General features: G+C 43.9%; 3 protein-coding genes across 4 annotated transcripts; 1 reads left to right on the top strand and 2 right to left on the bottom strand.

Moving 5' to 3' along the window:
* Positions 1-23507: 23507 nt before the first annotated feature.
* Positions 23508-80106, bottom strand: LOC129708248 (dual specificity mitogen-activated protein kinase kinase 6). Its single transcript, XM_055653891.1, has 12 exons — positions 79046-80106; positions 56552-56618; positions 53094-53142; positions 48823-48936; positions 42285-42404; positions 41207-41323; positions 38652-38703; positions 37912-38039; positions 35557-35634; positions 34119-34258; positions 28094-28139; positions 23508-23763 (listed from the first exon to the last, which is right to left on the bottom strand). Exons 1-12 carry the CDS (start codon positions 79197-79199, stop codon positions 23686-23688), a joined length of 1143 nt encoding a protein of 380 aa, XP_055509866.1. The 5' UTR covers positions 79200-80106; the 3' UTR covers positions 23508-23685.
* Positions 80107-88965: 8859 nt separating this feature from the next.
* Positions 88966-119784, bottom strand: cog1 (component of oligomeric golgi complex 1). Its single transcript, XM_055653888.1, is given in 15 exon segments — positions 88966-89322; positions 94595-94673; positions 97226-97335; positions 98087-98195; positions 98308-98435; positions 101772-101933; positions 106185-106331; positions 106958-107100; positions 107103-107757; positions 108863-109073; positions 111816-111972; positions 112800-112970; positions 113176-113357; positions 117761-118002; positions 119223-119784. Coding segments are annotated over 15 exon segments (2958 nt in total). The 5' UTR covers positions 119538-119784; the 3' UTR covers positions 88966-89175.
* Positions 119785-120137: 353 nt separating this feature from the next.
* On the top strand, positions 120138-142028 carry LOC129708247 (soluble calcium-activated nucleotidase 1-like). 2 transcript variants are annotated; one of them, XM_055653890.1, is made up of 5 exons: positions 120138-120324; positions 128573-128672; positions 129250-129910; positions 132108-132311; positions 134340-142028. In XM_055653890.1, the coding sequence occupies exons 3-5, from the start codon at positions 129277-129279 to the stop codon at positions 134708-134710; spliced, it is 1209 nt and encodes a 402-aa protein (XP_055509865.1). In that variant the 5' UTR covers positions 120138-120324; positions 128573-128672; positions 129250-129276; the 3' UTR covers positions 134711-142028. The 2 variants fall into 2 exon arrangements, with proteins under 2 accessions (XP_055509865.1, XP_055509864.1); XM_055653889.1 differs by lacking the exon at positions 128573-128672.
* The last annotated feature ends 2151 nt before the right edge of the window (positions 142029-144179 follow it).

Below are 144179 nucleotides of genomic sequence, written 5' to 3'. Positions count from 1 at the left end.
ATGTTGAAAAGTGGCCCTCAAAGTGGCCTTCATACGTTGCAGAAACAGGCCCTTCGGCCCACCGAGTCCGTGGCGATCAGCGATCAACACGTATACTAGCACTATTCGTCACACCAGGGACAATTTACAATTTACAGAAGCCAATTAACCTACAAGCCTGTATATCTTAAGAGGGTGGGAGGAAACCAGAGCACCCGGAGAAAACCCACGCGGTCACAGGGAGAACGTACAAACTGCACCTGTAGTCAGGGTCAAACTCGGGTCTCTGGGGCTGTAATTCTAACGTCACCCTATATACCGAATATTTAAATGAATATGGATATATTTGACCCATGCCCATTGAGGTCATTTTAGGGGGGAGATAGGTGCAGGAGTAGGCTAACGGCCCTTCAAGCCAGCACCGCCATTCAATATTATCATGGCTGATCACCTAAAATCGGTACCCCATTCCTGCTTTCTCCCCATATCCCTTGATTCCTTTGGTCCAAAGAGCTAAATAACTCCCTCGAGATATTGATATTTTCTTTTGATATTGTATGAAAGATTTCCCTGCTTTTAATATGAACATATAACAATGTTTAGGATTTTACTTCTGACACTTCACCTATACCTGTTTCAAATCAAGTACATTTCAGTATTATAAGACTTCACTTTTTCATGGAACTTGTTCAGAGTTCATTCAGACAATAGCAATGATGTATCGATTAGCATTTCTACTAACTTCTTACTTATCTGAGGGTGAAAATTATCAAACACTATCTTCCTCTTACAGAGGCTTCTAAATTTGAACAATACAATACAGTTTGTACCTTCTCCCTGTGACTTGCGTGGGTTTTCTCTGGGAGCTCTGGTTTCCTTCCATATTCCAATGACATACAGGTTAGTAGGCTAATTGGCTTGGTAAAATTGAAAATCGTCCCTATGTGTAGACACAAAAGCGGGAATAACTCAGCGGGACAGGCAGCATCGCTGGAGAGAAGGAATGGTGACGTTTCGGGTCGAGACCCTTCTTCAGTGGTTAGGGATAAGGGAAACGAGAGATATAGATGGCGATATGGAGAGATAAAGAACAATGAATGAAAGATATGCAAAAAAAGTAACATCTGTTTGTAGGGTGAAAATGAGAAGCTGGTGTGGTTTTTGTGGGGGAGGGATAGAGAGAGAGGGAATGCTGGAGCTACCTGAAGTAAGATAAATCAATATTCATACCACTGGGCTGTAAGCTGCCCAAGCGAAATATGAGATGCTGTTCCTTTAATTGGCATTTAGCCTCACTCTGACAATGGAGGAGACCGAGGACAGAAAGGTTTGTGTAAGAATGGGAAGGAGAATTAAAGTGTGTAGCAACCGGGAGATCAGGTAGGTCCAGGCGTGCTGAGCGAAGGTGTTCCGCGAAACGATCGTCCAGTCAGCGTTTGGTCTCGCCGATGTACAAGAGCCCACATCTTGAACAACGGATACAGTAGACGAGGTTGGAGGAGGTGCAAGTGAACCTCTGCCTAACCTGAAAGGACTGTCGGGGTCCCTGGACAGAGTCGAGGGAGGAAGTATAGCGACAGGTATTGCATCTTCTGCGGTTGCTGGGGAAGGTACCTGGGGGGGAGAGGGGGTGGTTTGGGTGGGAATGGATGAGTTAACCAGAGAGTTGCAGAGGGAACGGTCTCTGCAGAAGGCGGAGAGAAGTGGAGATGGGAAAATGTGACTGGTGGTGGGATCGCATTGGAGATGGCAGAAATATCGGAGGATTATGTGTTGCACCTCTGGAGAAAATGGATAGGTGACGTTTCTGAAGAAGGGCCCCGACCCGAAACGTCACCTATCCATTTTCTCCAAAGATGTTGCCTGACCCGTTGAGTTACGCCAACAATTTGTGTCTCTCTTTGGTATACACCAGCATCTGCAGCTCCTTTTCATTACATGAGTAGGGAGGTTATGCTTCATTTATGTAGGACATCAATGTCTCAAGAACCACTGACAGTACGGCTGACGTTATCTAAAGAAGGGGATTAATATTTCGGACGCAGTTCAGAAAGGGCTTACTGGACTAGTAGTGGAACAGGCAGGTTGTCTTTTGAGAGCAAATTGGCAGGCAGAGCTTGTGTGTGGTGAAGTTTAGAAGAGAGAGATAAGACTTGATTGAGAAGCATAAGATCCTGAGGAGTTGTGACATGGTGGTCTTAGAGAAGTGTAGAGAATCATGAGAGGAATAGATTGGATCGATGCACAGAGTAGGTGAATCGAGGTCCAGAGGACATAGGTTTAAGGTGAAGGGAAAACGATTTAATAGGAATCTGAGGTGTAACCTTTTCACACAAAGGTTGGTGGGTGTAAAGACCAAGCTGCCAGAGGAGGTAGTTGAAGCAGGGACTATCCTAATGTTGAAGAAACAGACAGGCACATGGATAGGACAAGTTTGAATGGATATGGAGCAAATGCTGGCAAGTGAGACAAGTGTAGGTGGGACAAGTCACTATGACTATGAATCCATCTGGTGTTTCTTCCTCATTCATGATGCTCTAGCTCTTCCAGGAGCTACAGATCACAGCTTTGGAAGATGCTGTCAAAGATGATGTTTCCTCTTGTGGGAGAATCCAGTAATAGGGGTCATTGTTTAAAAGCAAGGAGTCACTCACTTAAGGCAGAGATGAGGGAAACATTATTCTCTCAAAGGATTGCGAGTCATTTGAACTCTCTTCCTTTTAGGGCAGTGGGAGTTGAGTCTTTGAATATTTTAAACGTAGAAATAAATATATATACGTGATTACCAATATGATGAAAGTTTATTTAAGGAAGGATAGTAATGCAAAAACAAAGAACTGCGGATGGTTTAATTTAGAGAATCAGTCCGGAAACAGGCCCTTCGGCCCACCGAGTCTGTGCCTACCAGCAATCACTCCTTACACCAGCACTATCCTACAGACTAACCACAATTGTACAATTACCGAATTTCCCAGAGCCTGGCTCTCCTGCGGAATGTAATTAGGAATGTAATTTAGCCTAACCTTATTCATAGCTAATCCAATTTAAAGCATAAATATTGCATTCAAGCGTAAGTTAAAAGACTCGCTACAGTATGCACCAGATTGCACAATTTCAAGTTGAGAAATGCAAAAGTTCCATACCAATGGGAGGAGGGACGCCTCCCTCCCACACCCTACACACACCTCCCTCCCCCCCGGTCGCTACCATCCTAGGGCTTGGTCTCTCGCAATCTCTCACTCCCAACTCTCACCCAATGTTGGCAGCCTTGAGACATACAGCACCCTTCGTCAGGATCGGACCTGGGTCTCTGGTGCTGTCAAGCAGCAACTCTATTGCTGTGCCACTGTGCCGCCCTGTGAAAAAGAGTCCCGACCCAAAACCTCATCTATCCTTATTCTCCAGAGATGCTGCCTGTCCCGTCGAGTTACTCCAGCACTGAGTGTCCTTTAAGGATATTGATCCTTTGGATAAACAGGAATGCAAAGTTAAAATCAGATCAACAGGTTTGTATAAAACGGGGGAGCCTGTAGATGGGCTGAATGGCCCACTCATGCTCCTAATGCTTAAGTTCCTACTTTAGACAAATATATTTTGCTGTAAAAGTATGCATGATGCACTGCTCCTGTAATATCCCCTCCTCTGTTTATATTGCCATGCTCTGTGTCATAATGCTAAACTTTTTCAAACCTAATAAATGTGGCAAATTAACAGATTGCAGATTGGCGAGAATTCAAGGTGAGTTTAGGGTGCAGCAAAGAGCCTGGCTACATACATGCAGTGTTGGAATCAAAGCAAAAAGATTCAACAAAAATATTCAGCGATGCTTCCTGCCAATTCTTGTCCTTATCCCGTGCTGCTGTAGAAGTGAGGTCAAGAGCAAGTGTGATTTAAAAAGTTTAAAGGGCAGGAAATTATTGAATAGGTTCATGCAGGCACAAATTAATTCCACATTTTAAAGCTGTCCTTATTTTTTAATATCACAATTCAGCTTTGAATTACAGTTCCTGATCAAAGACGAAAAGTCAGCATCTCACGTCCTCATCAGGGAGAGCCAGCCGGCCTAGTACGCCACCGCTGGCAAGAGAGTGCAATTACAGTGTGACATGTTTACATAGGAAGTTTCCATTACGAATATGGATACTGGTTTCTAAGTTTAGTTTACTTTAGTTTAGTTTAGTTTACTTTAATTTAGTTTAGTTTTGTTTGTTTTAGTTTAGAGATACAGCATGGAATCACGCCTTTCAGCGAGCAAGGGAATACAGTTACAGCGTGACGTGTTTACATAGGAAGTTTTCATTATGAATATGGATATGGATTTCTAAGTCTAGTTTACTTTAGTTTAGTTAGTTTGGTGTAGAGACACAGCATGGAAACAAGCCCTTCAGCGAGCAAGAGAGTACAATTACAGCGTGACATGGATCCCTATGTTTTGTGTAGTTTTGCTTTAGTTTTAGTTCTGGTTTGGAGAGACAATGGAAGGAGGTCCTTCAGCCCACCGAGTCCATGACGACCTGGATCCCACTTTCTCATCCACTCCCGATAGCCACTAGGGGCGTTTTTTTTTAATACAGAGGTCAATTAGCCGACAAACCCTCACGTTTTTGGGATGTGGGAGAGAATTGGAGCATGTGGCGGAAACCCATACGGCCACTGAGAAAACATGCAAACTCCACACCGACAGCACCCGAGGTCAGGATTGAACCCGGGGTCTCCAGCGCTGAGAGGCACCAGCTCTACCAGCTGCGCAACTGAGCCACCCTTTCAAGGGGGTGAAAAAACACACAAGAATGCAGATCAAAAAGACGAATTTCTGTTGTGCTGAAGCAAAGCAAGAATTTAATTGTCCTATCAGGGACACATGACAATAAACTCTCTTGAACACTTGAACTTGAACACTTGAAATATGAAGACGGGATTTTAAAGAAAGAAGCAAAGAATACAGAATTAAAATTGTAATGCTTTGTACTGTTTTATTTTTCTTCCATTTGCTTTCTCTCAGCATTAATTTATCAAGGGAATTATTCCCCTCATCATATTTGCACCAGGAATAGTCAAATACCTCTGTGCAATGTAGTGTTAAATCTAAACTATCCTCCTTCTGTTATTCCAGCCCTAATGCAAAGCCTGGTCTAATAATAAACATTTTGATGGGACATTGCAAGCAAAGGTTTAAAAAAAAACTGAATCTCCTTCAATCAATTGCAGGTGACATGTAAATCCGAGAGGAACGAAACATGGCTTTGGAAGAAACATCTGGCTTCATCCAGACTTTTCCTTCTCATATCTATTGCATCTCAGCTGACCCACCCCTGGAGCACAATACCCTGTCAAGTATTTTAAGTATGAACGTGAAGCTTGTCCCAGCTCCAACTTTCCATTCAGCCATTGAAAAAAATAATAATATAAATCTCCGGCATTTCTGAAAATTGAACCAGAAGGTCTCTTGTTTATACTGGATCTTCTACCCAGAGAGAGCTCTTCACCTGTCCTAATTTTCAGGCCCTGACCTGTGATCACCCCCTGAATGGGAGTCACACAGAGGGAATAGTTTCTTCTTCACATGCTCTTCTGTTCTCTGCAAAAATTTGGACCTTTCTGTTGCTCATTTAGTACATTGAATTCTCTTGAAGTTGCTGCCCCCGTGTGACCAAGGGACATTCTGTCAGGAGCTTAATCGCATGTTTAGTTTATTTTAGTTTAGTTTAGTTTAGTTGTACACCGCAAACAGGCCCTTCGGCCCACCGAGTCTGCACCGACCAGCGATCTCCGCATGTTGACACTATCCTACACACACTAGAGACAATTTACAATTATACCAAGCCAGTTAACCTGCAAACCTGTACGTCTTTGGAGTGTGGGGGGAAACCGAAGATCTCAGAGAAAACCCAAGCTTGGGATCCCTGGAGAGAGAGGTGGGGGAATTAATAGCAGGAAACAAGGAAACAACGGACAATTCGCACGAGGAGTTTTCATGTCGTCACAGTCAAGGTCATTGTAAATATCCCATGGACAGCAGATTGACCCATTTTAAACAAGAGGGAAGAACTATAATTTTAGTTTATACAGTGATACAGCGTTGAAACTGGCCCTTCAGCCCCCACCGATCTCTGCACTTTACACCACCCTACACACACTAGGGACAATTTTACATTTACACCAAGCCAATTAACCTACAAACCTGTACATCTTTGGAGTGTGAGATGAAACCGAAGATCTCGGAGAAAACCCACGCAGGTCACGGGGAGAACGTACAAACTCCATACATACAAGCACCCATAGTCGGGATCGAACCCAGGTCTCCAGCACTGCGAGTGCTGTAAGATGGCAACTCTACCGCTGGGCCACCGTGCCACCCCTGAGTTCTGAAGTTCTGAGGAGTATCAGACAGGAAGTCACCTGAGGGCAACTTTCCGACCAAAATTATATTGTGATCACGGTGCAGTGATCTCCACTTGAGCTTAGAAAAACATAGCAGGGATCTTAAATCAGACCATCCATTCATGGCAACAGGAATTACACAGATTTACATGAAAGGAAAATATTATTTGAGGGTGTCCATTCTTGGTACCAGACCAGTAATAAAAAGATGCTGAGAGGATTAGATCTGGTAGATGCACAGAATCTCTTGCCCAGAGTAGGTGAATAGATGACCAGACGACATAGGTTTAAGGTGTAGGGAAAAGATTTAATAGGAATCTGAGGGGTAACCTTTTCACACAAAGGGTGGTGGGCGTATGGAACAAGCTGCCAACGGAGGTAGTTGAGGCTGGGACTTTCCCAACGTTTAAGGAGCAGTTAGATCGGTACACGGGCAGGACAGGTTTGGAGAGATATGGTCCTAACGCAGGCAGGTGGGACTAGTGTAGCTGGGATATGTTGACCGGTGTGGGAAAGTTGGGCCAAAGGGTCTGTTTCCACGCTGTATCACTCTATGCTTTGGTAAAAGTGAAGTCAATCGCAAGCAATGGAGAAATATACCACTGGATGACAAAGGTTGTATTGGTTGGATTTCAATCATCTCAGCCCTGGGAAAAAAAAGAAAGTAGAAGCAGTAGTAGCCCATTCAGCCCCTCAAGACTGCTGCACTATTCAATATGATCATGGCTGCTGCCCCAAGCCTCATCTCTTTCTCTGTGTCATCATGTGTTATTCATGTTATTCCCTTTATCATGTATCTGTCCACTGTAACGGCTCGGTTGTAATCATGTCTAGCCGCTGACTGGTTAGCATGCAACAAAAACCTTTCACTGTACATCGGTACCAATAATGAAACTCAACTCAGTTAGGTGGCGCAGCGGTAGACTTGCCGCCTCACGGCGCCAGAGATCCAGGTTCGATCCTGACTACGGGTGCTGTCTATATGGAGTTTGTACGTTCTCCCCGTGACCCACATGGGCTCTCCGAGTTTTCTTCCCTCATCCCAAAGACATGTAGGTTTGTAGGTTAATTGGCTGCTCTACATTGTCCCTAGAGTGTTGGATAGAACTAGTGTATAGAGTGATCGTTGGTTGGCATGGACTCAGTGGGCCAAAGAGCCTGTTTCCACGTGGTATTTCCAAATCTACAACTAAAACTATCCAACTATCAGATGATTCGACCTGTCCTCTCACAGATATTCCACTTGCCCTCTCCAATCCTCCTGACAATTTTACTTCAACTTAAAACCACCCTCTCACATCACTGTTTCCCAGCTGATGAGCAGTCTATAACCTGAAACCTTGATGTGTAAGAATGAACTGCAGATGCTGGCTGAAGATAAGACACAAAATGCTGGAGTACCTCAGCCGGTCAGGCAGCATCTTTGGGGAAAATGGATAGGTGACTTTTTGGATCGAGACCCTTCTTCAGACCTTCAGGTCTTCCCTTATCATGTATCTGTACGCAGTAAATGGGTCGATTGTAATCACATGTGTAAGAAAGAACTGCAGACGCTGGTTTAATTCGAAGGTAGACGCACAATGCTGGAGTAACTCAGTGGGTGAGGCAGCATTTCTGAAGAGAAGGAATGGGCGACGTTTCGTGGGCCAAGACCCTTCAGACTGAAGAAAGGTCTCGACCCGAAACGTCACCCATTCCTTCTCTCCAGAGATGCTGCCTGTCCCGCTGAGTTACTCCAGCATTTTGTGTCGACCTTCGATTGTAATCACGTAATGTCTTTCTGCTGGCTGGTTAGCATGTGACAAAAGCTTTTCACTGTACTTCGGTAAATGTGCTGATAAAATAAAATAAACAGACCTGAAATATTAACATTGTTTTTCGTTCCACAGATGCTGCCTGACGTTGGGAGTATTTCAAGCGTTTTCTATTTTTATTTCAGATTTCCAACATCTGCAGGATTTTTTTTTCCTTTGTCTTTTTTAGAATAAGGATGTATTAACTCGGAAACAGCTTTACCTGGTATTGATTCCTCGTCCTCACCTTGAATGCAGTCCTGCGGAGAAAAGTCTTGCTCGTCATGCTTCAGATAGCGAGTCGGGCCCACACTCCTGTACACAATCACTGAACATGCAGCGTGGGCACACCACGACCATCACACCCATTCAGTGGGTGTACATATCATCGGCAAGGCCAGCATTTGTTCCCCCACCTCCATGTTCCCTGCAGGAGCTGGGAGTGAGTAGTCTTCGTGGACGGATGCAGTCCATTGGATGATTGTTGCGCTGTGTTGGCTAGTTGGCTAAAAGTCACCAAAGGGCATTCATGATGCTCAGAATGGTGTGAGATGTGGAGGTGAATGGAAGGTGCTCTGGGGAGTGTTATTGAGCAGAGAGACCTAGGAGTGCATGGGTGTATGGTTCCCTGAAGGTGGAGTCGCAGGTAGGTGGGGTGTTTAAAAAAGCTTTTGGCACCTTCCCCTCAGTTAACGTTTTCGCCCCCTTAGATCTCTCATTTTCACACCTTACCCTTCCATATCTCTACCTATCCCGCTCCACTGACTCTCAGTCTGGAGAAGGGTCTCGACCCGAAACGTCACCCATTCCGTCTCTCCAGAGATGCTGTCTGTCCCGCTGAGTTACTCCAGCATTTGGTCTCTCTCTTCGGTGTAAACCAGCATCTGCAGTTCCTTCCTACCCATTCCTATACAGTTTCAAGTAATAGAGTCTTGCAGCATGGAAACAGGCCCTTTGACCCAACTTGCACCTGCCGACCAAGATGCCCCATCTACACTAGCCCCACCTGCCTGCATTAACTACAAAACAAATTGCAATACAAACATAGGTATTAGACAATAGACAATAGGTGCAGGAGTAGGCCATTCGGCCCTTTGAGCCAGCACTGGAGGGTTAAGCCAATGTTTTAATCCTCCTAACTCAGCGGGCCAGGCAGCATCTCTGGAGAAAAGGAATAGGTGATGTTCCAGAGATGCTGCCTGTCCCGCTGAGTTACTCCAGCTTTTTGTGTCTATCTTTGGTTCAAACCAGCTTCTGCAGTTCCTTCCTACACATTTTTAAACCTCCTAGTTCGGCCATTTGATGGAAAGAATGTGAGTGCCTACGTGATCCGAGCCTCGTAGAGACTAACGACGTGCAAAAGCAGCAAATTAATTTCAAATAACTTTATAATGTACCTGCATTTTTCAAATAACCTAGCTGGCAATTATGCAACTTGAACCCTTGTATTCGCCATGCCAAATGCCTTTAGAGGTTGACAAATTAACGTTTTCTGGTATTCGCCTTTCAAGATGAAACAATGTCAGCCTTGTACAAATCAGCTCTTGTGCAGCAGAGTTTATGCCCAGAATGAGCAGGGGCCTATTGACCAAGAAAGGCCACACTTGGTTCAAATTGGAACTTCAAGACAAAGGGGCATCCATTTGCTATTTCAAACTTGCGGCCACAGATATAATCAGAGCATTACGCCGAGCGTATTTATCTGATGAAACTAATCTATAAATACAGATTAAGCACACAGCGTGCCAACATTATTTAAATGTTCCTTATCTTGGCTCAGTGGTGCAGCGGTCGAGTTGCTGCCTCACAGCGCCAGAGACCCGGGTTCAAACCTGACCACGGGTGCTGTCTGTATGGAGCATTTTGTGTCTATCTGTGGTATATCCCAGTATCTGCAGTTCTTTGTTTCTCCAGAAAATCATATGTCCTTTCAAAAACCAAAACAGTAGCAGACTATTGGGAGACTTACCACAGCGTGTAGCAAACTCGAGCAGGTCGCAATCGAGCCATAATTTCAGAGTTTTGTTCTGATTATGGCAGCCTGATTTAATTTCCTGATATTATCCATTGTTTTTCTAACACAGCAGAGTTTTTAAAAGGATTTTGGTTGACCATATAAAGGTTCTGGTGGAATTACTTTGCCATCAGCCTTTACAATTATGGCTTGTGTGTTTGTCCTGAGACACTCAAACTGTAATCTGTGCCAGGGGACAAAGCCAGGTATTAAAAGCAATAGTCTCGGATATCCACAGTGTAACCAAGTTTAACAGGCATGGTTTTCTGTGAAGGCGACGGTCAACTGAGCAATAATGTGAGCAGCTCCCTTCCAATGACTCCATCGATACCTCACGCTGCCAGCATAATCAAGGACGAGACTCACCCTAGCCACTCCCTCTTCTCCCCTCTCCCATCAGGCAAGAGGTACTGAAGTGTGAAAACGCAAACCTCCAGATTCAGGGACAGTTTCTTCCCAGCTGTTATCAGGCAACTGAACCATCCTATCACCAACCAGAGAGCGGTTCTGAAGTACTATCTACCTCACTGGAGACCCTCAGATTATCTCTACTCTGACTTCACTGGACTTTATCTTGCACTAAACGTTTATCATGTATGTGTAAACATACACATGTCTGTTTTTCACACAGAGAGTGGTGAATCTCTGGAACTCTCTGCCACAGAGGGTAGTTGAGGCCAGTTCATTGGCTATATTTAAGAGGGAGTTAGATGTGGCCCTTGTGGCTAAGGGGATCAGGGGGTATGGAGAGAAGGCAGGTACGGGATACTGAGTTGGATGATCAGCCATGATCATATTGAATGGCGGTGCAGGCTCGAAGGGCCGAATGGCCTACTCCTGCACCTAATTTCTATGTTTCTATGTCTATGTTTCTATGTAAACTGTGGACGGCTCGATTGTAATCGTGTATAACCTTTCCGCTGACTGGTTAGCCCGCAACAATAACTTTTCACTGTACCTCGGTACACGTGACAATAAACTAAACTGAACTGACAGCACCATCTTCTGGCTGCTTCACAGTAGCATGTTCAGAGGAAAATTTGATATCATTAAGACTTCAATCTTTACTTATTGGTTGGTTGGCCTTCCACAGTCCAAGTATTTCCTTCCACAGTCCAAGTATGTGTTGGTTTGTAGATCAATTTACTTCGGTAAAAATTGTAAATTATCCCTAGTGTGTAAGATTGTGTTAGTGTACGGGGTGATCGCTGGTCGGTGCAAACCCGGTGGGCCGAAGCGCCTGTTTACGCACTGTATTTCTAAAGTCTAAAATGTGATTTTTAAATAAACCTGAAAATGTTAAAATGCACCTACGATGCTCGTCTATAAAGCTCCGTCTGAATATCTGCTTTGAATAGAAGCATTCAATGTCCAAGTTGGTATTATCGGGAGTACTGTTAGCTCCGCAGGTGGTCCTGAATTCAAGCCAAATGATATTTACACTGGAGAAAATATCTTGGAAGTACAGTTGTCTGCAATTTTCTTTCATATTTGAAACTCCACATCTTTTGTGATTGTGTAGCAAATTTCACCTCACACTTCATTATCAAAAGTAGATGCAAATATTGTTGTTTTTAACCCTGCCCCACTGATTGTCACAGTCTGAAGAAGGGTTCCGACTCGAAACTTCACCTAGTCTTTTTCTCTAGAGATGCTGCCTGGCCTGCTGAGTTGCTCCAGCATTTTGTGTCTGTCTTCGGTGTAAACCAGCATCTGCAGTTCCTTCCTACGCCACTAATTGTGTCATTCCCTCACACGTTTTGCAACATATTGGGTCAGACTGCCCTGGATTACATTCACGCAGATCTTAAATTAAGATTGACGTTCCTCTACCTACCTTTGCAATATAAATTCATAGGTGATAAGAGCAGAATTTGGCCATTCGGCCCATCAAGTCTACTCCACAATGAGGAAGATGACGGAACTTTATTGCCTTCCCTCACAGTGGGAAACGTTGATTCCGCTGTGGGGGATGTTCGTGTTAAATTCTATCGTGTATTGTGTTCTTTTTATTCGTATGGCTGTGTACGGTAACTCAAATCTCACGGTCCCATTGGTGCATGTGGCAATAAATGTGACCAACTTGAACTTAAATCATGGCCGATCTATCTTTCCCTCCTAACCCCAATCTCCTGCCTTCTCCCCATAACCTCTGACACCTGTACTAATCAAGAATCTACCTATCTCTCTTTTTAAAATATCCATTGACGGCCTCCACAGCCTTCCGTGACAATGAATTCCAGATTCACCCCCCTCTGACCAAAGAAACTACTCCTCATCTCCTTCCCAAAAGAACGTCCTTTAATTCTGAGGCTGTGAGTCCTAGTGTAGTCCTAGCCTCTCCCAGTGGTGGAAACATCCTCTCCACATCCACTCATTATCTCTACTGACGAGTAATTTTGGCACACATTCCCATGGGGACTTGAATAAGGGTCTCGACCCGAAAAGTCACCCATTCCTTCTCTCCAGAGATGCTGCCTGTCCCGCTGAGTTACTCCAGCTTTTTGTGTCTATCTTCAGTTTAAACCAGCAGCTGCAGTTCCTTCATACATCCATGAGGTTGTGTTGTCACCTGGGAGTGTAAACTCCAACGTCAAACCAATTCAGACATAGTACCAGGGAAAGCAGCGAGAGGCTATAAACATCATCTGGTCTGGCCCTTCCGTTCCTTGCCCATTATTCAGCAGAATCTGAAGGGTCCAGACCCGAAACGTCACCTGTGCATTTTCTCCAAAGATGCTGCCTGACCCACTGAGTTACTCCAGCATTCTGTATCTATTTTTAGTGTAAACCAGCATCTGCAGTTCCTCTTTATTACTTCAAACTTACCCATTGTTTAGAGAGAGGGCGGTCACGGTGCCATAGTGGTAGAGTTGCAGCGCCGGAGACCCAGGTTCGATTCCGACTACGGGCGCTGCCTGTACGGAGTTTGTACGTTCTCCCCGTGACCCGCTTGGGTTTTCTCAGAGGTCTTCGGTTTCCTCCCACACTCCAAAGACATACATGGTTGTAGGTTAATTGGATTGGTAAATGTAAAAATTGTCCCTAGTGGGTGTAGGGTGGTGTTAATGTGCGGGGATCGCTGGCCGGCATGGACCCGGTGGGCCGAAGGGCCTGTTTCCGCCCTGTATCTCTCAACTAACCCTAAGAGAGGCACAGAATTGAAACAGGCCCTTCGGCCTGCCAAGTCCAGGCTGACCATCGATCACCCCGTACACTAGTTCTATGTGATCCCACTTTCACATCCGATACACTCGGAGTAATGTACAGAATGTTTCCAGAGTTTTGAATTTTGTACTTTTTTGTTTTGTTCTCTTGGTTTTTAGTTCACTTCTGGACTTGGCTCCCCAGACTGAACGATCTACCCAGTCTAGTTATAGTTTCCTTTCAACTCCTGCCAAGCTCACGACGTTCTGCTTACTTCCCCAGATGAATCGGAATGCAAATCAGCGTCCTCCAGAACTCAAGAGAACTGAATGGAGAGACACTCTTCAACTTTCCGTCAGTGGCTATCCTAATTCCTAGCAACAGTCTGTTCCCTAACTCACACGCGAGGCAGCGGTGTGCTGGAAAACACTGGGGAAGGACTGCATTTACAACCCAGCAGCATGAATGTTGACTTCTCGAACTTCAAGTAACCCTTGCATCCCCTCTCTCTCCGCCCCTGCCCCACCCAAGTCGTAGTAGCTTCAAAGTCGTCTTGTTGAGACTCATTGTCCATAACTCGATTTCAGCTAGACTACACCTAGCTGACATTTATTTCGAGAGGGCTAGAATACAAAAAAAAAACAGGGATGTAATGCTGAGGCTCTACAAGGAGCTGGTCAGGCCGCATTTGGAATATTGTGAGCCATTTTTAACACCATATCTGAGGAAGGATGTGCTGGCACTGGAGACGGCCCAGACAAGGTTTACAAGAATGATCCCAGGAATGAGAGGGTTAATATGATGAGCGTTTGGCGGCACTGGGCCTGTACTCGCTGGAGTTTAGAAGAATGAAGGGTGACCTCATTGAAAGGTACAGAATAGTGAAAGCCTTGGATAGAGTGGATGTGCAGAGGATGTTTCCACTAGTGGGAGAGTCTAGGACTAGAAGTCACAGGCTTAGAATTAAAAGACGTTCTTTTCGGACTGAGATGAGGAGGAATTTCTTTACTCAGAAAGTGGAGAATCTGTGGAATTCATTGACATAAAAGGCTGTGGAGGTCGTCAATGGATATTCTTAAGGCAGAGATAGATTCTTGATTAGTACAGGTGTCAGAGGTTATGGGGAGAAGACAGGAGAATGGGGTTAGGAGGGAGAGATAGATCAGACATGATTGAATGGCGGAGGAAAGGCCTAATTCTGCCCCAATCACTTATGACCCACAGCTAACAATGGCCTGTTACTTGTTACTTTTTTGTATATCTTTCATTAGCGTGTGCTATATCACTCTATATCACCATCCAAGCTCTTGTTTTCCTTTCCCAACTCTCAGTCTCAACCTGAATCGTCACCCATTCCTTTTCTCCAGCGATGCTGCCTGTCCCGCTGAGTTACTCCAGCTATCTTCGGAAGAACTGAATTGGTGTTTTCGTAATGGGTCTAGCTTACATCTTACTTCCTAATCTTGTTTAATGTCTAATCTTTGCAAAAGTTCCAGATGAATTTTTAATGTGCTGCAAAATATCAAGACTTTTGTTTTAATAATTGTACACAATTGTTGAATCAAAATGAACCATTCTGTCGACAACTGGAGGGTGGCGCTGAGCCACCAATGACCTCATTGGAGACCTGCGGACAATCTTAGATCGGACTTTCCTGGACTTTATTCTGCACTAATTGTTATTCCCTTTAACATGTATTTGTACTCTGTGGACGGCTCGATTGTAATCATGTATTGTCTTTCCAATGACTAGTTAGCACGCAACAAAAGCGTTTCACTGTACCTCGGTACACGTGACATAAAGTGAAACTAAACAAAATCTTCATTTGAATTGAGATCGATTAAAGTGTTTGCAGGAGCAAAGAAATTATCAGATTTGGGGATAAATTACGGCAAGTTAACATAGTCTTAGATAACCTCAAGCAGGTTGGGACTTCATGCTTCACAAAGATATGTGGCATTCTAAATGCCTTGAGCTGCGGTGAGAAACGTTGGGAACTTGGTTGACAATGTCAACAAGATGACTAGGAGGTGAGAACACAAGGCAGTAGAGCTACTACCTTACAGCGCCAGAGACCCGGGTTCGATCGTGACAACGGGCGCTTGGCTGTAGTGAGTTTGTACATTCTCCCCGTGACCTCCGGGATCTTCAGTTTCCTCCCACAATCCAATGACATACAGGTATGTGGGTTAATTGGCTTGTTGTAAATGTAAATTGTGCCCAGTGTATGTAGGGTAATGTTAATGTGCGGGGATCGTTGGACGGCGCGGCCAGGGTGGGCCGAAAGGCCTGTTCCTGCGCTGTGAAAAAAAAACTTGCAATGGTTTGTAGATGATCAGAGGTCTCATGCATCGGACCATGGGAGGTCGTATCTCAGCCAAATGCAGGCAGGTGGGACTGGTGTAGATGTTGGTCGGTGTGGGCAAGGTGGGCCAAAGGGCCTCCTTCCACGCTGTGTGACTATGACTTAATGACCAAGAGTATGACCTCAGAATAAAATGACGTATCTTTAGAATGGAGATGAGGAAGAATTTCCCTGGCCGGAAGGTGGTGAATCTGTGGAAAACATCGCCACAGACGGCCGTTCAGGCTGAGTCATTGGATATTTCTGAAAGCAGAGATGTGGATAGGTTCTTGATTAATAAGGGTGTCAAAGGTTATGGGGGGGATGGGCAGCAGACAATGGGGGTGAGAGGGAAAAATAGATCAGCCACGATCGAATGGCGGAGTAGGCTCGATGGACCAAATGGCTTAATTCTGCTCCTGTGCCTGATGGTCTTCTGTGGCCTCGTCCATCGCAAGCAGTAGAGCCGGTCCCTCACAGTTGCAGCAACGCGGGTTCAAACCAGACCTCCTGGTGATTCCGAAGTACAGCCTCCATGTTCTCCCTGTGACCTTGTGTGTTTCATCCAGGTGTTCTGGCTTTCTCCCACGTCCCAAAGACATTGAGATCAATAGGTTCAGTCTGACCCGAAAGGTCACCTCTCCATATCCTCCAGGGATGCTGCCTGAACCGCTGAGTTACTCCAGCACATTGCGTTCTACGCAAGATTCCAGCACCTGCGTGTCTAGATTGGTGGGTTAATTGGCGACTGTAAATTGCCCCCAAGATAGACACAAAGTGCTGGAGTAGCTCGGCGGGTCAGGCAGCATCTGTGGAGAAAAGGAATAGGTGACGTTTCGGGTCACGACTATCTACACATCTGTAGACCATTGCCGTCTGACGAAGGGTCTCGACCCGAAACGTCGCCTGTTCCTTTTATCCACAGATGCCGCCTGTCCCGCTGAGTTACTCCAACACTTTGTGTCTACCTTCGGTGTGAACCAGCATCTGCAGTTCCTTCCTACACTGTGAATTGCCCCCCAATGTGCGAATGACTGGTGGATCTGGGGAAGTTGGTGGGAATATAGAGAGCGTATGTCATCGGGATAATAAGTGGATAATGGATTGGCTCCTCATCGAACCACTCCACGAGGCCGCATATAGTCACGAGGTCAAAATAGCCTACCTTAGCATAAAGAACGTGTAGGAAGGAACTGCAGATGTTGGTTTATACCAAAGATAGACACAAAATACACTATTCGTTTGAGCACCTTACAAGCCAGTGGTATGAACATTGATTTTTCTAATTTCAAGTAACTCCTGCATTCCCTCCCCTTCCCCCCCCCCCCCCTCCGCCACCCTAGCAGTCCCACCAGTTCCACTGTTCATCCTTGAATCCCTCTTCCCCAGCCAACAATGGGCCATTATGAACTCCACGCTTCGTGAGGTCATCTGTTGCCGGCCCCAATTTCATGATTTGTTCTGGCCTTTTCTTGCCTCCAATTTATTCCCCCCCCTCTCATTTCTTAACACAAAGGGATGGCACAGTGGCACAGCAGTAGACTTGTTGCCTCACTGCGCCAGAGCCCCGGGTTCGATCCTGACTACGGGTGCTGTCTGTACGGGATCTGTATGTTCTTCCTGTGACCACGTGGGTTTTCCCCGGGTGCTCCGGTTTCCTCTCACACTCCAGAGACATACGGGATTATAGGTTAATTGGCTTTGATGAAGATTGCAAATTGTCCCCAGTGTGGGATAGTGCTAGTGTACGGGGATCGATGTTCGGTGTGGGCTTAGTGGGTCGAAGGGCCTGTTTCTACGCTGTACCTCTAAACTAAACAAAAAACTAAACGAGGAACTGCAGATTTGGAATCTTGCAGAGGACACATGGTGCTGGAGTAACTCAGCGTGTCAAGCAGCATCTGGAGGACATGGATAAGTGACTTTTTGGGTCGGGACCCTTCTTCAGAGCTTGGCCTGCTGAATTCCTGCAGCACTCTGCGTTCTTCTCACTTTACGTTTGCCTTGGCTGAGTAGTGATTAAAAGTAAGGAAAGTACCGTCTGCCTGAAACACTTCACAGCTAAGCAGCTGACTGCAGAAGCATTCCAGTCAGGGCTTTCTGGACCATCATGGTGATGCAGCGGTGGTGTTGCTGCCTTATAGCGCCAAAGACCCGGGCTCAATCCTGACCACGGGCGTTGTCTGCGCAGAGTTTGTACGTTCTCCCCGTGACTGTATGCTCCAGTTTCCTCCCACATCCCAAAGACGTAGAGGTTTGTAGGTTAATTGGCTTCTGTAAATTGTCCCTAGTGTGTGGGATAGAACTAGTGATCGTTGGACGGTGAAGACTCATTGGGTTGAAGTTTCCACCCCATATCTCTAAACTAAACTCATGTACGGGGATCGCTGGTCAGCGCGTGCGTACGCAGTGAGCTGAAGGACCTGTTTCCGTCCTGTATCTCAAAACTAAACTAAACTAAACTAAGAAGAGGGCCTTTATCAAAGTGGACCATTTTGTGAAGAAGGCTCACGGTCGACAGCAGATCGCTGGCTTTCAATCTTTGATGCCCCGTCACAATGCAGTGCATCTGACCCCACCAAATGGTGAATGGTTCCCCAGAGAAACATGTAGACGTCAAAAAGGAATACAGCAGCTTTACTTTGATCACTCCCCTGCGTAATACATGCCCTTCAGACTTCAAATAAATCAAGTTAAATTATACACCAGCCATAAATATAATAAACTCAAACAAGTTGTGCAGTATTTTTGAAAACATATACATTTAAAATGAACAAGCCTATCCTACACCCCACACGATCAGGCACACACACACACACACGCACACACACGCACGCACGCACGCTGGGATAATTCCAAAGCAAGATTCACTGAGAACTGTACATTCTGCCTACTGCTCATCTCAAACGTAAATTAACCGTAAGTATTCGGGAAACGCTGTTCTTCTTAATCATCCAGAACTATGGGTTAAATGTTAAGTCTTTTGGCAGAGACAGGCGAGGTTGAGATGTGGGCTGTAGAATCGAACAGGATAATAGTTGGCTAAACTCGTCCCTGCCGCAAGTGACCAGTGTAGCCGGGCCATGTTGGCCAGTTTGGGTTAGTTTGGTTTAGTTTAGAGATGCAGCGCGGAAACAGGCCCTTCGGCCCACCGAGCCTGTGCCGACCAGCAATCCCAGCACACCAACACTATCTTACACGCATTTGTGACAATTTACATTTATACCGAGCCAATCAGCCTGCAAACCTGCACCTCGTTGAGAGTGTGGGAGGAACCCGGAGATCTCGGAGAAAACCCGTGTGGGTCACGGGGAGAACGTAAAACGCCATACAGACAGGCATATGTAGTCATGATCAATCCCGAGTCTCTGGCGCTGTAAGGCAGCAACTCTACCGCTGCGCCACCATGCCAAGGTTTGGGCAGTTGGGCTGAAGGGACTGTTTCCGCGCTGTATGAATCTATGACTCTAAAGTCGCCAAATGTCGTCTGTTCGTAGGGCTTAATCCAAGTTAAGGAGGGTTTTAGCAGCACAGAAATAACTCCACTGACTTGTCTGGCATCATCCAAATATACATGTACTAGTTGGACACAAAAAAAAAGAAATCACAGCTTAATAATCCAAAGCTGGTCAGCATTGGTACAATGGGTGAAGAGGGATGGGGAGTGGGGGAGGGAAGAGGGAGGCTGAATGAGTGGAGACTTTCTAAACAAAATTACAGGATGATCTCCTGTTACAAGCTAGCAGAAGACGAGCCCTGGGGTTCCCAAATCTACTTGAGAATCCTACGGCATATTTCCCATTGAAGAGTAAAATTCGCACGCTGAACCTGCCCAATAGATTTGTGGTCAACCCGCTGGCTTTGAACAGAGTTGATGATGATAGCACACAGATTGATGATTTTGATGATGATGAGTGAGGGATTGGGAGACAGATGCTTACCAAGATGGCGTCCAACCCAGGTGGCTATTTGCATGCTATCCACAGAAGCAGATCTACAATCACATATTACAATCGCTCCACACTCTTAAATCTCTATTCCTGCAGCAACTTTTCTTACTTTAACCACAATCTTCTTAAAACTCCTCTCAGATCTGCACCCTTGATCGGACTCCTTGCACTGATAACAATGTCATCCCCTTTTAATGCATCTACACACTGTAAATGGCTCAATTGTAATCAGGAATCTACTTGAGAGTTCTAAGGCTATTTTGCATTGAAGAGTAAACTTCACACGTTGAGCCTGGCCGATAGATTTGTGGTCAAACTGCCGGCTTTGAACAGATTTGATGATGGCAGCACACAGATTGCTGTGATTTATATTGATGAAGAGTGGGATTAGCACAACACCCGTTCCGTCAAACAGGCATTTAACAGTTTCTAATGAAGATGAGCAAAGAAAAGACTTGCATTAACTTTGCATCGCACACATTCCTTTCATGAGAACTTTACAATCAATGATAAGACACAAAAAGCTGGAGTAACTCAGTGGGTCAGGCAGCATCTCTGGAGAAAAGGAAGAGGTGACGTTTCGGGTCCATTATGGTCTAAGTTTCTAAGTTTCAATCGTGGCTGATCTCGGCCTCCTCATCGCATTTTCCTGCCTTCTCCGCACAACCCTTGACACCCGTTCTAATCAAGAACTTGTCTATCTCTGCCTTACACATGCCCACTGAGAAGTAGATACAAGTTGAGCAACAGGATAAAAAATAAGTCTAAATGACGAGCGAATTGGTTGTCGTCACATTTGGGAGTCTATGGGTGATCCAAATAAAAAGGTGTGGCCATCGTTGACATCAGATGACGTTGGCCTCGAGGAGAGGGACCGGGGTTTTTGCCTCCAGCACCTTCAAGGTCGGCTGCAGGAGGTGTCCCCGGGACACAGAGGACGTTTACACTAGTGGGAGATTCCAGGACCAGAGGACATAGCCTCAGAATCAAAGGATGTTCCCACAGGAAGGAGATGAGGAGGAATTTCTTTAGTCAGAGGGTGGTGAATCTGTGGAATTCATTGCCGCAGAAGGCTGTGGAGGCCAAGTCAATGGATATTTTTAAGGCAGAGATAGATAGATTAGTACAGGTGTCGGGGATTATGAGGATGGGGTTGGGAAAGAGAGATAGATTAGGCATGATTGAATGGCGGAGTATACTTGAATGGCCGAACGGCCTAATTCTTCTCCTATCACCTATGAACAGAGGTGGTCGGTCGGGCGGGTGAGGAGAGGGACGTCGGTTGGTGGGCCGAATATGTCGAGGGCGACAGTGGAGGCCCCGCAGCAGCCTGGGACCTAACTGCATCGGTAGCCGCTCCAGTGCAACGAGCCCATCTTTGGACTATTTGTTAATGGGCGTCGAAATACGGAGACTAGTGCACGTGTGAGCTGTACAAAAAATAATCCCACTGTGGAATATGCACACGTGACGATAAGGATCCATGGCATGAGGGGTGAGGTGACATTAGTGATCAGAGGTGCTCAGTCTCACACTCAAACTATAACCATCAGACCATAAGCTGAAAGCTACACTTTGTGGCATTGCTAACGGCTCAGGCTGACTGATTGATGCACAGAGCTCAATGTAAAGGCAACAACATAAATAATGTGGAAAGTAAACCGTCAGTCCATCTAACAGCTGCCCCTCTGCATGTGAAATTCAGACAAGCAGAAAGCCAGCTATTGTTGAGTCTGAAGAAGGGTCACCCTATCTGTGTTCTCCAGGGATGCTGCCTGACTCGCTGAGTTACTCCAGCACTTTGTGTCTTTTTTTCTTTGTTCGCCAGCATCTGCAGTTCCTTGTGTCCCTCTAGTTATTGGTTGCCCATTTTTACCCTTGACCTGTTAACCCTCTTTCTTCAGGCAAATTTATTAACAACGTTCTCGCACGGTTTGCCTTTGTGCGATTGGGCGTTTGCTAAACTGCACTCATCTCTGAATGATTCTCCACTTGCTAGACTCCAGTTTAGCATTGTGCAAGACCCAATGCAAGAGGTACCTGTGCCTAAGGGTAAAACTAAGGCCTCTATTTTACCAGAACCAGATAATGAACGGCCTAGATAGATTGGACATGGAGACAATGTTTCCACTAATGGGAGAATCTAGAGGGCATAGCCTCGGAATAAAAGGACGTACCTTTCGAATGGGGATGATGAGAAATTTCCTTAGTCAGTGGGTGGCGAATCTGTGGAATTCATGGCCACAGATGGCTGTGGAGGCCAGGACGCTGGGTATTCTTAAAGCGGAGATTGATAGGTTCTTGATTAGGAAGGGTGTCAAAGGTTATGAGGAGAAGGCAGGAAAATTGAGTTGAGAGGAAAAAATAGATCCGCCACGATCGAATGGTGGAGTGGACTCGATGGGCTGAATGGCCTAATTCTGTTCCTATGTCTTATGGTCATATTATGGTAACTTCCTGTCCATCAGTCTTTGGGAATCAGGCAACATAATAACATTACATGTACATTGGGCCTTCCGTGTATTTTTTCGTGACGTCTCTTGGTGCTCAGGCAGGTTCCATCACAACGTTTAAGAAACATTTGGACATTTCCTCAGGAGGAAAGGAATAGGTGACGTCTTGGAATGGGAACCCTTCTTCGGACCCATTACTTCTCCCCAGAGATGCTGCCTGACCCGCTGAGAGTTCCTCCAGCATTTTGTGCCTATCTTCGGTATAAACCCACATCTGCAGTTCCTTCCTACGCTGCTCTGATGGGATCGGTGATCTGGGGGGTGTTAATGACACGATGAAGAGTGGACACGGCAGGTTGGGTCTAAGTTGCCAGTGTTTCTTGCATGGCCTGTGCTACTCGATGGACGAAGATTTACGATATTCAGTTCCTTCTTCAATTTATAAAAATTAATTCAAGTCTACCTTGATTTATAAAAAATCAACCAAGTAAAATCACTTGGCTTATTAAAATCTACGACAGCCTTTAATGTGACCTGTACAAACATTATTTAAAAATACAATCTTCATCCTAACCAATTAAATACAACTTGTAAAAATTTACAGAATTGATATGGTATGCGATTTGTGATGTGGATTGGTGTGTGATATCAGAGCTAATCTATGGGTATTTAAGAATTTTAAATTTACTTTGAGTCGGAGTGTGGTGGGGGGGGAGTGGGAGGGGAATGAAGTTTTCCGTTTTAGTGGCTCCAGCAGGTGAAAACGGAACAGTTTGTTCACCTGTTCCATCTTGTCTCCTGCTGCTTGAGTGAGAGTGGGGAGCAAAGGTTTCTGAATCCAAAGCCACTACCACTATTTACACAACAAAGTTTTATACACAGAGCTAAAAGTCACACACCGCATGTACGTACGTGGGCAGTGGGTCGACTCAGCCAAGATATGGCTCCAAAGTGTCGACCCCTTGCTCAATTGAACTGATGCGTGGCTGTCCCCCTAATATGACTGCATTCACACGATTTTCAGTGCACCTATTAAAAATACACACACACACACACGCGCACACACACACATATACACACGCACATGCGCACACGCACGCTCTACAGCCTCGTGATATTTTCAGAGGCTAAGCTGGCCTTTTAAGAGACCAATTTACCATCTGAGTCACTGCAAAAACTCTTTTATCATGGTCACACGGTGAATCGCCACTGGGAATTAATGCTGTGGGCGCAGTCCTCTGACAATTTCCCACATTTTTTTTTAAATCGTCAATTAAAAAGTGAATTGGCTGCCAATTATTTGAGCTGAGCAGAAGATTTTTCCCGTAACCCACCTCCCAGCTAGAAATTTTGCTCTGCTGTCCCGACATTCAGTGGAGCCCACTCTGGACCCTCCCCAAATGCATTCCCCTCGACCCATTGTGTCCGCCCCCCCCCCTCCCCCCCCCCCCCCCCCCCCCCCCCCCCCCCCCTCTGCTGCTCTTGCCAGAGACTGGAGTTTACTTCTGCAACCGGTGATGTGTTTCGGAGGCCGAATGTGGCAGAGGATATCTTGCAATGTCATCCCAAATGTAGAAGGCGTAGAAACCGATCGGGAAAAGCCGATGAGCTGCCTCGGTCCCTCTCAGTCTCTCAGAATAAGCTTCACAAAAGAGGCCACGTCTGTTTCTTTGGTTTCGTGTAGCGTGAAGAAGGGGTGTTGCTACAGAAAGCAGAAAGCACAAAGGTTACACTTCAAGCGACGGTCTGACCATTGCCGGGACGATACGACACAGCCTTAATTATCCCAGAGGGAACTTGGCATGTCACCTGTTAAAACGATGCAGCTACTCGGCATGGAAAGTGCCTTGTACATTATAATAATCAAAAATAATCAAGAGTAGAATTAGGCCATTCGGCCCATCAAGTCTACTCCGCCGTTCAATCATGGCTGATCAATCTCTCCCTCCTAACCCCATTCTCCTGCCTTTTCCCCATAACCTCTGACACCCGTACTAATCACTAAACTACCTATCTCTGCCTTAATCCACTGACTTGGCCTCCACAGCCTTCTGTGGCAATGAATTCCACAGATTTACCACCCTCTGCTAAACACATTTCTCCTCATCTCCTTCCTAAAAGACCGTCCAAAAAGAAATCTTCCTAAATGAAAGAGGTAAGAACGATCACAAGAGTCAGACTCTGGTCGAAGGTCAGCCACTGGCACGGGTTTAAACGAGGAAGCCTAAATGTGGAGCAGATTAAACCCATTCTGTGTTTTCCGCTCTGCACATCTGGAAATATAACTACCTTGATAACAAAAGGCGGGGGCGGAAACTGTGTTTGATTTTACTTGAAGGAATCTCGGTCTGAAAGGGATTTGTAGCCAAGTCTGCTTGGTTTGCTGGGAGACTCCACTCTCAGCGCGGGCACCGAGGCTGCGATTAATCAGGGATCCTGTCAGATCCCGAGTTCAGGTTTCAACACTTTGATTCTACGGCAGGTTGCGATGCCAGTAATGCAGCTGGGTAGAGGATCGCACTAACGTGACCTGTTCAGGCCGCTCGCTTCGTGTCGCAAGACTGTAAACCGGATCCAAAACACCGACTCGGTTTCCTCGTGATTCACGCTGCCGGTGACGGTTAAGCAACAGGGATTCATGGCGTCCATTTCTGCTTAATTGGAAATCAAGGCCCATTACTTTTTCCACGACCAACCTTTGGTTGGTTTCCTGGGGAGTCCAGAACCAGGGGTCACAGTCTAAGAATAAGGGGTAGGCCAATTAGAATGGAGATTTCACCCAGAGAGTTGTGAATCTGTGGAATTCTTTGCCTCAGAAGTCGGTGGAGACCAATTCTCTAGATGCTTTCAAGGAGAGTTAGATAGAGCTCTTAAAGATAGCAGAGTCAAGGGATATGGGGACAAGGCAGGAACGGGGTACTGATTGTGGATGATCAGCCACTGTGTTGGCTCGAAGGGCCAAAAGGCCTACTCCTGCACCTATTGTCTATTGTCTACTATTGTCTTTGAGATGTATTCGAGTACACCGCGTGGGCTTTATTTACTTTCTCAGTCAGCTCCATCGACTCCGAAAAGCCAGAGTAGCTCAGCGGGTCAGACAGTATCATATGTGTAGGAAGGAACTGCAGGTGCTGGTTTACACTGAAGATAGACACACACACGCTGTATCTTTAAACTAAACTAAACTAAACTAAATGTATTACTGTACAGCGCTAGAGTCAGCGGGAAATAAACCTCTCATCCGGCCTTTCATAACTTTAACATAACTTTTAGGAAGGAGATGAGAAATGCATTTAATCAGAGGGTGGTGAATCTGTGGAATTCTTTACTGTGGAGGCCAAGTCAGTGGATATTTTTAAGGCTAAGATAGATAGATTCAGATTAGTACGGGTGTCAGGGTTATACGGTGAAGGCAGGAGAATGGGGTTAGGAGGGAGAGACAGAACAGCCTGATTGAATGGCGGAGTAGACTTGATGGGCCGAATGGCCTAATTTTACTCCTATTCCTTTTCCGACCTTATGACATACAGGATGTCATTGGTATCATTGTAAACTTGTCCCTAGTGTGCGTGTGGGTTAATGTTAATGTGCGGGGGTCGCGGGTTGGTGCGGACTTGGGGGGCCGAAGGCCCTGTTTCCACGCTGTATCTCTTGACTCTAAGTCCACACACAGAGTGCGACACTGGAGACACAGGAACAAGCCGACCGACCAGGGATCTGGGTTCAGCCGCCTGCCAGCGGCATGAGTCTGTGTTTTGTTCGCCGAGCGCTAGGGCTGCAGGCTCAAATCACCACCGTCTCTGCCGTTGATTATCCCCACTGTACCTTGGGACCACAAGTCAACACATTGTGTAAAGCAATACCCACCTCTTCCAAGGACGGAGCGTTCTTTTAAATTGGAAAAGTACGCCGGCACTTCACATCACCTGGGGCGTCTGCGGCAATCGACGTGCGGCCAAGTTGCTGGGCGCAGCTTATAACTGTGTACAAGGCCAGGGAACTTTGCAGTCTCACTGCCCGCAGGTTTATATGCAACTTGATTCAGCCCATCAAGTCTACTCCCACATGGAGTGGGTTCAACGCCTTCCACAAGGAGTCTGGGATTTGGGTGGAAGCTGCCTCATTCATTACACAAGGTCGGAAAGGCTAGGGATGTTTTCACTGCAAATGCTGGAGGTTCGTAAGTTTACAACTTGTAGGAGCAGAATGAGGCCATTCAGCCCATCACCTCTACTCTGCCATTCAATCATGGCTGATCTATCTTTCCCTCTCAACCCCATTCTCCCGTCTTCTCCCCATAACCCCTGACACCCATACTAATCAAGAATCTATCTATCTCTGCCTTAAAATTATCCCCTGACTTGGCCTCCACAGTGAATTCCACAGATTCACCATCCTTGGACGAAATAAATTCCTCCTCATCTCCTCTCGAACGGTACGTCCTTTAATTCTGAGGCTGTGACCTCTGGTCTGAGACTCTCCCACCAGTGGAAACATCCTCTCCACATCCACTCTCTCCAGGCCTTTCACTAATCTGTAAGTTTCATTGAGGTTCCCTTCTTCATCCTTATAAACTCCCAGCGAGTACAGGCCCAGTGCCGTCATGTGGTTGGGGGGGAGCTGATAGGAGGAGAGTAAACGCTGGCAAAAGCTGCCCTGTATATAGCGGAAGGTAGACTCAGCGGGTGAGGCAGCATCTATGAAGAGAAGGAATAGGCGATGTTTCAGGTCCAGACCCTTCTTCAGACTGATGTCGGGGGGTGGGGAGGGGGGGGGTGGGAAAGAGAAAAGAAGTAGGCAGGAGTTGTGGGAGAACTGGGAAGGGGGAGGGGAAGGAGGGAGAAAGTAAGAACTATCTAACATTAGAGAAGTCAACGGTCATACTGCTGAGGTGTAAACTACAAGGCGATCTTGGTTATAGCAGACCGAGGCTCCCGTGGCCAGTTACCCGACGGGATGGCGCCACGTGGCTGAAGCTTCCAGTAGCGGGAGCGAGAGAGCGAGTGACATGAAGGTAGCGTAAGTACCGGGCTCGTTCCCCGCGCACCGTGTGTGGGACCGGGACGCTGCGGCTCCCAACCCTGTGAATTCTTGCTCGTTTAACCGGCCCTGGGTTTACTCGTTCTCCAACTAGTTTCTACTGTCCTTCTGATTAAACATTACTGTTTGTGAGTCACGTTGTCACCTTCCTTTTTCACCCAGACAGTTGGGAATCTGTGGAATTCCCTGCCACAGAAGGCAGTGGAGGCCATTTTGCTGGATGTTTTCAAGAGAGAGTTAGATACAGCTCTTAGCTCTAACGGAATCAAAGGATATGAAGAAAAAGCAGGAACAGGGTACTGGTTTGTGGATGATCAGCCATGATCACATTGATCAGCCATGGCCTACTCCTATACCTATTTTCTATGTTTCCCCTCAGCTAGGAGATGAGGAAACACTTTTTCTCACAGAGAGTTGTGAGTCTGTGGAATTCTCTGCCTCAGAGGACGGTGGAGGCAGGTTCTCTGGATACTTTCAAGAGAGAGCTAGATAGGGCTCTTAAAGATAGCGGAGTCAGGGGATATGTGGAGAAGGCAGGAACGGGGTACTGATTGGGGATGATCGGCCATGATCACATTGAATCTGCTTTGATCTGTCAATTTCACACCTCACCATTCCATATCTCTAGACCTCCTCTCCCCTGACTCTCAAGTCTGAAGAAGGGTCTCGACCAGAAACGTCAGCCACTCCTTCTCTCCAGGGACGCTGCCTGTCCCGCTGACTTACACCAGCATTTTGTGTGTGTCCTCGGTGTAAACCAGCATCTGCAGTTCCTTACTCCCCCTCACTCTGTTATAGATAGATAGATAGATAGCCTTTTATTGCGGACAATCGGTAATAACAGACACATCCACCCTAAACTGGAAATATAACATCTTTGATTCTTTTAGCCCAGTCTGCTAACTAAAATCTTAAGAATAACAACAGAACAATCAACCCTCAGTTAAGGAAATCCTTTTGATGTTTGCAAGCATTGGTCAATAGATCCTTACCATAAGCTCTGAGTATGTTGGTCTGTCTTTGGAGTTCTTCTTCAAGCTGGAAAAGAAATGCACAGATAGCCGTTAGTGAAACGCAGTGTTACGCCTTCACCCTATCCCTCGCAGCGACTGCGATCGATTTTCCTACCGATCGATGGGCCTCAAACACAGGAAAACTGCAAGATTGGGAGCTGGGTCTGAGCTTTCAGGAGCCCCTTCGGCCCATCGGGACCGCACCCACCAACGATCACCCGCGCACTAGTTCTATCCTACACTCCAGGGACAATTCACAGCAGTCAATTAATCGACAAACCTGCACGCCTTTGGAGAGTTGGAGGAAACCAGAGGAAATCCATGTGGTCACGGGGAAAACGTACAAACTCCGTACAGACAGCACCCTCTTTCTAATTCTGCGCATCTGTTGGCTTTGCAGGTCGCTGTTCCTTCTTGGTCGCCAGAGTTCCCCGTCCTTGGCATCGGTTACAGCTACCGAACGACTTTCCTCCTTCTGCCCAAAGTTGAGCGATTGGATCAAGTATTCACCGCTTCTGTGCCGGTTCTTGAGGGGGAGATTCCAGCCATCTCCGTGGCCTGCTCCCGTCACCCTGCCCCGGATCGCCAAAGGTCTCGAGAAGTTTCGTGCTGCTCGCAGAACAAAGATGCCTGTGCGTGTGTTTGTTTAACGTGTACTTGATGTCGCGCTCCAAGAAGCACACGGTCCTTCACAAATCAATCAACTCATTCCAATGGCAAGGGAACCAAGATGATTGGAGCTGGTAGATCTGTTGCAGCCTTCATCCGCCTTCACAGCCGTTGAGTTCAAGATAACTTTGTCTGCCAGGTCCGCAGTTGAGGTCTTGTAGGTTGGAGAAGTATGTATATATGTATATGCACACACAACCGTTTTGTTGCTAATTATGGGCTTTCGTGGGTGCCGTGTTTACCTATCAGCTGTGCTGCTGTGAATAAGAATTTTATTGATCCATTTCTAGACATGTGATCATAAAACATTCTTGACTTGCTGTGGACTCGGTGGGCTGAAGGGCCACTTTCCACACTGTATGTATAAACCGCACTAACTTGCATCTCAGCTCCCTGCCGCGAGTTCCTGGAGAGCAGGTCCATGCAGCCACCCGGGAGGGAGAGGAGCACCGCCGCCCGCAGGTTCCCCTCCTGGTGTGGCCGGGACGGGTAACCTGATGCGGGGGAGGAGGAGGAGGAGGTTGAAGGGGCCTGGCAGCGCAGCACTGGCATTTCTCCGCACCTTCCAGCGCAGTGTTTCCAGTAACGCTGCTGAATGCCAGTAATGCTCCGCTCCCTGCCAAATGGGTCACTGGGAACGTCAGAAATTCCCAAGTAACTAAGGACAGGTGCGGAGTTTATTTGTTCACGGGAAAATGGAGATAGTAGGGAAGCCTGGCTATAAGTGGCGCAGCGGTAGAGCTGCTGCCTCATGGCGCCAGAGATCCGGGATCGATCCTGACTACGGGTGTTTGTCGGTGTGGAGTTTGGATGCGTGGGTTTTCTCCGAGATTCTCCGTTTCCTCCCGCTCTCCAAAGACATGCAGGTTTGTCGGCTAATGTTCTTGGTATTAATGTAAAATTGTCCCTAATGTTTGTAGGAGAGTGTTAATGTGCGGGATTCGCTGGTCGGCGCGGACTCGGTGGGCCGAAGGGCCAGTTTCCTTGCTGTATCACTAATCTAAACTAAACTAACACAAATAAACTAATTTAATACATCCATCATTGCCCCCGAACCAAACATTAAGACGTTTCACTTGGGCAGCTTGCAACCCAGCGGTATAAACGCAGATTTGTTTTCTAACTTCAAGTAACTCCTGCATTCCCTCCCTACCCCTCTCTCCCCCCTTCCCCCATCCTAGTCGTCCAACAAGTTCCACTGCTCGTATCCTTGTATCCCTCTTGTTATCACGCCTTCCCCAGCCAACAATGAGCCATTGTGGGCTCCACCCTCCCTGAAGTCATCAGTTGCCAGCCCAGATTTAGACATTTGACTTTAAAGATACAGCGTGAAAACAGGCCCTTTGGCTGACTGAGTCCATGCCGACCAGCGATCACCCCGCACACTAGTCTTGTCTTAAACACACCAGGGTCAATTTGCAGAAGCCAATTAACCCAACAAACCTGCACGTCTTTGGAATGTGGGAGGAAACCGGAGCACCCGGATAAAACGCACGTGGTTACAGACTGTAATCATGTAGTCTTCCCACTGACTGGTTAGCACGCAACAACAAGCCTTGGTACACGTGACAATAAAATATACTGAAAGAAATAAACTCCATGCAGACCGCACCCATAGTCAGGATCAAACCGGGTCTTGATAAGTGATAGGGGCAGAATTAGGCCATTCAGCCCATCAAGTCCAGTACGCCATTCAGTCATAGCTGATCTATCTCTCCCTCCTAACCCCATTCCCCTGCCTTCTCCTCACAACCCGACACCCGTACTAATCAAGAATCTATCTATTAGGCGCTGTTAGGCAGGAACTATACTGCTGCGCCACCGTGCCACACTAAAGGTGTTTATAACTGTGACATCAACTGATGGTGATTTTGCAGAGATTGGGATCATCTTTATCAACACCTTTCCAACATGAGGATTTATCATGGAGTCTGGATGTGGCTGTCAGGAGCTGATGCCCAACTGTGTGTGTTCTGATTTTTCACTAGAAAATGTACTGTGAGGGACTTTATTTTTGTAACCTAATTTTCCAGTGAAAGATGGAGAGACTGTTTGCTTTGGAATGCTTCCACTGGGAATTGTTTAAGTTCACGTTATTTTGAAATTTGTTTTACCGAACAGTCGCAGAGATCAAATGAGCAAGTTGGGGCACTGGAAGAATTTGGTCTTCATAACCTCTGTTGTTTTGATTTTAACAATGTTAAAAACCCTTTTTCACATCGCAAGACTTTGCTAACGTTGAGCGCGCAAACTCAGCTGCATGAGATTAATATGCACAGTTCACCAAGCGGCACGGTGGCGCAGCGGCAGAGTTGCTGCTTACACCGCTTACAGCGCCAGAGACACGGGTTCGATCCCGACTATGGGTGTCTGGAGTTTGAACGTTCTCTCCGTGACCGCGTGGGGTTTCTCCGAGTTCTTCAGTTTCCTTCCACACACCAAACGTATGCAGTTTTGTAGGTTAATTGACTTGGTATGAATGTAAATTGTCCCTAGTGCGGACTCGGTGGGCCGAAAGGGCCTGTTTCTGTGCAGTATCTCTAAACTTAACTAAACTAAATCCAATCTGATCAGGTGCAATAAGATGAGTCTGAAGATGGGTCTCGACCTGAAACGTCACCAATTACTTCTCTTCAGAGATGCAGCCCTTCCTGCCGAGTTACTCCAGCATTTTGTGTCTATCTGCTAAACTAAGTGCAACTTGCTAACTCACACATAAACAAAAATGCCTCTTTAAGAGGAAGTACAGTTATCTGAAGGGAATCAGGAGTAGATTATTTAGACATCAGGTGCATTTCTCTTGCATTATATATATATATGTATTATATATAATATCAGAAATCGCAGTGTAAATGTAAATTCTCCCTAGTGTGTGTAGGATAGTGTAAACGTGCGGGGATCGCTGGTCGGCACGAACGGCCTGTTTCCACGCTGTATCGCTGAATTAAAACTATCCAAAACTAGTTTCAACTTTAAACTGGTTTCACTTTTAAGGCAGAGATAGATGGATTCCTGATTACTACAGGTGTCAGAGGTTATGGGGAGAAGGCAGGAGAATGGGGTTAGGAGGGAGAGATATATCAGCCATGATTGAATGACGGAATAGTCTTGATAGAATAGAATAGAATAGAATAGAATAGAATAGAATAGAATACCTTGTTGGGCTGAAACGGCCTAATTCTCCTCCTATACCTTATGACCGCAGTCTAGAATCTGAGCATTATGCATTACAAATGAACTGAGCCCCAAAAAAATATATTCACTTTATTTTCCACCCACGTTGTTAAATGGCATAAATCTCAAAAGCACATCATTGCAGTCACTGTAGTGGAAATGCAGCTGATCTAAGACGGACGTACTGAGTTCTCGAGTGTTGCTCGGCGCCAGCTCATTTTGACAGTCTGAGAAGTCACAAATCACAATTTTCCACTCAGCAATTTAATACGTATTTAGTTGGGCTGTTTCCTCACATGGATTTAAACAAGTTTCCCAGTAGGTCGGCTGTGAATTGATTTGAACTATGATGCTTCTGCCATTCAAGGTCCTGTTTCCGTCAAGTAGCTTAGATTGCTCACCAAATATCCAATCTTTTAGTTCTAGAGATACAGCGTGGAAACAGGCTCTTCGGCCCATCGAGCCCGCACCGACCAGCGATCCCCGCACATATTAACACTACCTGACACACACTAGGGACAATTTTTACATTCATTCATACCAAGCCAGTTAACCTACAAACCTGTACGCCTTTGGAGCATGGGAGGAAACCGAAGATCTCGGAGAAAACCCACGCAGGTCACAGGGAGAAGGTACAAACTCCGTACAGACAGCACACGTGGTTAGGATCGAATCCGGGTCTCTGGCGCTGGGAGGCAGCAACTCTACAGCTGCCCACTGTATCTTGTTTAGAGATACTGCCCCATGGCCCACCGAGTCCACGCCGACTCTCGATCGCCCGTTCCCACTGTATCTACGTTATCCCACTTTCACATCTACTCCCTGCGCACCAGAGGCAAGTTACAGCGGCCGAATAACCAAGCAACAAGTTGTTTGTTTTCACACAGAGGGTCATGAGTACCTGGAACTTGCTGCCGGTAGCGGTGGCGGCAGAAGCAGATACGATAATGGCATTTAGGAGGCGTTTAGACAGGTGCACGGATATGCAGCGTGTGGAGGGATGCGGATTACGTACAGGCGAATGAGAGTTGGTCTTGGCATCGTGTTTGGCACAGACACTGTGGGCCGATGGGCCTGTTCTTGTGCTGCACATAAAATGATGACAGGCATAGATAGGGCAGACAGTCAGAACCTTTTTCCCCCCAAGGGGGAAATGTCCAACATTAGAGGGCATAGCTATAAGGTGAGAGTTTAAAGGTTTAATAGGGATGCGCGGGGCAAGTTATTTGTTTACGCAGTGTGCAGTGGGGGCCTGAATAGTGGCATTGAAAGGGCTTTTAGAGGGAAATGCAAGGATATGGATCATGTACAGGCAGATGAGATCAGTGTAACTTGGTGTCAGTTCAGCACAAACATTGTGGAGACGTATAATCTTTTTGATAGGCTCATTTTATCTTTTTATTGCATGACCTCATGGACACCCCCAATTCCAGAGGTATAAATGGAGTAACTACAAGTCCATCCTTAGCCTGAGACACATTCACACATCACTAAACTGTTGCAAACTATTTGTTGTACATTTAGGACACGTTACAAATTGGTGAGCACTGAGGTCCGAGGCAAATGCAAACCTCGTGTTTCTATATGTTCCCAAACACAGAGGAGAGAGAGAGAGATGAAGAGAGAGAGAGACGAGGAGAGGGAGAGACGAGGAGAGAGAGAGACGAGGAGAGAGAGAGACGGGGAGAGAGAGAGAGGGGAGGAGAGAGAGAGAGACGGGGAGAGAGAGAGACGGGGAGAGAGAGAGAGAGAGAGAGAGAGAGAGAGGGAGAGAGAGAGAGAGAGGGGGAGAGAGAGAGAGAGAGACGGGGAGAGAGAGAGAGAGACGGGGAGAGAGAGAGAGAGACGGAGAGAGAGAGAGGGGAGAGAGAGAGAGAGAGAGGGAGAGAGAGAGAGAGAGGGGGAAACAGAGATACAGGGTTACAGTGAGACAACAGAGAGAGAGAGAGAGAGAGAGAGAGCATCTAAGGAAAGAAGGGATAGGTCACGTTTCGAGTCTAGTCTAAAGAAGGGTCTCGACCCGAAACGTCACCCATTCCTTCTCTCCAGAGATGCTGCCTGTCCCGCTGAGCTACTCCAGCATTTTGTGTCCACCTTCGGTGTAAACCAGCATCCGCAGTTCCTTCCCACACAAAGAGAGAGAGAGATTCCTGACTCTTACCACTGGGCGCTGAAGTCGACAAATTCCAGGGAAAATCTGTCAGTGGGAAGCTGCGGAGAAGGCTCTTCCACCACCTGTTTGAGTTGCTGGAAAGGAGTACCCCAGGACTCGTACGGGAACTTTAGGATCGCCATCTCAATCTAAAGAGAACACGCAGAGAGAGGCAGGGTTAGTGAATTGGAGGCTCCTGGCAATGAACAGCCTTCTAGTTCAGTTTACTTTAGTTCATTTGTCTTGTTTTTTCCACTTTAAATTAAATTTTAACTTCAAGTTTTCGTGTATCTCGTTGTGTGTTATGACTGTTTACAATTTCCCTCCAGGGAGGAATAAAGTTCTATCGTATAGTTTAGAGATACAGCGCGGAAACTGGTCCTTCGGCTCACCGAGTCCGCAACGACCAGTGATCCCCGCACATTAACACACACCAGGGACAATTTTAAAATATAGATGTAGGGGACAGGGTGGGGGGTGGTAGCGGACTAGGGAGGGTGGGGAATTTGGTCCTGTCCAGAACAACAATCTATAACACGGAGCCCTGGAGGGATCTTGGGGTATGAGTCACTGAAGTTCATTCAAAGCTAATCTCAAGATGGAGTCACGAAGTCACAGGAACAGGCTCTTCAGCCCACACTGAGCATGATGCCCCATTTACACTGGTCCCATCTGTCTGCATTTGGCCAGTATCCCTGCAAGCCTTTCCTATGCATACGCCTGTCCAAATGTCTTTTAAATGATGTTATAAGAACTCCTGTGCTGGTTCTTAGCTCTTGTGTTAATTCGTTCCAATTATACTTTTATTTAAATTTATAATAACATTTAAACGTTCAATCCAGACTGTGGGTGCTGACTGTACATTCTCCCTGTAACCAAGTGGGTTTCCTCCGAGTGCTCCGGTTTCATCACACATTCCAGAGCCGTGCAGGTTTTGAGCTTAATTGGCCTCTGTGAATTGCCCCCTAGGGTGGGGGATGCAAAACTGGGATAACAGAGAACTAGTCGAACGGGTGACCAATGGTTGTTGCAGACTCAGTGGGACAAAGGGTTTCCATGCTGTATCACTAAACTAAGCTAAAACTAAACACAATTTCAAGTGGTGGTACATCAAGAGAGGATGTCTCCAGACAATGTATATACCCTGACCGACAGACCGCACCGATCCATTATCCCCACCCTTTAACTCTACCCTACACACATTCGGGACAATTTACAATTACACCAAAGCCAATTAACCCACAAACCTGTACATCTTTGGAGTGTGAGGGAAAACCACAGCTCCTGGAGAAAACCCACGCAGGTCACGGTGAGAACGTACAAGTTACGTACAGACAGCACCCTTAGTCGGGATCGAACCCGGGTCACTGGAGCTGTAAGGCAGCAACTCTACCGCTGCGCCACCGGGCTGCCCGTCTGATGCGGGGTTCCTGGAGTGGACACTTACCATGGTGATTCCCAAACTCCAGATGTCCGACTTGACACTATAACCTTTCTGGTTCACTTCCGGGTTAATTCTCTCTGGCTGCAAAAAAAATTGAATGAATGAATGAATGATTGATTGAATGGATGGATGATTGATTGAATGAATGCATGAATGATTGCATGCATGAATGAATGGATGAATGAATGAATGAATGATTGAATGCATGAATGTATGAATGGGTATATTATCGTCGCATGCGACAAGTCATGGTGATATTCTTTGTTTTGCCAACCCAAGGTATGAAAAGAGTCGCCACATAAAGGGCGACAACAAAGTTACAAACTATCTGGCGCCAGCTCCTCCTTTGTTCTTCCTTCCCCCTCCCCCCCCACCCTCTCCCTCACAGCGGTTCCCCCATGCCGGGTCCTCCATTGTTCACCCCCCCTCCCCTCATGCCGGGCGGGTCAAGCAAGGTCATCAGCACCCACACCAAACATACAGCACCCACACTGGAAGGAGCGTCACCAGAAATAAGGGATGAGAGAATGGTGTCATCTTATTTCTGGGACTTAAAATAAACGTTTGATATTAATGGGTCCCTGTAATAATTTGCAGACATACCATTCTTGCTGTAATGCAATGGTCCTGTATCGTCACATGCACTAACGCACAGTGAAATGCCAGGACTAACAGCTTTTATTGTTTTGTACAACACAATGTCACGCTGCTGAGTAGTTACAGTTCTACGTTTCAAATTGCAATCAACATTTATTTTTCTTTAACTGCAGCTCTAAGCTTTTTGGGAAGCCCAAACTAACTTTCAGTTTGTGTAGGAACGAACTGCAGATACTGGGTTAAACTGAAGGTAGACACAAAAGGCTGGTGTAACTCAGTGGGTCAGGCAGCATCTCTGGAGAAAAGGAATTTTACCAAAGCCAATTTTAGCCTGCAAACCTGCACGCCTTTGGAGTGTTGGAGGAAACCGGAGCACCCGGCGACAACCCACGCGGCCACGGGGAGAACGTACAAACTCGGTACAGACAAGCACCCGTGGTCAGGTACGAACCTGGGTCTTTGGCGCTGAAAGGCAGCAACACTACCACTGCACCACTGTTGAGCCTTCCTAAGGTGTGGTGGGCCTGACTCAACGAAACACCAGTGAAGGGAGGTGCCCACTTGATAACCCCAATGATATACTGGCATCCACACAACCAGTTGTTATGTGTTTGTCAGCATGTAGATAGCCTATTATTGCATATGAAGTTAGTTATTATCATTAAGCATAAGTGTGTATAAGCAGTTTAGATACTACTTTGGCCTTGGGCTTGGTTTTCTTGGTTGAGCGCTTATCCTGGTGTTCTAGCACAACTGCTTTATGTTTTAATGGTAAACTGTAATCCGCAAGCAATCTTTCTCTGTGAATCTACCGCTCATCGCACTTCGGTATCATAGCAGGGCTGTCAGGGGTTATGGGGAGAAGGCAGGAGAATGGGGTTAGGAGGGATAGATAGATCAGCCATGATTGAATGGCAGAGTAGACTTGATGTGCCGAATGGCCTAATTCTGCTCCTGTCACGTATGAACTTTTGACAGTGGCAGCGGGACACAGAATGTAGCCAAGGCACACACTCCTTACACACTCCATTAGACCGAGCTCACAGACCAGACCGGAAAATGGCTCCAAATCTGGCAACTCAGAAAATAATCTCACTGTGTTTTGTACATGTGACAATAAAGCACCTTTGAGCACTGAACGCATTTTTTGTACACAGTTCAGTACAAGTATCACAATAGTCCCTCTTCTCCCCTCTCCCATCGAGCAAAAGGAATAGAAGTATGAAAACGCACACCTCCAGATTCAGGGACAGTCTCTTCCCGGCTGTTATCAGGCAACTGAACCATCCTACCAACAGCCAGAGCGCAGTGCTGAACTACTATCTACCTCATTGGTGACCCTCGGACTATCCTTGCTGGCTTTACCTTGCATTATCATGTATCTATACACTGTAAATGGCTCGATTGTAATCATGTATTGTCTTCCTGCTGACTGGGGTTGCACGCTACAAAAAGCTTTTCACTGTGCCTCGGCACACATGACAATAAACTAAACTGAACTGATAAGCACTCAGATACATCCTAGATAAGCATCTCAGTACAAGCAAGCAGTTTTACAGCTGGTAACTTGGGATTTCTTACAGATAAAATGCTAATAAAAGGTCAGATTATTTTTCGCAATTATGCCAGTAAACTTGTTTTTAAAGTCACCGTGTCTTCAATATCTGCATGTTGTACGTACTAGCACAAGGTCCTCAAGTAGACCAGGCCCAGATTAGCTCTTCACATCAAGAGCTGAAGGTTGCAAAGACTTTGACTTACAGCCATGTAAGGTTTGCAGCCTGCGTCCATGGTCTTAGCCACCGAGTCCACCAGGTAGCCACTGATGCCAAAGTCACACATCTTTACCTGGCCGTGCACGTTGATCAGGACATTGGACGGCTTCACGTCTGAAAGAGAAAGGCCACGACTGAAGCAGATCTCTGATCAAAGGGACCGAGACTCAACTAGCAAACGTTAGCTTATGAAGGAACTGCAGAGGCTGGTTTAAACAGAAGATAGACTCAAGAAGCTGGAGTAACTCAGCGGCTCAGACAGCATCTCTGGAGAGAAGGAATAAGTGACGTTTCAGGGTCGAGAAGGAGGGTCTCGACCCGGAACGTCGCCTATTCCTTTTCTCCAGAGATGCTTCCTGGCACGCTGAGTTACTCCAGCTTTTTGTGAACTTTTGTTAGAGTGATACAGTGTGGAAACAGGCCCTTCGGCCCAACTTGCCCACACTGGCCAACATGTCCCAGCTACACTCGTCCCACCTGCTTGCGTTTGGCCCTCCAAACTCTGTCCTATCCATGGAACCTGTCTAACGGTTTCTTAAATGTTGGGATAGTCCCTGCCTCAACTGCCTCCTCTGGCAGCTCGTTCCACACACCCACCGCCCTTAGTGTGAAAAAGTCACCCCTCAGATTCCTATTAAATCTTTTCCCCTTCACCTTAATGCCAGTCCTTTGGTCCTCGATTCACAACATGTGACAATAAAATAAACTCTAATTCTAAGAACGTACCTCTGTGAATAACAGACAGCTTACTGTGTAGATGTTCCAAGGCCTTCACAATCTGAAAAACAAGCCCAGTGCAATTAGATCAGGAGAATGTTGTCTAGTGCAGAAGCAGCATTTGGTTTTTAGTGCTGATTAAACAAAGTCGAGAGAAATAATTAACTTAATGCAAAAATGAAGACTTAGGTCAAGTTGGATGAAGATGAAATCCATAATCGAGTGAGGTTTTCATTAATTATATTGGAGCAGGGTGTCCTGCAATGAATCCAATTAACATTCCACCAGGAAAGAGGATCAAAACATATTTTCCTGGAAATTGGATTGCACCCTAATTTGTCACACTCAAGCTTTGATGGGGTTCGAACTGGTGCCAAATTGGATTCCATCAAGAAAAAAAAAGAAAAAAAATCGGGCAATTGGATGAAAAACAAGACAGAAAATGGCGGAAACATTCAGCAGGTCAGGAAGCATCTGTGGAAAGAGACAGGGAGTCAATGTTTCAAGCAAAGCCACTATCCGCCCATCCCTAACTGTCTAGACGGTAGTGAGTGGTGAAAAAAGATCATAAATGATAGGAGCAGAATTAGGCCATTCGGCCCATCAAGTCTACTGCGCCATTCATTCATTCAAGGCTGATCTATCTCTCCCTCCCCAGATTCAACACCCAGTGGCTAAATAAATTCCTCATCTCCTTCCTAAAAGAATGCATTTAATTCTGAGGCTATGACTGGTCCTAGACTCTCCCACCAGTGATAACATCCTCTCCACATCCACTCTTGTCCACGCCTTAAAACGAGGACCAAGAATCTAGCTTGGTCATGAATCTTGGTTTTGAATCGCTTCTGGTGAATGTGCTCCCACTTTGCTTGGGTAGGGAGCTCCAGTTCTTAGACCCAGCAAGTTTTTGAGGTGCCATACGATTAGCCAAGATGAGAAACTGCGATGTCCTTTGTCGATGACACAAAAGAATGAACCATTAGCTCATAAGTTGCAGGAACAGAATTTGGCCATTCGGCCCAACACCACCATTCAACCGTGGCTGATCTATCTCTCCCTCATTGCCCCCTTTCTCCTACCTTCTCCCCATAACCCCTGACACCCGTACTAATCAAGAATCTATCAATCTCTGCCTTAAAGATATCCATCGATGTGGTCTCCACAGCCGTTTGTGGCAATGGATTCTACAGATTCACCACCCTCTGGACAAATACATTCCTCCTCATCTCCTTTCTAATGGTATGTCCTTTTATTCTCAGGTTGTGGCCTCTGGTCCTAGACTCCCCCATGAGTGGAAACTTCCTCTCCACATCCACTCTTTGTAGGACTTTCACTATTCACTACTGGTCTCCAACAATGGGAACCCAGCAATGCTGGAAAACACTAAAGCCCAGTGCAACAAAGCGCTGTTCTAACGAAAGGTCCCAACCTGAGACACTTCTCTTTCCACAGAGGCCGCCTGACCTGCTGGGTATTTCAAGCATCTTCTGTTTCTGAATTCCAACATCGGCAGGTTTTTGTTTCTGAATTCCAAAATGGTTCGATTCAAGAGAGTCAAGAGTCGAGAATGTTTTATTGTCGTATGTTCCAGATAGGACAATGAAATTCTTGCTTGCTGCAGCACAACAGAATATGTAAAGATAGTACATAACGGTTGAAGAAAAAAAGTTCAGTATGTGTATACACATGCACACATACTCAATCTCAATAAATAACAAGTATAGTGCAATAATAATCATAGTCTGTTGTAGTTCAGAGCTTATTTGTTGTTATTTGTTTTCGTGTTTAATAGCCTGATGGCTGCAGGGAAGAAGCTGTTCCTGAATCTGGACGTTACAGTTTTCAGGCTCCTGTACCTTCTTCCCGATAGCAATGGTGAAATGAGTGTGTGGCCAGGATGGTGTGGGTCTTTGATGATGTTGGCTGCCTTTTTGAGGCAACGACTTCGATAGATCCCTTTGATGGGGGTGAGGTCACAGCCAGTGATGGACTGGTCAGTGGTCAAAACTTTTTGCAGTCTTTTCCGCTCCTGGACTGCGTTCAAGTTGCCGAACCAGGCCACGATGCAACCAGTCAGCATGCTCTCTACTGTGCACCTGTAGAAGTTCAGGAGAATCCTCTTTGACATGCCGAAGGCCTGTTCACAGAGTCATAGACTGATGCAGCGTGAAAACAGGCCGTTAGGCCTAACTTGCCCACGCCGGTCGTCATGCACCATCTACACCAGTCCCACCTGCACACGTTTGGCCCACATCCTTCTAAACCTTTCCTATCCATGTACCTGTCCATGTGTTTCTGAAACATTGTGATAGTACCTGCCTGAACTACCTCCTCCAGCAGCTCATTCTATACCCCTCCCACCATTTGTGTTAAAAAAGAAAACAAGGGCACTCTAAGATCGTCCAATCTCTCTGTAATTAGATACTTTTGTTGAGGGACGTCATCGCAAATGATGCCCCCCACGGCCAGGCACATTCGCCCAATCATTTCGGACATTCCACCAAAGGGGGGGCTTGTGGAAAAAAAGTCTCAGGAGGAGTTAATAACATTAGAAAGCAACTTACGGAAACTGCTATCTTTCCCAAGATGTCCTCAGGAATGGTCATGCCTCCTTCTATGACATCTTTGTAGAACTTGTCCAAGGAGGTGTCCATTAACTCCATGCATATCCACACATCACCCTGCGAGGACGGTGGCAAGCAAAAAAACAGAGTAAGTGCAGACCGCCCATCCCTTCCAGCTTGCCTTGTACCTTGTGGTCATTACATCCGTAGAGTCCGCCAGGGAATATACTGGAAGTTGGACAATTTTTACATTTATACCAAGCCAATTAACCTACAAACCTGTACGTCTTTGGAGTGTGGGAGGAAACCAAAGATCTCGGAGAAAACCCACGCAGATCACGGGGAGAACGTACAAACTCCGTGCAGACAGCGCCCGTGGTCGGGATCGAACCGGGGTCTCCGGCGCTGCATTTTGCTGTAAAGCAGCAACTCTACCGCTGCGCCACCGTGACCACTCATTAGGTGTGCATAAAATCACGAGAGGAATAGATCGGGTCGTCTCTTGCCCGACGTAGGTGAATCGAGGGTCAGAGGTCATAGGTTTAAGGTGAAGGGGAAAAGATTTCATAGGAATCTGAAGGTTAACTTTTTCCACACAAAGGATGGTGGGTGTATGGAACCAGCTGTCAGAGGAGGTAGTTGAGGCAGGGACTATCCCAACGTTTAAGAAACAGTTGGACAGGTACATGGATAAGACAGGTTTGAATATGGTGCAAATGCGGGCAGGTGGGACTAGTGTAGCTGGGACATGTTGGCCGGTGTGGGCAAGTTGGGCCGAAGGGCCTGTTTCCACACTGTATCACTGCAGGAAATAAAACAAATAATTTCATGGGGGTTTGGGCATCTTCTGGGGGTTGTCCACTCATCGGGTCTCAAGCGGATGAGGGTCTGCAAATTCTGTCCTCCTCGATGTCAAAACCTGACATTCATTCCGTGCAGGAGATATGGACGCAAAAAGCTGGAGGAACCCTGCAGGGTCAGGCCGCGCCCCTGGAGAAAAGGAACATGTGACGTTTCGGGCCGAGACCCTTCTTCGGGCTCAGAGTCGGTGGGAGGGGCAGTCTGATGATTTACCTACCTCTCGAAATAGTGCCCCATAGAAGGTGACGGTGAAGGGGCAGTCCACTGTACGCATGGAGATGTCAAGGTCCATCAGCAACCGCTTCTGCTCCTGGCTGTTCACTGTGGCACGGATCCTCTGCAAAAAGCCCAAGGAGGACGTTCAATGATTGGACGGTCCCTTTATTGTCACGTGTGCAGTAACGTGTCACGTGTCACGTGTACCACGGTGCAGCAAAGTTCTGTTTTTGTAACGGATCAGTAAGATAATGGCTGTGCTGATGTTGGGACTATCCCATCGTTTGAGAAACTGTTGGGCGGGTACATGGATAGGACAGGTTTGGAGGGTTATGGACCAAGCGCAGCCAAGTGGGACTAGGGTAGATGGGACATGTTGGCCGGTGTGGGCGAGTTGGGCCGAAGGGCCTGTATGACTCTATAAGTACAATCCCAGGTTAACTATCCCTGCCGATCCCCGTAGACCGTCAAGAGTGAGGGGGGGCTGTCAAGAGTGGGGGGGGGCTGTCAAGAGTGAGGGGGGTTTGTGACAAGAGTGGGGGGGGGCGGTCAAGAGTGAGGGGGGGCTGACGAGAGTGAGGGGGGGGGGGCTGTCAAGAGTGAGGGGGGGCTGACAAGAGTGAGGGGGGGCTGTCAAGAGTGAGGGGGGGCTGTCGAGAGTGAGGGGGAACTGTTGAGAGTGAGGGGGGCTGTCGAGAGTGAGTGGGGGGGCTGTCGAGAGTGAGTGGGGGGGCTGTCGAGAGTGTAGGTGGACAATCAACAGCAAGGAGAGCATAGGGGGGCCATCGACAGCAAGGAACACTGTAGTGAGCATATGGGGGGGGGCCATTGACAACATAGTGATCGGTCGAGTGCGTGGGGGCACTAGCGAGAGTGGAGGGGGATTGTCCAGTGCAAGGGGGACTGTCAAGAGCTTGGGGTTTGGTCGAGAGCTTGGGGCAATCAGCGAGGGCGCAGAGGGACCGTCAACAAGTGGAGCAATCAGATGGGACCTGGCCTCCACAATGTGACAATAGATACTTGTTCTCGGTGAAGGTCAAAAGACACCATTGGCCAACGTTAATTAATCGAGCATTGCGGAATGTTAAACAACGCTCAACTTCCTCACAATTATGGTCAATGACATTAGTTTTCACATTGAACAGTTAACACAGAATAAGGGGCTCAAGGCCTTTACATCTCAGCACACAAGGATACAGACGCACAGATATACACCAGCAAAGTCACATAACATGCATTGTTTACACTTGTAGAAGGTCGATTCCACACAAACAAACAATTGGAGTAAGGCGAATGTGGTGGAATGTGGTGTGAAATGTAGACTTTAGAGGCACAGCTTGGAAACAGGCCCTTCAGGCAGCTTACAACTCAGCGATATGAATATTGACCTCTCTAACTTCAAGTAACCCTTGCTTTCCCTCTCTCTCCATCCCTCCACCTTTTCTAGTTCTCCGACCAGTCTGACTGTCCCCGATTCAATTTTATCTCAGTTTGGTTTGTTGTCAATTTCTCCTCGCTAACAATGATCTAGTCTACATTTTTCTTGACCTCCGTCTCTGTTGGTCTCGTTTTCACACCTTACCCTTCCTTATCTCTGTGTCCCCCTTTCCTTCTCCCGCATGTTGTGTCTATCTTTGGAAGCAAGTCCAGCAAGGCGAGGGAGGGAAAAATTTCACAGAAACCTGAGGGGTAACTTTATATATTTTTTTACACAAAGGGTGGTGGGTGTATGGAACGAGCTGCCTGAGGAGGTATTTGGGGCTGGGACTATTGCAACGTTTAAGAAACATTTAGACAGGTACGTAAACAGGATAGGTTAGAGGGATATGGGCCAGGTGGGACTAGTGTAGCTGGGACATGTTGGCCAGTGTGGGCATGTTGGGCCATGCTACGACTCCATTAGGCAGGGACGGGGTAGTGATTGGGGATGATCAGCCATGATCAGATTGAATGGCGGTGCTGGCTCGAAGGGCCGAATGGCCTACTCCTGCATCCATTGTCTAATAAATACTTTATTGATCCCCTCAGGAAAATTCAGAACTAAGGTAGTCTTAATAGTCTATTGTCTATTAAGCAGAGTCTCTACCTGTCGCAAGGAGGCCAAAACAAGTGAAAGGCAGGGGGTGGATGAGAGTAATGTAACCGATGGTTGTATCTCCTTTAGCTCCGTCTGGGAGATATGAAAGGGATGTCACACAAATGATTTTGTCCTAAACGGGTCCGGCGTTGTTTTATTGAATTAATCTTTAAATGTCAAAAATGAAACCCTGGCCTTAGAAGTGGTAAAGCAGCGTGATACCAGGGCTCACGGAGTTAAACAAAGAGCACCAGTTGCAGACCTGTGGTGCCGGGTTATGCAGTCAAAATGTTTTAATATTGATCGGAGGATGGGAGAGGGGAGAGGTAGAGAAGCTGCTCCATCTAGTGGTGAAATCCAGATCTGCAGCTGGACACCATGGGAGTGAAATCAGGAGATAAGACACATAATGCTGGAGGAGTATCTCAGCGGGACAGGCAGCATCTCTGGAGAGATGGAATGGGTTGAGACCCTTCGTCAGACTGAAAGTCACGGGAAAGGAAAACGAGAGATATAGACAATGATGTAGAGAGATTGTAGAGTCGGAGAGCTGGAGGAATCACAGAGGGGGAGGAGCGAGAGAAAGTAGACACACCTTGAGGAGATTTCACAGTGGAGTGGACGAAATGTGTAGGAAGGAACTGCAGATGCTGGTTTAAACCAAAGATAGGCACAAAATGCTGGAGGAACAGCCAGACAGGCAGCATCGATCAGGAATAGCATTTACAGGCAGATTGGGTTCCATAATAATGTGTGCGTGTGTGTGTGTGTGTGTGTGTGTGTGTGTGTGTGTGTGTGTGTGTGTGTGTGTGTGTGTGTGTGTGTGTGTGTGTGTGTGTGTGTGTGTGTGTGTGTGTGTGTGTGTGTGTGTGTGTGTGTGTGTGTGTGTGTGTCCATCTGTGCATCTCTGCATCGGTGCGCCTGTGCGGAGTTTGCACGTTCTCCCCGTGACCGCGTGGGCTTCCGGTTTCTTCCCCCATCCCAAAGACGTGCGGGTTTGAAGTTTAATTGCCCCCTGAAATTTGCCCCTAATGTGCAGGGAGTGGATGCAAAAGGGGGATAACATAGAACTGGTTTCAATGGGTGATCGATGGTTGGCACGGACTCAGCAGGACGAAGGGCCAGTTTCCATGCTGTATCAATCAATCAATCAGATTTATTCATCACATACACAATATAGTGCAGTGAAATGAAGTTGCCAGCAGAGGTACAATCAAAAAAGAACACACAATACACAATAAAAATTCAACACAAACATCCACCACAGTATTCTTCACTGTGGTGGGAGGCACAAAGTACAGTTATTCCTTCTCCATTGTTCACCCATGGGTCGGGGCCATAAACCTCCGCAGTCGCCGCTGCGGACAGCCAGATGTACAGGCCCTCTCGTCTGGAATCAGTGCTTCCCTACCGGAGACCGCAGGAGGCTTCAGGATGCCAGGCGAGGGATCCCGCTCCGGATTCTAAGTCCACGCAGCGCCCGAGGCTAGAAGCTCCACAGACCCCTCCAAACCAAACCAAGCCAAACCAAACTAAACTAGTGCGTGAAATCAGCCTAAATAATTGTTTTTGGTGGCTTGCATCTTCGCCGTCGCTGAAACACTGTCTCCTCTGTGCTACTGATTTCTACAAATTCACAGCACCAGAGACCCGGGTTTGATCCCACCTACAAGTGCTGTTTGTGTGAAGTTTGTACGTTCCCTGTGACCTGCGTGGGATTTCTCCCAGATCTTCGATTTCCTCCCACACTCTAAAGACGTACTGGTTTGTAGGTTAATTGGCTTGGTGTAAATATAAAAACTGTCCCCGGCGAGTGTGTGTGGTCTGATCGCTGGTCAGTACGGACTCGGTGGGCCGAAGGGCCTGTTCCCACGTTGTGTCTCTAAACTAAGCTAAACACATGGTGTAAAGTGTAGATCTATTTCTAACATTACAGATTCTGGAAAATGTTGAGGGAAAAAATTCTACAAAAGAAAAGCATAATGAACTAAACTAAACTAAACTATATATGAGACCCCATCTAACCAGAGTGGTGGATTTATAACTGTCTTTTCATTTGAGGGACCATGCGTAATAGATAATGGAGACACAAGCAATTGCAGGTGCAGGAATCTTGAGCTAAACATAAAGTGCAGGAGTTACTCAGCGGGTCATGCAGCTGCTGAGGAGGGAACGGACGGGCGATGTTTCAGGTCAGGGCGCTTCTTCAGACTAGAGACGTGAAACATTAACTAACGTTTCAAGTTAAACGTTAATTCACATTAACTAAACATTAATTGCTAATTAATCCATAGTTAATTAACAATGAAATTAGTTAATTTAATATTAATTAAACATTAATGAGCGAAAGGTTAAAACATTTTTTTAAAAATTAATCAACGTTAAAAAAATGTTCATTAAACGTTAAGTAAACGTTAAAAGGCAATGTAACTTGTCTTTAGTGTGCAGGGAATGGGAATGTTGGATAACATGGAATGAGCAGGAAGGGTTGCTTGATGGTTGGAGTGGACTCAAGACGGCCAAAGGCCCGACTTCCATGCTGTGTCTCTAAACTAAACAAGCTGATCAAAGAAGCTTTGTGCACTTTGCAAAGAGAGGAGTTTGAAGACATTTTATGACAATAAAATAAATTTAAGCACCAAAGCTCAACTAACGTCATTTTTGGGGGAAGAAAAATGTGATCCAACTAGAGAGAAGGCTTTCCTTCCCCCATCTTTATATTAGCCGCTACAGTCAAAGGTTATCTGAAAACATTAGCTCGGTGACTGCATATCTGACATAATTTCCACACCGGCCAGCTATCTTAAATTAGAAGTGCAGACTGCAGCTTGACCCCCTTTGCAACAAGCTGGTTGTTTATTGAATTACCTCTGCCTGCTATAAATAACACTTTTATCAGCTGCCTCTTTTAAGACAAATTTGGGGAATGGAATGTGAAAAATTGGTCTTGTAATCACAGAGAGAGCGAGAGGGAGAGGGAGAGCGAGAGAGAGAGAGAGAGAGGAGAGAGAGAGAGGGGGAGGGAGGATTTGAATAAAAACACAGCAATTGGGAAAATATCAACTAAGTGTATCTGGGGTGAAGTGCAAACGGGCAGACAACAATCAGAAGGCAAACTTATTTCCGTATCAGATGGCAAGGAGATGACACTGTGATTAGCACTTGACCTGAGCAAACCCGTACAACACAGCTATCACTGCACAACCAAATCATTCTGGGTCAGGGGAACAGGCTGCTAGCGTTTGCTAAACATGCGTGACTCTGAAATACAATTCGCGTGTACAGCACATCACGTTCTCCTCTCTGCCCCAAGTACATGGTACCGGGAACAAGTTACAACCTCACACAAGGTCATTGCTGACGGTTTCTTTTAGTTTAGAGATACAGCGCGGAAACAGGCCCTTCCTCCCACCGAGTCCACGCCGACCAGCACCACCTTGCCACCACTGCTTTCTTTGGCAGTGGCGCAGGTTTTAGCTTCTTTAAATTGTCCCTAGTGTGTAGGATAGGACGGGTGTACGGGTAATCACAGGACAGCGTGGTCTCGATGGGCCGAAGGACTTGTTTCCTTGCTGTATCTCTAAACTAAAGCCGTCTACTTGTGCTGAGGATGGCAACAATTAGATCTGTAACAAAGCAAACAATTGTAAAGTCCACTCCCCACCCATGCTCTAGAATCTCCCCTCTAAACAGCCCCACCTATCTACCTCCTCCTGAAGCAATAAATAAACTAAACTACTGAATAGTGAAAGGTCTGAATAGAGTGGATGTGGAGAGGATGTTTCCACTAGTGGGAGAGTCTAGGAACAGAGGCCAGAGCCTCAGAGTAAAATGATGCACTGTCCCTGATTCTGGAGGTGTGAAAGGAGATGAGGAGGAATTTCTTTAGTCAGAGGGTGGTGGATCTGTGGAATTCATCGCCACAGAAGACCGAGAAGGCCAAGTCAATGGATATTTTTAAGACAGAGATTTACGGATTGTTGATTAGTGCGGGTGTCAGGGGTTATGGGGAGAAAGCAGGAGAATGGGGTTGAGAGGGAGAGATAGATCAGCCATGATTGAATGGCGGAGGAGACTTGATGGGCCGAATGGCGTAATTCTGCTCCTAGAATTATGAATGGGACCAACACCAGAACTTATGAAGGGAATAGCCAGGAACTGCAGATGCTGGCTTATTAAAAAAATCCACAAAGTGCTGGAGTACCTCAGCGGGTCAGACAACATCTCTGGAGAACATGGATAGACCATGTTTCGGGTTGGAACCCTTGTCCAGTCAGAAGAAGGGTTCCGACCTGAAACGTCACCTATCCATTTCCTCCAGAGATGCTGCCTGACCTGTCGAGTTACTCCAGCACTTTGTATTTTTTTTAGATCAACCATGATTGAATGGGGGAGGAGACTTGATGGGTCGAATGGCCTAATTCTTCACCTAGAATTCATGACCGTATAACAGTGGCCCTACCTTAACAGCCATCAGCGTGTCGCTGGGCGTATGCCGCATCTTCTCCACCACACCGTACGCGCCACGTCCCAGCTCCGACAGCGGCTCCAGGTCATCTGCTTTCACTTCAAAGTTCTAGGAAAACAAAGTTTAGTACAGTTTAGCTGAGACACAAAAAGCTGGAGTAACTCAGAGGAACAGGCAGCATCTCTGGAGGGTAAACAATGGGTGATGTTTCGTGTCTAGGCCTTGAGTTTAGGTTAGTTTAGAGATAGACCGTGGGAACAGGCCCTTCGGCCCACCGAGTCCACGCTGACCCATTCAATTTGGTCCACGTTATCCAACTCTCCACACACTAGGGGGCAATGTAGAGTGCACAAAAGCCACTTAACCTACAAAATTTATCACTGGTACACAAAAATGCTGGAGAAACTCAGTGGGTGCAGCAGCATCTATGGAACGAAGGAAATAGGCAAAGTTTCGGCCCAAAACGTTGCCTATTTCCTTCGCTCCATAGATGCTGTTGCACCTGCTGAGTTTCTCCAGCATTTTTGTGTACCTTCGATTTTCCAGCATCTGCTGTTCCTTTCTTAAAATAAATGATCACTGGCTTGGATGAAGTGGTAAGTTAGTCCCACTGACACGAGATGTGGCTCTCCCTTCGAGATACAGCGTCGAAACAGTTCATCAAGTCCGCGCTGACCACCGATCACTCCAAACACTAGGATTTACAATATTACCGATGCTAATTAGCCCACAAACCTGTACGTCGATGGAGTGTGGGAGGGAACTCGAGCACCGTGTGAAGTTTGCTCCACTAAGACCCGTGACCAAATTCACGGGCCACTGCTGCCACCTCTGGGCCAACCATCTCCACTGCAGGTGGAATAGTCAAGTCCATCATCGAAGCATTCCTGCCATTTCCACGTGCAAACAGAACATTCTTCTCACGACTGAGCTGCCTCTTTGAGTCATAGAATGATACAGCATGGAAACAGGCCCTTCCAGCCAACTTGCCCCATCTACACTTGTCTCGTCTGCCTGCGTTTGGCCCCTGTCCCTCTAAACCTGTCCTATCCACGTACCTGTCTAATTGCTTCTTAAGCGTTGCGATAGTACCTACCTCACCTACCTCCTCCGGCAGCTACTTTCATACACACACCACCCTTTGTATGTACAATGGTGGAGTTGTTGCCTTACAGCACGAGAGACCAGGGTTCGATCCTGACTACAGATGCTGCTGTCTTTTCTCCAGAGATGCTGTCTGACCCACTGAGTTACTCCATGATGGGCCTGAGTGGGTCCCACCGCAAATTGGAGCAGCACCTCATATTTCGCTTGGGTAATTTACACCCCAGTAGTTTGAACATTGGCTGGTCCAATTTCATGTAGTCCTAGCTTTCTCCCTCCTTCCCCTCCCCTTCCCAGCTCTCCCACAGCCTCCTATCTCCGCCTCTTCCTTTCTTCTTCTCGCCCCCACATCAGTTTGAAGAAGGGTCTTGACCCGAAATGGCACCCATTCCTTCGCTCCATAGATGATGCCTCACCCGCTGTGTTTCTTCAGCTTTTTATCTACCTTCGATGAGTTACCCTAGCCCTTTGGGCCTATCCAGTTTAAACCAGCCTCTGCAGTTCCTTCCTACACACTTGTAATCCTGAGGAATGGCCTCAGTTCGAAGCCCAACAAGGCAGCTCGGGAATATAGATTCAGATAACTAAATAAACGTAGTTATCTAAAATGTCAATAGTGGTAATTCTGGTAGAAAAAGTTAAAGGTGATCACAATGGGATTTTACAAAGAAGAACTTCCAATCCTAAAGGGTTTGTTGAAACAAGGAAATGCAGGTGCTGGTCTACCAAGGAAAGACACAAAATGCTGGAGTAACTGAGCAGGTCAGGCAGCATATCTGGAGAACGTGGATAGGAGACATAGAACGTAATTGTGAAGCCGGAGGAAGGAATGCAGGAAAAGGGGGAGGAGAAAAATAGGTGGGAGTCAAGGTGTGACACAGGGGAAGGGAGATGGGGAGAAAGAGGATCGAGGTGGAGACAGGAGAGAGGAAAGGGGAGGGTTGAAAAAAGTTACTTAAAATTGGAGAATTCAATGTTCATCTTTGGTCGTCTTGTTTTACCGTGGGCTATAGCGAGATGCCCCAAGCTTTTCTCAGCGTCTTTGTACCAATGTCGACATGGATTCTAACATGATTGATTCATTCATTGAAAGATACAACATGACTGAGGACGACTGAGTCCACGCCAACCATCGATCTTTCATTCACACTAGTCCTACCTCATCCCAATTTTACGATTGTTCGGCTAATTTGCAAGCAGAGGCCATTTAGTGTACATACCCGCACGTCTTTGGGACGTGGGAAGGAAATCAGAGCACCCGGGATAAACCCACACGGTCACAGGGGGAACGTGCAAACTCCACAGAGACAGCAGCCATCGTCAGGATTGAACTCTGGCACTGCGATGCAGCAACTCTACCGCTGCGCCAGCGTTCCGTCCCATTGTATCTCTAAACTAAACGGTGGCGCAGCAGTGGAATTGCTACCTCACAGCGCCAGGGTTCAATCCTGACTACGGGTGCTGGCTGTGCGGAGTTTTGTACGTTCTCCCCTTGACCTGCGTGGGTTTTCTCCATGATCTTCGGTTTCCTCCCACACTCCAAAGACTTACGGGCTTGTAGGTTAATTGGCCTGGGTTTGTATACTTGGTATAAGTGTAGATTTTCCTTAATGTGTGTAGTGTGGTGTCAATGTGCGGGGATTGCTGGTCGGTGCGGACTGTGTGGGCTAAAGGGCCTGTTTCCACGCTGTATCTGTGAAAAAAAATAATATATATATATATATATATAAATGGGCGCAAAGTATACACTGTTCGGGCAGTCAAGAACTATTCCAATTTCGACAGAGAATAGTGATGCATCGCCCTCCAGTGGTGAAAGCCTGCATAGCAACAGCAACACCTGCACAGGGTCCAGAAGAACAATAAATAACACTGTCACTTGAAAAGTTAAATTCCAGTCTCACAATGCAGGAGAACAAAATTCAGGATGTCAACCAGCCATAGTAAGATGCAGCACGGAAACAGACTCTTCACCCAACAGCTGTCCGCACGGAGTTTGTACGGTCTCCCTGAGACCTGCGTGGGTTTTTTTCCCGAGTGCACCGGTTTCCTCGTACGTTCCAAAGACGTGCAGGTTTGTAGGTTGTGTAGGATGCTGGTTTACACCAAGGAGAGACACAAATGCTGGAGTAATTCAGCAGGTCAGGCAGCATCTCTGGAGAAAAGGAATAGGTGACGGTTCATGTCGAGACGCTTCTTCAGACTGGAAGATGACTTCGGTCTGACCCGCTGAGTTATTCCAATAGATCCTGGTCTTAATAGATGGAGCTTTGCCACAGAAGGCTGTGGAGACCAAGTCAATGGATATGTTTAAGGCAGAGATAGATAGATTCAATAGACAATAGGTGCAGGAGTAGGCCATTCGGCTCTTCAAACAAAACACCACCATTCACTGTGATCATTCACAATCAGTACCCTGTTCCTGCCTTTTCCCCATATCCATTGACTCCGCTATCTTTAAGAGTATCTAACACTCTCTTGAAAGCATCCAGAGAATTAACCTCCACTGGCTTCTGAGGCAGAGAATTCCACAGATTCACAACTCTCTGGATGAAAAAGTTTTTCTTCATCTCCGTTCTAAATGGCCTACCCTTTATTCATAAATTGTGGCTACTGGTTCTGGACCCCCCCCCCCAACATCGGGAACATGTTTTCTGCCTCCAGCGTGTTCAATCCCTTAATAATAATCTTACGTTTCAAAAAGATATCCTCTCATCCTCCTAAATTCCAGTGTATACAAGCCCAGTCGCTCCATTCTATCAACATATGACAGTACCACCATCTCGGGAATTAACCTCGTGAACCTACACTGCACTCCCTCAATAGCAAGAATCCTTCCTCAAATTTGGAGACCAAAACTGCACACAATGCTCCAGGTGTGGTCTCGCTAGGGCCCTGTACAACTGCAGAAGGACCTCTTTGCTCCTATACTCAACTCCTCTTGTTATGAAGGCCAACATGCCATTCGCTTTCGTCACTGCCTGCTGTACCTGCATGCTTAATCATTCTTGATTAGTACAGGCGTCAGGGGTTATGGGTAGAAGGCAGCAGAATGGGTTTGAGAGGGAAAGATAGGTCAGCCATGATTGAATGGTAGAGTAGACTTGATGGGCCGAATGGCCTTATTCTACTCCAATAATTAAGAGCAGATTGGGTCTTACCTTTTCACCGATGGCGATGCAGGCCTTTGAGTCCAGGTCCCTGGGAGGGCTGCAGAGAGAATAAACAAAATGGTTTCAGCTACAGTGTTTCCCTAATCACTAACAAGATCAATTTAAAGAACGGTGGGCGGCACGTTAGCGCGTAGAGTTGCTGCCTCACAGCGCCAGAGGCCCGGATTTGATCCTGACCTTTTGCACATTCTCCCTGTGACTACGTGGGTTTCCTCCGGGTGCTCAGTCTGAAGAAGGGTTTCAGCCCGAAACGTTGCCTATTTCCTTTGCTCCATAGATGCTGCCTCACCCGCTGAGTTTCTCCAGCATTTTTATCTACCTTTGATTTTACAGCATCTGCAGTTCCTTCTTGAACATCAACCAATCACCTGTCTCCACATTCATTTACGCACATCTATAAGAAGGAACTGCAGATGCTGCTTGACACCGAAGATAGATACAAAATGCTGGAGTAACTCAGTGGGACAGTCAGCATCTCTGGAGAGAAGGAATGGGTGACGTCTTGGGTTCGACTGAAGAAAGGTCTCAACCCGGAACATCACCCATTCTTTCCCTCCAGAGATGCTGCCTGTCCCGCTGAGTTACCCCAACTTTTTGTGGCAATTTTCTTGTTTCTTTCTGTCGTCTGAAAGTTTTGTGTCTCTGTTCGAGACCATTCTTCAGACCCAAAACATCACCCGTTCCTTCTCTCCAGAGATGCTGCCTGTCCCGCCGAGTTACTCCAACATGTTGTTCCCGATGTTTGGAATTGTTCCCGATGTTAGGGAAAAGTCCAGGACAAGGGGTCACAGCTTAAGGATAAGGGGGGGGAAATCCTTTAAAACCGAGATGAGAATAACTTTTTTCACACAGAGAGTGGTGAATCTCTGGAACTCTCTGCCACAGAGGGTAGTTGAGGCCAGTTCATTGGCTATATTTAAGAGGGAGTTAGATGTGGCCCCTTGTGGCTTCCAGGGGATCAGGGGGTATGGAGAGAAGGCAGGTACGGGATACTGTTTGGATGATCAGCCATGATCATATTGAATGGTGGTGCAGGCTCGAAGGGCCGAATGGCCTACTCCTGCACCTAATTTCTATGTTTCTATGTTGCGTTTATCTTCGTTTGCACACAAACCAACCTCGAAGAAAAATCCTCAAAAGTGACCACAGGAGAAATAGTGATGGGAAGAAACTACGTTTAAATCCGAAAATAAATGTCAAAGTAGGGATAGGCATTCTCTGTGTCCACGTCACCACCACCCTTTGTGACCCCGGCACCTTCCAGCCCATCAATTTTTGTTGGGTCGGGTGTTTCCCTCAGTTACGATCTCAGTTCACAGGAAGGCCCTATCTTGCAGGAGGAACAAGTCTCATTTGCCAATTGATAGAGTGTCATCGAGTCATAGAGTGATACAGTGTGGAATCAGGCCCTTCGGCCCAACTTGCCCACACCGGCCAACATGCCCCAGCTACACTAGTCCCACCTGACTCCGTTTGGTCCATATCCCCCAAACCTGTCCTATCCATGTATCCAAGACTATTTCTTAAACGTTGGGTTAGTCCCAGCCTCAACTACTTAATCTGGCAGCTTGTTGCATACACCCACGACCCTTTGTGTGAAAAGGTCACCCCTCGTTAACCAGTTCGTTCTGTATGACATCCAACTCTCTGCTCTCTACCCATTAGCAATGGTAGATACAAAGTGCTGGAATAACTCAGAAAGTTGTGGAGGCCAAATCAATTGATCCATCATATGATATTTATATGTCAAATTATATACATTATAAATTAATATTACATGACTGCAGTTCTTGATAACCTTTTATCACCAGTCGGGGTATTTATTGCAAAGAGAAAGAATTTCTTTAGTCGGAGGATGGTGATTTTGTGGAATTCATTGCCACAGACGGCTGTGGAGGCCATGTCAGTGTCTTTTTCTAAGGCGGAGATTGGCAGATTCTTGATTAGTACGGGTGTTAGTGATTATGGGGAGAGAGTTAGATCAGCCATGATTGAATGGCCGAGTAGACTTGAAGGGCCAAATGGCCTAATTCTGCTCCTAGAATGTATGAACTCAGCAGGACAGGCAGCATCTCTGGAGAGCAGGAATGGGTGACGTTTCGGGTCGAGACCCTTCTTCGGTGAAAAAGAACATCACCCAAAACAAAGTATTATCCAAAACCCAGTCTGAAGAAGGATCCCGACCCGAAACGTCACGTATCCATGTTTTCCAGGGATGCTGTCTGACCTGCTGAGTTACTCCAGCACTTTGTGTCCTTTTCTCTAAATCAGCATCCACTGTTCCTTGTTCCATTATCCCAAACCTTCGTTCCAATCACTGAACTATCACCATGCAAAAAGTGGCCAATCAGCCCATGAAGTCTATTCTGGCCCCTTACAGATGTTTAAAAAAAAAACCCAAAGTACTGGAGTAACTCAATGGGTCAGCCGGCATCTCCGGAGGAAATGGATAGGTAGCATTTCAGGTCTTAACCCTTCTTCACACAGGAGAACGGTTCCAACCCGAAACATGGTCTATCCGTGTTCTCCAGAAATGTTCCCTTACCCACTGAGTTACTCAAGCACTTTTTTTTTTGTAATGCAGCATCTGCAGTTCCGTGCGATTCCCTTCCAGATCTATTCATTCCTGTTACCTGGTAAATCTGAAAAGCATTGCGTACTGGTCCCATTCATAAGTTCTAGGAGCAGAAGTAGGCCATTCAGATATCAAGTCTACTACCCCATTCTCCTGCCTGCTCCCCATAACCCCTGACACCCACACTAATCAAGAATCTGTCAATCTCCACCTTAAAAAAATCCATTGATGGTCTCCACAGCCTTATAATTCCACAAATTCACCACCCTCTGACTAAAGAAATTCTTGCTCATCTCCTTTCTAAACGTACTTCCTTTTATTCTGAGGCCGTGGACTCTGGTCCTAGACTCTTCCACTAGTGGAAATATCTTCTCCATGACAGTCAGTATGTTCCAGGATGAGTCGCATTCTGGCCACCGCCTCTTCTCCCCTCTCCCGTCAGGCACAAGTTATAGAAGTGTGAAAACGCACACCTCCAGATTTGGGGACAGTTTCTTCCCAGCTGTTATCAGGCAACTGAACCATCCTACCACAACCAGTGAACAGTGCTGAACTACTGTCGATCTCACTGTTGACCCTCGGACTATCGTTGATCGGACATTACTGGCTTTACCTCGCACTAAACGTTATTCCCTTATCATGTACCTGTACAATGTGAACGGCTCGATTGTAGCCATGTATTGTCTTTCTGCTGACTGGATAGCATGCAACAAAAGCTTTTCACTGCACCTCAGTGCACGTGACAATAAACTAAAGTAAACTCTGCACAAACTCCATGATGTTTTGAATCTCGGCAGGACAGTCTGGAAGGGAACAACCCTCACCCCTGCCCACGCCAGCTTTGAGGAACTGCGATGAGTTGGTTACTTACGTGGGACTTTCCTGCGGTTGCTCAAAGACAGCCTTTGACAGTTTCAGCCCACGGTTCTTTTTCTTACCTGCGGAGACACAAGCGAGAGAAGGCGTTATATAATGAGGCTCTGTAAGGTGCTGGTCAGGCCGCATTTGGAGTGCAGTGAGCAAATCTGGGCCCCATATCTGAGGCAAGATGTGCTGGCTCTGGAGAGGGTCCAGAGGAGGTTTACAAGAATGATTCCAGGAATTAGTGCATTAGCTTATGATGAGCGTTTGTCGGCACTGGGCCTGTACTCGCTGGAGTTTAGACGGTTGAGGGGGGACCTCACTGAGACTTACAGAATAATGAAAGGCATAGATAGAGTGGATGTGGAAAGGATGTTTCCACTAGTAGGAGAGTCTAGGGCTAGAGCTCATCGCCTCAGAATTAAAGAGCGCTCTTTTAGAAAGGAGATGAGGAGGAGGTTCTTTAGTCAGTGGGGAGTTAATCTGTGGAATTTTTTGCCACAGTGGGCTGTTGAGGCCAAGTCAGTGGATATTTTTAAAGAAGAGATGCACAAATTCTTGATTAGTTGCTACCATACAGCGCCAGAGACCCGGGTTCGATCCTGACTACGGGTGCTGTCTGTACTGCGTTTGCACTTTCTCTCCGTGACCTGCTGGGGTTTTCTCCGGGTGCCCCGGTTTCCTCCCACACACCAAAGACGTACAGGTTTATAGGTTAATTGGCTTGGTATAATTGTAAATGTGTAGTGTTAATGTGCGGGGATCGCTGGTCAGCCCGGACTCAGTGGGCCGAAGGGCTTGTGTCCGTGCTGTATTTCTCAACTAAACTTAAATACTTTATACTGAATGTGGCTGCAACTGAACAATACAATAAAAAAAAGTCACTTGACCTTACAGGCTAACTGACCATGCTTCCTATTGTTGAAGTAGTTTCGGAAGTAGGTCACAGTTTAAGACAATACGATAAAGCACTAGGAGTTATCTGTCCTCATATTTTTGCCTCAATGACCTTGCAGGAACACCTCAGGTATGGCTGGTTTCTGGAACTGATTGAAGTTCTGCCAAGCCGTGCCGCACTCCCCTGTGGAAGTCCATCTGCAGCACAGTGTTTACGCAGTAAAACACTCGGACACCACACTCTTCTCCAGCATCCAGTGAAACACCATCACTCTCTTGTAAGGAATAAGCTGCCAGAGGAGGACATTGAGGCAGGGACTATCCCAACGTTTAAGAAACCGTTAGATACATGGATAGGACAAGTTTGGAGGGAAATGGGTCAAGCGCAGGCAGGTGGGGCTAATGCAGCTGGGACATGTTGGCTGGCATGGGCAAGTTAGGCCTGTTTTCATGCTGTATGACTCTATGACTATGACTATTTCCCACAGAAAAGGACAAGCTAGTGGACAGATTGCTCTTGCAGTAAGATAATGGCTTGATTGCAAGATGCTGGCAAGATAGGGGAGGTGCAACAAGACCTCACTCGGTGTGCTTGTTCATTAGTCACTGAACGTAAGAATGCAGGTTCAGCAGGCAGTGAAGAAAGCCATTGCGAGAGGATTTGAGTTTAGGAGCAAAGAGTTGTACAGGGCCCTGGTGAGAACGCACCTGGAGTATTGTGTGCAATTTTGGTCTCCTAATTTGAGGAAGGACAATAGACAATAGGTGTAGGAGTAGTCCATTCGGCCCTTCGAACCAGCACCTCCATTCAATGTGATCATGGCTGATCATCCCCATATCCCCTGACTCCGCTATCTTTAAGAGCCCTATCTAGCTCTCTCTTGAAAGTATCCAGAGAACCGGCCTCCACCGCCCTCTGAGGCAGAGAATTCCACACTCACAACTCTCTGTGTGAAAAAGTGTTTCCTCATCTACGTTCTAAATGGCTTACCCCTTATTCTTTAACTGTGGCCCCTGGCTCTGGCCTCCCCCAACATCAGGAACCCCCTAGAACTTATGAATCTTTATTCAAACTCTTTGCCCCAAGAATCAACCTAGTGAACCTTCGCTGTATTACATCAAATATAAAGATGTCATTCCTCTAATGTAAAGACTAAAACTGTATGGACTATTCATGTGCAATCTTATCAGCATCCTACAATCAAGCCATTAGCCTTCTTAAATATTTACCACATCGGCAAGCTAACCCTTTGTGCTTCATCACCGCGCACTGCAGATACTGTTGTATCACAATATCATGTCATTCCTCTAAGGTAACTGACTAAAACTGGTATGGACTATTCCATGTGCAATCTTATCAGCATCCTACAATCAAGCCATTAGCCTTCTTAAATATTTACCACATTTGCAAGCTCATCACTTTGTGCTTCATCACCGCGCACAGCAGATACTGTTGTATCACAATATCATGTGGATTCAAAGCATTTTAATAATAGTTTGCTTTCCCATTGTTCCTTTCAAATTGGATATTTCCCCACATTATACTCCACTTCACCACTTCATGTCCCTAGCATGTGTAGGATATTGTTAGTGTGCGGGGATCGCTGGCCAAAGGGCCTGTCTCCACGCTGTATCTTTAAACTAAACGGTATTTCAGCCGAGGCCTACCCAGTGTTTAGTGAAGGGCTGGCACAGCTGTCCGGCTTTTTCATGCTGTGACTTGTGAATTAGGACAACAATCCCAGCAGCTTAAAATAGACTTCTCAATTGGCCCTACCACTTTGGATATTTATGTACATATTTGATCTTTTCCTGCACAACTTGTGCCATTTAGTATAAGTTCCCTTTCCTATTTTTCCATCCAAAATATTTCACTTTCCATTTTAGTTTCAGTTTAACTTAGAGATAGAGGGCAGAAAGTGGCCCTTCGGCCCACCGAGACCGTGCAATCACCCACACACTAGTTCCATCCTTCACACTAGGAACGATTTACAGAGACCAATTAACCTACGAACCTGCACGTCTCTGAAGTGTGGGAGGAAACCAGAGCACCCAGAGAAAACCCAGGAAGAACCTGCAAACTCCACGCAGACAGCACCCGAGGACGGCACTCATAGGAGCAGAATTAGGCCATTCAGCCCATCAAGTCGATTCAGCCATCTAATCGTGGCTGATCTATAATACCTTCTCAACCCCATTCTGCTGCCTTCTCTGTTGAGCCACAATGACACCCCTTAAAACTTAACATTATTTCTTAGGGTTAAATTTAACCTACCACGCAATTCAGTTCCTGAAGAACTTTACAATCTTCATCAGTGAATTTTGAGTTACACAACATTCACCATCTTACTAATAAATTCAGATTTGAACATCCCTGCTAACGTGTTCTCACTTGTCATCACCTGTGAACCTTCGGCCCACAACAGCAACACATCGAAGATATGATGGGTCCCTTTGACCTTCAGCAAGCACTTCATGGGAACATAGTCAAAGAGAAATAGACCCAAGGCCATGGGAAATATTTGGGATGGGACTGGACGGCACGGTGGCGCAGCGGTAGAGTCGCTGCCTTACACCGCTTACAACGCCGGAGACCTGAGTTCGATCCCGACTGCGGGTGCTGTCTGCGCGGAGTTCGTACGTTCTCCCCGTGACTATGTGGGTTTGCTCTGAGATCTTCGGTTTCCTCCCACACTCCAAAGACGTACAGGTATGTAAGTTAATTGGCTGTGCGTATGTGTAAATTGTCCCTAGCGTGTGTAGGATGGCGTTAGTGTGCCGGGATCGTTGGTCGGTGCGGACTCAGTGGGTCGAAGGGCCTGTTTCTGCGCTGTATCGCTAAACTAAACTAAACTAAAAGACGGTGATTTCAAAGTTTGGTCAAAGAAGGGTAGTTTTAAGTACGGTCTGAGAGAGAGGAGTGGGACATGGAAGAGTTGAGGGAAGATGAACACTTGGGCAGCTTTCAAGCCAGCGGTATGAATGGTGATATCTTTAATTTCAATTAACTCTGTATTCCCTCCCTCCTCCCCTCTCCCACCCTAGTCGTCCCAGCAGCTCCACTAAATGCATCCTTGTATCCCCCTCTTGTTATCACTTCTTCCCCAGCCAACAACGGGCCATTATGGGCTACACCCTTCCTGAGGCCGTCTCTTGCCGCCCTTGATTTGGTCTGGCTTTTTCTGGCCTCCAGTTTATTCCGCTCCCCAACCACCCGCCCCCACCTCTACTTCCAGTCTAAAGAAAGGTTCCAACCTGGAACGTCACCTGTTACTTTTCCACGGAGATGCTGCCTGACCCACCGAGTTATTCCAGGATCTATCTTCAGTGTAAACCAGCATCCGCAGTTCCTTCATACACACAGGGTTTGGGCAAGGATCTCTAGGGCGATTGCAAAACCTCTGGCACTTAAGGGCCTGTCCCACTTACGTGTCCTTGGCACGCAAATTGCGCGATCTCGTGGTCGCGTTGAGCCACGATGGTCCCGCGAAGGTCGGGCGCGATTACATGCATACGCACAGCCGTCTGGAGCGCATTACGTCATTTGAAGATGGACACAAAGCCGGAGTAACTCAGCGGGACCGATGCATCTCTGGAGAGAAGGAATGGGTGACGTTTCGTGTCGGGACTCTTCTTCAGTCTGAAAAGAAGGGTCTTGACCTAAAACGTCACCCATTGCTTCTCTCCAGAGATGCTGCCGGTCCCGCTGAGTTACTCCTGCATTTTGTGTCTATCTTCAATTTTCTTGGCCCCGCTCTGGGAGTAGAAGTGGGGGCGGATCCGGACGGCAATGGCCGTGTGCCCCAGGCCGAGTTCAGCGATCGTTTGCCTGCTTCTGCTGCTGTGGAAGGTGAGACGTTGCATCATGCCAGGGTCTTGGGCCTGTCCCACTTTGGCCGTCAGTTCCACGACTGTCCGTTGGCGAGCGAAGATTTTGTTCACTACAAAAATTTCTGAGCCCCGCGCGATGTCGCGCACAACTACATACCCCTCAGCGCTTCTAAGTGGGACCGGCCCCACGCGGCCATACGATGCCCGTGCGCCTCAACGTGACCACGAGGTCTCGTAATTTGCGTGCCAAGGACACGTAAGTGGGACAGGCCCTTTAGTCCCACAGTCTGATGCCCAGTGGAAACACATCCCACAACACCTGGCCGTGGACTATCTCGTAACAGCAGGCTTAAGGAGTCACTTGATTGTCCAAGAGACTAATCCTTTTCACATAGTTAGTTAACATTAATGTAACCGAGGGCTAAGCTGTGGTGTAGAATCCTCAGTGTCCATAGAAAGCATCTGCACTTGAAACCCATGCGGTCAGAGTGAGAAAGTGAAAATACCCCACAGACAGCACCCGAGGTCAGGATCGAACCCGCGTCTCTGGCGCCACGAGGCAGCTGCCCTACAAGTGGGTCTCTGTGGCACTTTATTTCCTCGATTCCTGATTGGGTGCTGCACAACCATAGACCAAAGAACACGATCAGCGCAGTGTCACAGAGGGTACATTAGGGGCTTGGCTGTATCTAAGCTGCATTAGCAGCCATGCCTTTCAGAACAGCTCCAAAAAAAATGTCATCTACGCAATGCAACGATAAACATGGGCGCTTGGTGTTTTAAAGATGCACTTCTTCGTAGAGTATGCTTTTCATATTTCACCAGCACTGTGACCAAACTGACACAAAGCGCTAGAGTAACTCAGCGGGACAGGCAGCATCTCTGGAGAACAGGGATAGGCAACATTTCGGGTCGGGATGCTTGTTCAGACTCTGACGAAGGGTCCCGACTCGAAAAGTCACCCATCCATGTTCGCCAGGAATGCTGCCTGACCCGCTGAGATACTCCAGCCCTTTGGGTTCTTTTTGTGTAAACCAGCATCTGTAATTCTTGGTTTCCATTGCTGCCATGTTGAGCGTGTAGGCAGGAACTGCAGATGCTGGCTTACACAGAAGATACTGATCCTCACTTGTGGACCCAAGGCAGGTCAAGGGGAGAGAGTGAAAGTGAAGGATGACCAACTCTCCGCTTGGCCAGTGAAAGGCACAAACCAGGCAATGGGCCGTGAACCTTTGGAAACCATCCTTCTTCCTCAGTCAATAGGAGAGCAAAGTTGTTGCATGGAACGGCATGTGCTAATGAGTGGGACAATAATCTTCAAGAGAAACAAGAAATTAAATTGAAATTCAAACCACAGGAAGGGTTAAATTAGCTTTTTCCAGTATAAAGGATAGAGTGGATGTATAGAGGATGTTTCCACTAGTGGGAGCCTAGGACTAGAGGTCATGGCCCCAGAATTAAAGGACATTCTTTTTAGGAAGAAATTAGGAGAAATTTATTTAGTCAGAGGGTGGTGAAACTGTGGGATTCTTTGCCACAGAGGGCTGTGGAGGCCAAGTCAGTGGATATTTTCAAGGCAGAGATAGATTCTTGATTAGTACGGGTGTCGGAGGCTATGGGGAGAAGGCAGGAGAATGTGGCTAGGAGGGAGAGGTAGATTGGCCATGATTGAATGGCGGAGTAGACGTGATGGGCCAAATGGCCTAATTCTACTGCAATCACATGACCTTATGGCCTTACATACTCTACATTTGGAAATGGCCACCAGGCCAATATTGGAGTTTAGAGACACAGCGCGGAAACAGGCTCTTCGTCCCACCAAGTCCATGCTGACCAGCGATCCCCGCCCACGAGCACTATCCTACATACACTGGGAACAATTTATCATTTTTACCGAAGCCTATGAACCTACAAACCAGTACAGTTTTGGAATGTGGGAGGAAACCGAAGCACCCAGCGAAAACCCACGCGGTCACGGGGATAACGTACAAACTCCGTGCAGACAGCACCCGTAGTCAGGATCGAACCCGGGTCTCTGGCGCTATGAGGCAGCAACTCTACTGCTGCGCCACCGTACCCCATTTTGTTTAAACGTTCCCAATATCTTTAGAAAATAACAACCAGAGCATTTAAAAGACATTTGGATGGGTACATGGAAAGGAGAGGTTTAGAGGGAAATTGGCCAAACGCAGGCAGGTGAGACTAGTGTAGATGGGGCATCTTGGTCGGCATGGGCAAGTTGGGCCGAAGGGCCTGTGTGACTCATGACTCTATGACTCAGAAACTAAAAATCACACTGATTCTGCTAGAGGTCGACCCACCTCAGAAACGCAAAAGAATCTTGGTACTTGCCTGACCCTGGCTTTATGTACACAAGAAAATACTGGACATTCTGCAATTGTACTCAAGAGTAACAGATCACATACAAAAGCAGGAGCGGCCTTCAATGTTAAGCCTCCAACTATGAGTTAAGAGACTAAAGTAATAAGTTAAGTGGCTGGGCCAGTAAACATAAACCATTTTTAAAAAATATATCAATTTAGTGTTAAATGAGCAATGAAAGGGAATCGCAACATAGGAAGGAACTGCAGATGCTGGTATCAACTGAAGATAGACACAAAAAGCTGGAGTAATTCAGCGGGACAGGCAGCATCTATTGAGAGAAGGAATGAGTGAAGAGTCTCGACCCAAAACATCACCGATTCCTGGTCTCCTGAGATGCTGCCTGTCGTGCTGAGTTAATCCAGCTTTTTGTGTCTATCAATGGTCCCTGGTCCAAACTGAGCGGAAGGTTTCTCTGCCGTACTCATCCCGTGAAGCAGAGTGGTCCCTGTGAAACAACTAGTCCTCAGGAGGTGAATCCTGGGGTCCAGCCACAATGTTCAGACAGACACAAAATGCTGGAGTAACTCAGCAGGTTGGGTACCATCTCTGGAGAACATGGATAGGTGACATTTCGGATCGGAACCCTTCTTCGCACTTTTCTAAGCTTGAAGAAGGATTCTGTCCCAAAACGTCACCTATTCCTTTTCTCCAGAGGTGTTGCCTGACCTGCCGAGTCACTTCAGCATTTTTATGTTTATCTTTGGTATAAACCAGCATCCGGAGAGACTTTTGACAACGTGTGTCCACCATTTCTAAATGTCTCCAATAATCAAATAATTCAATTCAAATTTTCCCGGGGTGGGAATGTCCAACACCAGAGGGCATAACTATAAAGTGAGTGGGGGAAAGATTAATGGAGGTGTGCGGGGCAAGATTATTTTACACACAGAAACAGGTAGGGGCCTGGATTTCACAGCCATGTGGAGGCAGATGCATCGTGGTATTTCAGGGGCTTTTAGATAGGCGCATGGAAGTGCAAGGAATAGCAGGATATGGATGGTGGGGCTGATGTCTGACGAAGGGTCTGGACCTGAAACGTCACCCATTCTTTGTTTCCAAAGATGCTGTCTGACCCATTGAGTTACTCCAGCACTTTGTGTCAATCTGTGGTAATGCTGGGATCGCCTGTATCAAAAATGATCAAATTGATACACCCCGTGCAGTGTGCATCTCAGATGTTACAATATAATTAAAGTTGTTTATAGTGTCTTGAAATTGAAATTTGAGATTTTGGGGATTTCAAAAACACTTGATTATTCAAAGTTTCACTAAATGAATTTAGTTTAGTTTAGAGATACAGTGTGGAAACAGGCTCTTCAGTCCACCTAGTCCAGCAATCACCTGTACTAATTAACCTTGAAACCTGCACGTCTTTGGAGTGTGGGAGGAAACCGGAGCACCCAGAGAAAACCCACGCAGGTCACGGGGAGAACGTACAAACTTCGTACAATCAGCACCCGTAGTTAGAATCGAACCTGCATCTCTGGCGCTGTGAGGTAATTCTATCGCTGTGTCGCCCACGTTAATCCATATAGTGCCGGTTCATCAATTTGTTTCACAATGTGTTGCAATTCTGTAAAACACCCAATTCTATTTGGAACATGAAACAATGTAGTTCTGACATCTTAATTACAGGTAGTTAGTAAACGTTAAATAAAAATAGCTCCAGTGAGAAATAACTAGCTAGTTACACACAAGAACTATGTGACACTATAATTCAGAGCAAAACAATAATTTTAGTTCATCTCTCTCTTTGGGACACTAAGTGCTGGAGTAATTCAGCAGATCAGGCAGCATCTCTGGAGAACATGGATAGGTGGTGTTTCGGGTCCCAAGATGCTGCCTGACCTAATGAGTTACTCCAGCACTTTGTGACGTTTTGTGTATTAACCAGTATCTGTGGTTTCTTGTTTCCACGTTTGGACTGTCTCCATGTACCCTTCATGAGAGCATAAAAATTGAACAAAGCAATACCACAGTATGGTGGCACAGCGGTAGAGTTGCTGCCTTACAGCACCAGAGACCCGGGTTCGATCCTGACTACTGGTGCCGTCTGTGTGGAGTTTGTACGTTCTCCCTGTGACCGTGTGGGTTTTCTCCTGGACCACCGTAATCCTCCCGCACTTCAAAGACGTATCAGAAGGTGTGAATCACCAGCATCAAACGTCAACCGGTAGGCAGCGCGACGCTGGTCAGCAGCGGCCTCTGCAGCCTCTCCGCGTTTTTATTATTTTTTGTCTGTGTTTTTATGTAGTTTTTGTTATTTTATGTTGTGTGTGTGTGGTGGGGGGGCGGCGGGGGGTGGGGTGGGAGGGGGGGGGGGGGGACTTTTGAATCTCTCTCCCTGCACTGGAGACCCGATCGTCTCGTCGGGTCCAGTTGTCGTTGTGGGGCCTGCAACGAGGAGCGGCCTCCAACAGGAAAAGCCGGACTCTGGTGCTGACGACTCACCGTCGCCGTCGCGGAGCTGGCCGAGACCGGAGCGGGTGGAGCGGTGGAGGAGCGCTGCGCTGCCGCTGCTGCCGATGCTGATGCGGAGGCTGCTACTGCGGGTCTGCGGACGGCGGCACCGGGAGTCCGCGGATCCCTGGAGGGAGACCGCTTTTCGGGGCTCCTGCAACGGCGACTTCTCCCGCCCGAGTTGCGGGGTTGAAGAGCTCCTGGAGCGGGGCCTAACACCACTGCCCCGCGCGGCTTGGAATGGCCGCGGGACTCTGCGAGCGCACACCGGGGTCTTTAACACCAAGACCCGGTGTGCGACCTCGCACCACCCGGCGTGGCTTTAATGGCCGCGGGACAATCGCCATCGCCAGCCGGGGGCTTTGACTTTGACTCTGACATCGGGGGGGGGGGGGAGAGTGCAGTGGAGAGATAAGTTTTTTTGGCCTTCCATCACAGCTATGTGATGGATGTTTATGTAAAATGTAATTATGTTGTGTCTGGGGTCTATTTGTGTGTAATGTATGGCTGCAGAAACGGCATTTCATTTGGACCTCCAGGGGTCCAAATGACAATTAAATAGACTATTGACTATTGACTATTGATTGACTATCGCCCTCACAACAATCTTCTGATTTAAGAGCCTTTTGAGAAACTCTGTTCAGCAGGACGTTTAGACATGAGACGAGACCAAGTTGAAAACATAACATGAAAAGGTCTGCGGTGTAATTAATCACAGAGGATCATTGGTTGCCCTCTCCCCTCCCTGATGGACATCTACACCTCCCGCTGCCTTAGCAGGGCAAAGAAGATCACCAAAGACAGCTCCCATCCTGCGTTTGGACTGTTCGACCTGCTGCCCTCTGGAAGGCGCTATAGGTGCATCAAATCCAGGACAAACAGACTCAGGAATAGCTGCTTCCCGAGAATTATATCTACCATAAATTCAAATCCACACATGCACTGACTACACCGCCCAACACGGACTTCCATCTGTATATATGTATATATGTATGTAGCGCCGTAGAATTTGTGCACCTATTCCCCCCCCCCCATCTCCCTTCTGTTTTGTTTTTCTGTTTCTTGTTTTTTGTGTAAAATTGTATGTATGCACTGAGTACGAGCAGCTTTCAGTTTCACTGTACATGTATAGTGACAATAAATGGCATATCTAATATCTAACTTCTGACAAGGAATTCAAGCCAAATATTTGGGGGGGAGGGTAGAAGATTGGAACTAGACAGAGGAAAAAAGACGCAAAAAGATCAAGCTCAAAGGAGAGTATCTGCCATTGTGTTTTGTGACTGGTAATACATCATATCTCAGGTATCATTTTACTGCTTAAACGTAGGGAAAAGGAAATGAAAGCGGTGCAGCCAAGGAGCTGGTAAAGCAGGAAAAGCAAATGATAGTAACCCAGGGTCAGATATTTTCATGTGGTGCAAGCGATGAAAGTATCAAAAGAGAAGCAAGCAGCTCGATTGTAAAGCTTGTTATTTCAGTTCAGTTCAGTTTATTGTCACATGTACCGAGGTACAGTGAAAAGTTATTTGTTGCGAGCTATCCAGTCAGAACGGCAATACATGATTTTAATTGAGCCATTGATGGTGGAAAGATACATGATAAAGGAATTACGTTTAGTGCAAGGTAAAGCCACCAGAGTCCGATCAAGGATAGTCCGAGGGTCACCCATGAAATAGGTAGTAATTCTGGACTGCTCTCTGCTTTCGGGTCGGGACCCTTCTTCAAAGTCTGAACAAGCTTCCCGACCCAAAGCGTCAGCTATCCATGTTCCCCAGAGATGCTGCCCGACCCGCTGAGTTATCCCAGCACTTTTGTGTCAGTTTGGTATCCGTGTTGGTGAACTTATTTTAATGTGAAGAGCACATTCTATGAAGAAGTGCATCATCAAAGTAGCAAGCTTGCATGTTTATAGTTACATTGCACAGATGGCATTTTTTGAGCTGACCAAGGATAGTCCGAGGGTCACCAATGAGGTAGATAGCAGTTCAGCACTGCTCTCTGGTTGTGGTAGGATGGTTCAGTTCCCTGATCATTAGGGTCACAAGTGAAAAGAGCAGAAATCCTTTTCTCCAGAGATGCTGCCTGTCCCGCTGAGTTCATAAGCTCTTGAGTTCTAGGAGCAGAATTAGGCCATTCAGCCCTTCAAGTCTACTTCGCCATTCAATCATGGCTGATCTATCTCTCCCTCCTAACCCCATTCTCCTGCCTTCTCCACATCCAAGATATCTGACACACTCTGCCAGAAATCACAAACAAGTACCATATTAAAAATAAAGGCTTCATGCTTGTGGCTTAAATAACCTAGGTGCTCAGTGGCTTCCCAATGCAGTAGGCTAAAGGAACTTTCTCATCCACGCACTATATACTAAGGACGGAGGATTTGCTTCCTTACAGTGGAAGAGACCCAGGTTCGATCCTTGACTATGGGTGCTGTCTGTACAGAGTTTGTACGTTCTCCCCGTGATGGTGGGGGTTTTCTCCGGCTGCACCGGTTTCCTCACACATTCCAAAGACGTGCAGGTTTGTCGGTTGTATAGGAAGGAACTGCAAATGCTGGTTCACACCGAAGATGCAATCCAGCTTTTTGTGTCTATTTTCAGGGTTGTAGGTTAATTAGTTTCTGTAAATGTGTGGTAAATAATATTTTATTATTCGTCCCAGCTTGAAAAATCCTCAAAAAACATCTACGTAGTCAGATTAGTAGGTCTTTAGTAACCATCAGAGCCCAGGTACAGTGAATCAAGAAAAGTTATAAGCGCAACTTTTAATCAATATTTTCAACATTTACGGAACAGAAAATAATATTTGAAGCATACCCTTAAAAAAAAAGAAAAACAGAATTATGATCGACATTCATAATTTGTTTTTAAAAGAGCCAGAGGTATTGTATTGTATTGTATATTGTATTGTATATCTTTATTGTCATTTCCTGAGTATTCGCATACCCAGAGGAAACAAAAAAACGTTGCTCAACCAGTGTCCATTCAGTGTGCATGAAAAAATAAATAGAAATAAAAAAATACATGTCATGAACAAATTTAACACTCTACTAAACATTCAACAGCTGTTCCGACCGGCAGCGGCACAACAGTGGCTCTGCTGCAGTGTGGGGGTTTGTGCGCGATATTTGGCAGGGGGCAAAGTCCATTTAACAGTCTTATAGCCTGTGGGAAGAAGCTGAGGAGCATCCTGCTGGTTTTGCAGCTAATGCTCCTGTACCTCTTCCCAGATGGGAGGATGGAGAAAATGTCATGCGATGGGTGGTATGGGTCTTTGATGATGGAGATGGCTCTGTTGATACATCTCTTCCTGTATATGTCCAGCAGGAAGGGGAGTGGAGCACCAATAATCCTGCTTGCGGTCTTCACTATCCTGTCCAGTTGGTGCCGTTCGTACGCCTTGCAGCTCCCGAACCAGGAAGTGATGCCGTATGTCAGTGTGTGCTCGCGCCAGTTCCCATATAAAAAGTCCGTAGGTGTGTAGTGGGGAGGCCTGCTTTACGTAGTCTTCGGAGAGGGTGAAGTCGCTGCTGGGCTCTCTTGACCAGAGCTGTGGTGTTGGCCGTGGACGTCAGGTCATCAGACAGATGTAGTCCTAAGAACTTCATGCTGCTGACCCTTTCCACATCAGCTCCGTCGATGTGCAGAGGTGTATGGTGTTGTTTCCCCGCCCTCCTGAAGTCAACCACCATCTCCTTAGTTTTTCCCACGTTAAGAATGAGGTTGTGGGATTTGCACCAACCTGTGAGCAGCTCCACCTCCATCCTGTACGCCGATTCATCATTGTCACTGATGAGACCCACCACTGTTGTGTCATCAGTGAACTTGTTGATGAAGTTGTTATTGAGTCTAGCAGTACAGTCGTGTGTCAGCAGACTAAACAGAAGGGGGCTTAGGACACAGCTTTGGGGTGAGCCAGTGCTCACGGCTATGGTTTTTGATGTCCTACTGCCCACCCTGACTGTCTGCTGCCGTTGCGACAGAAAGTTCAGGACCCAGTTGCATGTGCCAGCATCAACCCCCAATAGCTCCAACTTCTCCACCAGCTGCTGCGGAATGATTGTATTGAAAGCAGAGCTGAAGTCTATGAAGAGGATCCTGGCATAGGTATTTTTCCGATCGAGATGTGACAATACGAGGTTCAGTGTTGTTGAGACTGCGTCCTCTGTGGATCGGTTGGCTCTGTAGGCGAACTGCAGTGGGTCTAGGTCGGCAGGTAGACTATTTTTGATGTGCTGCATAACTAGTCGCTCAAAACACTTCATTACAATGGGTGTTAGGGCCACTGGTCGAAAGTCATTATGGCAGGCTGGGTTTGGTTTCTTCGGGACAGGGACGATGGTGGCACTCTTAAGACAGTTGGGCACTACTGCCTGGCTGAGTGAGATGTTAAAAATGTCTGTGAAGACATCTTTCAGTTGCTCGGCACAGTCTCTTAGAACGCATCCAGGAATGTTGTCCGGCCCTGCAGCTTTGCGTGGATTGACGCTGGCAAAGGCCTTTTTAACTCTGGCTGCGGACAGCCTGAGCGACTGGTCACTGGGAGATGGCAGTAGTGCACGTGTCTGGGTGCTGTTTTTAACCTCAAACCGTGCGTAGAACTCGTTCAGTTCATCTGGTAGGGAGGGGTTGTTTTGGCATATCCACAGCGGGGGGGGGGGCTTGTAATCAGTGATGGTCTGAAATCCTTGCCACAAGCGACGTGTGTCTTTGTCATTTGCGAAGTGGCTATTGAGTTTTTGTCCATACAGCCTCTTCGCTTCCCTGATCCCCCGGGATAGGTTACCCCTTGCCAGTTTGTATGCTTCGTTGTCCCCAGATTTGAATGCCGCATTCCGGATTCTCAGTAGGGAACACACTTCCCCAGTTAGCCAAGGTTTCTGATTGGCACGCCTCCTGATGGTTTTTACCACCGTTACATCCCCAATACATTTATTGATGTATGCGATGACGGATTCTGTATATTCTTGGAGGTTGATGCCACTGTCATCTGTTGCTGCCTCTCTGAAAATGGCCCACTGTGTGGTTTCAAAACAGTCTTGTAGTGCTGCCGTAGCTCCCTGTGGCCATGTTCTGACTTCTTTGACCGTTGGCCTGTCCTGTTTCACCCTGGGTCTGTATGCAGGTGTGAGCATGACTGCTAAGTGGTCAGAGTTGCCAATATGGGGGAGGGGGGCTGCTTTATATGCATCTTTAATGTTGGTGTACACCAGGTCTAGTTTGTTCTTCCCCCTGGTTGCAATGTTCACATGCTGGTAGAATTTAGGCAGAACAGATTTAAGACTTGCCTGGTTGAAATCCCCAGCTGCCATGAAGAAAGCATCTGGATGTTCCCTCTGCTGCTCACTGATGTTGTTGTAGAGCACTGTCATAGCATCCTTCACGTCCGCGCTCGGTGGTACATAGACAGCGGACGTAACCTATTACTGCACAAGACGCCTATAAATCTAGCTGAGATTTTATGCAACAAATATTTTCAGGGCAAATTACTGCAAGAATACTTTGTATATACCTAAAACTCCCAATAGTTTGTGTAGGAAGGAACTGCAGATGCTGGTTTTTACCGAAGATAGACACAAAATGCTGGAGTAACTCAGCGGGTCGGTCAGGCAGCATCTCTGGAGAAAAGGAATAGGTGACGTTTCGGGTCACAACCCTTCTTCAGACCCTCAACCCTGCAGGCTCTTTTCTCCAGAGATGTTGTCTGACCCGCTGAATTACTCTAACATTGTGTGTCGACATTCCCATTAGTTTATTTAATGTGGTGGAGAAGGTTGCTAAACAGCACCCCCTAGTGGTGCTGCACGGAACCCCAGCATCTCCTGCATTTGTGACTGACGGTGCACGTATTTGATGTTAGAAACATAGAAATTAGGTGCAGGAGTAGGCCATTCGGCCCTTCGAGCCTGCACCGCCATTCAATATGATCATGGCTGATCATCCAACTCAGTATCCCGTACCTGCCTTCTCTCCATACCCCCTGATCCCCTTAGCCATCACAGCAGACCCTCGGACTATCTGTGATCAGACTACTGGATTATATCTTGCACTAAATGTACTTCACATAATTCCCTTTATCATGTATCTGTACACTGTGGATGCCTCAATTATAATCATGCATTGTCTTTCCGCTGACTGGTTAGCTCAGTACATGCGACAATAAACCAGACAAACTATTACCAAGTGATAGATTCACTCCAATCACCTAGCAGTCAGTGTATGGATCAATGTGTTGTTTTCAAATACAAAGTTGCTAAAACTGTATTTTTGTGACTGCTAGTTGAAAATACTAAAGGCCGTTTGTTACAATGTTCAACAGAGTAGCATTGCACAAGTGTCTATCGAAGCTATTGCTTGTCAATTTCAATGACCAGCCACAATGTAACCAATAGCCTGTGGTTCTTATAGAGACAGCGGTGTTTGATTACTGGAGGGCACTCCCTCCATTATAACCAAAATCTGTTGTAAAATTATTGAATTATTTCTTCTATGTAAAGCACTTTGGTTTCAATGCGAGTTGATTTAAACGTGCTTTATAAATAAAATGTACTTACTTATACTATGTTGTGCTTGCTGGAGCCTCTTTGTGTGACTGGATATGCAATGGCACCTTGAAAATGGAACTGTCTTGAAACATTGCAAGAAAATCTCCATAGTACGATTATGACATAAAACTGAATGTACTGAATTGTACTGGATGGACACAAAGTGCTGGAGCAACTCAGCGGGTCAGGCAGCATCTATAGAGAATATGGATGGGCGACGTTTCAGAACGGGGCCTTTTTTGTCATTCAAAGCACAAAATAGAACATGTTAGAAGATTGAGGGGGGATCTTATAGAAACTTACAAAATTCTTAAGCGGTTGGACAGGCTAGATGCAGGAAGATTATTCCCGATGTTGGGGAAGTCCAGAACTAGGAGTCACAGTTTAAGGATAAGAGGGAAGTCTTTTAGGACCGAGATGAGAAAATCATTTTTTACACAGTGGTGAATCTGTGGAATTCTCTACCACAGAAGGTAGTTGAGGCCAGTTCATTGGCTATATTTAAGAGGGAGTTAGATGTGGCCCTTGTGGCTAAAGGGATCAGGGGGTATGGAGAGAAGGCAGGGATGGGATACTGAGTTGGATGATCAGCCATGATCATATCGAATGGCGGTGCAGGCTCGAAGGGCCGAATGGCCTACTCCTGCACCTATTTTCTATGTTTCTATGTCTCTGTGCTAGAAACTACATAATTGGGAAAAAGTGTACTGTAGTACACAGCCAAAGCAGTTCCCACAAAAATCAATGTATTACCTATTCAGATTCAATTATTCAATACTTACATATATGGTACACAGCCTTACCCTATACCAGGGGTTCTCAACCATTTTCATCCCGTTTACCCCTAGCAACTTTAATAGTACATAACAATGTTATTTCACTTATTTATGAACCACTAATGATGAACAGATACCGGCGTATACCAGAACCAAACACAATCAGTCAATGAGAAAAAATATGTACAAATCCAGAATCAACAAATTTACCCCCTGGGAGTAAATTTACCCCAGGTTGGGAACCCTTGCCCTGTACAATTCAAATATCCAAAAACAATAATGGATAGGCTAGCTCAACCTTGTAACAAAATCCTATACCTCTCGTTTCCATTTCCCCTGACGCTAGTCTGAAGAAGGGGCTCGACCCGAAACGTCACCCTTTCCTTCTCTCCAGAGGTGCAGCCTGTCCCGCTGACTTCCTCCAGCTTTTTGTGTCTATCTTCAGCACATTCAGAAAAGGGTTCTTTAGGTCATAGAGCAGAATTAGGCCATTTGGCCCATCGAGTCTACTCCACCATTTCATCGCGGCTGATTTATCTTTTCCTCTCAACCCCATTCTTCTGCCTTCTCCCCATAACCTTTGACACCCTTACTAATCTACTTTAAAAATACCAAATGTCCTCCATTTTCTGTGGTTTTAGTGCTGAATAGAGAAAAGATATATTTCAAACAAATTCTTCCAGCATTCGACGACTGAATGTGGCAGAACAGTGAACGATGCGGCAATGTATTTCACTGTAACAAGATTCCTTCGAGATAATGTACAAAGAGGGCAGAAGAGATCCACGAGTGGATGAAGAATCCATTACAGACTTGATTCATGAGCCAACTCATGATAAGGGGTGACACAGTGGTATTGCGGTAAGGTTGCTGCCTCACAGCGCCAGAGACCCGGGTTCCATCCTGACTACGGATGCTGCCTGTACGGAGTTTGCATGTTCTTCCTATGACCGCATGGATTTTCTCCGGGGGCTCCAGTTTCCTCCCACACTCCAAAGGCGTGTAGATTTGCAGGTTAATTAGGCACTGTAAATTGTCCCTAGTGTTTTGGATAAAACTAGTGTACGAGTGATCGTTTGTCGGCATGGACTCGATGGGCCGAAGGGACCATTTGCTCGTTGTATCTCCAAACGAAAGTAATGTAAATGTTTATTGCATCACATTTAGAAAAAACATATCAAATTTTTTTTTTTCTGGAAACTGCGTAGGTTCAATTACTATCATTCCTTCGTTAATTATATAATTATTTTACATTAAATATTAAGTACAAATGCCTTCTTCAAATATTTAGCAATTCCAAGAAAGCTATACTTTCTGTGAACCATCATGACTCTTAACCAAAGAACATTTCCTCTTAAATTCCGCAATGTCATTGGATTCTCTTAAATTGCCAAATTATTCCTTAACGCAAACAACTAAACATAAATTGGTGCACTACTTAAGAAAGAGACCTTTGAGATGTTACTTAATTGAAACGCTTTGTATCAGTTTAATAAAATCTTGAATCCGAATGCCTTTTCAGCTTCAGGGACCCTATCCCTGGAGAAACTCAGCGAGTGAGGCAGCATCTATGGAGCGAAGGAAATAGGCAACGTTTCGGGTCGAAACCCTTCTTCAAATGCTTTATGACTTGAAAAAACTTGAAATGCTTTATGGGGTGTTTTGCCCAGTTAGTTGTATTTTATTATGGAAGAAAAATTAATGCATTTGCTTAAAGGCTTTTTTTTAAATTAAAAAGGTCATTTTGCCAACTAAAAGGCAAAACCCCATTAAATTACCCATAACAATAATAATACCCAAGCCCCTCAACACAATCATCAACATTCAACTCCTGCAAACTTCCTAACAAGGAAATACCAACTATACCAAGCAGCTATGGTGTGACGTTTAAGGTAACAGATGAAAGGACTAGTGGAGCATTGAGGCATTTCTAGATAGCGGAAGCAATGATTTTCAAAGAAAATATCGGTGAGCATTTCATGTGCCATTACTTTCAAAACTATAAACCTACAAGAATTAGCCTCAACAACTTTTCTTGCCCCAAATACACATGATGAAATGAGTGACCTGCCTCTAAGTTTACATGATCTTATATGCAATACCTTTGAAACAAAAATCCACTCAATATTATTGAACTCTCTGAATCAGTCCGAAGAAGGGTCTCGACCCGAAACGTCACCTATTCCTTCTCTCCAGAGATGCTGCCTGAGTTACTCCAGTATTTTATGTATACACTCAATATTTTTGCCTTGCATCAACATACTAAAAGAGACATTGAAAGAAGGAACTACAGGTGCATGTTTACAAAAAAGGACACAGTGCTGGAGTAACTCAGCGGGTCGCGGGAGGTCATGGATAGATGTTTCGGGTCGGGACCCTTCTTCAGACTGAGAGAGTGTACAACCTACAACCACTACCCATGTTCACATCTCTATTCATCTCAACTCTACCATTTTAACTGCACATAGGTCACAGAGCTGTTATCATGGAAACAGGCCTTCAGCTCACCTTGTCAATGCCCACCAAGACGACATATTGGGTTTGTTCAATTTCCATGCATTTAGACCTCCAAACCCTTCCTATCCACACATCTGTCCAAATGTCTTTCAAAATTCCTAATTAAATCCATTTCTGTAGCTTCCTCTAGCAGCTCATTCCAGATACAGAACACCATGAGTGGAAAGGTTGCCCCTGAGGTTCCTCTTATATCTCTCCCCTCTAACTTTAAGCCTGTGCCCTCTAGTTTTAGAACCTTCTACCCTATGAAAAAGACTGTGCTCATTCACTATATCCAAGCACCATTCCCTGAAAAAGGATCTTGGCCCGAAACATCATCTGCCCATTCGCACCCTGGCCACTCCCTCTTCTCCCCTCTCCCATCGGGCAAAAGGTACAGAAGTATGAAAACGCACATCTCCAGATTCAGGGACAGTTTCTTCCCAGCTGTTATCAGGCAACTGAACCATCCTACCACAACCAGAGGGCAGTCCTGAACTACTTACAATCTATCTCATCGGGGACCCTCAGACTGCCTTTGCTCTGACTTTACCTTGCACTAAACGTTATTCCCTTATGATGTGAATGGTTCGATTATATTCATGTATTGCCTTTCCACCGGCTGGTTAGCCCGTAACAAAAGCTTTTCACTGTACCTCAGTACACAGGACAATAAACTAAACCGAAAGCTCAGATGCTGCATTACCCACTGAGTTCCTCCAGCATTTTGTTTTTTGTTGAAAATTCCATCATTATGTTTCAGTTCAGTTTAATTTATTGTCATGTGGTTATAGGTATAATAAAAAGCTTTTGTTATGTGCTATCCTGTCAGCAGAAAGACAATACATGATTACAAGCGAGCCATTTAGTGCATAGATAAGGGAATAAAGTTTAGTGCAAGGTAAAGCCAGCAAAGTCCGATCTGTATCCCTTTTAGAGTCTTGACAAACTGAAGCAGAAATTATATTCCTGCTATGCAATAAAATCAATACTAACCTGATCGTTGACCATAACTCCCATTACCTGCCTCGCCCCCATTACCTTACTATGCTTTTAGCCTTAGCCTTGAATATACTGAAATGACTCAGCTTTCACTGCTCTCTGGATTACAGAATGCTAAAGATTCAGAACCTTTTCTGATAAGAAATTCCGCCTTATTAATCTTAAATGGGGTGATCTTTTACCCCGGACTTTGCCCCTAGTGCAAGATATTCCATACCAAGAAGTGTGAAAACGTACACCTCCAGATTCAGGGACAGCGTTTCATCCCAGCTGTTATCAGGCAACTGAATCATCCTACCGTAACTCGGCAGCAGCGCTAAACTACTATCTACCTCATCGGGGACCCTCTGGCTTTATCTTGCACTAAATGTTATTCCCTTTATCGTGTATCTGTACACTGTGGATGGCTCGATTGTAATCATGCATTGTCTTTCCGCTGGCTGGTTAGCACGCAATAAAAGCTTTTCACTGTACCTCGTAACACATAAACAAAGCAATAAACTAAGCTGAAACTGAAGAAAAACAGAAGAAAAAGCTAATCCTTTTTGTCAGAAGGATCTTAACCCAAAGCATCACCTGTCCACTCCCTCCACATATGCAGCCTGACCCACTGAGTTCCTCCAGCACTTTGTAGTTTTCACTAAGCCTTTGTTCCATCCCTTTCTCACACATTTAGCTCCAACTTTTACATCATGTTTCCCACTCTGCAATGCTTCCTGACCAACATTTATCTCGCAAAAAAACGTCAAGGAGAAAAAAGTATAGACACGGGGAACAGCTGAAATCTAGATTAAAACACAAAACGCTGGAAGAACACAGCAGGTCAGGCAGCATCTGTGGAGAGAATGGGTAGGCGATAGCTTTGGGTCTGGAACTTCGTCAGACTCGTTTAGTTCTTCGGGAACAAAAAGTGCCTTGAAAAGGAGCAACAAGGAACTGCAGATGCTGGTTGGCACAAAATGACCAGCTGAGTTGCTCCAGCATTTTGTGCGTCTTTCACTGCTGAGGCGGTTTCACGCTGGGGCGGTTCTGCACTCGTTTTTTTCCATTCTAGCTAACATTGGAGCCGGATACAAGCACTTGCAAACAATAGGAAAAGTTTTGCATTCCCACCACTTGCACCCCGCATACATTTTATAAAGGAATGGGGCTCGGGTTACTAATGCGGGTTGTTCTGCGCAGATGGTCAAAGGTGAGTGGCGATTTATTACAGGGGGGGGGGGGGGGGGGGGGGGGAGAGAGAGAATATCTCCGCAAAGGGTCTCCAGTGGCTATTGTCAATCGGACACACAACTGTCGCAACCGTCTCATTAATAGATGCAAAAGACGGCGACAGATGCACCCTGCCTTTGTGCTTACAGGCGATAAATGCCCAATTCACACAAATAGCGTCGGGCACGGGATTGTTTTACACTCGCAGGAGGAAAAACAAACCCGAGTGCCGAAGTCTAATATTAGTCCAACTCTCCCAATCGTTCCAAGTATCAGATATAATCAGCAATGGATGAGGCGAATAACATTACCGCACAGAGAATTAAATTCCAAGGAGGCGTACTTTGCTTTGAATTTGCAACTTGATATGAAATGCATTCGTTTTATGCATTCCGAATACAGCAGTCGCTGGTTTAATTTTTGCAAGTTTTTTTAAAATTACTTTCGTATCTGCGAGCGGTGCATTGCACTTTTGCCCAAGCTGAACATTTTGCAAAAGTTCTTTCCCCCCCCCCGGATTTGGTGCGTGCTCGATCCAAATTACGATTGCACGCATCCTTACTGATCAATGCAACGCATTTAAACGCTTCCACCCCACCACCCACTTGAGCAGCGGCTTACGTAATGTATAAGCACCTCGATCTGTTTGCAAAAAAGCACCGAGCTCAGTAATCGGAATGCAAACACGTCAGAGACCAGCTGAACAGCAAAACCCAGCCTCAGGATCCTGCTCCCAAACATGCAAATTCAGTGTGTTCAGCTAAAACAGGAAATGCAATCAGCTCTGCAAGCCTTGTAACTTAGCATTAAAGCTGCAAACCTCAAGGTGCATCTTTGCATTTTGCACAAAATGCTCATCTTTTTGCATTATCTCCGGATATATCTGTGCATAGCTTACCTCCTTTTGACAGCGACATTTTTTTGTTCTTTTTTCCCCCCTTTGCTGGGAATGGGAGGGGGAGGGGAATCACAGAAGACTTTGCCTTTTCAGCTTTGCAACAAAGATGCAAAGCGCACACACAAAAAAAAATTAGCTGCCTCCCAATTTTCATCCACCTGGGAATCCTGACCGATTTCTTGCAGCTGCGAGCTGTGCAGAAGGGAATGGCCGGTTGCACAGCTCGGAAGCAAGCTGCAAACAGCAGAAGGTTTGCAATTGCAAAAAGCCGTTTCGGTAATTACGGAGCTGCAGCTACATGATCGGCCGGAGCTCAGTTCACCAGCTCCAAACTTCTCAGCGTGTCATCGCGTTCTTCCTGCTGGAGGGGAAGGCATTCTGGGGATTGTAGTCCAACTGCAGAAGGAACATTGATTCTCAGTCTAGGAGGGGAGGAATATATGCATAGTCATAGTGATACTGTGTGGAAACAGGCCCTTCGGCCCAACTTGCCCACACCGGCCAACATGTCCCAGCTATACTCGTCCCACCTGCCCACATTTGGTCCATATCCCTCCAAACCTGTCCTGTCCATTTACCTGTGTAAGAAGGAACTGCAGATGCTGGTTTAAACCGAAGATAGACACAAAAAGCTTGCGTAACTCAGCGGGACAGGCAGTATCTCTGGAGAGAAGAAATGGTTTGGGTTGAGACCCTTCTTAAGACCAGGCTGAAGACACTCATTCCTTCTCTCCAGAGACGCTGCCTGAATCGCTGAGTAACTCCAGCATTTTGTCTATCTTCTGCCCATGTACCTGTCTAACTATTTAGAAACATAGAAAATAGGTGCAGAAGTAGGCCGTTGGGCCCCTCGAGCCTGCACCAGCATTCAATATTCAAGTTCCTTGTATGTTGCAAAACATACTTGGTTAATAAAGTATGATTATGATTTTGATCATGGCTCATCATCCAGAATCTCTACCCCGTTCCTGCCTTCTCCCTGATTCAGTTACGATTCTTCCATGTATTTAATGCACTTCCATAAAGTACACTTTCATCTACTGCAGGGCCAGTTGCCTTGAATGATACATGAAGACGTGCCTGGAGCAGTCATCTCGGGTTGCAGTGGATCCCACAAACAAACCAGTGCAGAATTCATCAGTAATTCATGAATGGGCTGAAAATTGCAGATGCTGGAATCTTGAGCAAAAAGACCATGGGCTGGAGGATGGGATGGGATGGGGAGGGGTAAGGCAGCATCTTTTGAGGACATTCAGTTTAGTTTATTTTTGCGTGTACCGAGGTACAGTGAAAAGCTTTCGTTACGTGCTAACTAGTCGGCGACAGGACAAAACATCATTACAATCGAGCCATTTACAATGTGCAGATACACGATAAAGGGAATGAGGTTTAGTGCAAGGTAAAACCAGTAAAGTCCGACAGGGAACAGACAGTCTGGACCCTCCCTCTGAATGTCCCTGCACTCTCACCCCAGTAACTTCAATCTTGTGCATCTTGTCACTACATTGCAGATAAAGGGTGTTGGCACGGAATTAGATTTCTGCCTAGGTTGGTTGAGTTGCACTTGGTTCTGGTCACAAAGGTCGGTATTACCCGCTCGCCAAAATCAATGAAGGTGTCGCAAGCCATAATCAAGTGAGCCCTTAGGTGAATAAGATGGCATGGAATACACTTCTTGGTATGCATTACATTAGAGCTACATTTGTTAAAACGGCAAATAGTAGATGTGAAATGTGATATTGGTCTCTTGTTAAACATTAGGTTTGATTAATTGACTTATTAGAAAAAAAACGTGGATGGTATTTTCCTTTCAATGCAATAAATGCAATGATGATTATCATTTGGGATTTACTGTTGATTTAAGTCCAGTTTCTTGCAACAGTGAGTTGATCTCACCCTTCTGTACGGGTGGAATAGGTGCTTCTTCAGTGGCTGTTGCATGTCTTCTCACTGCAGAGCCAAAGGTCGCCTTAGGTTAGGAAGAGGAAGTGAGAATTGCAAGAGAGCAATTTGCTTCCTCATAAAAAGTGCATTAAAATGACAGGCTGCATCCCAAAACAAGAACAATGAAAATGAAAACACTATATTAGCAGCAGCGGAACAGTATCAAAATTGTTGCTATGGCAATGCTTTAGTTAAAATCAAAGTCAACATTGGAAAGTTAAGATTGCACCTTTTCATCTCTACTACTTTGATAATCCACAAAATTTAAAGAGAGGCCTAACTTCTTGCATTGATGTCGAATATTGCTGACAAAATCTAAATGAACATCCTAATCAATATACACAAGCAATGCTATATTAGGGGTATTGTATGCCAGGATAACAATGTAGCTGCTGATAAGAAATAATGACAATTAACTCGTTTGCTGACTTTCCAACAAGTTTCCTGCAAGACCACGAGATGGATTTGATCTGGATCTTTTGTCAGTAAGTACTATTTAGAATTAAACAGGTCTACTTGATGCCAAAATGGCATAAAAAAGCATAATATTAACATGATATTACAGTTCTTTGTAGCATCAATTGAGATTTCCACTCAAAAGGACACAGTGCTGGAGTAACAGCAAGTCAGGCAACATCTCTAGAGAATATTGGCAGGGGGCATTTTGGGTTGAAACCCTTCTTCAGACCTCAAAAGTCACCTTCCCATGATCTCCAGAGATGCTACCTGACCTGCTGAGATACTCCAGCACTTTGTGTCCTTTTGTGAATTAACCAACCTCTGCAGTTTCGTGTTTCAAAATTTCCATTCAAGTCATTTTAGAAAGACAGATGAACAATTAATAATGTCAAAGTCAATAAGATTCTGAATGTAGGCATGCCCATGGAACTGAGGTTCAGTATTCAGGGAGTTTTGGGCCATTATGGACTCCATCCTTCCTGAGGTTATCTGTTGCCTGCCCTGTTTTGTTCTGGCCTTCTTTATCTTTCAGTCCAAAGGGTTCTGACCCGAAACATCACCTGTTTTTTTTTGTCCAGAGATGCTTGCTGACCCGCTGAGTTATTCAAGCATTTTGTCTATCTTCGGTGTAAACCAGTACCTGCAGTTCTTTCCTACACATTCGGGGAGTTACCCATGATCATAAGCTGTCAGAAGTAAAATAAATCACATTGATGTGGACTTCAAAAAAAAAATCAAAAAAAAGTTATGTCTAATGGCAAACACCAGATATATCTTCGTACATAATTTGGGTAACTTGGCTGATTGGGATAATGTTTCAGTTTAGTTTGTCATGTGAACAGAGGTACAGTGAAAACCTTTTGTTGCGTGTTATCCAGTCAGCGGAAAAGCAATAGATGATTACAATTGAGCCAGTGTATAGATAGATACATAAGGGAATAACATTTAGCGCAAGGTAAACCCAGCAAAGTCCGATTAAGAATAGTCTGAGGTAGATAGTAGCTCAGCACTGATGATATTTCCTGCACACTCTAAATCTTGGTTTCATTGGCAAGGCCAGCACTCATTGCCCAACATCAAGGATTCAATACTTTATTATCCCATGTACTTAGGTACAGTGAAATTCTTTGTTTTTACATACAATCCGGTAAAATCATACAGCACCTGGGCAGTACACAAAAAGTCACCACGTTTCTGGCGCCGACAAAGATTCAAAAGTTCTTCTCACAGTGGTGAATCAGGCCTGCCGCCACACATGGCCAGCCCGCCGGGTCCCTCTTAGTTCTCGGCAGCCCCCTCCTCGCCCCGTTACCATAATTGCCCATTCGTCCATTTCAGAAAGCACTTAAGAATTAATTGTTTAAGAAGGAACTGCAGATGCTGGAAAATCAAAGCTACACAAAAATGCTGGAGAAACTCAGCGAGTGCAGCAGCATCTATGGAGCGAAGGAAATGGGCAACGTTTCGGGCCGAAACCGAAGGGTTTCGGCCCGAAACGTTGCCTATTTCCTTCGCTCCATAGATGCTGCTGCACCTGCTGAATTTCTCCAGCATTTTTGTGTACCTAAGAATTAATTGCTTTGGTTGGCCTGAAGTCACGTACCGTAGATGGCAGACCAGGTAAGGGACAGCGGGTTTGGAGACACAAGAGGCTGCAGATGCTGGAATCTTGGGCAATAAACAGGCTGTGCTGTTTTTCCAGTTTGCATGTGTTTTAGTTTTAATTTTTCACTCATGGGTCTCAAAAAAAAGTATCATGCATTTTCTTCAGAATAGCACAAGAGGGAGACATTTTTCACACTCATGCGGGTAACCAGAATGTTATAAAGACAAATGTTGGGTAAAACATTCAAAGTTAGAATGGCGCGTAGTGGAATAGATACAGATAAATTAAGTTGTAAAAAATGTACACCTGCAGAAACAGTTATCATTACTATCTGAGTTTCTTGATCTCTGCTGCCCTGATATTGATTGCCCACAGACTGGTATTTCTTTACTGACCCTCACACAAAAAAGATGCTCGAGAGATTTTCATTCCAAAAACTGGTCTCCAATTGGCAGTGGGAGGAGAAAAAAAATGGATTGGGTAAATGGGGAGATGGTTGCAAAAGGTGCAGAATATTGGTTGAATCATAAACTGGGGCAATGTTGCAGGTACAGAGTACAAAGAGCACTGTGGCGCAGTGGAAGAATTGCTGCCTTATAGCACCAGAGACCCGGGGATCCTGGCAACGGGTGCTGTCTGTACGGAGATTGTACGTTCTCCCCGTGACGTGCGTGGGTTTCTTCCCACGCTCCAAAGACATACAGATTTGTAGGCCAATTGGCTCGATAAAATTGTAAATTGTCCCTAGTGGGAGTAGGATAGTGGTAGTGTACGGGTGAATGCTGGTCAGTGCAGACTTGGTGGGCCGAAGGGCCTGTTTCCGCACTTTATCTCTAACCTAAACTAAAGCAGAGCAGGATGAGTAAAGTTCGGAGACTGAAGGAGGAATGAATGGAGATATCAGAATGTGAAGGGGGGGATTCTTAAATCAACCAGCTGGCGCATAAGCAGGGAGATCCAAAATGACTCGAGGGAGTACAGACACTTGGACGCTCCGGGGATTATTAAACATATCAACCCCCAATGAGATAACCACAGGATGGTCTTGTGAGATGAGTGGTTGGAAACTGATGTTATGCAGAAATGAGAATGTAAGAGGGAGTACAGAGAAGGTTCACCAGACCGATTCCTGGGATGTCAGGACTTTCATATGAAGAAAGACTGGATAGACTCGGTTTGTACTCGCTAGAATTTAGAAGATTGAGGGGGGATCTTATAGAAACGTACAAAATTCTTAAGCGGTTGGACAGGCTAGATGCAGGAAGATTGTTCCCGATGTTGGGGAAGTCCAGAACAAGGGGTCACAGTTTAAGGATAAGGGGGAAATCTTTTAGGACCGAGAAGAGGAAAACATTTTTCACACAGTGGTGAATCTCTGGAATTCTCTGCCACAGAAGGTAGTTGAGGCCAGTTCATTGGCTATATTTAAGAGGGTTAGATGTGGCCCTTGTGGCTAAAGGGATCAGGGGGTATGGAGAGAAGGCAGGTACAGGATACTGAGTTGGATGATCAGCCATGATCATATTGAATGGCGGTGCAGGCTCGAAGGGCCGAATGGCCTACTCCTGCACCTATTTTCTATGTTTCTATGTAATCCAAGCAGGAGTGGTGGGGCAAGAGAATGAACGGTTGAACCCCACGCCACACTTGCACATCTTGACTTGAATTGCCAACCAGAAAAATCAGAGGGAATTTTGGTTCATTCCATTTTTTAAATTCAGTGTTTGTAGACTGATCCAAAAGGCATGGCTTTCCACGATACAATATGGTGGATGTTTATGTTCATTTTTATTTTATGTGTGTATTGTGTTCTTTTTCACTTAGTATGGCTGTATGGTAACTCAATTTTTACTGTACCTTAGTTGTTTAAGTGACAATAAAAGCAAACTCGAACTTGAAACAGCCCACCAAGTCTACGCTGACCAATGATCAACCATACACTGGTTCCATCCTACACTAGACAATTTTCAGAAGCCAATTAGCCTGCAAACCTGCACATCTTTGGAATATGGGAGGAACCCCACGCGGTCACAGGGAGAATGTACAAACTTTATACAGACAGCACTCGTAGTAAGGATAGAGCCTGGGGCTCTGGTGCAGTAAGACAGCAACTCTACCGCTGCCATTGCCACTGCCATTATCAAGCAAACAATCTGCTGCAGGGAGTCTGTGGGTTGAGCAACATCCGTGGAGGCATAGGAACTGTCAATGTTTGAGGCTGAAATGCTACGTCAGGAGTCTTGTCTATATTATTTTGTTTAGAGTCTTTTGTCAAAGTTTGCACTCTCCAACTGCACCCATTTACCAGTTAACCTTGTTTGTAGCTTATTCCTGTATCACTCTGCATTTACCCAATCATGGACATCTTGCTTCCCCCACCCGCCCTTCAGCTGAATGGGCTTCGCAGTTTTGGGATCCTGAAGCTGAGACATTAACTCTTTTACTTTTTCAGCAGCTTTCGGTTTGATGCACGATCAAGAACATGAATTGAATCTCAGAAGTGAGAACAGGTGATCAGAAGCCTTTGGTGGCAAGATTTATCAACAAAATGAGCCTGCTTAGAACAAGCAGCATGACATTTAGGTAGGGAATGGCAGAAAAGGGGCAGGTTTAAGAGTCCAATGAGTGCATCCAAACAGAACCCATAGAGGGAGTACCTCACCACGAAAGCGTATCACGTGATTAAGGAGATCAGGATAACAAGATTACAAGGATAATTAATACATGTCAGGTCCGTTGGCAAGAAAACACCTGAAAGGACACCCAAGCTCAAAATCTTCACAAAAGATTGGGCAAAAGTAATGTACAAGAAGGCGGTAAACATTAAAAACTCTGAAACGAAACACGTATAATTGATCTGAATTAGTCACAGTAAATAAAAATAAACTTTAAGGCAGGTAAGACACAAACTCGAGTCTAAATCATTATTAAGAATCAAATGTCTGTGACCATAGGTTAACCATACATTCCTCATTCATGTCAAGGGATTTTTTTTTCCCCACCAAGATGTACTGGGGATATGGAATGTCTGCCAAAGGAAAAAGGTCTTGTCACATTGCAGGCACATACTCCAATCTACATGCATAAAATCCAAAACACTATAAGACCACGAGCTGGAATGGTGGGATTAAGCACAGTAGCCCCTCTTTCGCATGTGAAATCACGATGAGTCTGGTGGCACCTTGCACTACAAATTTCTATCACGGCCACCTCAATGAAAGAGATGTCTCCAGCAGTCATGTCTTGTCTCTTTGCAGCCACCAGCAGCAGTACCACCAACATACTATCCTTTTCCCATACACACGACTGTTAGAGGAAATCAGCTACCAAGAAATCATTTTTCGAAATGTTAACACCAGCTGTACTTTTCCTTCAATGTGCTGTAACACTGTCTTGCATCCTTTTATAGATATCACGATATTCTCCAGTGGAACAATAAGAAACAAATCATCTGAAGTAGCTCCAAAGGCACACGTGACAGTCAATAACTGATTGTTCACTCGTCCCACTGTTGCAGTTTGTTTTATGCTTCTGACTGTCCAAAATGTGCTACGTCCTTGTAAGTCCAAGATGTTTTGTTATAGTTATTTATAAAATCAGGGTTACAATAAGAAACTATATAAAGAATGAAGTTTATACAGTAAAAACAAAGAACTGCAGATGCTTGTTTATAGAAAAAGACAGAGCGGGTTACTCTAACACTATTTGTTCAGTTTACAAAGTAATTGAGTGACCAGCATCTATCGGCCCCATGGCAGGCGTCCACATCACAGAGCTGGAAACTGGAAGCATCCTGAGCTAATTCTGCTATCACCATCATCTATTGCAACAAGCGATGGCTCCCACTGATTGTCGCCGGAAGCTTGCGTCTTTTTCAGGACGGACGATGACAGCGATTTCAACATTTGAAACATGGAAGATCGACACGAGAGAAGAAGACCAGCATTTATCCATTTAAAATGCACTCGCATTTCAGGCCAACTTCAAGCTTGCTCATTTGAGCATGCACCACAACAAAATATTGCCACTATTTATCCACAATTTTTACTCCTTCCAATGTTTCAAAGTACAACCAAAGTTAAAGATTTAATAATATGGGAAGCATATCAGAGGAACTTTATGGTAACACTGGAACCAGAAAGTGTTAAGTTTCAACTGCATTATATTATCAGCAATCCTCACCATATCAGCGAACACAGCAAACAGGAGTACTTCAGTCAGCAGTTTTATCCTTTCATCGCCAATGACAACCAACAAAAGCCTTTTCAGCTCTCAAAGTAGTTCTAGTCAGGGATGCACCTATTCACTCGACAGGGGAAACTATAATAATTCCAGACAGAATTCAGACACAAATTTCCATTGTTCCACGGAGCTGTGCAAAGAAGTGCGAATCACTTGTATGTTTGGATTTAATGCTACACAATTGTTTACCTTAATAATCGTCCTTAAATAATATTTAATTCTACCACCAAATCAACAGTTTTCGAACACATGGGTCCCTGCTGTGACTACACATTTACCAGTGTTAAATGGCACTTAACAATAATTTATCCCCAACCTTACATTAAGCTACACTTAATGCAAAATCTGTGTCATTTGTCAAAATTTACATTAGCAAAAAGATTGCTCAAATACAACAGGACAAACTATAATGTTACAATCAAGAGATTTGGTTTCCTATGATTGAATGTCTCTTGGCGAAACATTTAAGTGCAGTTCTATTGTAGTTCCTCAATAGGAATGTACCTTGAACATGCAATGTCTCGTATTACTATGGAGACATGACTAACACCATTTTAAGTCAGTGTTGAATGTAACAAAATGCCAAACAATAAGTATACTAAGGATTTAACATATTAAACATCAGCTACGGTAGCTAATTGCAATAGATAATCACACAGCTCCACTATAGTGAGGCAAAAACAAACTGGCGAAGGAACTCTTCTCTTGATGCAGTGCGTTAACTCAACTGTCCCTATCCCTCTGCAGACGCTGTTTGACCCACCAACAGCATCTGCTGTCTCTTTCGTCTTCACTTTCGTAGGACTGGTCTGCAGTGTTGCTTCTACGATACAATAGAACTTTATTTATTCCAGGAGGGAAATTGATCTGCCAACAGTCATAAAAACACAAGATACCCTGTACATGAAACCTGAAATTAAAGCAATGTGGAAAGGCTTGGGGAGGTGCAAATATTGGGTTGGGGAAGGAGTCTCAGTTTTCCATCACTACAGAAGGGGGAGGAGTTGAACAGTTTGACAGCCACAGGGAAGTAGGATCTCCTGTGGCGTTCTGTACTGCATCTTGGTGGAAGCAGTCTGTTGCTGAAGATACTCCTCAGGTTGACCTGTGTGTCATGGAGGGGGTGAGCGGTCCAGGATGTTCCGCAGTTTGAGATGTAGAAAATAGCAATATGGCAAAAATCCAATCATCTATTCCCATGAACATGAGATTAGCTAAGAGCAAACCGGTTGTTTTTTAGAGGGAAAAAATGTATTTAACTAATATTGAAGGCTCAATATATTTTACATTTTAATCTCAACATATATAGAACACAAATCCATGTTACAGTTGTGCTGCATGGAAGATGATGGAAATCTTTTGCAAGCTCTATTCTGGTTGCATCCTCCTTTAACCGAGTAGCAATGAAAATGTTGATAATATAAAGAATCAAAATAGGATCAGATCATGGTGCAAATGAAACAAAGTTGTGATTTGAAAGATGTGTACAGCCAAAACTATTCACTGACAGAGAATGGCCACACAAATGAACAGCTGAAGAATCCATTCATTACAATGTTGCCTCTGCACCCTGGAGACAAGCTCACATTACCAGCTTGTTATTTAATTCAGCATCATTAGGGATTATTGATCTGCATTGAGGATCCAAGTTGACGTACTCAAGTCTCCATGATGCGGATATCTTTTTATAGAAAAATTGTATTTTAATTATGCCAACAGATACAATTGAAAATCCTGCAATTAATCCTGGCCACCAATTCAGAATTGTACGTTATAGACATCGATACACTTTTTCAGTCAATGGCAGTTGATTTTTTTTGTATTTATTAATTTATATCTACATCAAAGTTTGTATCAGTTATTATCAAAGCTGCCATTATCACTTGGTCATACTCGATAGCCAACCCAATTTAAAGAGCGATGATGCTGAGGATGACGATGTCTCATCATCTTGAAAAGCAGCCAGCTGATGAAATAAGGCGCCCGGCTTCATACTTTCGTCTTCCGCGGTCAACATGGGAAGCATCTACAACAGAAAAAAAATGCTTTGAGCACTACCTCCTGCATAGATTCAACATGCATGACTAAAGGTACGCTAGGGAAAGAGAGCAAGCAACGTCCTTCATTAGTCACGGCTAATCCAACAGCGCATGCTGCAACAAATAGCTGATTGTAGTTGTGTGATCACTTTTTGATTCTTGGTCAAGTCGGCAAGCTCGGTTAGGTTCTCACCCTTCGCCTTGCTCTCTGTATAAAGATTTGTACGGAGGAGCAGGTCTATAAACTGCTAGAATTGTTCAGCGAGAATTCTCTTCGGAGTTCAGAAGGATCATTATGAGCACAATACGTTATGCACAACTGCTTGAGGATTAAAGATACAATGTCGCCATTACTTGCTTAAAAAAAAACGTAAACCTAATGTAGTCATTTTTGGGATAAAGAGATTGCATAAGGTAAATAAATATGTTTGTTACATATCCTTCTAATAATTACAACTAAAACAGTGAAGGCTATTACTCGGCATACATTAAAGGCTACAAAGTATTTCTGGCCAGTCACAGCTGTTCACCTGACTGAGTAACTGAGATATGAAACCCTTTTGGCTCCAATTGAAGTTTCCATCGGCTGAAGGTAATAAACAAGATGGTTAATATCTGGAGCACAACTCTTTTTATTCAATGGTTCACAGTAAATGCAGTTACCGCCACCACACCACCTCCTTCACAGCAAATCAAAGTAAAACTAGTGGCACATGCAGTCTTCCTGACAATGCATTCACATGCTTTGATACGTTACACTTTAAACAGCAGGATGGCAACTGAATACAATGATACAAATGAACCAAATGTGAAGTTGTTCAGTAATTTTGTCATTGCTTTCCAGTGTTTCACATTTACAGAATGCTGGGCCAGCTCTTGGCAAATTTTGCCCGCAAATCAGATTGAAAGTGTCAGGAGTTTGAATGGCCATTAAGTGCTGGAGTGCCAAGTATGTGATTTCCCATCTGGAAGTTCAGAATGACCATGTCAAGCTACATTACCCTGGTGCAGGGCCCAGATTTGCAGAGAACTTTCACTTGAATGTGGAAACAATGCCTCGAGACTCAAGAGATATGGCACTAAATCCCAAACCCTTCCAATTTCAATGAGAATTCTTACCCCATAAAGTTATTGTTTTAATTATCTACGTCTTTATCCTTTTATTGTGATTTAAAAAAAAAAAATTCAGCTATTATAAAATTGAAAAGATAGGCATGATCCTTAGTAGCACATCTCAACTAATAAAGCACCTTACAAACACAAATCACTTCTAAGCTCTGCCTATTGAAGTTCAAGTTCACATTCATTGCCACATGCACCAATTAAGGTACAGTGGAATTTGATTTACCATGCAGCCACACAATCAAAAAGAGCACAATACACAATAGAATACAACATGAACATCCACCACAGTGGAATCAACATTCTTCACTGTGGTGGAAGGCCATAACGTTCAGTCAGTTCTCCTCCTATTGCAAACATTTGTCACCGTGTTTCAAGGATGGGCCTTTGTGCTTTACAGAGTTCAGTCCAATTGCCAATCAGAACTTGCTGCTGGACTCCAGGGTACAGAATCTGACCCAAGCATGTGGGGATTGTGAGTGGTATAGGTGTCTAAGCGACTTGATCCAGTATAATCTTACCCCCTGTATATTTTTCTTGCAGACCATTGCTGTGATGTAGATTAGTAATTTCTACCAAAGCTGATCATTCTCATTCTACAGAACCAAAAGATCTGAATTTACCTCAGAGTTTGTCCAATAATATCCTGCAACACTGGTATTGTTGAATATCTTTCATCACCGTGATTGAACACAGCCGACACAATGTCAACACAGACTTTCATTGCATCTATTAGAAATTACTGTGCCAGCCATTCAACATTTCATTGAAGTACACACCTCACATGCACAGAGGGATATTGAAAAAAGCTGCATTATGAACACAAGGCAGCAACTCCTCACATTTACAAACAAAAGTACAAGAATAATTTTTGTGGTATTAATTACATCAATTGATTTTATCCACAAATAATTCATACATGGCATATAGCGAGTACCATAAAGACTCGCAACTATGTACCAATTTAGTCAACAATTTTGAGCTGATTCAAAGATGATCTAGTTTTGTGGTTCTGCATTTAACTTTGCCTCATGGCTCTCAGCACTTTATATTTATTCATGAAATGTAATTATTTCTGTGTATGATGGCAGATAAAAGGTACGAGTACTTTGCAAGATGCATTAAAAAAAAAAAACAGTCCTTGAAGGAAAACGCACATTCAACCACAGCCAACTATTAAATTTGCTATGTTGCCATCAAAAGGTCACACTGACACCTCCCCTGCCTAATTCCACCATTACTTTTGCAAAACTGCAAGCAACCAGCCCATTACTATAAGCCACCCCTGACGCATCCTGGTAGTTCTTTACAGTTTCAACTAAAGTGCATAACGGCTGTGCAGTAAAGCAGAACACTCAAATCATAACAAAAAATAGTTCTGGGCAACAGAAATAATTATTTTAAAATATCAGATAACAATAACCAGTGCATTTGAATTTTGGTAGAGCATTAGTGCCTCCATTAAATAACTCAAATTTACCCCAGAAAATAACAATTCTTATATAAAATGTCAAAAGTTACAATACCCTTTATGTGCGTACTGTTAAACTGTAAAGCAAGGATTTCCAACCTGGGGTAAATTTTGCCTACCCAGGGGATACATTTGTTGATTCTGGATTTGTACATATTTTTTCTCATTGATTGACTGTGTTTGGTTCTGGTATACCGGTATCTGTTCATCATTAGTTGTTCATAAATAAGTAAAATAACATTGTTATGTGCTTTAAAGTTGCCAGGGATAAACGGGATGAAAAAGGTTGGGAACCCCTGCTGTAAAGTGTCCGTTACGAATACAGCATGGAAACAGGCCCTTCAGCCCATCTTGTCCATGCTTATCATGTTGGCGTATTGAGCTAGTCCTAATTCCCCGTATTGGACAATACCAATCTTCCTACCATATATCTATTCAAATTACTTTTAAAAGTTGTAATTGCATTTGCTTCTATAGCTTCCTTTGGCAGCTCATTCCAGATATGGACCATCCTCTGTTCAGTAGCAAAGAACTCAACCAAGATAATAATAAATTGAATTTTTGAATCCATGTACCAATTTAGTTAACTTTCTTTTCATAATACTAAACATGCAGACAACTAAATCACAAATGTAGACATAATAGCTTAGGTAGACAAAAAAGCTGGAGAAACTCAGCCAGTGAGGCAGCATCTATGGAGCGAAGGATAGCTCAAATATTTTGCAAAATCTCCTGTAACTTTGATGCTTAGTCAGTTAATCACAACATTTGCAATGATACCAAGATATATAAAAAAAACCTGGTAGGAAATTGTGGAAATCACCCCTCCTTTTCCTCGGTATTGTCACCAAACTCCAAAAATATATTGTGTAGGAAGGAATTGCAGGTGCTGGTTTAAACCGTAGACCCAAAATGCTGGAGTAACTCAGTGGGACACATAGCATCTCTGGAGAGAAGGAATGGATGACATTTCGGGTCGAGACCCATTCCTGCTCCCCAGAGATACTGCCTGCCCCATTGAGATACTCCAGCAATTTGTGCCTACACACAATTATATTGATTAAACCAAGGGGGGAAAAAAAATCACAAAAAATATTTTAAAGTAAGCAAATAGATTAGCCGGAAGAGAATATGCCACTAATAAAAACAAAGCAGAAAAGGCTGTGGAGGCCAAGTCAATGGATATTTTTAAGGCGGAGATTGACATATGCTTGATTAATATGGGTGCTAGGGGTTATGGGGAGAAGGCAAGAGAATGGAGTTAAGAGGGAAAGATAGATCAGCCGTGATTGAATGGCGGAGTAGACTTTATGTGCCGAATGGCCTAATTATGCTTGTATAACTTATGAACTAAGACAGGGAAGCCTATTCTTCTTTTAATAACTATAAGCACATCTTTATATTTCAGCAATTTAAGGTTCATATTGCACAAATAGAATGGGGTCCTAAGACTTAAGCAGTTTGTTCTTTCAAAATGTAGTCAGTTGAAAATTTAATGTCAGCCTGTTAAAAATCATGATACATTTAACTTCAGAGCTGATATGAAACTCATTATTCATTGGAACAGAGAAAAGGTAATTCCTTTCAATCATGCATGCCTAATTCTGAATTAGGCTGGTTCCTTCACACAGGTGATCCTTTTTCCCCTGTGGCTATCAAACTGTATAACTCCTCCCCCTTCTGTCGTGGGGTAGACCGACTCCCCTCCCCCCACCCACTCCCCACTCTTTGCACATCCCCAATCCTTTCCACTCGTCTCTTTGATTTCATGTTTCATGTATTTTGTGCTTTATGACTGTTGGCAGATCAATTTCCCTCCTGGGATAAATAAAGGTCTATCGTATCGTATCCAAATGCTTTTGGAAGAACTTGCATTAAGTCAGCTTGACTGACTTCACACGAATGCACACTTGCTCATTACAAATACACTGGTATTGGTGGTTACCCAATCATAATGCTGTTTATTGTATATGATTACTCAAGCGTAATGCAAAGCTAAACACACTACACACATGACTATAAATACCCAGTGAAGCGTCATCAAAAGGTTGCAGCTGTGGCAGGCCAATGCTTCAGCTGAAACTAAATTTACAGAAACCAGTTAAATTGCATACACATTGCAAATTTTAAAAAAATGGTGTTACTAAATGGTGCATTTTATGTGGCACAGTGCTAAAGAAACTAAAACACACCAGGCCCAATTTAACATTGCCACATGGTCAAAATAATCCAAAGTCGTGCTCACATGAATGAGGGAATGACGCGAATAGCTGATGGCTGATTTCAATAAGACGATGCCCTTGCTCTGCTGATTTAGTGTGTTATCTATTGAAAAGATCTTTACCTTTTTCAAAAAATTAATACTCAATAATTAGGAATAACCTTATGGGGCTGTGCGCCTTGCAAAATAACATTATAGATAGATTTTATCTATCAGTTCTGTGGTGTCGTGCACCGTGTAACTGTGATTAAGAGAGACCACTTTAAACCAATTTTGATGATGAAAGGCCAATAAATTAAAATTAAAAAAGTAAAAAAGTTTCTTCAGGTAAATAAACATGCTTGTAAAAACTAGATTTAGATGTTTTGCTTTTGTGGTACAAGAGCTTAAGATCAAAACACATCCATACATCAAAGTAAACACATAAAATAAAGTCTGCACCGACCTGTTTCTTAACTTCATTTGCTCGGGTAGTTGACTTAGGCTTTCGGGAACGTGCCATGCTAAGCGGCAGTAAACCAAATCTGGAATCAAGAGATTCATAATATTATTGAAGTACAGTTCACAGTCGCTGCCTCAAAAAGGCAGCCAACATCATCAAGGACCCACATCATGGTGGCCAAGCACTCATCTCTCCGCTACCATCGGGTAGAAGGTACAGGAGCCTGAAATCTGTTACATCCAGTTTCAGGAACAGCCTCTTCCCCACAGCCATCAGGTTATTAAACTTGCCAACAAACAGACTCTGAACTGTAACAGCTATTGCACTTTATCTGTTTGTTTATTTATGTGTATATTCATCTGAACTGTTCTGTATTTATGCTTACAATATTCTGTTATGCTGCAGCAAAGCAAGAATTTCATTGTCCTATCTGGGACGCATGACAATAAACTCTCTGGACTTGACTTGAGTTAGTCATAGAGTGATACAGCGTGGAAACAGGCCCAACTTGCCACACCGGCCAACATGTATTCAAGAGAGTTAGATATAGCTCTTAGGGTTAACGGAATCATGGGATATGGGGAAAAAGCAGGAACAGGGTACTGATTCCGAATGATCAGCCATGATCATATTGAATAGCGGTGCTGGCTCGAAGGGCCAAGCGACCTACTCCTGCACCAACTTCCTATGTTTCTATGTCCCAGCTACACTGGTCCTACCTGCCTGTGTTTGGTCCATATCCCTCCAAACCTGCCCCATCCATTCAACTAAGTATCAAACGAACATGGGTAAGAAGAATGAACAAATTACTCCTTGGGGATATTAAAATGCCACTTAGTCAAATTAGTAAGCTACCAATTGTGTCTATAACGAAAAGCAGATTTTGCTTCTTTGCACCAGCTACAATTATTTCATAATTTATACTTGTGCCAGTTTGCAAGCTGGCAAACAGAGGATAAATCTTCATACCAAAAACAAACATGCTTGTAAAACCTAGATTTAGATGATTTATTGCCAAAAATACAGTCAATATGCTATTGAATAAGTTGCAATTTTACTCAATCCAAAACAAAGTTACAGCAACATGAACCTTTCACCTTAATGTGAGTTCTGCTCTTTCTTTAAGCACAAAAGAACAACTCTGCAACATATGTGCTATCTTCATGAAAGGTTATTGACTTGGAACACCTTTTTTCACTCTGCACTGAGTACAGAAAAAGTCCAGTCATCCATCATCTGAAGATCTGGCATGCTCTAGTAACCTGCGTCCCTGGATTTCTCAACTAGGTACGCTGATATTCTGATTTACTGTGGAGAACTTCCAGGTCCCACTGAACTGCGGGGATACCTCAATTACAACAAAACCCAAGGTAAATGCAAGTGTGCCAACATGTGCAAGTAAATTTTCATCATTATATAGTTAATTACCTGGCCACACAGCACATAAACAGGAACGGAGGCTCACCTTGTCTATGCTAGACCTTCTATGTCTTGTCACTTCGTGCTCATCTAGATAATTCTTAAATGTTGTGAGAGTACCAGCTTGACTGAAACCACCTCTCTGAGTGGAAAAAATAAATCTCAGATTCCTCTCTAATTGCTCACACTAAATCGGTGCCGTCTGGCTTTAGAGATCTCTGCTATAGGGAAAGGTTTCTCATTATCCACACCCTTGTAATTTTTATTTCTCTCTCAGCTTTCCCCGCCAAGCAAATCAAATCCAGCCTATCTGATCTTTGACAATAACAAACGTTCCTTCCCAGGAAGCATCTTAGTGCACCAATGCATTCTCACCACCCGTTCATATACTTCCTTCATATGGCAAATGCAAATACATGCAATACTGCATCTGTAGGCTAACCAAGGACTCTTTAGAGTTGCACTTTGACAATGCTCTTATATTTTAAGCATTCTTTCACACCTGTGCCGCAACCTTTACGGTTCTATGGACTTGTACACCAAGATTCACCTATTTCTCAGTAGCTCATGGGGCCCCATCATTCACACCCTGCAACACCCTGCCCTTAATAGACCTCCCAGAATGTAGCATCTCACATTTCCAGGATTAAATTCCACCCGTCATTGCTCTGCTCAGCTAGGCAGGTTATCAGTATTTTTCACTAACTCAGGACTATCATCGTTAGCAACACCACCACTACTTTTAGTTTCTGCAAGTTCATTACAACCCTGAACTGCTTCGGCTGGTTTTACATGTAAAAGATTTAAAAGAGTTGCAAGAAGTTAGAACTTCATCAATGGGAAAGTAAGCCTTAAAGCCCACTTTCAGCCATTGAAAGCACATTTCAGTCCATCACATGTCCGATACCAGATCATTTAGTGTATTTCTACCATTGTGGGTGTTATTTCTGAATTCCTGTCTCTCTGGTATTTTGCCGTTGCCAACTTGCCAGATCAACTTAACTAAGATGCATGGGAAAAGTGGAACTCTAATTTGAACAAAAAGTGACACGGTTCAAGGAAGAAACGAGACTTGTTGTAACCAATACGTGAGATAGAGTTGATAGAAATAGTTTGGTCGTATCTAACAACATCGTTGGATGACAGACACACTAATTTACAACAGTTAAACCCTACTGAGCTCTCGCCACACAAATGCAATAAGGATTTGTTTACCGGATCTGACTGGAAGCCAATGGCAAGATGTTATGAGGTTCTTGGGAGTTAAATATTGTACTTCTGCTGGTGTATTGTTTCTCTGTGCCAGTTAATAATCCAAAAAGCACCTGAAGAACAAAAGCGATTTTTCACATCGATACAACATTTCATTGCCAGGGTCACGACCAAGCGGAGAATGAGGGAAAGAAGCAGTTTGAAGTCAACAATGCCTTTACCTTGTGCACTGCAGATGTCTTGTTTTCTTTATAAATACTGATTACAAATTCAAAATGTTTTCAATATGTTCACTGCAGCCCTTCCTCGATTTGGCAGGTTTTACATTACAGCGATTTGATACAGTTGCAAGTTTCGTTTTTCAGTGATAGCAAAACAGGTCTTTAAGCACATTTTTTGGAATGAGATATTTATTTGAAAAATTTTAGGCATCAAAGGATAGGGAACATACTTTTGACAGAATGGGGATGATATAATGAGCTGGAGTTGACAAAGCAGCTGGAAGCTGCGCTCCAGATGTCTTATTTCACTATGTTTCAAGAGGATGGTTATGGCACACATCAACTGCAGCCTTCCAGAGAGCCTTGATCCCCTGCAATTCACGCATCGTTGCAACAGATCCATGGCAGACACCATCTCCATGGCCCTACACTCATTCCTGCAACATCTGGATAGAAGGACACCTACAATCAAACTCTTATTTACATTGACTATAGTTCTGCGTTCATAACCGCAATGCTAATCAAACCCATCTCCAAACTCCTGGGCCGAGGACTCTGCACCCTTCCCTGCCACTGGATCCAACCGAGGAGTGAACCAGAAAAATACAAAACATTAGATATCGGATTGCATTGTTCTACTTACTGAAGTCCTTTGAGAGAGCTTGCTCAGATTGTTGTTAAGATGTGGAGTAAAAACATCCAAATCAAATGGATCAATGTAACTCTCCAAAGTATCCACCACGTTTTGAACCCTAATTTAGTAAAAGCAGAGTGAAAATCAATCTCCCAAGATATTATACATGCGTCTTCAATACCAAAAGCTCTTGCATAAAATATACAGGCTTTTTCAAAAACGTTCCTTACCTTGGTTCCTGCTGATTCCTGCTGCTTTTCACCTCATCGATTCTGACTGTTAAAATTGAAACAAGGTACCTCAGATCAAAAAGCAGCTGCAAAGCTCTGTTCTGAGTTAAAGGGAACACGGAATCAGCCTGAAAAGCCAAGTGGCAGAAGTACCAGTTAGCAAATATACTTCATAGTTAGTTCAATAACATTTTATTAAAGTACTTTTTGATATTAAAAAATCACTTTGGAGCTTAAATACTTTGGATCTTAAATAAAGCTCTCTAATCACACTGCTGTTGGAAATAACAAGTGTCCAGCAATTTACCGTAGAAAAATACACAAACTGAAGGACCACCAAGGGAGATTTTATTCTACTAAAGAAGTGATATCGCAAACTGGTTTCCCTATCAATTCATGTGAATTGGCAAAAAAATGTTTAAAGCTGTAGATCTAAAAAAAATAGAACATAAACGGAGGAATAAAATAAATAAAAACATAGTAATCATCAGCACATACTAAAACATCTTTAAATGCTTCAGGATAAGATTGCAATTCAAAACAGTACGGAAAGCTTTGCCAAGGTAAGCAAGATTTGTCAATGCAAGGAGGAACTAGCAATTTCTGAATATCCTTGATCAAATCAAACAAAGAGAGATTACTCAAGGGCTGTAAAAATATTTTATATTTACTCTTTGATGTAGAAAAAGACGCTGGGTTTCAAAGCAATTTACTGAAATTGTGTGTATGCAGAAGACTCCGAAAATATTGACTTGCTTACCTATTTTCTTCTGGAATTTCTTTATCAAAGTATTAATTCTCCAGGGATGCTGCCTGACCTGCTGAGTTACTCCAGCACTTTGTGTCCTTTTCTGACATTTTAATTACTGTTTACTCTTCTAAATTGCACAATTTATAGTCCCAACCCACTCAAGCTTTCTTCATATATCAACCCCTTCACTTCAGGCATCAGTCTTGTGAACTTTCTCTACAATGTTTCAATTGTAAACATGTCCATCTTTAAATATGAAGACCAAATATGTCAACACTATCATTACTTTATGTTGCAAAGTCATTAAACATTGAGCAGTGAATATATGAATAAAATAGTCTTGGAAATGTCCCTACTTTTTCAATTCTTTACTGGAATTATGGCAGAAAATCAATTTTCACCCCCCAAAAAAAATTTCTACAGTGTTTTGACTTTATTATGATAAAACAAGAATTCTGAGCATGCTGATGTCCAGGAAGCACATGTCACATCAGCACAAAATCAACTAAAATAATCAGTCTTGCACTTTTGAGTTAACAGGCACAGCAAAAATGTAACTCCTTGTGCATGAGTTGAGGCAACCCAAAGAACAATTTTGTGATCCTTGGAAAAGGACAATACATACTAGACACACAAACCCTTCATACGGAGATCATGTTAGCAAAGAACTGTACTGAAATCTAGATTTCAATATTTTCTTTGTATGGAGGCATATCAGTGTCCTGTCAGTACCTATTGGATTACAGATATTAACTAACCAGACACACAAGGTATTACAAGGTGGCACATTGGGAAAGGGTAAATTTTAATACACTCCGGCCTGTTATTGTGGCCAAGTTTAAATGACTTGCAGTAGGTTGAACTTTGCGAACAACAATAAGTTGCAGCAAAATAATTACGCTCATAATTTTCAAATTAAATAGTCCTTGATATCTTTAGTATTTTCACAATTATTACCCAGTCAATTAAAATTTATGTGATTCAAAGTTTTCATTAAATCCTATCTTTCATTATTATTGAGTTTAGTTTAGAGATACAGCGTGGAAAAATGCCCTTTAGTCCACCGAGCCACGCCCACCAGCAATTACCGCACACAAACGCTATCCTGCACACACTAGAGACAATTTATAAATATACCAAGCCAATTAACCTACACACCTGTACGTCTTTGGAGTGTGGGAGAAAACCAGAGCTCCCAGAGGAAACCCATGCAGGTCATCGAGTGAAAGCAAAAACTCTGTAATTTTTGGCCACCTTGCTCAAAGCCCCCCTCCGCCGTATGCGTGTCGAGAATTTTTCCCGTCGATGAAAAATGACAGAGATATTAATGATTTTACAAAATTCCCCATTCTCTCTGCTGCTGGCCCCAGGGGGGAGGGACTATAAAACCAGGAAGTGGTGTGCCCCAATCAGTCTCTACAACATGGAGGTCTGAGCTCTGAATGACTGAACAAATGTCTACACAGCTGTGAGTAAGTACCCTTAATTTGGTTTGAAAATGAAAATATGGTTATGGTTAGTTTGAGGAAAAAAGCACTGCCTGCAAATGGTTGTTTGGGGGGGGTTTGGGTTGAGTAAAAAGGCATCTCTCTCTCTCTCTCTCTATCTATCCCTCTTTCTCTCTCTCTCTCTCTCCTCTCCCCCCGTCTCTCTCTCCCTTTCTCTCTCTCTCTCTCTCCCTCTCTCTCTCTCTCTCCCCTCCGTCTCTCTCTCTCTCTCTCTCCTCTCTCTCTCTACCTCGCTCCCCCTCTCTTCTCCCTCTCCCCCCCCCCCCTCTTGTGTGTGCGTGTGCGAGGGGGGGAGGGACCCTCTCCCCCCCTCCCCCTCCCCCTCCCACTCCTCTCCCCCCCCCCTCTCTCTCCCCCCCTCCCTCTCCCCCCCTCCCTCCCTCCCTCCCCCCCCCCCCCCCCTCCCTCTCCTCCCCTCCTCTCTCCCCCCCCCCCCCTCTCTCCCTCCCCCTCCCCTCCCCTCCCCATCCCCTCCCCCCCTCCCCCTCCCTTCCCTCTCTCCCCCCTCCCCTCTCCCACCCTGTCCCCCCTCTCTCTCTCTCCTCCATCCCCTCCCCCACCCTCCCTCTCCCTAAACCCCCCCTCCCCCCTCTCTCTCCCCTCCTTTCCCCTCCCCCACCCTACCCTCCCCCTCCCACCCCCCCCTCTCTCTCTCTCCTCTCCCTCTCTCTCTCTCCCCTTCCCCTCTCCCTCCTCCCCCCCCCCCCCTCTCCACCCCCCTCCTCTCCTCTCTCCCCCCCCAACCCTCTCCCCCCTCTTTTTCTCCCCCTCCTCCCCTCCCCCACCGTCCCTCCCCTAAACCCCCCTCCCCCCCACACCCCTCTCTCTTCCCCCTCCCCTCCACACCCTCTTCCCTCCACCCTCTCCCCTCTCTCTGCCCCTTCTCTCTCTGCCCTCTCTCTCTGCCCTCACTCTCTGCCCTCGCCCCCCCCCCCCCCCCCCCTCCCCAGATGTGACTGCATGTTGGGGGCTATGCGTCAGTAGATAGGGTTTTTATGGAGTAAAAGGAGCAAATTAATAATATTAATATAATATCAAGGGGGGGTAATTAGCGTGAGTGCGGGGGGGTAGTTAGTGTGTGCGACGCCGCATGCCGCCCACCCCCAGCCTCCCCCCCTCCCCTGCAACCACACGTTGGGGGAACAGACCCAACGGGTCTGCACTTGGTCTAGTACAAACTAAGATATTAAAAAAAACATCCATACCTTATCCGGGGTCATGGAACATAGAGTTTCATAACCAGAAAGCACCTCATTCGAACAAGCTTTCAGCAACTCCTGAAGCGTGACCTTAGGAAGAGCATGACCTCCAACCCGATTTATTTCTTGGCATAAATGAAAGAGAAGTGACTGAACATTCCAAGAAGGCTACAGAGGGGAAAGAAACAAAGGCGTACACAAATTAAATGCTGGGGTAATTTAATCACTTAAAAACAAATTTATGGTAGACAAGCAACAGTGTAAGAGATTTAGTATCAAAACTGCAAATGGCCATATGAACTTTAACATCATTGACTTCCATAGTAACTAATGCAAAATAAAAATAAATAATTTATTTCTAACTTCCAATATTGCGAATTAAAGAATAAAATATAAAAGATGAAACACCACCACTGGAAAAATGATTCATCAAATATAACTGTCACAAACTCACTGTGACTTTCCAACTCGCTTTGTATTTCAAAAAGGAGATTATATAAAGTGGGAGGACAGCTGCTGTAATTCAAAGAGCAGGTAAGAGAAATCGTTGAGGTGGATAATAATAGGAGACAGAGCAAACCAGAGGCGAACATGCGGCACTTAAATAATCGTCATTTCTATTCAGCTCTTTCGGTGCTTCGGTCAAATTCCCTACATTTATTAATCTGGTCAAAATGTGTGCATATCTCCTGTAATATATTTCTTGATTCTACCTACAATTTGATTTTTTGGAAGCAAAGCATGGAGAGGACGGCACAATTCTTGCATATCTATCATACCAAAGTAACTTGCCACCCTGACAAATGAATTGCATTAATCTGTACTCTCAGATTTGTGAGTTGTTGCAAACAATGCAAGGCAGAGGAATCAGAAGTAGCAGCTCAAAAATGTTGACAACATTTTAAATTTATCAGCGATATTTTTAAGTAGTGCAAAATGATACACACAAGGACAAATAAAGAGAACATACAAAGTTGTCAATAAATGATTTTTAAACAGCTCTGGATAACATCGAGAGTTCAACTGAAAGAGCAGCAATATTAAGTTGGAGGAGGAAATAACAAAATACACTGTGTGCCAGTTAGACTGCAGCTTGCCAGTTCTAGTTCACAAGAAAGTTGATTCAAGGACTGAAGGCAATGCTGAAACTAAGCACAAGGCTGATTCACAAGAACTGGGGTCAATTAATGAGCCAAAACTTGTCCGTTGCAATTTGTAGTAATTAATAATTAAGGGCAAAGGGGGATAAAATCCAGAATCTGACTTTAAATTATAATTGGGTTCCATTTAGACACTCATTCTGTTGCTCTTGGTAAGGAATATTTTCCTCTCACTAGGAATTAACAGCATTTTAACTTAACAAATAAATGGAGACAAAAATCTTGAGATTTTATTAGCTAAATATCAACAATTTCATTTTTACTATTCATGTAGAATTATCTCGCATTACCGAGAGAATTCTAAATGAATAGTAAAAATGAAATTGATGATATGTCGTGATATCTCCAAAGGCTCAGATAAATATGCAGTCAAAATGTATTACTGGGTGCATTTGTCACTATACAAGTTTAGCGTTCTTGCAAATCAAATTTATGCAGGTAGAACAGAGGAATAACTGGAAGAGGAAATCAGTATCAACATACAAACTTCTACGAATGAATATCCACTGAAATAAATCCAACAGGGGCCGGGGGTTGGAAGTACGGTATTCACTAATGGGAGTAATTACTCGTGTACATTGCAGTTCAATGTTAGGTGGAGTCAGGATTTAAGACTTTTCCACATCTACGGTGGTGATAGATTAGATTACAGACATCTGTGGTTTCAAGTTACCATGAGCACTACTTTTACAACCTCAGAAATAACCCAACAAGTTCTGGCAGCAGTCAAGTAACAGTTATATTTCACTATAAATAACACCTCTTTTGAAGGCCATGGACTGAAGTTTATTTGTTGACCATTTGTCCCCAAACAGATAATACATTGAGAACAGACAAATAATGATCTGCTTATCAAGAATTGAATGGTCCACACCCTATGCCACCTTTAGATGCATCTTGAATTCTGGGCCAAAAATGGCTTTAAATAACGTTATCATTTTATTTTTACAATATTAAATATATTTAATTTATTTGCACAGCAAAGTCCTGCTAAATTGTCTTTAAATGTGTTTGATTGAGTCATTCTATAGCCGATGATTCTATGGTAGCTTAATAACTACTTTCTTGGGAAGGAGGTAAGTAGTACAAGTTATTCAAAAATAACAGTAGAGCAAATCTAGTTAGTACTCAATAGAAGTCACGATAGCCCAGTACTTATGACTTGGAGATCCACAATAACTCTTAATGTTCTTTTAGAGATACAGCATAGAAACAAGCCCATCGGCTAACCGAGCCAGCGCAGACCAATGGTCACCCATACACTAGTTCTATGCTACAACACTAGGGTAAATTTACAGAGGCCAATCAACCTACAACCCTGCACGGAGTATGGGAGGAAACCAGGGCCCCGGAGAAAACACACCAGGTCACAGGGAGAACGCACAAACTCCGCACAGACAGCACCCATAGTCACGATTGAAGCCGGGTCAGTGGCACTGTAAGTCAGCAACTCTACCGTTGCGCTGCTGTGACGCCCTTGATGATTGGTCAATGACCTGCAAACCTGGCTCACAAATGGGGGAGAGAACCTAATGCAAAGGCCAGATCTTGTTTTGCAGACTGAACTACTTATCCCCTGCTTCTAAATAACCTTAGATCGGAGTTTGTTTGCAGCTACTTACGTAACATTAATTGCAAATAGATTGTGAAAATCTTGAAGTGTTCTTAACCAGGGCTTAGATACAATCAGATTTTAATTCAAAGGTTTCAAAGATCTTTTGTTGTCACATGTACCAATTAACGTACAGTGATATAGAATTGAACAAGGATGTTAAATAAAAATACATTTAGTAATATAACAGATGCAAAATAATGCCCACAGCACCAAAACCCTGACCCAAATTAGGACTTGTAGTTTTTTGGACTTCTTATTTGAAATGACTTGTCCACAAATAGGGAAAAACAACTTTAAAACAAATAATGTTGAGCTTCAGGAAAACCTGCATTAAGAACAAGCCTACCGTCATCTCCGGCGCATTCAATTTAATACGCTGAATATCATTCATAACAGAAAACATCCCTACAATTATGCAAGATGCATGGGAAGGAGCAGAAAATGGTGCTGGTAGTCCAGGGAAATAGAAAGAGACAAATAAACAACATCTAAATATTTGAGTACTACAAAACAAATAGGGATCTTAACTACCAATAAGATATTAATGATGATAGCAGTGATTGGTTATACAGGTGCACAACCTTTTATCCGGAGTTCCGGAAACCGAAAAACTCCGAAAACCGGCCATTTTTTCCAGGATGTCGTCTGCACACCAAAGCTCGCGTTTGGCGCCAAACTTGATCCGAAACGACCCACGGTCAACCCAGGTCTGTACTACTGTAGCGGCTGCCTCCTCCCCGGAGACCGGGGAGACACTTAAACATCTGTAAATCATTGCTGAAATGTTAGTCAGTTAGTTTGGAGGGCTTTTTAATGTGATGGGGGGGTGAAGGGGTAAACTTTAATTCTTAGTCCCCTACCTGGTCGGAGAGGCGGGGAGCGGTCAATGCCTTACCGGGTCGCCGTGCAGTAAGCTCCGCAGCGCTGGGGCTGCGGGCGTCCGGCCACCAGCGGTGCCGGTTGTAGCTCCGACCCCGGCAACTCTACCCCTGGCTGCGAGGCGCTCCAAATCCACCGCCGCCCGCGGCCGGACGCCCGCAGCCCCAGCTCCGCGAATGTTGGGAGTCGGAGGCGTCGCAGCGCTGGGATACCAGCGGGGAGCGGGCAATGCCTTACCGGGTCGCCGTTCAGTAAGCTCCGGAGCGCTGTGGCCGCCGACTCCCAACATTCGCGGAGCTGGGGCTGCGGGCGTTCGGCCGCGGGCGGCGCTGGATTTGGAGCGCCGCGCAGCCAGGAGCAGAGTTGCCGGGGTCGGAGCTCCAACCGGCGCCGCCCGCGGCCGGACGGAGCCCCCAACTCCGCGATGTTGGGAGTCGCCGACCAGGTAGGGGACTAAGAATCAAAGTTTCCCCCCCCCCCCCCACATAAAATCCCTCCAAACTAACTGACTAACATTTATGCAATGATTTACAATGATTCCCCGGTCTCCGGGGAGGAGGCAGCTGCTCCAGACTTTTCAAGCCGCCCGCGCTACCTTCCTAATCTACGCTAAAAATCTTCCATTCGGAAATACGAAAATGTCCGAAATCCGACAAGTGTCTGGTCCCAAGGCTTTCGGATAAAAGGTTGTGCACCTGTACAAGTTTTGTTTTAAATGGTAGAAAACAAATTATTTGAATGTGAAGAACAAACAGCCATTCTAACCTGCACTGGAAGACGAATTTTGGAGGTCACACTATTCCCAGCCTCTGTTTCCTCTTGAATTTCAATTTCATCCCAGCTCGTGGCTGTGGATAAAATGGCTCCAGTTGTACAAGAGTGCAATGTTTTGGTGAAATGGGAAACTAGAGCCTTAAAAAGAAAAATAATCAATGAAAAAGTAGAAACATAAAATGACTAGTATTGGCATAAAACGACAAGAACTTATTTACAAGAGTGTTTTTAATATAGCAAACATCCAAAGTTACAACAAAAAAGTATCAAATATTCTAACTGAACTTGGGTGAAGCACTAGATTGTAAGGAACATGTTTCAGGGGGAAAGAGGTTGCATAGCAGACATTTTATTTTTCAAATTCTACATCTAACAATTCTAATGAACCATAAAACACAAAATGAAATTTCCCAAAATTTAAATGTGATACCTGTATTTTAGGAATATCAAAGCTAATTTGCAGAATAATCTTCAAAAAATTGTGGCTGAGAAGTAGACAAGGCAGGCATAACTGCAGGAGAGCCGTCACAGTAGCAACTATTTACAAATAGCGGTAATTTGCAGAAATGCTTTACAAAAGTGGATAGAAGTGTCCTGCAATTGATCAAATTTGTGGAAATCTTTCCTAACTTAGATTATGCTTTTTAAGCACAAGTAAGAAAACTCAAATCCACAGAATTTGCCTTGCAAATTTTAATTCTCTTCATCCTCAGCACTGTAAAATTCACTTTAAAAAAACAAATATCAGGTAAAAGTAGACTGACCTTTGATATGGCAGCGTTCCAAATTCCATAAGCACTCGTGCTCTGTTGCAACAGCTGATCCTTTATTTCCTGCCATTTAGCCTGTGCTGGCTTCACTTCTTGCAGTTTCTCTTTGCCCAACCTCTTAACAGGACGGAGCTCACACATACAAGATCGTTACCACTTGACTTTCCCAAAATGCATTGTTTGAGATGAGGGCAGAGTTCTCCTATTGACTGACATAATCTGGCCATAAAAAGGACGGCGTTGAGATTACAATCAGTGGGAGAGTAAGTACAGTTTTGCAATCTCCCTTCTGCCATTTTAAGCTCTGCTCTCACGCAGTTCAGAATGTAGTGTACACAGGAAAGGCACTGTGTCTGCAGCATGGCTTCCACCTTAGCGTTATCAGCGTACCTATCAAATGCAGAATTCTGTAGTTGCGAAGATGAGTAGCTATTTACATTGTCCTTTACAGCAGTAGCAGCTGGAGGAAGATACATTATTAAATCATCTAGTTTAACTTTTAATTTGGAATCAAGTGCCGAACAAAAACTCTGAACACAAAGTGTAAGAGCTTGAGCCTTCATAGAAAGTCCACTCTTTACAAAGTGACTACGATTATTAACACTGACCCAGGCAGTGTCTGGTAAAAGATCATTATTGCTCTCTGACCAAAGGTATGCAGCAACATTGTATTCAAACTCAACAGGTTTAATCGTAGTAGCTCTGGTGTTCTTGGTCTGAAGCTCCTGTAGAGCTGAAATCAAGAGCTGTTTGGAACTGCTTGAGATGGATTCCACACCTTCTTTTGTCAGTGCCTGGAGAAAAGAAAAGTATTCACATAATGCGTCCTATCGAACCAAATTATCCAATTCTCAAATACAGTGTTTCCTTGATATTCACATTTTAAACTGTTAAATAAGAGAAACATCAAAATTACTTTGATTTTGGTTTCAGTGGCAACAATAATCCAGATTAATACAAGGGCTCCTAACAAAGTAAACATCCCTCTTTGTAAGGGAAAGAGGATCAAATAAACATCATGCAGAAGCCAAAACGCATGAATTATAAAAATAAAAAAAACTTGGGGAGCTGGGAAGAAGAGACAAGAGGTAAATGGCTGAGCCCTCATTGTGAGACAGGACAATAATGGAAGCAGGAGTGGAGTAAAGTTACAGCAAGGGAGAAGGTTACAGCGGCAGGCAGAAGCAAGGCCGTGGGCACTGCAAAAACACAAAGACTATTTTTAAATTGAATAGTCAGAGAAATGAATGGTATAAGTCCTGTAGAAAGATAGAAGGCCAGATGGAAATACATTGAAACTGCCTGTCCAGAAGTCAGAGAGGGTTTTAAGCTCAAATAGTCTGAAAAGAAGTGCAGCCAGTCCATGCTGAAATTAAGACGAAGGCAATATGGAATAGAAAGCTCAGCTTGATGTCAAATATGTCACCAAGATAATGGAGACATTTGCCCAGGCAAAAGATGGCAGCCCATGTTTGTGATAATTTGTTCGACTACTTCAGAATATGTGCAGACTTTTATCCGATTAAGCAGGTACCAGGTATTTTTTAATGACATACCATATTTGCTGGAATTTAGTAATAAAAAAGGGAAATAATACAAAATTCTTGATTTGACTTTTCAAACGCTAGCAAATACAAACTAAACATTAGTTCTCCCAGCTTGAACAAGTGAGAGCCATTCAGTTGCTCAAGATTCCACAATGGGTGGAGTTTATTCCTTTTGTAGGTCAGATAAAGACATGCAAACATTTTTAAAGATAGAACATTTGTGTTTTGAGTAATGAAAAAGACATGGTAAACTGATTTTTTTTTTTAAATAGGAATTATTTGCCAGGATTGTCATTCAGTTTGAATGCTAATGTATCAAAGTTTGTTAGGCCAAACATGGATAATATTCTACCTGTAATCTGTCAAGGAAGAGCTGCTGAAGAAAATCTTCCCAGAAAGAGAAAGGCTTCTCCAAGAGTCGGCAACAAACAGTTTTCCAGTTCTGATATATTGATTCACTCGTGAGGAGTTCCCATACTGCATCTCGGATTGCAGCAAGACCCTTCATAGTTTTCACGTAGATCAGCAGATTCCCAATTCCCATTTTTATGTCATCCTTACACCTTTAATAAAAGTGAAAGTTTTTAGAAAATCTTTATTACAAATTCCCACAAAGCCTATGCTTAATTTCCCTATCCTACTTCCCCACAAACACATTTTTGCCAAAAAAAGTCAATATCTGAAATATGACTATACCAATATTCACCATTCCATTTTAGTTTGACTATCATAATACAAATAGTCTGACTGTGAGTGGTCTTTGAGGAAAAGTGTTGATCAAAAACAAACACATATTTAAAAAAATCCACGTTTGCAGTGCTGATTTACAACTAAAAAGTATAGATGCTATATAGGTCTTATAAAAAGCATATACGTTGCTATAAGATAAGATAGTAACAATGTAAAAAGAAGTAAGAGTTTATTTTTGTGTACATTTCCACGTCACAAGCTACCCATTCACTGTGGTTGGTACAGCTACAAGAGCTGCCATCTCTTTAAATGCTGACCTCCAGTGGTGTCTTTGTGGAGTTTGCATATTTTCTCATTGATATGTGCAGAGCCATGCTGTGTAATGCTGATCAGCCATTGCCTTTCCAAATTAACATAAATCTTATCCTTTAAGATATTCTCCAATGACTTCTCTATCAGTGAAATAAGACTCATTGGCCTGTTAATACTTGGTTTACCCCTAGTCTTTACCTAAATAAACAAGCAGTATTCACTGTCTTCCAGTTTTCTGAAACTTCAACTGTGGGTAACAAGATACTATAATAGCTATCACTTCCCCAACTTTCTCCCTTGCTTTCCATAGTAACCCGAGATTGATCTCAATGGACCATGGAGATTTATCCAAAAATCTAAAAACTCCTGCTTCTTAAAATTAACCTGCTACTGATTATTCAAGTAGACCTCCCTGAACTCACTACCTTCAAGTCCCTCTTTTTTGGTGAGTAGATGAAAAGTATTCATTTGGGGTTTCAATGACATCACCTGGTTTCACATATATATTATCTATTTGGTCCTTAAAGGGACCCATTCTTTCCCTTGTTACTCCCTTGCTCCTGATATACTCATAGAATGTCTTGGTTGTTAATCCTACTTGACAAAGTTTTGTTTTTGTCCTTATATATTTCCCATATTCTCTCTTCCTGCTCTATACTCCTCAGAAGACTCCCTTGATCCCAGTCGCCTGTACCTACCACGTTTCACCTTTTGTATTTCTTCCCCAAATAAATCTTCAATGTCCTTTGTCAACTAACATCCCATAATGTTGCCATCTTTTGCTTTGACCATTATAAAGACATGCTGGCTTTTTCCAAAAGATTTCCATCAGCTACATCAGTTTACCGCAAAATGTTCTTTCACAAGGGCTTCTCCTGTGTTAATGGAATTAACATTCTCCCCTAATTCAAGAATTAATTTGAGGACCAACCTGATCTCTTTCATAACAATCTTGAAACATAGAGAATTATGGCCACTGTCCCCAAACTTTTGTGAATGCACTTAACAAACTCCACTATATCGAAGCTCCAGCACTAAGGCAATCCCCGAAAGTTAAAATTCCGTAAATCCCTACCACCATAACCCTAATTTTATTCACCTTTCTGCAATTTACTTACATCTATTTCTCTAATTACTGTGGACTACTGTGGGTGGTGGCTATAGTACAAACTCAGCAAAGTGACCACCCTCTTCCATTTTGAAATACTTCCCATAAGAAACTACTGCCATTGTGTTCTCTCTCATTAATAGGTGGACTTTCCCTCCTTGTTTGCATTATTCTCTGTCATGTCAGAAGCTTCTTTACCCCTGAATGATAACCTGTTAGCCCTGCCCTCCCCTCACTTACGTTTCCCTCAACATCACAATTACACATGCCGACCAGCATACCATCACAAAAAAACCCACAATAAGTTTCAGAAAAAAGCTTATACTCAAATTTTGGAAAAATGCTCCAATACAAACAATAAAAATGTGGATTTCAAACGTGTTCGAAACACTACACCTAGAAGAGATGAGACCCCTCCTAGCAGGCAAAGCAGACCACTTCCAAAAGACGTGGTCTGCATTTATGAAACTATTACAAGCATAAGGTGCAATAGTAATTTAAAATATAAATGGTATCAGGATCTGGTAACGGGGGGGTATAAAATAAAAAAATTAAAAAAACACAGTTGGTATATCGTTTTTTGCGGAGTTTTGTGTTATAATAGAGCAATTGTTTTTTTCTTTTTTTTCCTTTTCTTTCTAGGGTCTATTTTCTTTCTTTACTTCCTTCTCTAACCTCTTCCCTAAGGGGCTTTCTTCTCCCAACACGTTCCTGCACCGTCACGATTCTTGCTCACTTTCCTTACTTCTTTTATTTCTACCGTTTTTTAAAGCCCGAAAAACGAAGTGGTACAACAAATGTAATAACATATATGTGATGTGTATTACTGTAATTTACTGTACTTCTAATAAAAATAAAATATATATTTTTTTTAAGTTTCAGAAATTCATACACTAATTTTAAATAGTTCTGAATAATCAAACATTGCTAGGGACTCAAGATAAACAAGGACACATCCGTAGCTGTGTTTGGGAGAGGAATGCAGAGGAAGAAGGTAGCTAAAGGCAAGCAGTCAGTAAAGACAGGCAGATGCTCTCAGTCGTAGAGATGAAGAAATCTACAAACATTTGATTTCAAAGGCAATATTGACAAGCCATTAAAAAGCAATTTATTTCAATGACAACAGCTTCTATTCATAATACAATATATTACATATATATATAATACAAATAATAACCGAAACCCAATTTCTTACATGTTGATCCATTGTTGAAGAGTGTCTCTCAAATAATCATGGGTTATTGGATGAGCAAGGGTCCTTAGAGATGGCTGAAAATTCACAATGGAAGGAGGCAAATATTTGAACCAACTCTCAGATTTCACCTCTTCTTTTAACACTGTGATTCCCTTTTCTGCACAGATTAATGAAAAATATGTTTAGTTACCTTTGCTCAGACAGTGAATGCAAACACATTCTCATTAATAATACATGCTGGCTAGCAATGACGTTTAAAATCACATAATGACTGTTAAAGCTAAAATTCTCACACAAACAAATGTTTCAACATGACATTAAATCTGATGCTGCATTAGATCTTTGCTCAACATGTTTAAGCAATCACCTGCAAGTTTTGCTAGTGACTCGTATGCATATCTCATGCTGCTAAACCCATTTATTGGTGCTGCTATTCCTTTTATAGTCAGCCAAGCAATCAGTTTTTAATGTGAAAATCCAGGAACTGAAAAAACACTGCACAATTTATTTTCAAACAAACAAATAGTTAACAGGAGCAACCACAGATATTTCTGTGTTCCTCTCCCCCATGGGCAATCCCTTGCTACTTTCACCATTTTAGCCCAAGATCATGATCGTAGAACTTAATCTATATGACTTAATATGACACCCCATGTAAACATTTATTACTGATTCTTTGGAAAAGTTATCTAACACTAATCGACTGGAACAGAGAACCTTTGCAATAACCTGATCCGATATTGTATGATATTACTCTCACAGCACAGCATATTGAGGAAATTTTACATCAAAGTAGGTACTCTTTCTTGTCATTTACAAAACAAGGCAAGGCTACTTCCCATTCAGAATTAATTTAATTCATAATTTTTAATTTCTATCGACCAATACTCTCGATACAGAAGGAAGCAAAGGCCAAGTTCCCTTCAACAAACACAATACACGTCTGAAGACAAATGCAACTGAAATTTACAGACTAGCACATACCTGCCGCAGACTCATTTGTAATGGATTCCAAGGTTGTAAAGAGAAGGCCACAGGTTAGTGTAGAATCTGGTGCTTTTCCGTGACTTGGGGTGTAAAATACAGCTTGAGCCTGATACATTGTGGTGGCTAGCAGTTCAACCAATGAACACACCTGTGCCTTGATACCAGCTCCTAAAAACATTGCAAAAATAAGCTCAAAATGTGGTCCAGCCTTCCAATCTTTGAACTACTTCTACTACTTAAACAAATGTAAAACAGAATTCACTATCTTTTGATATAAATACCACTAATCGTAATAAGCAACACCTTCCCCTTTCATTTATCCAGAGGTTAGAATCAAACAGGCAAATGAAATGGGAGCAAAACTGGTACGCACCATGCTGTGGTTGGTTCAGTAACTGTTGAATCGCTGATTTCCTAGCCAGAAGAAAATCAGCGAGAGCTTGGCGTGGTGAGCTGTCTTCCAGTAGGATAATAGAACAGAGAGCCTCTGCAATAGCTTGGTCTGATACTGCACGGCCTTTAAGAAGTGTTTTACTTTCATGCAAAATGGACGATCTACATTACAAAAATAGAGAGTTAAGAAACCATATTCCTTCCATCATAGGACAAAATAAAGTCTGACCACACAATTTATAACTTGGTAAATTCAATAAAACAAGCGTTTTTAATCTTCCATACACTGTGGAAGAACGTGAATGACCAATGTCCGATAACATGGATATCTCCAAAATCGTCGTACCTGAAAAATTCAAATAATTTATGAAAATGTTCACAAATCTTTGAAAATGAACGAGATGGGCACGTCACAATTGCTCTGCTGTATTCCACACGCTGCAAGTGAAGTTACCCCCCACCACAGGTTTTTCGCTGTGTTCCACGTGCTGCGAGTAATGTCACTCCCCGACCACTCCCCCCCACTCAGGCCCTGAAGCCTGCATGAAGCCTGAAGCTTGCAGCCATCAATGGGAGCGTTCGGGAATCAGCCCTCCTCTGTGACGACCCCTCCCTCCCCCCCCCCCCCCTCCCCCCCCCCCCCCCCCCCCCCCCCCCCCCCCACGGCTCTGGATTGAAGCCACTGGTCCTTTGGTTGACGCCTGCCCCGCTGCCCGCTCCCTTCCTCCTCTTCTCCCCCCCTCTCTCCCCCTCTCTCTCTTCCCCCCTCCTTCTGTCTCTGCCCCTCTCTCTCTACCCCCCCCCCCCCCTTCCCTCTCTAGACGCGCCTGCGAGTTAGCGGCTATGCGTCAGTGGATAGGGCGGGGATGGGTTAAAATAAGCCAATGAACAATATTAATATAATATCAAAGGGGGGGGGGGTGGTGGTTACAGTGTGTGTGTGTGTGTGTAGGAGGGTGGTTAGTGTATGTGTGGGGTGGTTAGTTTGTGTGTGGATGGTTAGTGTGTGTGTGTGTGACCGGCAGGCCCCCCCCCCCCCCCCCGGCGCGCGTAAGGGGATGGGACCCAACGTGTCCCAATTGGTCTAGTATACGTTAAAACTGTTGTTGCTCTTTGCTGATCATGAATTAAAGGAACTTTCAACTTGCATCCATTATTTATTAGTAGTTTCAATTTCCATTTGTGCAACACATACTTGTCTTTTGCTAACATCAGTTTAGTGGTTCTATTTTGACTCCACTATCAACAGTGTAAAATTGCTTGCCATTTCCTACCTAAACGATTGTATTCATGCTAAAACTATTACATTCATAGCAAATGTAATGAAATTAGAAGCCATATATGTGCCTAATCCCTTACATAAAAAGATGGAGAATTTGTAATGGAAATATTCCACAAATGAAGATAGCCCATGTGTCGTCAAAAGATGCCAGAGAAATTGGATCTTTAAAATAGACGTTTCATGAGTTAGGAACAAGTTCTAAAAGTGGGCAAAATAATCCTCTAAACTTATTCTGGGCCTTAATGCAGCCCATGAGCTATTAACCTATGTTCTGTATTCTGTTTCTGTCTCAGTATTATTTCCTGAGGTCATTGTGATGTGCAATTTTACCCAAAACTGTGCATACCTGTTTGTCAGAGTACAGCAAATATTCACTAGACCAGTTGCACTGGTGGTGTTAGCTTTTAGTTCAGTTTTCAGAGATACAGCATGGAAACAGGCCATTTCTGCCCACCGAGTCCAAGCCGATCATCAATCACCCATTCACACCAGCTTTATGTTATCCCATGTTCGCATCCACTCTCTGTATAGGGGCACTTTCCAGAATCCAATTAACCTACAAACCCACAAGACTTTGGGATGTGGGAGGAAACTGGATCACCCGGAAGAAACCAGTGAGATCACAGGGAGAACGTGAGGTCTCTGGCGCTGAGGAAGCGTCTCCACCAGCTGACCCACCTTGCTGCCCACATGGTGAGAAACAGATGCTGCACCTCTATTCTCTTGAGTTCAAAAGAATGAGAGATAACCTCGTTGAAATGTACAAAATTGCAAAAAGGATATTTAAAAGGTAGCTAAGGAGTTTAGAACTGGATGCCACAGTCTCAATCAAGAAGTCCATTTAAGAATAAATGAGAAAATATTTGTTCAAAAGGTGCTAAACCTACACGAGGAGGTTCACTCATTAATTGTGACCAAAATCACAAATAAATTTTTGGTTATTAAAGGAATCAAGGGTTTTGAAGGTAGTACAGGAAATGGTGACGGAGTAGAAGAATGGCCATAATCTAAGGGTTGAATGTCATATTTCTCTTCTACTGGCCTCACTATTTTCTTTATGGGGAGAGGAGTTGGTGGAGGATCAGAGTGACAAATAGATTAAGCGCACTGCATAGTTTGAGTGTGTTATAGATGAGTAGGGAGCGAGAGAAAGAAACAACCTTATCAAATAGGCATGAAGTAAGAAGTAGGAATGGAGGTTGAAATGTGATTTTGAATAGTATTTCTCTATATAGAAAGGAAAGGATCATAAGTGTACTGGACAATGTGTTCTATGATCTATGAAGAACAATGAAGTAAGGTAATGCCCTTTGGCAGCAAAATTTCTATGTGCATTAAATATTTACAAGGCCGTGGATCATTTTCATTCACAAAGCCCCTGACAGTTAGGATGCCAGAAAATAGAATAATGTACAATACCAAACACATCACAAACGAAGTTTAACTATATAGAAATAGTTCAAAAGCTAACCATACGACAACAATCAACAACAATCAGTTTTATTCGTCACATTGCACATAAAGTGCAAGTGAAATGAATTTGTTAGTTATGCACCATGAGTTAGTAATTGTGTTCGGACTGCGATATGTCATTAAGTGTATTATGTGTACTCTCAAACATAAAGGACATCGTTTACCCATCTTTAAAATCCAAAATTTCATCATGAAATCAAATTAGCTGATTCCGATTAGTTTTGAACAACGGGACTAAAGAAACTAATTAACACAATTGTAAAATGAACAGACAAGAGACTGCTGGAATCTATCAGCTACAGGAACTCAATGGGTAGAGAAGCACCTGTGGATGGAAAGGGATGGTCGATGTTTCAGGGTCAAAATTCTGCAAGAATTGTACAAGTTTTCAGTAAAATATTAAGCTAATTAATCCTCTAATTCAAGGCATTATCCACAGATCCATGAATGGCTAATTTTCATAAGCCCCGAAAGGATTCAAATTACAATTTAGCATACATGCTCATTTGTACAGTTTTCGATATTATCTTGCAGAGGATATCAAGCATGCCTTTAGGATGTAAGACAAGGTAAAAAGTAACACCACACTTCAGTAACCTAATGCTCACCTCTGGCATTCCATTAACCATTCAAAAGAGTATATCTGTAAAGCAGGTTACAGGTTTACAGATGACATTAAATTCTTTAACTTTAGCCAACTGATTTTTTTCCTGTCTACGTTTACCGCATACATTTCATCCCTATTTCTGCTTGCCATCCCCTTTCATTTCCTCTGTGTACGGTTTGGCATACTGGTTGTATCCCAGTCTAGTTTAGTTTAAAGACAGCACGGATACTGGTATTTCGGCCCATCGACACAGACCACTGATCACCCTTTCACAACAGTTCTATGATATCACTCTCTCGATATCTACCTACACATTCAGGCAACTTGCAGAAGCAAATTACCCTACGAACATGCACAGTTTTGGAGTGCGAGGGGGAAAAATGGACCACCTGGAAGAATCCCATGTGATCACAGGGACAATGTGATAACGCCACATAGACTGCACCCGAGGTCAGGATCAAACTGGGGTCTCATGTCACAACTACCAAGCATCTGAAAAAAGGAGAGTTCTGACTGGAACAATATTAGCAACATTATGCTGCACAAAGTGCTTGCAGCTTAATCCTATCCCACCAGCTTGGTCGTTGCTGCAGCCCGAACAAGATCTCCCATCTCACTTTAGATCTCTCCCCTCTCACTTTAAGCGTATGCTCTCTAGATTTAAAATCTTTTACTACGGGGAGAAATATGGTAGAAATAAGGAAATTAGTACACATTGAAATAAGGAACTGCAGATGTTGGTTTACCAATGAAAGAAACAAATTACTGGAGTAACTCTGCGGGTCAGGCAGCATCTCTGGAGAATCTGGATAGATGATGTTTCAAGTCGAGACCCTTCTTCAGACCCTGGTGTAAATAACAATAAACTGACACAGTCCATAAGAAATCCCAGATTTCTCAGCTGATGCAACAGTAAACATCCCTTGTGCCTCCACGTTCTCAACTATTCGAATTTCACCACCACCCCCACCTTTTTTTTAGTATCCCACCCATTATGAAATCTTAAATAAAACAATATTCTTAAAAGGGTAGCAATTTCACAGTAAAATTAAAAAACCTTTAGTGGAAGGTGAGATCAAAGCTTACTTGCACTACTGCTCAAGCACGTCAAATTAGAATGAAATAGTATATTTTGTGCCAGTAATACATTACTAATGAATGGCACGATAAAGGAAAATGTTTTTTTATTCATAACCAGCTAACCTGAAGTGCCCTGCTGTTACTTGTCGTACAAGGATGGGAAAGCGTGCCAGGACAGGGCTGTAATGGGAACGTGAGGAGTCCAGTTGGAGGATGCTATGAATGTGGCAGCATAACAAGTACATCTGAGTAGCATAGAGATAATGCGATGATTCTAAGGCACTCCAAATCTTCTCTGGCATAGTCAAGAGGAGTTTAATCTGCACTGCCATACTGTAGAATTTCTCCTGTGGTTGCTGCTGAACCTGAGGCAAAAATAAACAAAACAAAATCAATATCTGCATTTTACATTACTGGTACAAATAACAATCTGAATATCATATTTTCTGGGAAAACAATAACCTATTTTAAACATTCCTGATACAAATTCACCAGCTGTGTATTCACCAGATTTTACTTTTGCTCATATCTATTCCAGTTAATCACAGACAAGAAATCTTAAAACTAGCTTTCCTGATGCCCCATGAACCATCTCTGAACCGTAAATAATTATATATAAATTATAGCAGTGTTGTCCCATAAATACATTTCCCAATTTAATACTGCAGAACTATTGTCACTCTGATATATTACTGCTATATGAAATTGTGTTGTTAAATCCAAAACCTCTCTGCCTGAAGAGTGATCCCAACTTCATTGAACGATATAGAATTTCTTGATTTATTGTGCATGTATTTATTGTTGTTGTTTAATTTAATGTACCTGTAAATCTACAGCGAGAACTTTCCTCGTTCCGGCTCCTATCTGGTGCACATGACAGATAAACATATCTGATTCTCAAAGAATCACTAAACCGCTGTCAAGACAGATAATACTCATACAGCACGGAAATAGGCCCTTCAGCCTAACTTGCCCAAGCCGACCAAGATGCCCATCTATGCTAGTCCCACCTGTCCACATTTGACCCATTTCCCTCAATTTATTACCTGTCCAAATGTATTTTAAAAGTTGTTATAGTACCTACCTCAACTGCCTCCTCTGGCAGCTCGCTTTATATACCCACCACCATCTATGTGAAAAAATTGTTCCTCAGATTACTATTAAGTAAAAGACCGTGCATTCACCCGGGCTTGTCCGCTCATGATCTTACACATCTCCACAAGATCACCCCTCAGCTTACTCCTGTGCTCCAAGGAGGAGAGTCCTAGCCTACCAAGTCCTGGCAACATCTTTGTAAATCTCCATTCACTCTTTCCAACTTAATAACATTCTTCCTATGGCAGGAACATCAAAACTGAACACAACACTAAATGCGGTCTCACCAAGTCTTGTACAACTACAACACAATATCCCAACTTCAATGCTTAACACACAAACTGATGAAGGCCAATGTACTGAAAGCCTTCTTGACCACCTTATTTACTGTGACAGTGTGAGGTGTATGTAGATGGAGTGGAATGGAAGGGAGGTATTCGTTGGAGTGGAATGGAAGGGGTCAGGTCCACGGTGGATGTTGGACACCGACCTGGTTGCGGCGGGCGGAGGGGGCGGCGGCTCTGCCGGCGGCACTCGGCTTGATCCTGGTGCAATACTCGAACATCTCCTGCACCGACGACACCACCTTGTCGGCGCACAGCCGCATGTCGGCGATGGTGTCGGCCGCCTCGATCAGGTCGCGGTATCTCTCGCCCACCATCTGTCGTAGCTCTTCCTTTTTGTGCTCGATCTCGGAGCGGACCCGCCGCTCCACCTGCCGGATCTCCTCGGTGCTGTAGCGCTCGAAGAGCGACGCCGTGTCGTGGATGTCGCTGACGCGGAGGCTCTTGGCAGGGACGGCCATGGCTCGGCGGGACGGAGGCCGCTGGGGAACCCGCGCCCGAGAGGGAAGATGGTCACCGCTCCCTGGCAGTTAGAGAAGGACGGTCAGACGGGCCCGAGCAGCAGACCCGGGACCACCATAACACAGGACGGCGGCGAGCGGCAGCATCGTATCAACCAAAGATTGGTATCAACAGCGGCCTGTGACGGAAGCCGTCGCCGAGCGGAGACGTGGCTCCACGGGGAGGGACTGTGTGTGGGGGGAGGGGAGTGCGCATGCCCGGGGTGGACGGCGCCCACGGACAGCGCATGCGCGACACTCAAGCCTTCGCCGACCGTCCGGGGACGGTTGGTGGTCTCTCATTCTGCGCACGCGTGGAATCCGAACCAACAGCGCGAGTGGGAGGTGGTTGAAGCGCCCCTGTTCTGCGCACGCGTGGAAGCAAAACCTCCAGCGCCCAGGCCCAGAGATCGCCTGATCGACGCATGCGTGGAAGCCAAACCTCTGGCTCGGATGAGAAGCGGTCCCGTCCGACGCATGCGCCGGAGTGGAGCTTCTGTGGTGACGGTGGAATCTTTGGTGGAGGCTGTGTTTGCGGCTGCGCGGCGGACTCTCCCCCCCCTCCCGCCCGGGCTGTGGCTTGTGGCTTGTGGCGGCTCTCCCTCCTCCCTCTCACCCAGCCAGCCAGGAGCGGGGCGTGTGATGGGGGCGGCGCAGCTGCAACAGCGGAAGTTCGCAGGTGAGCGAGCGGCGTGACAGCTCCTCACCCGCGGCTCTGATGCCGGTGTGAAGCTCCCGGACGACGGCGGTAAGTGTTGACTTTACAGGGTTGCCCGCCGTGGCGAGGAGCCCGGAGCTTGGGCCGCCGTCTCCCCGGGCAATGCAGCGGTGGCCTGCTCGTCCCGGGCAATTCCTCACTCTTATCAGGAAGCTTTGCCGCAAATAAATGCCCGCGGTTCCGGATCGCCCAGATCCTGTAACAACGTTGCAGATATACAATCTGTAGCATGGAACTTCAGATACTGGTTTACACCGAAGACAGATACAAAATGATGGAGTAACTCAGCAGGACAGGAGAAAAGGAATAGAGTCTCCTGAAAAGGAAAGGTCCAGACCCTTGTTCAGACAATCCTAGTAATAGTTCTTCAGGATCTTTGTTACACGGAGGATGCACAAATTACACATACATCTGTGTAGGATAGAACTAGTAATGTATGTATGGGTGATGTGTAGGAAGGAACTACAGTTGCTGACTTACACCGAAGATAGACACAAAATGCTGGAGTAAATCAACAGGAGAGGCAGCATCTCTGGAGAGAAGGAATGGGTGACGTTTTGGGTCTGAAGGACGGTTTCGACCCGAAACGTCACCCATCCAGAGATCCTGCCTGTCCTGCTGAGTTGCTCAAGCATTTTGTGGCTTAACTTAATTGCAGAATGTAAGCTGATCTGCAAATGTGACTGCCAACCCCCTGAAACCTATGTGCAATTCCCTATCAAATTATATAGCTTTGTATTAAAATTCAAGCACAACTTTTTCAGTCTGAAGAAGGTTCGGACTCGAAACGTCACTTATCCATGTTCTCTGCTGATGCTGCCTGACCTGTTAAATTAGTCCAACATTCGATGTCCTATTGTGTAAACCAGCATCTGCACTTGTCTCGACTTCTTTATTTTTCCCTTGTACAGCCTTCTCCTGCAACTTTATCTTTCATTTAATACAGGGGTCATACACCCATCAGTCTTAATGTAGAGTTTTGACCCAAAACGTTGACAATTCTTCCCTGTTCCCCATCATCTACCCCCCACCCCCCACTCAAACCTCCAGCAGATTGTTTGTTGTACACATCTGTTAAACCACTCTGATTTTTTCCAATGGGAATTAACAGCCTGTACCGTTTAGACATAGACCGATGGATTTAAAAACATTTACTTTGTGATCTTGATGTACCTGATCAAACAAGTTTTGCTTCAATTAATTTGATCGCAATGTTTAGAAATCCACTTTTGTATGCTTATCCATCAGACCATAGATTTCATTTGGTATTTGAATGACATTGCCGAAGTTTACTTTTCTTACTGGTCCTTTATGCCGAAGGAGGCTTTCAAGCCATGATGACTTTTTCAGTTAAAACGACATGTGCCTGAGTTGAATATCAATCTCGTTCCCTCTTTCTCTTTTCAATCCACCCATCTCTCACCATCAACAAGGGCAGGTTACACCCATTACAGAGCTGATTAATTTTGATGGTTTGATAGCACAAGCAACAACATCATTATACCTTGTACTTGAAACAAAAAATATTGTCCGTGAGTTTGTTAAATGATTTAAATTGCCATTCAATCCCTTTTTTTGTCATTTGGATTGATACTCAATTGGCTTTCAACCTCAAGTAAAGATAAACTTGAGGTTTTTATTTCTTTGAAGGTGTTGCACATTATTGCTTAATGTAGATCAGCACCTGAAGATGAAGGCAATTCCATAGCACAGCAAAGTGGAAAATGGCTCACTCTTTGGCATAAATAGCACCATTTGGCAAGGGAAAATCTGCAGAAGCCCCAACTACAATATTTCAATCCCTCTGGCTACAGGACTGGTGCCAGCAGATTGTTGGACTGCTGGCTTGGTTTGTCCCGCCCTTTAAACAAAGTGAATCGTTAAACTTCAGTGGTGGGCAGTTTATTAGAATTAGACAAATTATTGTAATTCATTTGTAGGAACTGTATATTTAGAAAGTAATATATTAATCATGAATAGTTAGCGTGAATTAATTCTGAGAACATTGTCTGAATTATGTCTTTTTTTTAATGTAACAAGCCTGCTAGATAAATTTAGTGCATATAAAATTGGCATGGATTTTTGCAGTACCATTGACAAGGCCACCTGGCAGGCTAGTCAAACAATTTAGAAGCCCATGAGATGCAAGGGATAATGCAAATTAGACTCAGAGTTAGCTCGGTTGCATAAGGAAGATATACAGAATCACTCTATGACTCAGTTTATTGTAACCATGTATAGTCTTACTGGCTGGATAGCACGCAACAAAAAGCATTTCACCATACCTCGATACATATGGCAATAAACTAAACTAAAAGCAGGAAGAAATAAATGTCTGACATTTCTGTGGTTGGAAGGCTACTACCAACGGAATGGAAGACAATAGTTCAATATGGAATCCTTTGCATAGAGTCGTAGAGTGATACATTGTGGAATCGGGCCCTTCGGCCCACACCGGCCAACATGTCCCAGCTACACTTGTCCCACCTGCCTGCGCTTGGTCCATATCCCTCCAAACACCTTGTAATATGTAGTAATGATTCAGACCTGAATATAGGGGACATGATAAGGAAGAGTGAAAATGATACAAGAGTTGTCTGTGTGGTTGAGCCCAAGAAAGAAGGAAGATGGAGATTAAGTAGTCGATTGTTCAGAAGAGTGGCAAATGGAATACAAGGAATGTGAAGTCATGCATTTTAAGAGGTGCAACAAGCCATGTAAATACACAATAACCGGTAGGATATTGAGTAGCACAGGTTCACTGGGCCAAAGGGCCTATTTCCAGACCTGGCACCTGAGCTATTCAATATGATCCACCATTTCCCATATATTTTAGTTCCCAACCTTTCAAAAACTTCAAAACCTCATTTAAATGCATCCAATGATATTATCTCCACAACTTCTGGACGAGAACATTCAAGAGATTCTCCTCTACAAGATGAAATTCCTGTGCACCTCAGTTTTAAATTATCTCAACCTTGCATTGTAACTATGCACACTTGTTTGAGATTCTCCCACTGATGAAAGCATCTCAACATCTACCCTGCCATGCCCCCTTAACTTCTTATACATTTCAATAAGATAATCCCTCGGGCTCCCTCCCATTCCAGGAATTAGCCTCGCGGATCTCTTTTGTTCTGTCTCTAATGTTATTTCATACTTCCTTAAATAAAGGGACAGGAGTGTGAACAATACTCCACATGTGGCCTCCTCATCAAAGCCTTATGTAGTTGCAACCATATACGTAGGACATTCTTGTGGCACAATCGTAAAGTATTCTTTCAAATGCTTTGAATTCCTAGGAATGTGAAATTTGAACATTTCTCACTAAAGCATGGGTACGTCCATTTGATGTTGTTGTTTGTAAACAAATAAGGACTGGCCTTCCCTCTACAGCTGTTTACACTTTCCAATCCAGTCTTGGGGAACATATGCTCAACAGTTTGAGTAACTTTCATCATTGTAGCAATGCCTGCTTCCCTTTGCATATAAAGATCCCGACAGCCACCTCACAGTTTGAGGCTAGTAAGTTGTCTCAAATTAATATTATTTACTGTAAATGTAATGTTAGTTCACTAACGATTTGGAACAGCATCTGAGTGAACAACTTAAGTTTTTTAATTATCTGGTCAGTTTCTGGTAATCCAGAATATCCAAATTCATTATCTCTTGGTAAGAGTTTAGATGATGATAAATTTATTTGTCTCATGTTAATACCATAATTACCATTTTTCACTGGTTCTTTAGAATGCTTTTTTACCTGTTAACTGCCTTGCAAGATGTACTGATCTTGCAAGATAGACTTTGCCCCTGTTAACAATAGTTCCTGCATTACCATGAAATCTCCTGCAACTATCAATAAAAAAAGGCAATTCACATTGTTTACAGAAAGGAATTAAAGCAAGACTTTGAACTGATTGTAAACCAATGGTGATGAAATAAGCCAAGAAACCAATCAGGAGAAAAAATAAGGTAATTGAAATAAAAGCATGACGTGATATTAGGAATATGAGGAAAAGGGAAGAAGAACTGGAGAAATACTTTTTTTCATCCTTTCCCATGCTTAGTTGTACCATCACTGAAAAATAGAGGAAGCTTAAAATTAAGTAGGATTTCCAGAGTGGAATATTGTAAGACCACTGGCTTAATCGATAACCGTTCCATTGCACATTCCTTGTGTTGGTCTTCAGTTAACAAACCCACTTGTGTCATTTTTTTCGATTGTAGAGTTCTAACATTTGTTAGATGAGAAAAACATTGAATGGTCAGATACATGTTTTCCTGTTTGGTTAACATAATTATAGCAGTGTGTCAGCTGTGGCTCAGTTAGTGGCACTTTCTCATCTAAATCGCATGTTTTGGATGCAAGTCCCACTATGGGGACTTCAGCCGACAGTTCCCTGCAGTGAGAGACTGTTGCATTACCAGAAAATTAAGTATCTCGAGTGAATAATAATAATAATAATAATAATAATAATTATTATTTTATTTTCGGGCGCCTTTCAAATCTCAAGGACACCTTACAAAGATTAACAGAAGAGAAAAAAGCACATAGTCGGAGAAAAATAAATAATAAGGACATCATCAAATATACAAATTAAAGATAGAAATCGCTCCAAAGACACAAAATCAAAAAAAATCAAAAAACACAATGTGAAGAGAGAGCAGCGGCAGCTAAAGCGCACCAGCGTCCACTCTCTCATCCGACAGCCATCTTGGACACAGACTAACATAGTAACTACACACAGAAAAATCATCCCCCCACAATGGTTACCACTGTGGGGGAAGGCACAAAGTCCAGTCCCCAACCCCAGTTCTCCCAGAAGTCAGGCCTATTTGAGGCCACCGCTATTGCCTCTATGGAGGCCCGATGTTCCTGGCCGTTCTGGCCGGGTGGAGTTGCCCCGGCTTCAAGGGAGTCCTCACAGTGGCTGGGCCACCTGGAACGGCCGCTTCCTAGCAGGGGATTGTCGGCTTCCGAAGCCGACGGGGACACACCGGGTTGGAGCTCCCAGGCTCCCGATGTTAAAGACCGCTCCGCAGACCTGCAGCCCGGAGGTCTTGATCTCGGCGGTCACATCTCACCGGAGCTCCAGCACGTCAATCCAGTGTGGCGACCCAGGCAAGGTATCGCCCGCTGTGCACCATGATAGCGCTCCAGCGCTGTGCCGCCAACGAAGTCGAGATGCTGGGCAGTCCCCGCCAGGAAACGGCGCTCCAAGCCCGCTGGTAGGCCACGAGGACGGGTCGACGGGCAGCCCGGAGAAAAAGCTGCCTCATCGACCAGGTAGGGACCTAGAAGTAAGATTACCTCCTTCCCCCCACGTTAAGAAGTCAATTTCTCCTACAAACGAAAGACAAGACTTACTAAAAACTGGAAAAAAAATGGATTAAACAGACGGCTGCTGGTTAGCAGCCGTTCCCCAAGATGGCTCCTCCTCCAAAATGTAAACAATTGCTCTATTTTCTTGGCGACGTGTCCAATATTTATCTTTCACTCGTGATCACTAAAAAGCAGTATATCTGGTCCTTCCATATTGCTGTATGTGACACTTTGGGTTAAGCAATTATGTTCAGTGCATTTTCACAATAACAATTTTTTTTAAATTGCACTTCTTAGGATACAAGGAAGGTAATATGTAAGTGCATTTTTTTTTATTTTTTCTCAAGTAGTTGATATAGACACAAAATGCTGGAGTAACTCAGCAGGACAGTCAGCATTTCTACAGCGAAGAAATGGATGATGTTTCAGAAGAAGTGGGTCTCGACCCGAAACGTCACCCTCTCCAAAGATGCTGCCTCTTCTTCTGAGTTACTCCAGCATTTTGTGTCTATCGTTGGTGTAAACTAGCATCTGCAGTTCCTTCCTACTCAAGTAGTTGGGATGTCGTTTCATGTCTAAGGTGCATTAGCAAGTTGTTCTTCGTATAATTTGTAAAGCAACCTTTTTGGATGGTGGAGAGGTCTATTGAAGATGATTCGTGGTCTTTTGTCTGACATTGTACGTTATGTCAGTCGTGGATCACCTCGGAACCACAAATTTCATAAGGCAAGGCTAAATTGTAACATTTAATTCATTTTCTGCTTTATTTTATCAAAGGCTGTAGTCTCTTGGATGTAAAGGGTTAATATCTCAAATAACTGAGGAAGTTGTGATGAAAATAAACTAACAAGGCTGTTTAATTTCAGTTTAATCTTAGAGATGCATCGGGGGAACAGGCCCTTCGCCCCACCGAATCTACACCAACGACTGATCACTCATTCACATTTGATTTATATTATCCTGCTCTCTGATCAACTACCTACGTACTAGGGGCAATTTTACAGAGGCTCAAACCCATGCATCTTTGGTATGTGAGGGGAACAGGACCAAACCCATGTGGTCTTAGGGAGAACTTGCAAACTCCACATAGACAGCACCCAAGGTCTGCACCAAACACACTGTCAGGCAGCAACTCAATCAGCTGCACCACAGTGCTGCCCAAGTCCAAACTTTCTGCCTTTGATTTCCGATTTTGGGCTAATAAAGACAAACTCATGAGATCATTGACTGTTTTTAATTAATAATTTGGAAAATCTTTGAATTTCTTCTTTGTACATCCATCATGTGAGCAAAATTATGACACGTTGCACTCTATAAGGGAAATAAGTCTGTAATATCCTGTTGACTGATGTAGCAACTTTGAATTGGGAACTTAACCAGTGAATCTAAATTTGTATTTTAATGTTTGCTACTGCAGTACTTGCAGTTCATTTTACATTTTTTTTTTAAAAGTTGAATCTAAAAGGCATACCAAATTGGTGTTTTAGGTGTTCAAATCATTAGTTTGCACATGTATTTCTAAGAACTTGGATGAATTGCTTATAGTCATGTTTGTATATCACTGGGTGCAGCACAGAGCATATAACTGAAGCTTTTCTTTGAGGGAGGAATGTACTGATGCTGGATTCATCCACCAAGGCTAAAATCCTATGGGAGTTCTGAATAATGAGCCCTTTTTATTAGTTGCATTTGGGCAAACCTGACGTTACTGAAATCTGTGTCTTATTTGTAGACGTAGTCTGTTAAGGTGTGTATCCAACATACCAAAGCTTTTTAGCTAATGACCATACATGGTCAGATCTATACTTGGCCTTTTTAGATCTCAAGGTAGTGATCATCAAAGATGTGTGTGAATCTAATGCAAAGGCACATTTTAACATTTGGAAACTGATGTCGTGTTCATTATGAACATTGTTATTCTGAAGTATCAAGAAGGGTCTCGACCCAAAACGTCACCTATTCTTTCGCTCCATAGATGTTGCCTCACCCGCTGAGTTTCTCCAGTATTTTTGTCTACTTTTGTTATTCTTAAATAGTGTTCTCTTTACCTGAACTAATGCAAGAGCCATAAACAGGCCAAACCTGTTAGACATGTTTTGTTCAAAAAGGAACTGCAGATGCTGGAAGATCGAAGGTACACAAAATTGCTAGAGAAACTCAGCGGGTGCAGCAGCATCTATGGAGCGAAGAAAATAGGCGACGTTTCGGGCCGAATCCCTTCTTCAGACTGATGGGGGGCGGGAGGGGAGAAGGAAGGAAAAGGGGAGGAGGAGGAGCCCGAGGGCGGGGGGATGGGAGGAGACAGCTCGAGGGTTAAGGAAGGGGAGGAGACAGCAAGGGCTAGCAAAATTGGGAGAATTCAACATTCATGCCATCAGGATGCAAGCTGCCCAGGCGGAATATGAGGTGCTGTTCCTCCAATTTCCGGTGTTGCTCACTCTGGCAATGGAGGAGACCCAGGACAGAGAGGTCGGATTGGGAATGGGAGGGGGAGTTGAAGTGCTGAGCCACCGGGAGTTCAGGTAGGTTATTGCGGACTGAGTGGAGGTGTTCGGCGAAACGATTGCCCAACCGCCGCTTAGTCTCCCCGATGTAAATCAGCTGACATCTAGAGCAGCGGATGCAGTAGATGAGGTTGGAGGAGATACAGGTGAACCTTTGTCGCACCTGGAACGACTGCTTGGGACCTTGAATGGAGTCGAGGGGGGAGGTGAAGGGACAGGTGTTGCATTTCTTGCGGTTGCAACGGAAAGTGCCCGGGGAGGGGGTGGTACGGGAGGGAAGGGAAGAATTGACAAGGGAGTTGCGGAGGGAGCGGTCTTTGCGAAAGGCAGACATGGGGGGAGATGGGAAGATGTGGCGAGTGGTGGGGTCACGTTGGAGGTGGCGGAAATGGCGGAGGATTATGTGTTGTATTTGCCGGCTTTGTTTTGGTTGGCAGTTTTATTTTGTCAGATGTAATATCAAAAGTGCTTGAAACACCAGCAGGTTGGGCAGTATCTGTGGAAAGAGAAACAGAGTTAACGTTTCAGATCTGAGACCCATCATGGGAAAGGTAACACAAGATAAAACAACCAATAATTATTTTTATTTTTTTTATTTCAGTTAACTATACATAAAGTTAAAATGATGTAAGTAAAGAAATAGGGTGTTCAAGACCATGTTAAATTTTATTAAATCGGAGTGAGGTTTTTTTTGGTAGATCAATACTTGCAGGAAAAAAAATCATCTTTTGCACTTGAGAAGCCTTATTGTCAAATTAAGCTTAAATGTAGAATTGTTTCTGGTGTCAACTGCAAAGTACAGCTAAGTGCGTAAAATGCCTTGATTAATTATGTATTCGGGGATTAGCAGACATGTTTTTTCAAGACTTCCAATATGTGGTGAAAAATATATATGTCCTGTGGTATGTAGTCGTGCCAATTACAGGAAAAGTAACTTATTTTGCCGAAACCGCAGCTTTGCTGAAAGTAATGCTTTTGTTGATTACTGCAATTGGGCTAGGATTTCACATATATAATTATCGCCTTTATACCCATCATGCAATATTGTGTGCATATTTTTGAACTATATTGACACAGAATGAACACACTTTACCAAACATTTATTTTGCTTAAATTTTCTTCTTTCAGATATAATTCTGCCTTTATTGCAGCCTCATGTCTGGTCACCTCTATGGTTTACCTCAAGGAAATGATTCTATGAGCTCTCTTCGCATATCCATTGGTGGTCTTCCTGTTATAGCTTCCATGACAAAAACAAGAGATTCTCGTTTTCACCTGAAATGGAAGGCTATACTGCTAGCTTCTGTCACTCTCTTCATATTATACATGGTATATTTCCACAAGAGCTCTCCAAATAATCCTCAGATACGAAATGTCCACAACTGGCAGATGACTAATTTTCCAAAGGACAGGTACAACGATACCTACCCTCTTTCACCGCCACAGAAAACAGCGGAAGGCATCCAATACCGTATCGGGCTAATTGCTGACCTGGACACAAACTCAAAACCTAAACCGAACAGTGACACTTGGGTCAGTTACTTCAAGAAAGGCTACTTGATTTTATCAAACAGTGGGGACAAAGTGACTGTAGAATGGGACAAAAATGATTCCGTTCTCAAAACGCACTTGTCAGAAAAAGGACGTGGCATGGAATTGTCGGAGCTAATAGCATTTAATGGAAAGCTGTACACCGTGGACGACAGGACAGGAGTAGTTTATGATATTGATGGGGACAAGGCTGTCCCATGGGTAATCCTATCTGATGGTGACGGGACTGTTGAGAAAGGTACGCCAGTAATTTTACCCTCTCTCTATTTATGCATTATAAATCTCTACTGTCCTTGTACAATAATGTAACTTTCCAATTACCATAAATCTTTAGTAATTTGCGTAAAGATTGGTTTATTTATTGGTAGATTTTTGATGCTCTCCAAGATGGAGAAAGCTCTGGTAAGATTGAAGACTTTGAGTTCCAGGAAGTATTGAAAATAGGCGGAAAGCTATATAATTAATATTTGTCGAAATTGGGTGAGTGTTTAAGGAGCTAACAATGCACCAGATGTGGAGTTAAACAGGAATTGTGGGATGTTATAGAAATGGGATGAAGAAAGACATTGTAAACATGGACAGGGAGTTCTAATTCTATGCATTTAAAGATGCAGAACCTTCAGGATTACCTCAGCCACGTTTAATGGGCAATTTATGGTATAGCAAAACACAAATAGCTACTCTTATTAGTATCTTGTATAGGGGCTAATCCATAAACAGGAAGAAGTGTTCTTCGAAGGTGACAAAAATAGTAAGTACTTTGCAGCAGAAAATAACACTTGTAATAGGGTGTAGTTTGCAAAGGCAAAATGAGAAGATGTGAATGAGGGCCATAAATGGGGAAGGAAGCAGAGGAACTGATATAGAAGGAGATTCCGTGGATCTGGGGGAAAAATGAGCTGCGCAGTTCAATGGAAAAGGCATTAAGGAGACATGAAGCAATTTATAAAGAAATAAGCTTGGAGATTGGAGCAAAGCTGGTTTGATACTGGAAGGATTGAACTTAATCGGTATGGGGGGGAAAAAGGGAAATCGAAGTGAAGATTGAACGGAGATGCAGTTGCAGCTCAGTGAAAAATGTCCAGGGCTTCTTTGGGTATTCTGAAGTGAGGATGAAAGAACAGGAGGAAAAATTGCCATAACGAACAAATGGGGCACATTACTGTAAAACTTAATAATTGTAAGTTATTATGATAACATTATCAACAATCAATTCTTGGATTCTTAAATGTTGCTGCACAGAAGCTGTTATTTATATATATGATACTGTAGTTACAGCACCATTATGGGGTTTTTTCACAGCCAACAATGGACTATTGATCATCATTGCTGGCTATGATTTGTTCTTTTTTATACCTTTTATTAATTTGTTTATAGTACCTTTTCATACCTCTAGTTTCCCTCAACTCTGACTGCAGTCTGAAGAAGGGTCTCGACCCAAAACGTCACCTGTTCCTTTCCTCCAGAGATGCTGCCTGACTCGCATAGTTACTCCAGCATTTTCTGTCTATCTTCGATGTAAACCAGCATCTGCCGTTCCTTCCTGCCCATTATGTTTTGGGATGGCTTCTGCAAGAATGGGCCAGTGGCCTGTTGCCAATCCATTATTATTGCCAATATATAACATGCTCTTGGATTTGGAATTTTGCCCAGAACATACTGGGGGTTCTCCCTCCCTTGTCCTATAAGAAGTCTCTGGACACTTTGCAGCACATTGGATTTCTGTAAACAAAACATTTTTACAGGAGAATTAAAATACTGTGATGGAAAAAAAATTATTCCACAGTGGAATTGTTCCAGGGGAAACATTCTTGAACTATTAGACGCAGTTTAGTTAAAATATGAAACCTAAAAATTTCTCGCTGTTTTTGATGATCCAGTATCTTGGGATGAGTCATGGGAGTTGCATTAATATTCCAGTAACTAAGCAGAACTGTATCCTTGCACTTAGTATGTCATGTAGGTAATTTGGAGATATTTTAGTTTAGAGACACAGCATAGAAACAGGCCCTTCGGCCCACTGAGCCCTCAACGACAAGTGCTCCCCATACACTAGCACTATCCTACACACTAGGTACAATTTACAATTTTTTACCAAAGCCTATTAACCTACAAACCTATGTCTTTGGAGTGTGAAGGGAAATCGGAGCACCTGGGCAAATGTCATGGGGAGAACGTACAAACTATGCAGACAACGCCCGTAGTCCGGATCAAACAAGGTTTCTGGTGCTGTAAGGCAGCCCCATTATTTACAGCTGTCATTTTTTCTTTTATATCAGTGTATTGATGTGTATGCAAATATAAAATCTATTTTGCTGGATATGCACGAGTCATTCAGATCCATGAAAGGATGTCTGGTTCCTGTTTCAGATATATGACATTCATGCAGAATTTTACATAAATCTTCAATATAAACTTCTGTGCTATTTCTTAAGGCTTCAAAGCTGAATGGTTGGCAGTAAAAGATGAGCGCCTTTATGTAGGTGGACTGGGTAAAGAATGGACAACAACCACAGGCGAGGTAGTCAATGAAAATCCAGAGTGGGTGAAGGTTATTGGCTACAAAGGTGATGTTAATCATGAAAACTGGGTGCCTCACTACAATGCCCTCCGCACAGCGGCTGGAATCAACTCTCCAGGTAAGAAAGCTCGAGCGGATGTGTACCTTTGGTGACTCAGCTTACATGTGGAAAAACCTATAGTGTCATCTGGCTTTTTGTAAAGGGTGTGTCAGGATTTGCATTAGTCACAGATAATTTTCCTCTGGAGATACGAAAGGACGCCAGAAAGAACAACATCCTCGATCGTAAAAATGCAAATGTCAAAAAATTGGAACTTAATGTGGGTATGCTCCAATATTGTATCAAGGTTACAATATTCATGTCACTGCACCCCTCTGAGGGTCACAGGCTTATTTAAAGCTATGATCTACTATATCACAAGATTAAACACGGTTTTAATAAAATTAACGTATTGCCCATTAAGCAATACATTCTCTAAACTTGATTACATTATGCTTTAAAAATCTGATTTTGATTTGATTAAGCCTTAATGTGCATTACAATTTGTTTTGACAAGTACTAGAATACACCATTGATATGACTTCCCTTCATTAATTACCGTATGGATAAATCATCTTTGCATTTCTGCTTGGCTCTAGAAATGCACGATTTAAAGCTGTATTTCCATCTAAAGACCGAGAGGGCAGACCTATAATGCTTGGGACTGGATTGCAATTGAGAATTACACTTACTGAACAACAAGTCCTTATTTTGTTTTTTTAATTATGTTTTGATTTAGGATTGAAAAGCAATAGACTTAGATTCTGATGGTGGATCAAGGGCTATTTCTAGGGCTCTATTGCCAGATGCACCTTTTTCATTTTTATTTGTTACACTGATAACCCTTCTTTGTTGACAGTATCTCCTTCAGGTTTGGTTATATTATTTGGATCGACCAAAACGCATTTCCATTAAACTGGGGAGGATCATTGAAATCATTGCTTGATCCTGATTACGGAGTGCTGTCTGTACGGAGTTTGTACATTCTCCCTGTGACCGTAGGTTTTCTCTGGATGTTCCAGTTTTCTCCCATACTCCAAAGGCATACAGGTTTGCAGGTTAATTGGCTTCCCTAAATTGTAAAATTGTCCCTAATGTACGAGGTGATGGCTCGTGGGTATGGAATCGGTGTGCCGAGGGGCTTATTTCCATGCTGTGTCTCCATAAAATCTAAAGTCTTAAAGTGCTTGCTAGTTATCCCAACCTTTCCTTGTCATCAGCACAATTTCAATTCTGGATTCAGGGCAAGTTGCAATGGATGGGTTTATAATATGCAACTGTTTTTGCTTTATCACTTTCAAATGTTGCTTAAGCGTCTTGAGAGTGCTGTGGAATCTGTAGAGAGGAGGATATATTTTAAATAGCTGCACTTTATATTGTGCCGCTCTTCTTTTCTATTTATTTTTTTGATAACAATGTTTAACTTTGCATTATAACTAGCACAATTATGAGAGCAGTTTTTGGTCCCATATCCCATTTGGTCCCATAGGATGCCCTGTCGTTGATGAGGAGCCAGAGGAGGTTTACAAGAATGATGATCCCAGGAATTAGTGGGTTAACATATGATGTGTGTTTGAAGGCATTGGACCTGTACTCATTGGAGTTTAGGAGGATATGGGGCAAACCTCTGAAACTTACAGAATAGTGGAAGGCCTGGATAGAGTGGATGTGGAGAGGATGTTTCTACTAGTGGGAGAGTCTAGGACCAGAGACCATAGCAAAATAATAAAAGGACTTGCCTTTAGAAAGAAGATGAGGAATTTCTTGAGTCAGAGAGTGGTGAACCTGTAAAATTCATTGCCACCGACGGTTATGGAGGTCAAATCATTGGATATTTTTAAGTCTGAGATTGACAGATTATTGATTAGGAAGGGTGTTGGGGGGTTTTGCTGAGAAGGCAGGAGAATGGGGTTGAGAGGGAGAGATAGATCAGCCGTGATTGAATGGTGGAATAGACTTGAAGGGCCGAATGTCCTAATTCTGCTTCTAGAACTTATGAACGTATGAAATTATCCTTTTGTTAAACTCTCTATTTTGGTCATTAAAATTCAATTTGGAAGTTTATACTCTTCGTGGAATGTGAATAATTTTCTTTTCCCAACACAGGATATCTTATTCACGAATCTGCTGCCTGGAGCGATCGGCTGCAACGCTGGTTCTTTCTGCCACGGAGAGCCAGCAATGAACGCTACAATGAGAAAGATGATGAACACAGAGGAACAAACCTCATTATTAAATGTACCCAAGATTTTAAAGAAGTCGCGGTGAGCAAGATTGGTGAGGTTAATCCAACCCGTGGATTCTCCTCCTTCAAGTTCATTCCTGATACCGACGACCAGATCATTGTGTCACTGAAATCTGAGGAAGATAATGGGAAAATAGCTACTTATATAATGGCTTTTACTTTAGATGGACGCTTCCTTTTAGAAGAAACGAAAGTGGCTGACGTTAAATATGAAGGGTTAGAATTCATATAAGCTTCCTCCTGATCAAAAAGTATGGATGAAAGTTCTTCTGCTTCCAAGAAAATTCAGAAAGATTGGTTTCCAAGAATGGTTCTTGGTTCCTAATAATCTGAAGGTGTGTTCTTTTGTAATGGGCTCTTTGAAGGAACTGATTCTGAGGTATTTCAAAATTATCACTTCTGCGCTCTCCTTCAAAGTTGAAGCTATTTTTCAGATTTTCGCGTCATCATTAAAAATGTATACCTGGGATGTTTCTTTGTATTTACGTGCCATAAAGTCTGCAACGGTGCCGAAAAATGTACTTGTCCATTCTCCTACAAACTCAAATTAATAACCATTGGTTTGTTGATTTGTGGACTTGTTAACTTTAAACTTAAATGAAGTTGCATATCTTGGAATCAGAAAGAAATGGTAAAATTACTAGCTCACATGTATAGCGTGATATGATTTGGTCAATATCAGTAACTGTTTTTAAAGGAACTCCCCCAGCATGTTTTATTACATATATGTATTTGTATATGGAAAATGGGTATCAGTGGCTCGGCCAATATTTGTTCCCTATTCTTCATAAAGCATGCAGTACTTACCAGCTACTTTGACAAAGCTATTCCACAATTTTAATGCAACAGCAAATGAGGAATGGCAAGACATTTCCAAGTCTGTATGTGTAACTTGAAGCTGGTAATGTTCTCATGAGCCTAGAGCCACGTCCATTTGTGTGATAGATCAGGGGTGTGCTCTTGAAATGCCTGAGTGGGTTGCTACAGTGTCAGTTGTAACTGATGTTCCTGTATCCGAGTAACAGATGGAATTAAGTATAGGTGGTGGATGGAGTGGTGATCAACCGCACTGATGCTTATGGGATAGTATTGAGCTTCCATTTTGTTGGAGCTGGAATTATCCAGGCAAAATGGGGTGAAGGTCTATTCGGGTGTAAAGCTGGTGGGAATTGGATGAAAGTTCTACTGCTTCCAAGAATATTCTGAAAGTTTGCTTTCCAAACATGGTTCTTGGTTGCTATTAATCTGAAGGTGTGGTCAACCTGAACACGACCCAATCCTGAGGTCTTATTTTATTTTTAAATTCATTCATGGCCCAATCATCACTGTAAATATACTAATTTCAAACATGCAATTGAAATAGAGTGTGTGTTTATTCCAGATTTCCAATTAAAACATAAATCAAGAAAGAGCAAAATTCAAAGATGCATTAAAAGGAAGTCTTCTGCGTTGTCATGTTGGGGCGAAGAGGTATAGCTTAAGAGCAACACACTTCTGCCAGTTCACCTTCCAGCCACGCTAAAATTGCTCTCACTGCTGCCTGAATGCTAAACATATTTCTAACCAGCCTTGCCAATTAGGTCTATATAACTCTGTATCCATTTTACCAACCCAACATATCCCACTCTGTCTCTGTTACTGTAATGATCCTTTGTGTGGAATACTGCTGAAAAGTCTGCTCCCAACCTTAAAAGTCAAGGAAGGCCACGTTGGCAAGTCGTGAACCCAACTGCTGTTTCGCAGGGTATATAAATTTAGTCTGTGTACTTCAGAATATTTTAGCTAGACAACAATTAGGACTGATTCAAGGCAGGATAACGGTCCATTTATATTTGTGCCCACAAGAACAGCCCATCACCTGCATAAGTGGGGGATGACAGACAGCCCTGCTTGCCATCCCACACATCGTGAATGACTGCCTACTGAGGCTTTTCCTTGGGGGCACCACTAAGCCTTTTCCTTAGGCTGCGCACGCCATACGCAAGAGGAAGAAGTTCCATTCTTGTCAGGTCATCCCGCTTTCTTTGCGGGCCATTCACTGGGCCACTGTCCGCCCATAGTTTGTGGAGGTATATCAGAGGAAAGTGGTATATAATTTTATTTGTTTCTCAATGCACGGAATTTCCAGGGTCAATGTCGGATACCCATATCCTTCAAGTTGTTCCCTGAGCTTCATAAAATGTTCAAGAAATCCACAAACATCTGCAATGTCTCGTTAGTTAGCCACTCTGTAGTTCTGCCATGCGAATCAATATCTTTGACAGCTCCTGATTGATCTCCTAAATTGGATGGTTTCTTATTATAATATTAGACAAATTTTCTGCTAGGCTGGAAGTTTTCCTATGCTTTTGTATCTTTTATTGCCTCTGCAACATCCTGTTGCCTCACAAGATAATATATTATAGTGCCTGGGCAAGTATGATTTTTGCACTCTGATCCGATATCAGTTTAAGTTAGCTGGGTCAAATTCAAAAGTATTAACTAGCAGCTTTAAAATTTGATTCCTGATGTTTTCATGAGATTTTCCATTGGTGCTGTTGAGAATTTGGCTGGGTTTAAACTCTGGTACAACAGGCAAGTCATTGCCAATTAATATATTTAATGGCAGAACATCCTCGTGTCAGTTGTGTCCTTAACGCAGGAAACAAGACTTGCTAAAATGTCTTTATTTACAAAATACTGAATTAGGACACAACATGTGTATTGTGGGAGGGTCTCCACCGAAAACATCAACTGTCCATGTTCTCTGACGATGCTGCCTGACCCATTGTCATTCTGCGATTTTGTGTCTTTCCTTGGTATACCAGTATCTGCAGATTCTTGTTTCTACAATATATATATCCCCTTCAAACCCGACAAATGTAGTCGGGCTCAAGTTGGCGACCCAGGTTTCAGTGGAATATATTTCACCATTGTTCTAGTCTATGTTTTCTACTTATTATTATGCATTGGTGAATAAGAACCTGAGGGACGTATTCTTACCTTCACAAAATGTAAGTAGTAGATGAAGTAAGACTTCTGCCAAATATCGGCCTACTTTTTCCCTTACTTTCCCTTCCCCCCCCACCTAAGAAGGACTGTAAGATTTGGTATCAGTATATCATTGAATGTTAAGGTATCAGAACAGATCCTCTTGTTGGAGATCTTTAAAGCAGCTTTTACTATTCTGTGAATACTAACTTGAACTATTTTTTCAAACGTGTATTATTGTACAGAACTTTAATGCTGTGCAGTTTTGGTCATCTTATCTTGTAAAGGATATGCTTGGCTGGATGGCACTGAAATTTAAGAAATCAACTGTAATTTTTGGGATAAGATGGATGTCCGGTGAAGCAAGTTTGTGAACCTATATTCTCTGGGGTTCAGAAGAGTGGAGCTGATCACATTGAAATGTTTAAGCAAAGGGATTGCTTTAGACCTGAGATGCTGGAACTAAAGCTATGGTCCTGGGATAAAGGATCAAACGTTGAGGATTTTGAAACAAGGAATTTTGTCTCCAGATGTTAGTGATCTTTTTAGAATTTTGTGAGGCTGTGCTTGTTCAATCATTAAAGATGTTTTTTAATTTCAGAGAATTAAGGGATATAGCGATAAGGTGTGAAAGTTGAGTCACTTAATTACTGACTATTCATAAAATAGGCTAAAGGATCTATGGAATTACCCTCCTATTTCTAATGGATAATGTACTTGTTGAAGGGTTAAACAAATTAAATGATATTTAATTTACCAAGAAAATCTTTAATCTAGAGCAATAAAACTTCAAAATGGTTCTGCATAGTTTAAGTAATTTTCAGTCAATTTAACACAGATGTTTTACAGGTAATAGATCAGACAATCATGTTTACTCTTTGTGATTAACCATTTTATGCTCAATAAATGCAGCAGTTACTGATTTATAATTCTACCAGTTGGTGCTTCTTTGTGGCATGTTTTATGTCAGTGAGGGAGGTGAGTTTGAATGAATCTTGGTCCAAAATGCTGAAAAATAAAAGCACATTTGTTTTGCACTGCAACTTGCAGTCCAAGTAAAATCTCTGCCCCCACTATCTTACTGATCATCATCATTGAGTTTGAGCATCTGAAAATTGTATTAAGCTATTTAAGAAAATATTTATTGTTCATTTAAAATAACGATCCTAATGCTGAGTTCAGGAATACATTAATTCTGAACAGAATTAGTGAACAGAATTCTGAATTAGTTCAACAGAAACAAAAAAATTGAATTGCCTGCTGCGGCATGGTGGCGTAGTGGTAGAGTTGCTGCCTTACAGTACATTCAGCGCCAGAGACCCGGGTTCGATCCTGACTATGGGTGCTTGTCTGTACGGAGTTTGTACATTCTCCCCGTGACCTCGTGGATTTTCTCTGAGATCTTCGGTTTCCTCCCATACTTTGAAGACATCCAGGTTAGTAGGTTAATTGGCTTGATATAAATGTAAATTGTCCCTAGTGTGTGTAGGGTGGTGTTAATGTGCAGCGATTGCTGGTTGGTGCGGACTCTGTACGCCGAAGGGCCTGTTTCCACGCTGTATCTCTAAATTAAAATAAATTAAAAATTGCCTTGTGTGTTTGATGTGAAAATAAAACAATCTTTAATGTAAAACAGTTATAGTGAGGTAGTGGCTTGTACTAGATGATCAGTTTTGATTTTGGCTTCTGTGATTCAAATAATTGCTTTGGTCATAATTGGTTTTTAATACAATAAGGGGATATGTTTAATGTTAATTCATTCAGTCCCTTGGGCAGAATTGTTTGTGAAAAGGCACTGGGAATTTTTTAAGAAAGTCCAATAATGAAAAAGGAGTGACTTATACATAGATGTAAATCGTTCACCAGATTCTATTCTAATCTTTTAAGGAAAAGACACAAAGTGCAGAAGTAACTCAGTGGGTCAAACAACATGTCTCTCTGGCAGACAATGGATCAGCAAAGTTTCAGACTGAAAGGTCCTGGCCCGAAACGTTGCCTATCAAAACCTTGCAGTGATGCTGCCTGACCTGCTGAGTTCCTCCAGCACTTTGTCTTCTGATGTAAACCAGCATCTGCAGCTCCTTATGTCTCAATTCTCTTTCCTGTGTTAGATTGACTTTGTTTGGATGGATTAATGTAATGCCTACACCAATAAATCTACATCCAATAGAAAGTGTCCAAGTTTGTTTGCTTCACACTGTACCATTACGCAGTTTGAAAGCTTTCAATCAATCAATGTCAGCAACTGGTCTGTAGCCCAATATTGAACTAAGTGTGACTTAATTCCGTCTGAAAACTTGGAAGACAAAGACAATAAAAACAAAAAAAAAGAATTATGTTATATGTGACAAATGCAGCCCCAATTTCAATTTGGAGATTGTATTTAAATGTTAAATGGATAATTGGTATGAAGCAACAGAAAATGTTTATGGTATGGAATTAATTAGGCACACCTATCTGTTTGTGCATCACTGTATATTTTCCACCCTCCAAAAAAATGCAGAAGAACTAGATATGCAGTAAAGGCCTATTAAGTCTAAAAGTATTCAAATCTCAAAATGCAAAGTAAACAATAACGTCGCTCTCTGTAAGCTTGTCATTAGCTGATTTTCATAATCATCATAATCATAATCATACTTTATTAGCCAAGAATGTTTTGCAACATACAAGGAATTTGATTTGCCATACAGTCATACCAATAAAAAGCAACAGAACACACTAAATACATTTTAACATAAACATCCACCACAGTGACTCCTCCCCATTCCTCACTGTGATGGAAGGTGAAAAAAAAGTTCAATCTCTCCCTTCTTTGTCCTCCAGCGATCAGGGGCCCCGAGCCTTCCATTGACGGGACAATCTTACTCCCATAGCCGGCGGCGGCCCACCTCGTCGGGGCGATCAAGCTCCTGCATCAGGGGGGAATCTCAGCTACCCCGTGCCGGGCGATCTACCCCAGGTCTGGGCTAGTCGAACGTGATGCGGCTCCTGGAGCTTCCCAATGTCGGTCTCGACCCGAGACTGCGCGCCTTTGATGTTGAAGTCCGCATGCCGCGGTTGGAGCATCGATCACAAGCTCCGATGGTAAGTCCACGCCCCGCAGTGGGGCTCAAAGTCAGTCCTGAGCAAGGCCTCCAGCTCCACGATGTTAGGTTGCAGAGTAACCAGAGATACAATCTGGAAAACATCTCCGGCAAGGTAAGAGATTGAAAATAGGTTCCCACCCCCCAAATAACAAAAAACCAGAGAACATTAACACATACTTTTTAAACACACTGAAAATAACAAAAAAAAAGATGAAATAGGACAGACAGGCTGTAGGCGAGGCTGCCATCGAAGCACCACCCGGTAGTCAAAATTTTAAGGTATGACTTGCATTCAATTGTCCAGGAATATGATATCAATTGTCCAAAGGTTAAGAATATGAGTTCTAAGTTGAGATTCATTCCATTGTTGATAGTTCTCTGGCATGAAGTTTTCTCGATGCTGCATTTGTGTCTATTTTCAGAAATACTTCCGATTTTCAGAGCTGAGATGTAGTGCAGTTTTATGATTTTCAATGAACTGTTGGGAGTGAAATAGGTCTTAACATCGGTGTAAAATTGTTGAGGTAAAAGATATTGAAACACTCAATGTTGACTTTTGTGCATTATGCTTAATATTTTCTATTTGGTGTTCACATGCACCCTTGGTCATTTTGTACCTGGATGAGCGGTGTAGGTTCAGCACGTTTTTGTGAAATTAAATTTTAAATTAAGCTATTGTGAAAGGAATCCTCATTGACATGATTTGGGCATTTAAAAAAAAAACAACTTGTTAAAATAATGTAATAGCAGACCTAATTTTTGTGTTATGTTAAAACATTCAATCTCCAGAGCAAATTAAAGTATTCTTTATTAGATAATTGGAAATTTAAACTTTCTGATTGGACACCTATTCAATTTAAATGTCAGTATAAGAATTCCGATTATGCATTTTGGTAGTTAAATTTCTGAACCTAATGAGATTGTCAAATTTAACCAAGTAGACACGAATATAATGGTATCCAGCAAGTTGGTTAAGGATTATGAGTTCATGAGTGAAAGTTTAATCTATTATCCAGAATTTGAATCGAAGAATTTCTTTCAAGTTTGTGTTCATTGCAGAAACACTTTCAAATTGACTGTAGGAACACAGATGCTGAGTATACTCAGCAGGCCATGTAGCATCTGTGAAGAAACAAACAGAGTTAATGTTTCATTTTGACTACCCTTTGTCAGAACTTAAGTTGTTCATCCTGATACTAGTTTGGCTTCATAAATAAATAGAAATTGCCTCTGAAATACGGTTTGGAATTAATGTCAAGCTGTTTGTAATTCTTGGAATCAACTAAATCAATGGTAAAACTTTGATTTGCTGCTTTTGTGTGGGTTGTATCCTTGTGTTTTAATGTGTCGGCTCAACTGATAAGGTTTAGCATCAAAAGCTTAACGGCAAACAAAATCATACACTGTCTAATGTTTTTGATAATGGTCCCAACTCTTTTTATTTAATAAAATGTGAATAAAAATTGATATTAATAAATCTGTTGGTTTACATGCACAATCTGTCTTTATTTGGTTCATGTTACTTGATTCAACAGAATTAGAGGGAGACTATCCATAATGTTCAATTACAATTCATTTCAATTCTGTTATTAAGAAGTTCATGGCCTGTCCCTCTCACTGTTCTAGTTTGCTTTTTTTTTAATTGTAAGAACAGAGTTCATGATTTTTTTTTTTAAGAGGGAGTTAGATGTGGCCCTTGTGGTATCAGAATGGAGAGAAGGCATGATTATACTGTGGATGAAAGATCATTGAATCGGTGCAGGCTCGAAGGGCCGAATGGCCTACTCCTGCACCTAATTTCTATGTTTCTATGTCTGTTTAGATAGAGATATGCCATTTATTGTCACTATACATGTACAGTGAAACTGAAAGCTGCTCGTACTCAGTGCTCGTTTCTATGATTAACTGAAAAGTTTATCATATTTAGATTACACCAAGTTTGTTTCTGGTACTGAGCATACACAGCTTGCACACCTTATTCAGATACCCCGCTCTGCCCCTTTGATGAATCACATTCAATTTCTGTTCTTGTCATCCGCACTTGATTTGGACTTGATCTGATTGAATGCTCTCTCCACCTCTTTTCCCCGCATACATTATTTTGACAATGATTTTGATCAACAGAGATGAATGAAGACATGTTCATTAATGTTGGAAGCTGATTTGGGGCAGGAGAGTGTCCTGAATAACTCTAAATGCAGTGTCCTGACCCTGTGATGACTGACATCCAACAACCCTAATCTGCCATTGTTTGATTCTAGTGTGGTTTAGTTTATTGTCACGTGTACCAAGGTACAGTCATCGGGGAATTCCACACCCTATTACCTGAATTCTTTAGAGATACAGCGTGGAAACAGGCCCTTCGCCTCTCTGAGTCTGCGCCAGCCAGCAATCACCCCCTGCACTACCACTACACTAGGGGCAATTTTAATTACCAAAGCCAATTAACCAACAAATCTGTACATCTTTGGAGTGTGGCAGGAAACCGGAACTCCCGATGAAAACCCACACGGTCACAGGGAGAACGTACAAACTCCATATAGACCGCACCCTTAGTCAGAATTGAACCCGGATATCTAGCGCTGTGAGGCAGCAACTCTACTGCTCTGCCACTGATGCCCATTTCTGTGGATATCAGTTTTTCTAGGACTAAGCAGTGACAAACTTGGCCAATTATATTTTTAGTTCATGTCTGTCCAGCTGTAGAATCAACTTCGTTTTATGCATCTTTGAAGCACGAAGTCTGTGCTCAAACAGGGCATTGTTGAAAATGTCCAAAAAGCACATTTGCAGTTCTTCCGCTTGGCACCAGATGGCGCTGTATTCAACAAACTGCAAATTGAACAGGATGTAGAAACAAGGAACTGCAGATGCTGGTTATTGCACAAAAGGACACAAAGTGCTGGAGTAACTCAGCAGGTCAGGCAGGAATCTCTGCAGAACACAGGTAGGTGACGTTTCGTGTCGAGACCCTTCTTCCCTCCCCTCCCCGAGACCCTTCTTCCGCTCCCCTCCATTGAGTCTTCTACCGCTGCACCATCGAGAGCATCCTTACCAACTGCATCACAGTATGGTATGGCAACTGCTCTGTCTCCGACCGGAAGGCACTGCAGAGGGTGGTGAAAATTGCCCAACGCATCACCGGTTCCACGCTCCCCTCCATTGAGTCTGTCCAAAGCAAGCGCTGTCTGCGGAGGGCGCTCAGCATCGCCAAGGACTGCTCTCACCCCAACCATGGACTGTTTACCCTCCTACCATCCGGGAGGCGCTACAGGTCTCTCCGTTGCCGAACCAGCAGGTCGAGGAACAGCTTCTTTCCGGCGGCTGTCACTCTACTAAACAACGTACCTCGGTGACTGCCAATCCCCCCCCCCCCGGACACTTATTATTTATTTTTTATTCAAATCGTTTGCTATGTCGCTCTTCAAGGGAGATGCTAAATGCATTTCGTTGTCTCTGTACTGTACACTGACAATGACAATTAAAATTGAATCTGAATCTTCAGACTCTGGAAGGAGAGTCACAACCGATAATGTCACCCACCCATGATCTCCAGAGATGCTGCCCGACCTGCTGAGTTACTCCAGCACTTTGTGTCCTTTGGTGTTCCAAAGTACATTTCTCTGTAGAGTGGTGACTATTTCA

This window comes from Leucoraja erinacea, chromosome 23 (genome assembly GCF_028641065.1).
Source record: "Leucoraja erinacea ecotype New England chromosome 23, Leri_hhj_1, whole genome shotgun sequence".
Taxonomy (NCBI): Eukaryota; Metazoa; Chordata; class Chondrichthyes; order Rajiformes; family Rajidae; genus Leucoraja; species Leucoraja erinaceus.
The sequence above is the reverse complement of the archived record's forward strand: the minus strand, read 5'-3'. Positions and strand labels throughout refer to the sequence as shown.

Excerpts from the sequence above, each read along its gene's own strand:
- LOC129708247 (XM_055653889.1), top strand. The coding sequence starts at position 129,277 with ATGTCTGGTCACCTCTATGGTTTACCTCAAGGAAATGATTCTATGAGC. Across the intron at positions 129,911-132,107 it reads TGACGGGACTGTTGAGAAAG|GCTTCAAAGCTGAATGGTTG; the intron begins GTACGCCAGTAA and ends CTATTTCTTAAG. Across the intron at positions 132,312-134,339 it reads GGCTGGAATCAACTCTCCAG|GATATCTTATTCACGAATCT; the intron begins GTAAGAAAGCTC and ends TTCCCAACACAG.
- LOC129708248 (XM_055653891.1), bottom strand. The coding sequence starts at position 79,199 with ATGAAAATTGGGAGGCAGCTAATTTTTTTTTGTGTGTGCGCTTTGCAT. Across the intron at positions 38,704-41,206 it reads TGGGAAAGATAGCAGTTTCC|ATTGTGAAGGCCTTGGAACA; the intron begins GTAAGTTGCTTT and ends CTTGTTTTTCAG. Across the intron at positions 23,764-28,093 it reads CAACATACTCAGAGCTTATG|CAACACCCCTTCTTCACGCT; the intron begins GTAAGGATCTAT and ends TGCTTTCTGTAG.